Here is a 121,793-nt window from a genome sequence, read left to right on the forward strand (position 1 = left end):
AATCCAATCCCTGTGCCCAAACGGTCCACCGGGATGAACATTGAAGAGAATCATTTACCATATGGCTGAGTGATTGGACACAACAAGACAAAAAAAGAGGCAATGAATCAATAAGACTGGTGAAGAAATGGGTCAGTGCCAAGTTAATTGGTACTCTCTGCTTTGAGTGTTTGGTCAACAGCACAAACCAGCGACTGTGTGTCTGTTGTAAATAGGTTACATATACTTATTTGGATTTCGCTCAGTCTCATGCATTTGATCACGTACTAGCAATTAAATATGATTGTCTGAGTTTTTTTTCTTCACTGTTTTGCATGTAATCCAAGTATTTAAACAACTTTCCTTCACTGGCATTTTTGACCAAAAAATAGATGAGATAGAAGAAAAATGTTGCAATCCACGAGTATATCACAGACAAAATAATAATAATAGAATAGAATAAAACACCAAAGTGTGGATATCTATAGGTTTCAACGAGGAAGACAGTTTATCTAAAGACAGTCTAAGTAGGTACTATCACCGCCTGCAACTGGAGCAAAATGTGTTTGGTTTCTAATAATACTTTAAAGAGTAGAGGGGTGCTGAGAGTGCCAAGCTGCTGATCTGATGCACAGCATCGAGTAGAGGAGGAGGAGGCGTGCACTTTACAATATACACCATAACTGGAAGACCAACAAACCCCCCTCACCCCTTAGAGCCAGGGAGAATGACAGAGAGAGAGAGGGGGGGGATTATTACAAAATAAACAACAATTTTGTTTTATTGTGTGAAAACAAAATCCCGCCGTCTTGGTTCGGTATGGTTGGCGATGGCGATAATGATCTGTTTTATTTTGGGGGATGCCTGGCTGGAAGCGCCACGTGAGGCCCAGACAGGCGGTGACAGGTTCCTGTATTCCTGGTGCACAGCATACTCGTGTGCGAGGTCTATGATGTGGACGCTAAGTCTAAGAGACAGACTCTGTATCTGGGCGCGGGGGGCTGAAGCCCAGCTCGCCCGCTACTGTATCTGAACATAAATGGGCCACGCTAGATTCAAACAGTCACATGGCTGAGGATGTCACCGCAGTAACCGTCGTGTCAGTGCCTCGAACAAAATCATTTCAGATTCAGCATAAAATGCCGATGTGACTTTGTTATCACAACACTGTGCCTGAGAGATGCAACATGGATTTTTAGCTCGATTCAAAATTTATTGTGTCCATGTTCCACTCAGGTTTCCTTAAATAGTCATGAAAGAAATCTGCAGATTCAGCTTTGTTGTTCATTGATACATTTTATTACGGAGGTCACACCTCATTTAAATGAGATATATTGAGAGTGTTAAATGTTCACATATTAATCTGAAGCCTCCTCCTGTGTGGCTTGAATGGGGGGGGGGGCAAACTCATGCAAGGGGGCTGCTGTGGATGTCTGACATGGCCGCTGTTTGATGCCCCCTGGTGCATTGGGGGGGTCGCTGCTTATAGTTGTCAAGGTCAATTAATGAATGCAGGCGAGAGGCTGTCAGGAGTCCCCCCAAAACGCCCCCAGGGCTCATAAATTATCCAGAAAACACATTAAAAGACAGGATCTGATCTCCTCCAATTAAGATAATTTAGCATTTCTTTTCCCCTCACCAAATGCTTACACCGTATCCAGTCAGGTGTAGCCTACACCCCTCCCTCTCCATCCCTCCCTCTCCCTGCCTCCCTCAGCATCCATCCTCCAGCTTGCTACACCACATCAGCACCAGCAAACCATGGAAGGATGTCCTGCATTGGCTAATTCTCTCCTGCTTATGTTAATGCACAGTTTCCCCCTCTCCTTAGTGGGACACCTTGATCCTCCACCTCTGTGTTAAAACAAGAGAGTTTTTTTTGTTTTTGTTTTTTTGTCTCTAAACGCTCCTTCAGAGGCTCAGCTGTGCGCCCCCCCTCCCCTCCCCACCCCTGCACCTTTAAGGCAATGGAGAGGGAGACAATCGGCTGCGGAGGAGGCGAGGGTTTATTCTACAGTGCTCTGAGGCAGGGCAGGTTTTAAGCGTAGGGACCAGTGTGCGCAGTTTGTGTGTGCGGCTGCGGGGGGAAGATGCATGTGCTTGTTGCTCGCCGGACGGAGAGAGGCGGCGAAGAGAGAATGAGTTTTCAGCGCAGCTAACAATCAACTCCACGCGCTTTTTAATCCTCGAAAAAAAAAAATCGAACTTTTACGCATCCCCCCTCCCCCCCCCCCTCCCCCCCCACATACCTGAGATGATATGCTCGGCCGTTTTCCGTGCATAGACTTCTAATTTATTTATTTATTATTTATTGATTGTTTCCCGATTTTGGAGCATTATTTGTTTTTGTTTTGATCTTTTAATTGTTTAACCGTGGAGTTACGTGCGCGCAAAGGCAGTTTGTCCTATGCGTCTCCAGCCTCTGACTCAGCAGCAGCAGCAGCGGCACAGCTCACCTGGACCGGAGCGCACCGAGCCGAGCTCCCCCATGTTCCACGCAGAGCAGCGCTCCGACACGGAGAGACGGCTGCACTGAGGCCCGGCGCGGTGCGGTGCGGTCAGTCCAAAAAACAAGGGGAGACGCGCAGTTTGTGGATCATACACCATCTCCCGCCGTAGCAGAAGACAATCAGCAGCAGGAAAGAAGCTCAAACCTCCTCCTCTTCATCATCTTCCCAACGTGAAGGATTGAGAGAAAGAGAGGGAGAGAGGAAGGGAGAGGGAGAGAGAGAGATATTTGCAAGCTCCCCTTTCTTTCATTGCAATTGACTTGTTGAAGAAATAAAAGGAAGAAATAAGAAGAAGAAAGAGTGCAGGGAGAGAGAGAAGAAAAAGCATAAGCTTGGATATTGAACGGAGCGGGGCATGTGGATATTGGCTCTTATCTTTTCCCAGTGCATCTTGAATGGTAGGTGATGCATTTGTGCAAATTAAACTTCAAGTGTTTCTTAATTATCCCAGTGTTCAAATATTGTCCTAAATAGCCTGTAAGCATTTCCATATTGAAGATATAGATTTTTTTTTTCTTGTCGTGGAAATTTGAAGCAGGAACAGGCTGTTGCCATGTCCTGACAGGCAGTGGTGCCTTTTGTGGGGTTAGATAGTTATATCCACATGTATGAGCGCTTAACAATCGTGCTTTTTTAACATTTAAGATTAGCCTTATCAAATGTAGATACACAAAACACATACAGAGGGAGAGAGGAGACATGTAGGTTGAGTGTTAGGTCTAGCCTGTACTGCATGAGGATCAGGGCATTTAAATGTGTTTGATATTTTTAGTTTTCGTGCAATTCATTTTTTTTTTTTAGCAAATCCTTTGCCTAAAAATGAGACCTCCTAATTATTCTGTTTCATTCTCAGTTCGTAACATAAAGGATTATTTATTGTTCCTCATCAAACTGCATTGGGCCTCAGCCTGAGTGCATTTTCCTACAGCGTTTTTTAGATTCTCAATGTGCATATTAACAGTTTGACTTTCACAGTTTCACACATGTGGCTTATTAAAAATTATCCTTAAGTGAATTATTGAGTTGTAACACATTTGCACCCACACCTGGTGTGCTCACCATGTGTTTGTTATAAATCTGCCTGTGAATTACATTCAAATTCACTCTATGAAATAATTTCTTTGTGGACGTAAAAAATATTTTTCAGTTCAGAAGTCCACTCCTAAACCAACCATGTTAATGAAAAAATGTAGTATATTTACTTGCATGCTTTAATATGTGTACATGTTTTAAAAATATATATAATTGAAGGTATTAAATAACTTGCACATCTGATTGTATGTTTGCATGCTTTCTGTTAGATCTGTCAAGAGTATTCTTCGAATAGGATTACATAGGTTGGCTGTGCTTTTTTTCTGGCATTGCACCCGCCATATTAGAAGCACAGACATGGAGTCATTTTGGATTGAAGAAAAAAAAATAAACGAGCCCTTATCTCCCTTGCCCAAGTCCACATCTCGCAAAACGCATCCAAATCCTTTTTGTGCACAGTGAATTCCTCAAAAGATAGGGTTGATAGGTGGCCATTGTGTCTGTTTTTGGACTAAGGGTGACAGATTTTTTTTACAGCGAATACAAGAAGGGTGTGTGAGGAAGGGGGGGGGGGCGCAATGAGGAGGACAAGGGGCTGTGGGGTAGGGGGTGGGATGTGCGCATGTTGGGGGGCAGGAATGAGCTCGAAAGAAAATTGGGGGTATTTAGAAGACCTTTTCAAAGGTAGACGAAAACGAAAGAGGTTAAAAAATCTAAAGTGGACGCAATGTAAACTGAGAGTAGAGGGCGATGCGTCAAGCTAAGATGACAGGAAAACCATTTTGTGGCCATGCTGGAGGGTTCAATGAAGGCAGTGGTTATTTATAGGAGAGAATGGAGTCAAAGCAGTGACGGTGGTGTGGCAAAGACCCCTTTTCTGTAATTGAGGCGAGACAATTTCAAGAAACAGAGGACACTGATTCACTGAATACTGTGCTGAAATCTCTGTTGGCTTAGAACGATCCATTGCTTTGCTTGTTGAATGGCTTTTTCTCAGTCTCTTTGGTCCAGGCAACAGCGTTGCAAAATGGCTGCTGCTAGAGACATCTACATGGAAACTTTGAATGGCAGCAGCGGCACTTGTGATTGTGATGAACGCCACATTTGTGGCCACGGCCGATGTGGTGCCATTCATATATCGACAGACTCGGGGCTCATTTGACACTGACCTTTTCTATTGATTCAGAGATTCAAATGTTGTTTTTTGTGGCAGCAATTAGAATCACCCAGAGTGCATTATGACAATCCTCTCTTTGTATTTTGCTCCTTTCTGCACCACGCTAAATCGACTGCAGGCAGAATAAAAGGGCCGCGATTGCTGATCTTCGACGGTATTCTCTCTACTGCACCCCCCCCCCCCCAAAAAAAAAAGACCTGCAAAGATTAGCCTTAATGAGCAGCTTCATTTTGCACCTCTTCTGGACACGTAGCTTTTAGGGCTCTGGTCCAGTGCGGGCTGCTGAGGTTGTCTCTATGGAGACCTGGGTAATGAGTGCTGCTGCAGTGTGGGCTCTGGGCTTGAGCAACACTGCACTCTGTTCAGGTGACCCTGGCAATGCTTCCTGATAGATTTAATCTCTCTCTCTCTGTTCATAGTTCTGGGAGTCACATTTCAATTCATAACTTGAAATCTGATTGAAAAGACTTGATTGCTTAAATTGATTTTTGTCAGTTTAGTATTTTATGACTGTTTATGTAGCTATTGATATTTGCATTGCCCATCCGTAGAATATATAGAATAGAAGATTACAACCACTGCTCTGGCTTTGCAGCGGTCATTTATGTATAGTATCAACTGTGCAAACTCCATTTTGCTCTGAATTGGCGTTTGGCAATTTGAGGACACATTTGCAAACTCATCTACAGTAGATATAAACAATTCACCGCTGTAGAGAGTAAAATCTGTTGTAGAGTTCACTTCAGTGGTGCTTGAGCTTTTTAAGTGCTCTGGCAGAAGTGTCTATTAAAACCTAAATGGAATGGCAACAATGTATTCCAGTTATGAAGAGATGAAATTGGGGGAATGGCATGTTGTTTTTGCTCAGCTACGCAGGGGCTGGCGGGGGGGGGGGGGGGGGGGGGGGTCTGACACATGCTCAATTGGACGCTAATAAGCTGTGTAAATATACAGTGAAGCTCCTCAATTGGCTCTTAGTATCATTCTGTGCATGTGTATTTTTAGCTTGCAGTTTAGGATGACGAGGGGCTGCTGGAGAAAAGGTACCGCCGCTTATTAAAACATAAGCATTTTCAGTATGACTTGATCCAGACTTCAAACATGATTAATGTGGGAGCAGAATTTAGTTTCTTTCCACATTTTTTTCCCAGTTCAGATCATCATAGCAACCATTCAAACACAGAAAACAGTGGAGCATCTGAATACCCGTCATCAGCAGTTAGACTGTTCGGTTTGATCGGGAGTAACAAAGGCATGCCACTGACCCTGATGAGGACAGAGATTAGAATCAGTCAAGCACAGAGAGGTGAGGTGGGTTCGCAAATGAAGATATCACACATGTGGACTTCATTCAACAGTGTGTGTCCAAATAATTAGACCACTTAAGGCCTGTGGTTTACTGGGTCTGGAAAGATGGTGGAAAAAAGTAAATAGGGACTTAAAAAAAATGAAGTTTACTTAATTAAATTCAACCAAACCTGCAACCTTTCCCTAACCTTAACCAAAGTGCTTTTGTCTAAAACTAACCAATCAGTAGGCAAACCCTGGTCTCCAGTGTCAAAGTGCACTTTGGGTTTCAGCACTGCATTTCTACCCACAAACCAGAATCTTTTTTGAACATTTGTCCAGTCTTCAAGAGGAGTTTGACCATTTGTCGATGCTTACAAAGTTTCATTTCATTGTTTTGGCCAATGGTGGCCAGTCAAAACAGCGTTGCTTAGAGGTCACATTAAGGCCAGTGGGAAACGAGGTCTGTGCAGACCGGTGTCCTTTGGTATACATCTGTCACTTCACATAGAGCCAGGACATGGTTGACAGCCACAGCAACGCACATCAGAAAACAACTACTGAGCTCATATCCTCGGCTGCACATTAATATCAGCACACCAGTCACCACAATGTAGGCCACCAGAGACGCTTTGATTGTTCTTTATTGGTAAGTCGAAGAGATGTCTTGTTTTAGGTCTGACCTGATGCTGCAGTGTGTTCATCACGTGGTAATTGTTGACAGGGGTAGAATATCCATATATGTATTTAACCCACATTTTAGCATTCCATGTTATTCTTCACTTTAATACAGAATTAAACTTTAAATGTCCTGAAGATTTGAAATTATGTCATACAGAGTTCACAAATAATTAGTAACACATTCATTAAGATGTAATCTGATTGTTTGTATTTAGGTCAGAGCTTTCATTCCTTGTTGACTTTATATTTCAGGCACTTAAAGGTGTTCAAGTCAAGTTTGTGTTTTGTCTTGATTATCTATTAATGTCATGCATCAGGATTAATATTAGAGTTATTAGTGACATGCTGTTTTTACAGAATCACTAATCACACCAGGATTTGTCGGTGCCATCGGGTCGAGATTTTTTTGTGCCGCTCCACTGTGTGTGCTTACGCCTTGGCCGACGAGAGTAGACTCAAGCATATGTTAATGGTTGCACATTGAACTGTTAAAGGTTTCATTTAACCCAGACCAGAATGCTTAAGGAGCTGATAGTGTGTAGTGAGGCAGAAAAAGAGGAGAAAGAGAGGGGGGAAGAGGGACAGCGAGTCAGCTTGTGTTATGCAGTATCTAAAGCTCAAAGAATCATATCAAATCAGCCTGAGCCATGATTCCATGCAGAAACAGGGCTTTTTTAGACACTTCCATATGTATTGTTGTCCACCGATTAAGAGTCAACAATCTTTATTGTACATCCAGTCGTAAAAAGACGAGGCTTTTACTTTATCATTTCGTCCAGTTAAAGCTCACAGTGCATATTGAGTGCCACAATCCACTTTAATTGGTACAAGTCTTTGCACTTGTACGTATGTAAGGTTAAATAATGTCAAAACAAAGCTTTATACTGGTTTTGCTGACGACAATCCGTGATGCAACGGACAAGAGAACAGTGTGATTTATTAAATGTCAGGAAAAATATGAAGTTGAATTTACTAAGGTCAAAGCAAATGGGGTAGAAAAACGCTCTGCCATCATTAGAAAGCCTGAAACGAACAGCTATTAAGAGGCTCCCAAGCTTGTGGATGTTTGATAGATAAAATGAACATTGTAATAGGCGCTTACCAGAATCTGGCATTCATACTGTACATCTGCCACTTCACATGGATGTGGTCTTTATTTTGTGAAATACTCATTAGCTGTGGCTGAATTTGCATCCAAAGCCAGAAAGCACACTTGGACAGAACATTGCTTGTGGTTTGTTTTACCGTTTCTATTCGAGGGAGGCAGTAATTGACCGATGCTAACTACCATTTACTGGGATAGCGAAGCGTGTGACCAGAATTCCTTTGACTTTATGGGATATGTATTGCCAGTGTTCTTGCACAACGGCATGTGTAATAGTACAATGAGTATAACGGTATTGGTGAGTAAACTCTGTAAAAACAAGTGAGTTTTTTGGCATCCATTTACTGTGCCGATGACTTAACAAGATGACATTGTTAAATAGGGCAGTAGGTTAATGCTGTGGACTCACAGGTACAGCAAGACGTAAGCGAGGTTGAGCTCAGGTTCTTCTAGAAGTAACGGCCATGGCCAATGCTCTTTGCTCATTGTCTAACATTAACGATGAAGATGTACCAGCAGGCAAATTGTATTTTTTTATGTCTCGAAACTAGATACCAGATCTACTCAGACCCATACAAGGACAGCTCCAGCTCAACTAAAAACAACGGTGTAATTAGTAAAAGCACAGTGCATTCTGAACGTGAGGTCCCTTTGCTCCAGTCTTTGTAACAGAAAAGGTAGAGGTGGCCTGGAACTGCTACCATAGGAAATCATTGGTTAAAATACCAGTACGATGCTCTGTGAGAGCTGGGTGTGGCTTCAACGGGTGGAATACAGAGAACAAGAATACAAAAATACAATAATATATATATATAAAATTTAACTATAACCATAGTGATGATACGTGTTATTTTCTTTATTATGAAGGAAACAAATGAATACTAAATTGTAAAATCCTTTCCTAGAAAAAAATCTAGAATCTGGATCTCACTTTGCAATTTCTTCCCCTGTGGCTGACTGCTGGACAGATTCACTAGGCGTAACCAAACCGTGCTGATTAGCATTCGGAATCCAGCTCTGTTCCTGTAGCCCCGAATGTGTAACATTTTCAAACATTATGGCGAATGTTTCATTAAAGTGTTGCTCACTCCTAGCTCCATTCCGCTCCAGTCTCCACTCTATCAGGCCTTCCCCAGAAGTGATTATGCTAATTGCTGTTTGATCAGATGATTAAATTATAATTTGATTAATCCCGGGCACTAAACGCTCTGAATACGTTGATGTGTATTTTGCTGCCTGGCAGTGTTTGCAGAGCCCCCCCCCCCAATCACCAGCCAAGCCGTCTGATACACACAATCCAGGTATGGGACAGGGAGAGATGTATGTAAGGCTACACGGGGACGTAGTTATGAACAGGAACGAAACACTGTTTTTTTTATGAAAACATGATGATTAATAAAGGCTCACTCTCGTCTGTGTGTAGATTGAGTGCAGCTCTAATGCAGATCGCTGCCATTCTCTCCCCATTGCCTGTCTCTGTTACTCTCAATTGGCTGTGTATCCATCAGGGTGATTTATAGTAGCGCTGCATAGACGGGCTCCTGTAGGACTAAATAATGAGGGTCCTGTATGCCCACTATAGGACTCAATGCCCCTCTGGCATCTCAAGGTGTATTTTTAGTTTTGACTATTCTGCTATTCAAGTCTTATTATTTTTTTATTCAAATGTAAATTGAAGGTTTAAAGTGAAAATATTCTAATAAAAAAAAAGAAAGAAACAGAAGTACACCGGTTCACATCTGAATAGATTGGTTCACTATGTGTATGCATTGTAGCAATAAGGGAGGGCTCTCTCCTGCAGTGGGGTTACTGAAGATGAAATACTCTCGCCTGTGAGGCAAATGGAGGGCTGTTGAGGGGAGTGGAGGCAGGGACGGGGTAGAGTGTTGGGGGGGGGGGGGGGTTGAGGCACAAGAGGATGGCTGTGGGCGGAAAGACAACCGTGTCTAGTCATCTGACCCACAATCCCATTTAACCCCAGGACTTTGATTTGCCTTCCACTGTCAACTGCTTATTTCGCCTCTTTGTTTCTCTCCTGCAAATGGCTTTTTATTTCCACCACCTCGAGATGATGCAAAACAACACGGCAATTCCTACTGCAGCCTATTTCAGAGCCACAGAAATTAAAAAAATTCTAAATTATCTTAATATTTTATAGTCCTACATTCTTTTTAACTATTTTGATGCAATTAAACCATAGGGTTTCTTGTAATAACTAAGAAAACACTGCAGTGATAAAGATGTAAGCACGTGTATTCTACATTCTTCTCTATAAATCCTGTAAAACGAGGGCAGCACTCACACTTTTGCATACAAAAAGGTGTCTTTACATGGACATTACATGTTTCCAGTAGTGGTGCTAGATGCACCCAACTGCAAAATAGAAATGTTAAATGTATTTTTTGTGGAAGAATAATGTCTTTGGCATGTTTTGAGACTCTATTTTAGAAAAAGCAAATTCTCATCCAATGGGCCATTTGTACACCATTACAGCATCTCCCTGCTTCCCCAGTGTGGATTACTGGTTCATAACCTCAATCAAGGCCCAAGGAACTAAAGCTGATGTATGTGTTTTTGTTATATGAGCAGAGTTTTTTCACTTCCCACACACTTGTGATGGTGGGGAGGGGCCTTTCACGGAGCATTTGGCCGGCATGGTGCAGCTGCAATGATTGGACAGAAATGTGTCTAAATGGACCCACATCTGGCAGAGATGGACGCTTTTTATTGAACAAGTCAAACTAAACAACGGCAGACAGCCTGAACATATCAGTGCTGCCCAAACTCCAGCAAACATTTTCCAGTCTAATATATTTGGCCGGTGGTTTGCTCACCAGCCATGTTGCATTTTTAGCTCTCAGTCATTCATGTCACCATGTTTCGTCACCGCTCGCCTTCAGTCATACGTCAAATCGAGTCAAATTTATTTATGAAAAAGTAATTTAAGGATAAACAGATTAGTCATGAAGAGCATTACAGAGTTCTTCATACAAGTGCACGTTAGAAGAAAAAGCATTAAAAGTGTTTTTAACGGCAAAGACCAACTTAAATGTAGAAATGAATACATTACGTTAAAGCTGTTGCTCTGCTGAAGTGTTGGAACCCTCACAGCAGAAACATAAAACTCTGCTCAGATTTAGATTTTAATATTGTAATTATTCTAATCATATGTATGTATCGGCTATAGGCTCCTGTGCTCTAGTATAATATGTAGACGATCCTCAAGCTGTCAGCCGTCCTCCTTCAGCTAATCTCCTCGTTCATCCCCCCCACTGAGTTTAATGTCCTCTCTCTCAGCTCGCCTGAGATCCAGCTCCTCGCTCCCTCTCTCCGGCTATCAGCTCAGTCACAGTTGCACTTGACAGTATAGACAGCCGAGGTGGGAAGGTAATTTTACCGAAACGGAAATAATGCCACTCCTGCACTCTCTAAAAGCATGCACACAGTGGATATTGTGCTACATAGACATCTGAGTCAAGTACTGCACAACTGTTCAGGCAAGAAAAGTCAATAACTAACAGCTCTAACTAAAAATCCTCTCACTAAAAATGTACTCCAGCTCTCTGTCTTTTGGCAAGACCAGTACTGAAAAGGTGTCATTGTCTCTTTATAGGTAGCTATATTTTCTAGTTATGTAAAGCAGAAAGGAACATTTTAAAATGCTCAAGCTAAAAGAAAAGTGAACATTTACTGGAAAAATGCTTATTTGATTTCTTGCAGAGAGCTAACCCTACTGTATGAGAGGATCGACATGTCATACGGTCTGTATGATAAATATGAAGCTACTGCTAGGAGCTCTTTAGCTCAGCTTTGCACTAGAAAAGCTGGCTTTGTCCAAAGCTAACAAAAAACATCAGAAATCAGCAGTTCTGAGGCTCACTGAGTACTCGACTTTAATGTTTGCAAGTCTGCAAGTGGAATGCCTCATGAAGTTGTCTGATCGGGCTAGCGAAAAATAAAGGTGATCTTTATCACTAGGGATGCCCGGATTGATCAGCAGATACGATATGCTCACATGGCTTTTTGTTTTTAGATGTTTTAGAAACAGGAGGTCTTAAAAGTCTTCATTTGAGTAAATATTTTTCAAACCACATTAAAATTGTTTAGAGAATATACAACCTTAGTTTCTTTATTAAGCATGAAATACTTGAGTTCATTCTTTACAGGGCTTGTACAGAACAGTAGTTCATGAATATGTGATATTAGTTTACAGTTAATTACAATTCCCTGTTTTTTCCCGGTTTACTGTGTTTTTCCCGGTTACACTCATTGTCTTTTAGCTTCTTCACAGAACATTTTGTTCGTACGCCCTCTGGCGTTTCGCAGAACAATGCAACGAACAGCGCACCTCGTCAATCGAGTGCCATCTGTGGAGTTAAAACAAAGCTTAATTGTCCAAATCTCTATTTATTTAATTTTGAATAGGTCTGAGGGTTGTATGTCAAATTTTGCTAGTTTAAAACCAAAACGTAAAAACAACACATTGCAGTTAGTCAGCGCTTACATTGCCCATACAAAGGCACAACAATGCTTTGAACTGCATGCTGACATAAGAATACTAACATGCTCACAATGTTCAACATCGCAACTGTCCAATACATGAGATATTTCAGTCTGGATCAAAGTGGGAGACTGACCGACTAACAGACCAATGTTACTGTGTGTAGAGCCACGTCGCTAGCATTGCTTTCAACCTGCTTGGGAAGAAAACAGTGATTATTTATGATTAGTCAAAGGCATAAACACATATACATACATGAGCTGGGTGTGTTACGGGTTTTAACTGGCTCTGTAGTACAATATGTGAGCTGACTTCTGTGGTTCCTTGAACGAAACCGATGTCTACATCAAGCTCTGATTCACACTTTGACATTCGTGTGGAATATATATTAGAAGTTGCTATGTTCGGGAACATCCTGTCATTGCAACGCTGTGTCTCTTAGGAAGGCTAATGGAGCATTATGAATGTCTCATATGGTTGTTTTTACCTCTTTTGCTTATTTCCCTTGATGTGCCTTTGCATATTAGCTTCAGCAACAGCAGCTAGAGTTTGTTTAGTCGCTCTCAGGACTTTCCCCCCTCGCCATCTTTCTCTCTGTCTTTCTGTCTCAGTTGATTTGCAGTATTAGTCCATTTCCACCTCGGTGATGTAACTGATTAAGGTCTTCAAAGCGCCCCGTACGTGGGAACTCCCACCGCTACCGTTTGGCGCTCATGTAAATGAGCGTTCATATGCATCAACTAACCCACTCCACGGCGACTCTCATCTCGCCCTCCGGAGAGTTGACATCAGAGGAGGGTATCATTGGTTTTACATAGCGGCTGCGTGGCACTGAGCGCGCCGCTCAACATTATTCATGAGGGCAAAATGGGAGCCGGTGATTTGGGAGAGCGAGGGGGACCCGGCTCTAAGATCTGCGCATCTCAGATCAGCGCTGCACTCCTCTCTACCGATTATTGTGTAAGCCCCTAGGGCAGGAGAGGAGGGGGCTCGGATGCTTACTCGCTGTCATCACGAGGCCCTCCCGTCCTCCACCCCCCGTCCCCACTATCCCTCCCACTTTTGCGACCAGCCTCCACCCCCCCAGCCCCCACTCTCCACCCTCCCTAGGCAGTCTCTGCAGAGCTCTGCCTTAATTACCTGCATCGACTGCCATGAGCTGTTAGTGTGGCTCACTGCTTGTTTGCCCCTGTGGAGTTGCCCTAATGTCTTGATGCCCTGGTACCCACCGTAGCACCGCAGAGATCTCTGACCCGGAGGAGGCCACACCGTGGCTGAGAGCCAACTGGACTCTAACGTTTAAACACATCAGTGGCATTGGGCGGGGCAGTGGCTAATAGCTAATTCAGTGTGATAAAATCATAGGAAAAAAGGTGAATGTCAGAATGCTGTCGCCGAGAACAAAACAGTGAGCCAGCACATCATGAAATAATGGCGAGGCACCAATGACTTTTTGTCATTTTCAACAAGAAAACAAGAGGCGCCCGAGCCCTATCATCCAAGGTTGATTAATGGTGTTTGGTTGAGGTAAACACAGGCCGAGCAAAAAGCCCCTCACATCAGCAGGCTAATGCACGGGTTAATGCATAGGCCTATTTATGTTGTGTGTTAGTGGGACCTGTATTGATCAGACATTTACTTAATAAATTGCCTAGGTGATTTGGAAGCAACCGCTGATGGGCACCGTCGGAGTGGAGCATCACGGGTCTGACTGAACACACAATACCGGGGAAAATAAAGGCTTGTTTGTTCATTCTTTTGGAATAGGGTTATTATTGAGTAACTCTCACAACACTCTCTGTAACGGTGGTGGGCTGGAGCAGCAACATTACTGTCTGCATTGACTCCTCACCGTCTCGCCTGTCAGCCCTCTACGCGGGGGCGTCCATACATTAACCCCCCCCCGCTCCACATCCCTCTGACACGCCCGCGTGCACTCTCCTTGACCAAAGTGCGTCTGGTGCCCTTGAGCTCCAAACGCATCAGCAGAGGCTCCACAACCGCGGAGGTTCGCATTAGGAGTCACCTGCAAATCCACGGTTAGAGGCTTCAGCACGCCCAGCCACCAATAGGTGCTGACATGTGGGACTGTGCCAAGCATTATTTCACACTGCAAGAAGAAGGGACCTTCACAAACCCAACATGACCCCCCTCCCCTCTTCCTTCCATCTATTATACATGTATGGGATTCATAATTGAACAATATCACTTTTTCCTTTTTGTGGTTTTGGCTCATGGAAAGCTGATGTCGATTAAGACAGGCTCTGGCACAGGCAGGCATATGGTGACTGCTAGTGAGAGCGTGTGTGTGTGTGTGTGTGGGCATGATAGGCATGGGAGTGCGTTGGTTTTCAGCATATAATATTGTAATGTGTGCGATGCCAAAGCTGTACCAAGAAGACTGAGATAGAATGACTCGAGGATTTGTACAGTTTGTACATTTGCGGAATTAAATACAAAGATAAGAATGCAGCAACTTGTTTTTAATCAAAGGAACAAACTTTAAAGAAAAAGGAGGTAAAGAAACAGCCCAACTATAGTTTTTCAGTGAGCTCAATAAGCAGCCGCGACATCTTAAGAGAATACTTCATTTTTAAAGTAAGATTCAGAAAACCAGCACTATCAACAGAGACTGAAACCCTTTGAGATGCGGACCAAAGCATTGCAGACTGCAGCCTTAATCTTCCAACCGGGCTGACGGCTGACCGACTATCGATAGGGTCCACATAAATCTTTCATCTCCCATTTCAAGACTCAGCCTGCTCTTGTTTTGATCTCACCCAGCATTATCAATAGATCCTCAAAAGTGCGACCTCTTCAGTCTGCAAAAACAATTAATTTCACATCTCCGAGATGCGCATTTGTACGTGTTACATCTTACTATTCCATGACAGCCGTTAATGAGATTATTATTATTTAACGGTGCCGTACACAAACACACTTGATGACAGCTAACAGCCACCCACATACTGTCTCCTTTGCTTGCAAGCAAGCAGTATGATAAATTGGGCCGGTTTGTCTTGGGCTATTTATTTTCAACTGAATATTCATATCATATCCTGGCAAAATACAAATTCTGTTTCTGTAATTTCTGCTTTATTAGATAATTGTGAAAGGAAATGAAGTGCGAGGACTCAGTGTCTACCATTAAACTGATTTGAATGCACTATTGGATAAGTGGTCCAAGTCGGGTAACGTCTGATTTGTTTTCGAAGGTACTAAATATTGAGAGTGGGAGCATTTCTTTTGCCTCCACAACCTTGTGACAGTTGAGCCGGCTGCTCGCAGCTAACTGTGATAACAGTGGTAACAGTGCAAACAACAGACGGCGTATGAGAGCAGTGCAGAGCGAACCAGTGGGGCATGCTCACATGCACTCAAAGCACAGACATTACTCCACTATTTCTTTACATAACTAATAGTTGTTTATATATATATGCTATATTAACGCTCTGAATAATAAATGTAGCATCTTTTAAATCAAATCCCTTTACTAGACAGCGACCGTTGTTCTTAAAGCAGGATACAACAGAGTGTATTCTCTGTTTTACAAACATTTTAGGGCTGCACTGCTTTTTCAGTCGCAGGGACTCATGAAGGTCCGGTGGCTGGTAAATACAGATCAGCAGCAGAGTTGGCCAGTGGGCAGTTGAGTGCAGTGTGACTTCCTCTCTGGCATGCGTTGTTTGTTTTGCACCTGCATCCCGGTGTAAAGGTGGAGCGAGTCAGAATGTGAGAGACGGGACCAGAGGAGCGTGAAGGAGAGATGAAGGTGACTAAAGAACGCAGAGCTTGGAGAGAAAAACAGTGAAGAGAAAAGGAATAAGGATTAAAAGTACTCATTTGAAGGAGGCTGTGGGACACAACTGAGTCGGAGCATGTATTTGACCTCTTGTCATGGCATCTCTCCTATCCTTCTCCCTTTTCTTTACATTCTCTTCCAGTCTATCTTTGTTAATAGCAGCCCACTCGTCACCGTTGGAGTGCTTTCCAGCTTTCCCGCCTCCCCACTCAAACCCCGCCCTCGCTGTTTTCCTAGGCACTGTGCTGAAAAATAAATGCACTCCCACTGTATCTACGTGAACCGTTGGGATCTGGCAGGGTTTTGCGTCCATCGGGCTTTTTAATCTGAAGGAATCAGCCACCCAGAAGTGGGTGGTGGTGGAGGTGGAGGTGGTAGGGGGGTCTCAATTTTTTATGAGTTGGTGCAAAGCGAATCGAGACAAAAGCAGTTAGGAGGCAGCCTCTCTTCTTCACCCAGTCACCTTTCAAACACACTCAGACCAGAGGCTGCGTGATGGTTCTTTGTTTTGGTTCACAGCCACCATCGCACTGCTAGACACCGTTAAAACCTCCTGTTCTACTTCCACCATCAACAGCTGTTAATGGTGGGGTTCAAATACAAATCATATGTTATTATTTGATCCTTTTAGGCACAAATAGTAGCTTTGAATTTCACCGCTATTTACATTACTTAATTTTCACTGTATTTTTTTTTAACTTTAAACTAAAAGGAGAAGACCTGTTTGTGGAACAAAACAGATAATGACTTAAAGAGATGAACAATGGATGTTCAGAAAAAACATATTTAAAACATATTTAACATTACTGTAATGTGAAATACTAATACACAGGTACACAACTGACTACTGCTAACCCATAGTTTCACTGTGACACAATCGTACTTCATTAAGAAAGAAATATAAAGACATTGTTTTTCTTAGCATGCATATTTAATGAACTAAGATGAGTCTTTAGATTATACAATTTGTGACAGTGGCTTTCAAAATCAATAAAAATCAGCTACTGCATAGTATAGTATGGATGATGTAGTGTATTGCTAATTGCCTGTAACTACAAGGATTCAAAGGGTGTCACAATAACAGCCGCTTGCCAGCCGCTCTGTCTGTAATGGAGCAACAGTCACACGGTGGCTCCCTGCTATTCCTAACAGATGCTGAGATTTTATGATCATCTTGATGGCAGATTTTCCTACTTGAGGAAACCACTGACAAGCTGTTACTCTGTGTTTACAAGTAAATTAACTCTGATTAAGCTCTTTATGTATCATTATGGGTAGTGAGCCATTTAGAATGTCCCTTTTTTTGCCTGTACTTCACGATTCATGGCATTTTCACAGATGCTTTTTTTGTATATGTGCTGCATTAGTGCAGCTACGTTAAACACGTTCGTTTAGCAAATGCATCATTTTGAGGAAATATGAAATAATGCTAAAAGTAATATGAAGGTTAATGCTCAATATGGACCCATGTTTGGTCTTTGCAACACATTCCAAAGGAACCCTTCGAACTGATGATTGATCGTTGTAAGAGTAGCTCGGTTAGTAATGTGATGTCATGTAATGACAGAAAAAGACTACAGTTATTTTTCTGCGTGTCAACTACAACACAGGATCGACTGACACAATGTACACACAAAATATAACCTCACATGCACACTTAGATGCAAACACACTGTCATCAGGTTACTCATTTATTGGTAAAATGACACCTGAATGTTAAAGGTTCAGGTTCTAGCGAGGCCAAACCGACAATCAATAATAGAAAAATCCCCCAGAACTGACTGTGTCGTGGCTCCTCTGTCTTATCTCACCTCCTCTTGGATACAGAGCCCGTCGACAGCTACAACTGTCTGCCTCTCAACACCTACGGGCCTGGCCCTCAGAGCACCGCATGTGTGAAGTGAGTGCCGCTAGAAATGCGCGGAAACATGTGTACTCTGCAGTGTTTGTTTGTCTTAGCAGGTTGAACGACCGGTGGGTGGAAGTGGCCGGTGATTTCAGCGCGCTCATTAGGAATTTATGAAGCGCTAAAATGTTGGGTCTCCGGGGAGGGGGGATTGGCAGCTGTCGCACAGGCAGGCTGGCGACAGGAAAGGGAGCGGGCCCACAACACAGAGAGCAGAGGCTGAAGAGATACAGTAGAGATGCCTGAAATATTTACAAGCTTTAAAGGTCCACACTGTACATATATTCATATTATATATATGATAAAATTATCAGTTTGTTCACTGTAGAATCATCATTTTAATCCTTTGGTTTGCCCTGCAGATGTAACTCATCTTAATAATTTGTTTATCCATAAGAGATACTTTCATATTTTCATTGCAGTACTGATCTGCCATTATCCTTGTATGGCCTTATGGAGACAGAATTCAATCAGATTTAATCTTTTCAAGCACAAGATTTGAATCACCAACTTCATAGCTAAAGTAGCTTTCATGATGACAGTGCTGCAGTAGACACAACTCTACATTGGGGCCCATCAGTGGTCGCCCTATTATCACCCTACTTTCATTGCTATTATTTTTCAATGAAAACTGAAATCTATAACCTTCTTGAAGGTTTCTTGGTGTATTAGACCTCATTTGTGTTAATGAGGCATACCTACTAAACTGGCAACTGCGTGTTTTCTTTTATCGTACAGGCTAACATAGCCTGTATCATGCTAAGTCATAGAGTAAGTAATGCTATGTTTCTTTTGTTTTGAAGCTCAGTTATCAGTCAGTTCTCTGCTACTTTTGTTTTCTCTATTTGCTGCTCATTTCGTCAAATACGTTTTTCTCTTGACTTGAGTGGGTTTTTGTCTATTTGCATGTGTTCCACATGTGTTGTTTCCACATATTATGTATAGATAAATGTCTGCTTCAACTTTTACCCAACTGCAGTTTTCATTGTCATTGCAAGTGGAATGGATGTAATATACAGTATGTTCAGATACTTTTTGCCCTTAAAACAATAGGTATGTTGTTAGATGTACTGGCATCTACAGTATCGGGATAATGATTGCTAAAGCTATTAATTTAGTCAGTCGATAAAAAATTATTGGTTGCGTTAGATACCTGTCCATCAGAAAAGAAGCCGCTATGAGATCATGTGTTTGTGCAGTAAGGAGGAATGCAGTTTTGAAGGTTACGACCATTTCTTGAAGTGTAGAGACATTCAAGATATTACACAAAGAATCTTCCAGATTTTTAGAAATGTGCCACAAACGGGGGGCTGTAGTTATCTTGCGTTGTTTATTGTTCTCCACATCTTAAACACAACAGGGAAAATACTCAAAAGGTGGTGGATGTATTAAACAAGTCCTCCATCCTTCCTTGGGATCCAGCCAGTATACATATCCTGGCTCCGTGCCAACACTGTGGGTTTTCCATTCCAGCAAAGAGTTGCATTGTCAGTTTTTATCCAGCACAGTAACGTACTACAGGGGAAGTGCATCGCATTACATTGACTCGCTTCATTAGTTAAGATGACTGGGAAACATCCTCTGCTGCACATTGTGTAGGTGAACATGACAAATTGACTGCATATCAGCTTTTAGGACCTTTTTTTCATTGTTGTTCTTTTTTTATTTTGCCAATATCCAAATTGTAATTACGGAAACTGATTCTCAGTGAGTGTTGACGCCACGGCAACAATATAATTGTTACAGTGATAGATTACCTGTTTAGATCCAAGATGAAACCTTTTTGGATGCCACAGAAGCTGCATGACAGCTTTTAATTCGGATGAAAGCAGAAATGCAAATGAGTTTGTCAAGAGAGAATGTATGGTTGTTCGGCCGTGCGAGGGCAAACAAAAGCAGCAGAGAAGAAGATAAATAACACCTCGAAAACACCAAAATATCTCGTGAACATTGCTGCTTACATTATGTGGCATAGCCGCTTCTATTGTACATGTGTTCAGGATGCTTGCTTAAGCTTGAATAGTAATGCATTTTTTCTTCCATATGTTTACCAAGAAATGCCTCTGTTGTTAAAAAATGACCCCTGAAGCTACTGACAACAACAACTCTGTGGATTTCCGAGAACTCTGTTTGGTTGTGTTTGCCCTTAGAGCTTTTTGCTCTGTGCAGAAAAGGATTGTGGATATGAATATTTGTGTGTGGTATGTCGGGCTGATATATCTGCAATTATTGGGGATGTATCACCAACCCACAAACTGTGAAATAAGACGACCCAGTCATTTTTTTTTGTGGGCTGCCTAGATCAGAAAACGTGATTCAACAAGCCAATCAAATTTGGCTCCCCTTCATATGTCACATGCAGACTCTTTAGAATATAACCCCCCCCCCCCCCCCATCAGAGTGTCTCCACCCACGGCTTGAGAACTACCTTTGCAAAGCTGTGCCATATTTTTCTCCTGAGCCAATCACAGCAGACAAAGCTTTTTTAGGAGAGGGTCTTAAAGAGACGGGCGCTAAAACGGAGCGTTTCAGACAGAGGGTGAATACAGGTATATTCAGACAGACATTATGAGAGAAATAAAGACTTATTTGAACATTAAAGCATGTTATCATGTTCTAGTAGAGACACAAAATGCAAGTATGAACTTAAAAATGAGCACAATATGTCCCCTTTAATTGATTAAATTGATTTATTGTCTCTAGTGTTCTGTGTGGTTTTCACACATGTGCATGTTTTAGAGGGAGAGTGTGACTACAGACATGCATGTTGTGAAGGCGGGTCTGGCGCTCGGCCAGCTCTGTTATTTCACATCCATCGCTGCTCTCCCAGAGCTTTGCTGCAATGTCTCTTCATAGACAACAAGAGACGCACTCCTACAGGCTCGCTCCACTGCAGTGAGCACAAACACAATGGTCAACCAGGGAAAAACACACTCGGCCTAAATTCAGAGATGCAGGATAGCACAATTCTGTCAGATTATATGATAGTTATTCTGTTATGTGGTGGGGTTTAACAATAGCGGGTACAGTTTGTCAATTTAATTATTCAAAGACCTCTGACATACATTGTTCAAGTTTGATAGAAAGCTAAAAAAACAAAACCACGTATCTTTCTTTCTTTCAATCTTTTTATTTTCAGTTTACACAGGTTACATGCGGCATGCCACCCACAAACAGAACAGCACACAACATACCTGCCCATTAACAAACCACTAAACCCAGACACAAAAAGAGAAATAACAAAACAAAAACTACAACAACCCCCCCCCACCCCAAAAAAAAAAAAAGACCAAACAAACAAATCATCATCCTCCATATTAACCCTGGAATAACACCTAGATACCAATAAACATTGTGAACCTAGCTCCCCGGGCATCCCCCGGAACCCAAAGTTGCAAAAACCTCCCTCTCACACACATCCACTTTTCAGCCCACATATTTTACATGCCAGATGCCCTCCATAAGAATTACATACAACATTGTGGCCAACCATAAAGACAGTCGTACTCATTGACAAACATTGCAAATGAAAGAAGGAAACTTCAAAAGAAAAAGACAAAAAATGTGTGGACTTTATTCCTTCACTGAGTCACTTGGATCCCACGGTTGCAAAACCTCTTAGTATGATTTCGGCATAGTCCTCTCCAATAAAATCCATAACAGGGTTCCAAACAGAAAAAAAACCCTTCATGTCTCCGTGGAGAACATGTGTGAGCCTTTCCAGTGGGATTAATTGTAGAACATTATAAAGCCAGTTTCAAACAGATGGTTTTGCGTCATCTAGCCAATGCTGTAAGATTGATAACCGTGCACAGTACCATAGAAGACTTTTATACCTGTTTAATACTGTTTAATGTTGGGGGCGACTAGCTCACTAGGCTAAGAGGGTTGTCTGGGAACCGGAGGGTCGGCAGTCCGATCCTTGGCTGGGACGTGTTCTGAGTCGAAGTGTCCTTGAGCAAGACACTGTCCCCCTAGCGGCTCCCCGGGCGCCTGTCATGGGCAGCCCACTGCACCCTGGTACAGGGATGGGTCAAATGCAGAGAAAAATTTCCCCTCAACGGGATAAATATAGTGTAATAAAATAAAAAAAATTAAAAATAAATACAGGTGGCCTAGAATGCATTGTAGAGGGTTGAGCTCAATAGGACACTGTATTATGGAGGATACTTGGTTGCCAATTTCAACCCAAAATGTACAAATTTCCGGACAGAACCACATTAAATGCGCATAAGTGCCTACATGCTGCTTACACCGTACACATGTTCCGGAGCAGTTGTTATCATATTTGCTCCTACAATATGGGATAGTTTGTAATTTATGTATTATCTTAAACTGAGTTTCCTGGGATTTGTAATTACTACATATTCCTTTGCTAAAAAACATGAATCTAACATTTCTGTTTTCAATCTCATTTCTCTCCCTGCAGTTTTCTGTGAAGATCTACGTTCCAGCTTATATTTTGTCAATGCATCTGTGCAAGAGGTAGTGTTTGCCAGCACCACAGGGACATCGGTGCCCTGTCCCGCCGCAGGCGTGCCCCCTGTCTCACTGCGCTGGTACCTGGCCACCAGCGAGGAGATCTATGATGTGCCAGGGATCCGCCATGTGCACCCCAATGGCACCCTTCAGATCTTCCACATCCCCCCTTCCAGCTTCAGCAAACTCATCCATGACAACACCTACTATTGCACAGCGGAGAACCCCTCAGGGAGAATCAGGAGCCAAGATGTCTACATTAAGGCTGGTCAGTTTCTCTGCTCGTGAATGTCTGCACTACTGCTTTGTTGCAATCCAAGCAATCATGGTTGTATTATGAGTAGCTCGTCTTACTGTAGCTCAGTATTAGTCTTATTCACAACACCTCTTTGTCCTCTCCTCCGCAGTTCTACGAGAGCCCTACACAGTCCGGGTGGAGGACCAGAAAGCCATGAGAGGCAATGTGGCGGTCTTCAAGTGCATTATCCCTGCCTCAGTGGAGGCCTACATCACTGTTGTGTCCTGGGAGAAAGACACATTGTCAATCAACGCTGAAAGTAAGTGTGTGTTTTTTGTTCCACAGTGTTTAGTTGCCGATGAGGATCTTGTTTGCTAAATTGTGTGGAGCACTGTGACAGCAGAGGTGTGTTTGCTCTGAGCCAACTGTAAGAATCTTCTGACGTGAACCCGCACAAAGGCCTTGCTTGTACCAGCGAGCCGGGCCCATTCTGTGTGTACGTGCGTCCACGTCTGTCTGACCCAATGACGGTGAGGTCCCGCTCCTCTTCCTCTGCCTGGTCTTCCACGAGACCGCAGGCTGCCAGTCATGTCACTTAGTCTCAGTGTATTGACCCATTTCTCCGGTTGATAGGAAGCACCGCAGCACTCCGATCATTCAAATCACTTAAATGGAACGCTCGCTTGCGTGATTGTTTCCCAGCCCTGGGGGGCAAATTCACTTTATGTGGGGCATTTAGCAAACTCAATAGACAGGGGCTAATGTCATTTTGCTTTTGGATGGAGGGCAAATGCTGGCTAGCGACTGCTTTTCTTTCTGTTTGTTTTTTTTGGGACGTTTCGCATTTGTCCACTGAGGCGAAATCGACCATGTTGAAACAATCTCTTAATTGTCCTTAAATGGATTTGCCGCGAGCGTGTTTTCAGATATGGCTATTTACAGGGATGGAATACATTTGTGTGTTTAGATGTTTTGAACTTATTACTGAATTGTTGAATAGTTTTGCAGTATGGCTGAGAGGAATGCTGGATCTTACAGAAGAAAAATAAAAAAAGAGGTCTGCACTGTCAAAAGAAAGTGTTTATCTAGAGCCGTAAAAATCATCACATCTGCAGCCATCAGCCATGTAAACGCTGTCAGAAAAATCAGCCAGCCACCAATCCAGTGCTCTTCTCCATGCTAAATAATGGATGACGGAAGCCTATGAATCCATGAGCAAATGGTCTTTATTCACGTCTCAGTGCACGCATCCTACTGACGCACCGCCCATTCCCCTCATCCTCTTCTACACACATTTTAAGTGCACTGTGTATGTGTGTCCATGTCTGTGAGTCTATATGCACACTGCAGTGACTGACAGCTCAATGCAAGATGGCCTGACCGCTTCATCTCGATGACCGAGCTTCGATATTTTAATTTTTAATGAACAAAAACAATATCAACACTTGGGCTTCAAACAACAAAAAAAAGTGAAATATAGCTTTTCTGTCTTATCTATGAATAATTGAATTGGCTTTTCACTTGGGAAGGTGTAGCATGGTGTGCAGCGGCCGTCAGACAGGCCCTCTGTAAGTCTCACTGGACGTAGACCTTTTTGAGCTGTTGCAGGGTAGACTAACAAAGCACCACTTAAAGAACCCTGGTGTCCATTTGAAAATAATATACAATTATGATGAAAAATGCATTCAGTCAAGACGTCCAATAAAAGTAACAGTGCAGTATGATACAGTGTTATTATAGTGGTCTGGGGTTTGAACAGAACCGATGTAGAAAATGTTCAGTTCATGCTCTTGGCTCTTGAACTTGTTTTGGGAAAAAGATCATTTCTTCCAATGAGGCAACACAGTTTCATTCTCATAATGGATTTTCTCTTGCGTTTGTATGAAGGAAGTTTTTACAAGTTTAATGATTTCACTGAACTGGACACATTTGTCTTATTTACACTAATACAGTACTAAACTAAATCCCTTCTTAATAAAGATGGATATTGTTTTGTATTCTGTTCTGTGCAGCAACTTAACCAAAATATATATCTCTGTTTCAGTAGCTATCCCTGTACAGCTAAACCAGTTCTTGGACTTTTGAATCACTTTGTCCAATGAAATCACTTTAAAACCGGAAACATGTCTGGATTCAAGCAGTGACCAGTTTATCTTAGCTGTGACTAACTACTGTATGAAATATATATGTGTGAGTATCAAGAATGCATCAGTTCAGAAGCTGCAAACTGTCCTGACTAAGAGGATTTCAGTTATTGTTTAGAGAGGGGAGCCAATCAGGACCAAGTCTGATTGTGATGGGTTTATTGGTTTACTATGATTTATGGACACAATGGAGAGATATTGTATAATATGGCTTTTAAAGATGGCCCATCATCAGGAGGGATGAAAATAGCAAATAGCAACCTTGACCCCAGTCTATGTTTGAAGCCACACACTGCATACACATTGTAATTGATTTACTGACAATACAATATCTACTGTATTTTTTGTATAGCATTTCTATTAATTTTGTTTAAATTCAGTATTACTGCACAGTTGCATATATAGATCAGACTACACTATTATTATTAGTATTATACTATTTGAAGATTTGGATTCAGCGGTTGCTGTGTAGGACTGTTTCCAACTTGTGTGGTCCAATCATAAACAATAACTCAATAGAGTTTTAAAAAGTCAGATTTTATAAAAAAAAAAAAGACAGACGTAATGATTGCCAATATTAATAAAATGTCTTATCTAACAAAATATAGAAAAAAAAAGAAAAACATTGTACATGTGACTAATCAGAAGCCCACCATTACCACCTTAATTTCATGACATTACAGTGACCAAACTCTGGATCCGACTGCGGCCTCCTGTTGGACCGGCAGAGTGGAGCAGAAGCAGCAATCAGAAGTAGAGAATTGAATGGGTCAGTGAAGAAAATTAAATGAAACAGGTCGTCGGATGGGTTGTTTTCCATTTATTTCACAACAGAATGAAACTTTTTGAAAAGTGAGATGGCTATCTTTAGCTTATATTAGTGGACATCTTGTTTTAACTCTTTATCACTTTGCAATGCAGTTAAAAGCTCAGACTGATTTTACCATCATGGTGGGCTCATGTGGTTGTGACAAGACTTCACAGCAGGCTGATGGGCAGGGAGTTTGTTGCTGGAAAATCAAACCTGTCAGACAAACAATGAGTGAACGTGGATGTATGGAAACACATAATGTATATTTGATTCCCAGATTACGTTTGTTTTTAACGTATCACGAGTACGTTTGTAGTCGTAGTCCACGGAAGTTAGTGTAGAGAGGTCGCTGGGAAAGATGAACACAGTAGACTGCTGTTCATGTTCGTTGTTTCAATTTAGTGTTTAAAACTGATACCATAATCAGGGAGAAAATACGCTGCCCGTGAAACCTAATTGAGAATGTAGTTTAGTTGAATGGTAATGTGATTTTGTTGGAGACATGGTTGAAAGAAAAAAACAATGGGCAGCAGTGAATTTGAGATGAGAGATAATGTGTTTTGTGGTAGTTTAGGTTTTCTACATTTTGTACTTCTTGATCACATAGTGTGTAAGAACATGTAAGCACATAATTGTGTTGATTCATAACACTGGTTATGGTATGTTGAGATGGTGCTGACAAACTGTGACCTATACAGTATGTGTATAGTACGCCAGAGCTGTTTTGAAATGGCTGTTGTTGGTAATGGTGGAACGAAGGGGAGGACGTGTGTGTGTGTGTGTGTGTGTGTGTGTGTGTGTGTGTATATGAAGGTGTTTGTGAGGGGACCTGTCTGGTGGATGACCCATGTCCTAAACTACAGTTGGCTGACTTGCCTTTCAAATATTATACATCTTGTAGCACTGTCTGCTATTTAAACAGATAAGAAGGCCCAGATGTGAAGGCCCACTGTGATTATCATTTTATTAAAACGCTTTGTACTTTAGTTACGGACCATGTCTGGTGGAAACGCGCTTACTTCCTTCCGGGTTGCTCTTTGGGATGCGTCGTGATGGACCGTGGCTGGCTGTGTTGCTGTGCAGGGCCATTCCCCAGGTGCAGCCTGCGCTGCAGTCACTGAGGAGGCCTTGTAGTCGTTTGCCTTGGCCTGATGCTGGCTGCTCTGCATTCAGCACCAGCAGGGCTTAGCGGGGGCCGACCCCCCCAGAACTACTGCAGAGACTCGCACACACACACACACACACACACACACACACACACACACACACACACACACACACAAACACACCCACACTTGGGCTTCTTTTCATGCAGCACACAAGCTAAGCACAAGGGCCGTCGGCCATCACACAGATTTTCTTTGCTCTGCTCAGTCCTTCCTCATCTCTTAGCCGTCTTTTTCTTTTTTTCACTATATCATACACACATATATGAACTGTTACATTGTTAAACATTCTATTTCTTCGTCAAGAACACTAGATGAACGCCAATGATTACAGGTTACCCACTTAATATTAACCATCACCAGAACTGCTGGGTTTGCTTGCATGTAGACACAGTTTGTTTAAGGATATTGCAGATCGCTCCAACGCTTACAGCCCGGCCATTTGCTGAGCCATCTTGTGTATTTCACAGTTTCTTTCATGTGTGTTGACATTTAGGGATGTGTGTTGGGAGTTATTTCTGCAGCCAGCCTCGATTCCCCGCAGCCATCGCCCAGAGGGAGAAGAGCCAGCCACACTATGTAGGTTTAATTGGCTGTGCATAATTGAAGTAAATATCAAGAGTTACCATCAAAAGGCTGCTGGACGTTATCATGTGTATCCACAGTGCCCACTGTTTCTTCTCCATTCCTTCTCCTCCATTTTAAAGGCAGCTATGAAGCCAGCTGGTATGTAGCCATTAATGCCTGTGGGTTTCGGGTCGCACAGTTGATGGCCGTTGATGTAAGCAAAAACTAAGCTGATCTGTGTGTTTTCAACTTGCCAGTATGGATCAGGCGGCAAGCTCCCGTTCTGCAAAGTGCATCCAATGCAGAAGTGCCTTAAACTTGCATTATTTCCAGTGGCCATCAGGGGGCGACTCCTCTGGTGGCAAAAATAAGTCAGATTGTATAGAAGTCTGAGAAAATGACTCTAATTCTCTCTTGATTTATTACCTCAGTAAACATCGCAATCACTTTTTTCAAGTCTTCAATACAGCATGATGTTCATTTAGTAAATGATGGTCCCATCAAATAGACCATAAACCAGGCTATGTTTAGGGCGGGGCTACTTTGTGATTGACAGGTCGCTACCACGGCGTCGTTCAGTCCAGGAGTTGTCCGTGTTTTTTTCCGTCTTTGTTATTCAGCGTTGTACTTAGCTCCACCCTCTCGTGTCACTTCTGGTTGCAAAATAAACGAGATGGCGATGACCAAAATGCCGTACTTGAGGCTTCAAAATGGCATTCCACAAACCAATGGGTGGCGTCGCAGTGACTACTTCTATTTCTTAGAGTCTATGCTAAGGATACATTCTGTCAACTCTGAGATAGCTTGAGGCAGGCGTGTTGGGCCACGCTGTGTTGACAGTTAAAAATGTTATCAGCTAACATAAATGCTTCATTAACATGCAGCATAAATTAATATAAAAGGGAGGTATGTTACATAGATTTTTTTTTCCTTCCTGCAACACAGCTTAAGTGGGTTTTAAAGGAATAGTGACTTTCCAGTATCACTGTTGCCCTTCTGTAAATATTTGTCTAGTGGGTAGAATGGGAGGTAATCATTCGCTATGTGTATATATATATATATATATATATATATATATATATATATATATATATATATATATATATATACTTATACTGTGTGTTGTAGCCAGAGGTAGCGTGGTGTAATGAATGTCGGGAGCAGCCTTGAAGCTCCCTTGCTGTCAGTTTTGCCCTTTTCTTAGCATGCTACATAGGAAGCGCAGCCATTGGCGCTGCACAACCTTGAGCTGGGGGCTGGGCTGGGTGGGTAATGGTTTTACTGGTCCCTCTGTGGTGGAGATGTAGAGGGAGAGGGAGGGGAGGCAAGGAGGGGGAGAGAGGAGAGAGGATTACTAACTCTCTCTCTCTCTCTCTCTCTCTCTGCCTTCCTCCCTCTCTATCCCTCGCTCTGTCGACAGGCAGGGTTGGGACTCTGACGTGTGACAGGCTGAATGTTGAGTCTTTTTTTTCCAGCTCTCGCCATTCCTTCCCTCCATGATTGGCTGGAGTATTGTTATTCACACAGAAAAATGGGTCAGGTGGCCTGTGGAGAACGAAGTGTTTGTGTGGACAGACGGACGGACAGCACAAATACACACACGCGCGCATGCATACCTACACATGCATCCCACACAGAGCTAGGATTATGCTCTGCAGCAGAGCGGCGGTGGCAGATAAATGACAGATAAATGAAAATAAATCCACGTTACGTGATAAGCGTCTCTCGCGTTGAATTCAGTGTGTCCTCTCACAAGCTGCAAGCTGGTTCCCTCCTCACACCCAGTGGCAGGGGCTTAGCGAGATAAATAAAGGGTTGCACTGAAGGGAAAAAAAAAACTGGGAAGAAAATCAATACCTGTGTGCCTGAATCTGGCTGCAGAGCTCTGCCACAAAGCATTATGGGAACATGACGGGTAGATCCATTTGGGCTGGGCAGGTTGCAGGCAGCATGATAAGCTAGCTGGTGAAAAACAAAAAACTACTGGGCCTCATGAAAACAACAGTTACTTAAAAAATGTGACATGCAGCGAGTAGTGCAAAGATAGATGTAAGTATTTATTAGTTATACATATTCATATGTTACCATTTTGTAAGGGTGACCACCACTGTCACAAATGTTTAACAGTAATGTAATTCTTTTTAACCTAACCTGGGCAGCTACAATAATGCTTTATAGATTTGAATATTGTCTTCATAAGGCTTGATATAAGAAATATGAAATATAATAATCATTTTATTAATTCATTTCTAGGACAAAAAAATCTAAGAAAATGTATAAATAAGAATTTAAAAGGATACAAGAAAAATCCGATCAAATAGAATTAATAACTGTAACTGTCCACCTCTTAACAAATATAATACGAGTGGCTTTCCGGAAGCAAAACATATAAGTAATAGTTCATTTGCTTCAATGCCTCCCTGCATTAATGAGTATCTAATAAGTCATGCATATCATGATTGTGTCAGAAGCAATATTTGGAATGCTACATTACAGCATTACAGGTAGAGAACATGACTGTGTATGATTTTGCATTTTTGATAACCTGTTTATCCAATTACACAAAAGTCACCAAGTGTCCGGCAGCACTGTAAGACATCAGCATTAAATTATGCTCTCACTCTGTGCTCACCAAGTCTCCCTTCACACAGCCTGCTGCTCCAGCCCCAGACTGACAGAGATATTAGTTAAATTGGCTGATGCCCTTTCCGTCTCTGTACCGCACTGCCGCTGCAATGATCACACTCCCACCTCCGTACTGTGCTGTTTGTTCACCAATAACTACAATTTGTTCTTTATTAAACTCTCGGGGCTGGGAAACAATTAGGGTGCGAGCTGGAGATGGTGTGTGTGTGTGTGTGTGTGTGTGTGTGTGTGTGTGTGTGTGTGTGTGTGTGTGTGTGTGTGTGTGTGTGTGTGCACGCATGCGTATATTTGAGCACAGGCAGGAGAAGGAAGAGGAGGAGGAGGGCTGGGGGAGAGATACTAAACACTGCTTAATCTTTGATAAACAGTGAGGTCTCCTTTGTGCCGCCACAGTTTGGCACATCTTCTCCGGGCCGCTCAGCACTGCGCCGGGGCTACAGCCCCCGGCTGCTTCCTCCGTAGTCTCCCAGACCTGGATGGAAGCCAGGTCATGCGTGGCTCCCTGCCAAGATACAGATTAGCTATAAGCGCAACACGAGCTAATCGCAGACGGAGCCGCCAATTAATTGGCACTTAGACATTCCGTGGACTGTATGGATTTGGGGGCAGGATGTTATCAGTGGATCTGGAGTGATTGGCATAGATGTCACTGGCGGCTAGATATGTTCCCATGTCATATATTTGAAAAAAAAATGGATTTGTCGTTGCATGTGTGATAAGGCTGCAGCTGTATGTAAAGCTCAAGCCTGAAAGCTGCTGAGCTGAGCCAGGTTGTGTGTGTGTGTGTGTGTGTGTGTGTGTGTGTGTGTGTGTGTTTTCACAGGGAGGGATGTTGGATCACTTCCTGTCCGGGGGGGGGGGGGGCACCATGACATAGATGATGCATTAAGGTGTAAATATCAATATCTTTGGAATGCAAGGTGACATAATGCAAGTTGTGGTTTTGGTGCATAGACGCTGATCAGAGATAGTCAGTCAAACATCCCGCTGTCATTATGGGGCAATGATTTTTCAGGCATTTAACCAATCCCCTCTCTGATGTGAGATCACCTGAGAATGCCAGATATAAAACACATCAGACTCAGTGTGGTGGACAGCTAGATGAGCGTCAGTCACGTCGCTGCAGAAACGCCCGGGTCGCTGCCTGCTGAGCGCTATGTGATTGCTCTCCGTCAGTGATTTAAAAAATAAATAAAAGAAAAAGGTGATCCCCCCCACCGCACACCTCTCCGTCTCATCCATGTTCAACCCTGCTGTACTTTGACGTCACAGAAAAAGAAAAAAGAAAACAGTTTGCGGGGAAGATCTTTGACTGCCGACAGAAGACTGCTTGAAATCTCAGCGTCTTTGTAGGAACCTGCAGAGAGGCCGGTGTACATAGAAACGTGTGTGTTGCAGAGAGACAGAGATAGTATTGGTGTGTGTGTGTTGGTGTGTAGGAGGAGGAAAAAGGGGGGGCTGGGGGGCTGTGAATGGTTGCTCTTATCGCGTGCATGCAGCTGCTGCAGTGTCTTTGAGAGACAGAGGGGCTGTCCATGCATGCCACTCACTCTGCCTATTCACAGCCTCCCTCCCTCTCTATGTTCCCCTCTATCTCCCTCTCTCTTTCCCTTTTCTGTCCCCGTCTGTGCCGCATTTGACGCCGAGGAAGTGAGCGAAAGAAAGTGGGGGAAAAACATCACGACTCAAGCTTTAATGCAGACTCATGACATGCGAGCCCTTCGTTTTTTTCACATCCTCACAACAAGGGACAGGCAAGAAATGAAATGTCGGTTGACACCGCCGCAGAGCCACGACTGACGTGCTATTGTTTGTGCAAGGGCAACGCCAGCCCGGCGCCTCCCTTTGTTGACACATGTTTTTAACAATTCAATAAATCACGGCTGTTTACGTCAGCAGGCCTCAAACGTAGCTATGACAGAGACTTATTTTGTCAGTTAAATCAGATTTTTTTCTCTCCACAGAATCACCTTTGTCGCAAGTACGATGAGAATAATTTGTCGCATGACAATTAAGATACAAGCAAATAAACGCAAAAGTTGCACAGAGGTAAAGGTTGAGGTTCCAACCTTAACCGTCCCACAAGTCAGTCAGAAGATAATGGGGATGAAGATTCCTCCCCCTGCTCTGCAATGCTAATCAAAACTACAAATAATGAAGTGAATTAATTCCGCGGTGCCGGTATAAAGGTGACCTGAGGAAAAGTATAACCAAGACGAGTTGCCGTGGGAAATCACCTTGATAGATGGACGTCTCAGTGCGGCGTGCTGCACGCGTTGCTTCATCTTTGCCCTGGTGCCCTGTCATGTATCGCCACACTCCTGCTGCAGTATTTTTCGAGCTGTGATGTGTAACCTTGACTCGGAAATACAGAGTGGAGGAGCAGATGGTGAGAAAGGATGATTAAGAATCAGTTTGGACCAGCAGATCTGGGAGGCCTTGAGACGAGACAGACAGACAGTTTATTTTAGGGGATTCATAGGAAGATTGTCTTTCTTTCTTTTTTGTTATCTAACATTTCTTCACCAATATGGTATTCATTTATCAACTAAAACTGATTGAACTTCATTTTTGAGCTATCACGAATTAAAAGTTAAATTATAATTGAACAGGCAATACAGATTTTTTAATTATCTATCGAAATAAAAGTTTTAATATTTGATATTTTAATATCTCTGATAGTATATAAATGTTTAATCAGAAAAATACCAAAAGCTAATTTGTTACATATTCAAGGCCAAAAAGAAATTGCAAAGCTGCAAATTTTCAATTTTTAGAAAATGAAGGGTTCATCTGGTTTATTAAACCAAAAAAATATAAATTTTAGGAATGTACTGAATTACTAAATCTTTATTTTTCTTTTGATAAAATTAAAATCGTATACAGTGACATGTATGTGTATTGTAGAGCTAATTATTGTGATAAGAACCAAGACTTTCCTGTTATTTAAATGCAAGATTTAAAATAATTATGCAATATTTCGTTCAAGATGTATTTATATGTTTGAGCTCAATGGCTTGAAATATTTTTACTCTACATGCAAACTCCTGGTATTTAAAACATTAAAAGAAAACTGTTCTATTGGTCTTGCCAACCCACTCTTTACATTATTTTGTCTAAACTGAGGAAACCTAATTTTTCAGAAATGCTTGCATAATCCTTTAGTTCCACTCAGCGACTATAGAGAGAGGTACAATATGGAGGGAGTCTGTGTAAAAATACTTCTGAGGACAAAGAAATTAAAGTGATAAGTGAGCGAATAAAAGGTCCTTTGCATAATCCGAATTAATTCACAATGCAGAATAGAGAGTGAGCCTTCCGAAAGCTAAGGAAACATGTTTCATTTACATGTTTTGTGCCTCTGCTCTTTTCTGCAGCCGTCAAATATAATATCACAGAGTTAGTTTTCACACAGCTTTGTTACTGACAATAAGAGTGCAGATTTTAAATGCAACCTAATGAATCAAATACAAATATTATGTTCATTTGTAAAGACAATCAAATACAACCTTTGTGTTTGTGTGGCTTGTTGGACGAGCAGTGATGAACCTCAAATAGATTTTTCTCTTGCATACAGTAAATAGTCATGTTGTTGCTGAGGGCCTGAGTTGATGCTGTGAGCTCAGCCTGATTGGCTGGAGCTTGCTATGACTCGTCGTGCGTTTGGCCAATACGGTTTGCTCGGATTCCACTCTTCTCCTCTCCCCTTTTTTTTCTTTTTTTTTTTTTTTTACCCCCACCCTAAATAAATTGCCTGCAGAAATTGAACAAAAAATTTGAGAAAGGCAGAGAGCCTTTCATCTAATTGAGAAGCTCATATTAGCTGTGGTGGAAGATAAACCTCCTCTCTCTCTCAGCGGCTATTAAGCTCACTGTATGTTAGCCAGCTTCTTCTGTTTATGTATTTTTTTCACTTTAGCTTGATTTTTATAAGCTAGCGAGGTCACTTATATGTGTGGTTAACGAGCGTGTGTGTGTGTTTTATCTTTGTGTGTCCCAGGCATGTCTTGACAGGCTGCTGTACCTGCACACATGCACAGCACTCCAAAATGGAGACCAGATCACGTGACCTTGTGCATCCATTTAGACATACGGGGGGAAGAGACACAGCCAGTTTTCTTCAGTTCATCAGTCGCGTTTACTAATTTTGGCACCCTTTTACACTTAGGAGCACAAATGTATTATAAGCATGTATACTGTCTCTCACCATCAAATATCCTGGGAGGTGAAATTGCCTTTCACACATTCATATATTCATGCAATGAAATATATATATTTATTTATTTTTTTTTTTTTTTCAAAAAGTCTTTTTAATAAAGAAATTCAAATTAAGAAAATCTTTTAAGTGTATAAAACGATACAAATTAAAAAGTGTGCGTTGCCCTCAGTATTTGTGAGTGGGCTTACTTTCAGTAAGTGTGTCGTGCCTCAATTAATGTGTCCCAACATATGTTCTAATTGACGTCGTGGATAAACCTCTGCTTGGACTTATCTTGCCGTCTGATTCTTGGGGTGTAGACGTTGTCCCTGATTACATTGTGTCCTCTGGCGCCTTGATCCCTTTAGCCCCCCCCAAAACCAGGATTACATTTCCACAGTGTAATCCCGGTTGGGCGGCAAGGGGGGTCACGCTGCTGCAACCCCCCCGATATGGCGATTCTGTGGGACTATTGGCGGGGGGGGGCAATCAAGTCGTGGTGTGCTGGCAATTTGTCAATCTTTCCTCAATAAGAGTGAGGAAAGAGGGAGACCAGTAAAAGGTTTGCTGTGTCTGCTGCTGCTGCTGCTGCTGCTCTGGCTCACTGCCTCATTCAGTCCGAGGCAGCCATTTTGTGTCCGTCAGTCTGTGTTGCTAGAACAGAGCTGGCTCTCCTCAGTTAACAGTGAAAAAGACTAGCTGATGAAAACATAGCACAATTCTTTTTTTTCTCTCTTTTTTTTCCTAAAATGGCTTTTTTTTTTAGCTTGGAAGGAGGGCATTTAGAAGATCGTATTATTAATGTGGTGGAGGCCCTTAGAAAGCCTTCTGTATAGTGAAAGGACAAAGTGCATCTGAATGCTTGGCTTGTATCGGTCTTAAGCTGTTTGTTAAGGGAAAGCATCAGATACATTGAAGCAGTTGTGAGCCAATTCTGCTGCCTAAAATGAGCAAATAATGAAACAAAAAAATATAGCATCCACTGTGTCCTATCAAAGTTTAGCTGCAATTTCTTTCATGTTACAGTATTAAGTCTGTGTTTTGAGCTAGAGAGGGAGAGTCCTCCCCTCCACACACACACACACATACACACACCTATCCTCTTTAGTGGCAGGTGCGCCGCTCATCAGCAGCAATCATTCTCCTGAAGCTCAAATAGTTCCTCCTCTGTGTGAAAATAGCAGCGCTGTGGTGAGCATGTGCAGGGCCTGAGCAAACACGGCGAGTGTGTGCACGATCGCTCGGCCCATTCAAAGAGGCCCCATAATGGCCGGCTTGTTCCCAGCCTTGTTTGCTCTGTGTTTTGTGGCTTTGGCATCTGGCAGATGGGCCATCAGGGATTATACCTTCTAATGAAGAAGGGTGGAAGAGGGGTGGGCGAAGGTTTATTAAGAGTCATGATGAGGACAAAACTACATGTGCTTCTCTGAACTTTGTGAAACCGCTTGTGTTTAATATGACTGTTTCTATCTTAACAGTTTATTTTGTAATTTACAGGCGGTTTGCTTTATAGTTTATAGCTTCTGTGATGCAGATTGCTTTGTTGTGAAGCTCTGGAGGGAGTTGCAGAGAAATGATTACAGGCTCATTAGCTTGCGCATGGCAGCATTAGCAGATCCCAACAAATTTCCAACTAACACAACATGAAAACACAAAACACATTTACATCTACTTTATATTGTAATATAAAGGAGTCATTGAGATAGTTACGTGATGTCCCGGGGCTTATACTGGACAGAGAGATGCACAATGACCAGCCTTCCAGCGTGATTACACACAGCGTATGTCCAGACACGATGGCCTAATCCCTGACACCCGCCACCCCCTATGTCCATACACGCACTCGCACACACGCAAACCCCCCCCCCCCCCCCCCCCCCCCCCTCAACATATGGAGATGGGAATTAGCGCGGCGGAAGAAAATAAATGAGTTAAAGCGGCCAGCAGCTTAGATCCCATAATATTTGTTCCTGGGTTACGCTTCTGAGTTTCTTAGAAGTGGTGCGCTCGTGAAGGACAGTCTTTTCCTCCTTTATTTAGCTCTTGTTATTCTGCAGCAAAATAAGAACAACAACAACAAAAATCACACACTCACATTTTTGTTCCCACGCACTTGATATGCATTTATGTCAGTGATTATGGATGAGTGCATGCAGAGAGGTGTGGTTGTTTTTTTAAGATTCTCAGTGTCCGGGGACCACACCTCCAACAAAGCCACAGCCTGACCTCGACGCGCTCCTCGCGTGACCCCAACCAACACGCCCCACCCCAGATTCAGCCCAAATCTCTCGTTAAATAGGATTAAGCTGGCTTCCTGCCATTCAGTGGCTTGGACAGGACTTCTTATCTCCTGTCTTCAGATGGCTGCCAGGAACAACAGAATGCACAGCGACCTACATTAAACAATGCCACCACATGCAGGGTTTCTGCACCAGGCCTGTATCTTAGCTATTGTCTTCCCCCATGCTGATTTCCATGGCTAAGTGTAGGTTACCAGGTCAATTACGGGCCTAATTGGGATCTCATGGCCTCTGCTAAAAGCAATTCAGGCTCAAGCCAATTAAATGTTTTAGTGCCGGCCATGGCCAGTCAAGTATATATCTCTGTGTGTGTCTGTCTTAACCAGGTTCTCTTCTAAGCAAGCAGAGGTGTCACACGTTTACTTTGTAAAGCTCATCTTAATCCCCCCCCCCTTACTGTAATATTGCACAGGGTTTGTCTATGCATTTAGCAGGACGGGGCCCTGATAGATACTAGAGAGAGCAGTGGAGTCCACGTCCTCCAAAGTACATGTGACGTGTCTCCAGCACCCTCCCATACTCTCCCCCTCGAGGCAGGGACACCAATTCAGCGGCGTAAGAGGCTTTGTAGCCAAATCCCCAGTTGATCTTCATAAAGTTTGTGTCTTACAATTAAGTACAGATGGTTTGCAGCTGGTTGTAAGGCTAGTAAATAACTCGGGCCTCTATTTTCACCAGGGATTTGGTGGGGTAATCCCTCTCTCTGACAGTTTACCAGATTCAAATCAGTCTGGGCTTTGCTTTCCTTCCTCCACTTCTTCGACCTTTTTTTCCCCCTCTCTCTCTCTCTCTCTCTCTCTCTCTCTCTCTCTCTTTCTCTCTCTCTCTCTCTCCCTCCTATTCCCCTCATTCCAGCAAAAGAACCCTTATCCTCATTTGAATACGCTATCATTTAGTGGGAGCACACACATGACATGACTATCTAAGAACAGGGACGTGTGGGATTCAAGAATGTCACTCAATTACCCCTTAAAACCTCTTTCAATTCGAAAAGCCTATAGCGTAGGTCGGAATCAGTGTTTACGGGACTGTAGACGGAAATCCAAGGACAGCGTGGACATCGGGAAGATTAGCAACTATTATGGCAGATGCTAATGCCCAATAAGATCAACAAACCAATAGCAAGCTGTATGTTCACACAAATATGTTACTTTTACTTCTAATAAACAGAGGGTCCACAAAGCAAATTCCATTTTCTAAACCGCACCTTTTTTTATTTGTGACATTCTTTCCTTAAAAATACTTTTCAACTTGTTGGTTGTCACTGTATACACTGACTATCTAATTCTGTTTAGCCCAAAGAAGCCAAAAGTTACTCTAAAAGTTACTACTAAAAATCGGTCTAGGGTCCAAAAGGTTAACAGACACATACAATGTATCACACTAGATATGTCCCCCCCCTGAGGAAGACCTACCACTTTGCCAGTGTTTAAAATAATACATTTAAAAAAAACTACAGGTTTATTATAATGGATTAAGACGGTGAAAACCTGGTCACTGGTCAGAAACAAAACAGGTTTTATGTACTGAATAATAACAGTACCAAAGTACGGAGTGACATTATCGGTATTGCTTAGAGTTCCACCATATCTTCATTGCTCCTATTATGCATGTCGGTGTGCGTGGAGGACCAGTGACGTGCGGTGAGGTTCGTGGCTGGTGAGGCACTGACTCTTTCAGAGTCAGATTTACAAATATATGAACCCAATAGAGTAGCTTAAATCACCATTCAATTGGCAGCTTGCACATTGACTACTGGTTGTTTTTCACATTTCATATCAGCATTCTTCACACACACATAGGTAAACTACATAATTCCACCGGGAGCGACGTGCGCCGCGATCCGTCTGCACATAGTGTTTTATTTTTGAAAAATTACCGGATGCTCTATCACTTTTCAGTGTCTAACTTCCTGTCTGGGTCGATCTGCTCTATGCAGCTTGACGCGATAAACCCGACCCGTGGGCTCTCGCACGCCCTCTTCTTAGAGGCAGAGGTAGTGTTTGCCTCCCCTCTGTGCTTTTTCACTGTGGTTTCTGTCAGATCAGCAGGACTAAATATGTTCTACACATACGTGAAATACATTACCTATTCTATGGAAAGAAAGGAGATAAAGAGAAAAGTGTCTACAAATATTACAGTGGTGACAAACAATGAGAAAACAAAAAGCATGCGCTCAACCCAGTTAGTGAGGGATTCACAGTCTGAGGTGAGGTACAGCTCGTCGCTGCCTCACCTCACTGTCTCCTCTCTGTTTAAACAGAACATGTGCTAATTCAGCGATTTTGATTAAAAAAATGCTTGAAATGATTGAAATCATACAGAAATTACATTTATAGCACAGATCAGTAGAGAAATATTAATATTTATTTTATTTTATCATTATTTGTTTTTTACTTTTCATAATGGTAGGTGAGGCTCTGCCTCCCCTGACCACACGTCCCTGTGGAGGACCCCTGTTAAGCAGATCTCTCTCATGGGACGGTGAGGAAGGCCGACCCTAATGAGGACGTAGTTACGGCGCTCGCACATCCTGAGAGAGCTGTGATCATCGGATGGGAAAAAAATAACAACAAGCTCTCCCTCAGAAACAGCTTGACCCCGCTGCTCCTTGTTTTCCCCCGTCCTGCCATTTCTATTATTCAAATATATTTATATCATTATTTATCTGCTGTTAGCGGAAGGAGGCGGCCCAGCAACACCTCATCTGCATAGTAGACAGTAGCTAACTGCCCCAGTAGCGCCTCGGGATACGAACAGATGGAAGTGTTTAGCAACCTTACCCACCTACCCCTCCCACCCAAAACACACAAACACACACACACACACACACACACACACACACACACACACACACACACACACACACACATACACGTACCAGAACCCACACCTTTTTCCTCCCACCTCTTCTCTACCCATTTTTCTCCCCATGCACCCCTACCACTCTCCATCCCCCGCCAAATGTTCAGTTAACCTGTCAGTTCTCATCGCCCAAATTCAAGATGCCATATGTCTCGCTCTGACTTCTAACCCCCCCCCCCCCCCCCCGCGTCTTCTTCATGGGGACATGAAAGTCCCTCCTTGAAACACGAGGTTGTCTCTCCTCCGCCATTTGATTCGAAAACGCCTGGCTGAGATCACAGCGATCGCAGGCGTGTCACTTGTCTTGTATAATAAAAGCAGTCACTTAGCGCCACGCGACACAGTGGGAGCACATTCGCTGCTGTGGCATCGACGGGACTTTTGATGATCTACCTGGGTTACACAACAAATAACTTATGATGTGCCATCCTCGGTTTGTACGACGCTGTGTGGCGTGAAAGGGAGAAACTACTGTGTGCGGCATCTAACTCAGCGCTCGTGTGGTCTCATCAGCTGGTTGAAGGAGGAATTTAAACGTTTGACTGATTGTTAAAATGAGTGCACTGTAAAAAACAACAACTATGCATGCCCAGAAGCTTGTGCTGTGTTACAACATCTAATAACTGTCTCCTCTCGGAGCCCTGGCAGTCCTGTCCAGTGAATTCCAGGCCATTTGCCCTTGCACAGAGGGCAGCTCCCAGCAGGCCTGGCCACAGTGACAGTTTGTTGTTGTTTATAAGGTCATCCCCACCATAGGGGGCAGCATATTCATTACACCCACCCCATGGCTCTGTTTGTCTCTGGCAGTCTGTTTCTCTGTGGGCTCCTGTCATAAGGTCAGAGGGTACTTACTTTCATCTTCCTCTTGTCTTCACAACGGGCCAGCAAAGTCATAACGCCTCTGGAAGGAGTTTTTTTTTTTTAAAAGGTTAATTGCCCTTATCTAAGCAAAAATGGAAAGTTTACATGACAGATGGGGCAAAATCTGTAATAATCCAATTGTCCTGCATGTGGATGTAGCAAGATTTGGGCTGAAATTAGAGCCACGGATAATACATTTTTCTCCTAGATTGATAGAAAATTAATCTAAAACAGACAGGGGTTGGTGTATACCTAAAAACCGCCATTAGAATACATTGATCTTCAAAGTACAAGGTCCTTGTATTTGTCATTGAAGAACACAGGGTTGTATGACAAACTGCTCATGTTGTAGTATCTCCATCCCACCATCTGACTCTCCTTCACTCAATGCATTGAGCAAGTCTAATTTACATTTATAAAGCTCTCTCTCTGGCTCATAGTGAAGGTTAGCCTACGACTTTACGACTTTTACTCTTTTACGCATAGTAATCAACATAAGTCGCTGCCATAGCAACACAGAATGTTTATCTAAATGAATTGCGTGAAAATGGCTGCATTCTAGGGGTATATTGAAACATCACTTCCTACCCCCTACTCCCGGCGACCTTGCTGAGACCACGCCCATCTTTAAACTCAACCTTCATTTCAACTGCACATCTGTAAAGTTTTGTGACTGTATCTTGCGCGGTTGCGACGTTATCGCGGTGACAAAATCTGCCCACAAACAATTTATTCCACAGTTGTCACTTGAAGGCCGCAGCGGTTGGTGTTCAACTAAAGTCACATACTCTGGCTGCAAAGAGAGACGACGGTACTTGTTGAACAGCATTCACTTTGGTCACGAGTCGCTTTAAGTTATTCATTGAGGAAAAATACCAAAGGTTTGATGGTTCCTGCCTCTCAAATGGGATAATTTCCTGCTTTTCCTCGTCTGAACGTTAAAGCTAACTGAATGTCTTTGGATTTTGGATTACTGACTCCACCTTGGGTTTTATAGAATAAACAATTATTGGAGAAAGTAATCAGCAAATGAATAGGAAAATAAATGTTAGTTGCAACCTTAATTGAAATAATTGACAATTGAGTCAAAATGTACACAAGTGTGAACTTTACTTTATTCATTTTAAAGCTCAAATCCAGCAGTTAATTCTCAACAATTAACTGCCATAATTTATTAGTGACAAATTTCAATCTGAGAAGCACATGCAATAGACTGAAGCGTGTATAGTGTTCTGAAAGGGAAGCACAGCGAGAGAGAGACACAGAGTAAGAAAGTGTCTGGGAGTAGCAAGCTAAGTGAGGTTGTTAGGAGGAAGCGCTGACAGTCCAATCCAGCGCAGCGACCATTCAAAAGACAGCTCCCTTTTGTTTCTGCCTCTTTTCTTCTGCCAGGGTTAGAAAAAAAAAAAAAAGGGTGAATCTCTCTGTGCGCAGTAACCCACTGACACCTCCCTCTGATCTGCCTCCTGCACTCCACCTCCTCCACCCCAAGCCCACCCCTCCCTCTACTACATCCCTTCACCATCACTCTCCTCTCTCCCTCCACCTCTCTACCCCAATGCATATGCCATTGCAAGAGTCACTCTCCTGGTTGCCACAGTAACCAGCTTACCTCTCTCTCTCTCTCTCTCTCTCTCTCTCTCTCTCTCTCTCTCTCTCTGTCTCTCTCTCTCCCCATCTTTCTCCCTCTCACAATTCACCTAAACAGGAGAATCTGTCTTTTTTGGGGGGGGGGGGGGGGTGTATTTCAGGGATTGTGGTTGCACAATTGTCTTCCTTTCTACAATCCTTATCTATGCACACAAGGCAAGGGAACAGAAAAAAAACAGGGGGAAACCAACCATAGGGTAAAAAAGACATGAAATAAAAGAGAGAATTATGAATACGAATATCCACGAAACCAACACGTGTATAAACCAAACGGTCCTAGAATGAAAACCTTTTTTTTCTCTGTCACATTCACAGCACCAGTAGCACGCCCGCTAACCAGCATCCTCCACCTGCTCCAGCCATATTTCCCCATCCCCCTCCTCCATATCAGGCCCACCTCCTTCATCCCCCTTCTCCTCTGCCTTGTCGTCTGTGAGTGGCACTCAGGTGGTGGTGGTGTTGGAGAGTCTGCCCATACAGCGTCACAGCCCTTTTTAGACCAGTCATTCTGAACATCTCCCTCTCTGTCTGTCTGTCTGTCTGTCTGTCTGTCTGTCTGTCTGCGAGCATCTCTCTGTCTCCAAATGCCCAATTACACTCTCATTACCTCCTAATTACCATGGACACAACAGCAACTGGTAGCACAATCACAAAGAGAGCAGAATGTAAATCAGCTACATTCATTCTGACATTATTTGTGGGACTCCGCCCCCCTCCCTCCACTGGGTGGTGGCATGTTAAATGTCCCCCTGGTGATGGTGGTAATTTAGAGCAATATGGTAATAGGGATGCTGATGGTTATTTCTCCTCTCACCAGGCGCTGTTTTAGTCCTTTCACGAGTTGTTGTCGGCTAAATTATATTGAAGGTTTAATTGGCTATTTTAGATCACAGTTGATGGATTCTAGAAAATCAGCTCAGTGATCACTGATTATCACTTTTCAGAGCATGCATCATAAATTAGACCATCATTGGCTCATGCTGTTTAATTCATACACGCTACATAAGACTAGCAGGGAGCACTTGCTCTTAAGGGCCGACTAAGTGGATAGGGTAAGAAGTATAACGAAAATATATCACCATGGACTTTCCCCAGTTGATTACTGACATTAAGACAATTATTTATATATATATTTAAGTTCTCTGAAATGTTGTGTTTAAATATGCAAATGAGGCATTAACTAATGGTCACTTTTGCTGAATTTAAGTTAAAATTACAAACGCAAATAGTCAAAGTAGTGAACACCTAAATGTGTATTTTGTTTATATATGTTTTCTTTCCACTAGTCTAAAAAACATGAAAAACTATGCTTTTGCATGGGGCCTTAAAGGCACAGTCCATGATTTGTGCGCTATCACTGCCAAGTTAAGATATCTTTGGTGTGTGTGTGGAGTGATCTTTAGCTATGCAGCGTCCATTTAGTCTCCACATCCCCCTCTTTCCAACAAGTCTTCCAAATTAACAAAATATCTGCTCCCAAGAATGACACATTGTTATCTGATGAACCTCAGCAGGACATCATCTGTCAGTGTGTTCTCAACATTTGTGGTCACACATCGGTTACATTTAAGGTAAACACAGACAGTATCATTGAAAATGATCCATGATCCCTTTAGTGTCACAGCTGCTGCACCTGCCCATGCGTGTCTTTGTCCCTCTCTTTGGAATGAAAAACACAGACATCCCAAGCCTTGAACTGCACTACAAATACAGTCATAGTCATATGAATGTTTCTGTTGTGTTCCATTAACAACCAGTGATATGGTCAATTGCTGATTTTCATGGTCTCGATGGCATCCTCATCTAAGTAGCTAATAGAACAATTCATCCAGCTGTTGCTACAGAATAAGTTCCCCACCAAGGTCCCGACCTATGTTTCATCATCTCCAATGGTCAAGTCCAGGTAACACTGGATTTGCCCTCTGTAGCTCACTAGCAACAGTTGAAGTGTTTCCAGTGATCGGGATTTGTCATGAAGCCACTTATTTAAAATTGCAGTTCTTTAGACGTGTATAGATCTTTAGCTACCGTGACTCTAAGGAGGACCGGTCTATTGGTCTGCCAATCAACCACTGTGGTCCAGACTGAAAGATCTAAACAGATATTCCTGTTGAATCCAAATTACTTATCCTCCTGACTTTCAATCTAGCACCCCCACCAATGTTTATTTTTTTTAATATCTCAACAACTACCTGATAATTTGTCATGCAATTTGGTAAAAATATCCATGAGTCTTAGACTACGTATCTCATTAACTTATATGATCCCCTGATATTCCAAGTAGTGCCACCAGCACGTCAAACATATGTACTTACCTGTACTCATTGAAGTATTTCAGGCTGGCTTAATCCTGCATTCATAGCTATACCTACAGAATATACTCAATTATTTTGTATGTTATCCATGTAATCATATGAAGACCGTCGAAGCCGGCACAGTGCGGGCGGGAGTCGAGATGGTTGGGTCCATCAACCAGCGATCTTTTAACCAGGAGACCAGAAGTCCACGTTATGTACTAACGTCACTTCCAAGGTTATTTTAATCCAAACAACAATCTTTTCCTAAACCTAACCAAGTAGTTTTGTAGCCTGAACCTAACTGAGTTTTACTTTGTTTATTACTTTGGTTTATGACCTGAACTAATGACACTCCCCTCATCCTCAGCATGTATTTTCATTCGCAAATGATTAAATGTTAGCATTCTAACACACGTAGGATGGTGGACATGGTAAACACTGTACCTTCTTAGCGTCAGCATGTTGGCATTGTCATTGTGAGCGCACTTACATAGCATGTAGCTCAAAGCACAGCTGTCAGAGCTGCTAGCCTGGCTGTAGACTCTTTTTTTGTTGGCGTGATTGCATCGTAGCACCAGAGAGTCCTATTGGTTAATGTTAAAACGCTGGTCTTAAAGTCCAATTCTTTAAAACACCGATCCTTCTCCTGAGTGTCCATCCATCCACCTGTCTCTCCCTCCTTCCTCCGCCCATGCAGGCATGTGTCTGATGTGCATGGGCTCCGTCAGCAGGCAGGCTTGTTTAACGAGGGCAGGGGGACAGCGTGGCACTAATTGCTGTGTGTGATTTATACCAGGCTGGGACCAGGCAGGAACACAGGCAGACAACGGCACTCTGAGAGCAGCTGCTTTGCCCAATATTTACTTAACCCTCCGCTGGCGGGCTTGGCACTGGTGCCACTGACGATGGGTCTGTGGGGAGTCATTTCGCTGCTTAGCGTTATGTGTAGCAGCAGGGTTGGGGCCATGTTTGGGGACAGGCTCAGAGCGGGGAGTGTGTGCCGTATGGGAAGTAGATTGGAGCAATTAGAGGGAAGAGTGTGATTGGTCTCCTGACAGTTTGGCCATTCAGGAGGAATTGTTGCTATGTGATGTAATCACAGCTGATTTTAAAAATAGTAGGATTTATCTTTTTCCCCAAAAATGTTTTTGTTACTGGATTAATACTAATAACCAAATGCTAAATATTTAAGAAAATATAACAGACATTTAAAAAAGCATTTCGGCACAGAGTTTTTTTTCTTCATGGATGAACAGAGGAGTCTTAATGGTGATTAGTAGCGCTTTGACTGTGCTCCTATATTGAGCAGCATGATTTGTACAGTGCTCACTCCTCTGTCATGTGTTAGCAGTGATAGACACTTCCATCCCACGCCTGTCTGCCCGGCTCATCTGGAGTGATAGTCTGAGACATCGTGGGGTTTGCATCCGCAGCTCAATTAGTCACACCTCAAATAAATTAGCAGCGAGAGGTGCCAACGTATTCTGCTGTAATAGATCAGCTCAAGATCTTAAATGGTCTTAAATCTAGATATTCGCTCCCTGCGTGAGCTCTATGATCCATTCGCAACTGTGGAGAAACAAACAAACAAGGGATCGTGCTCAGTCCACGATCAGCCACATGCGAGACTAAGACGACGGAAGGAAAAAAGAGGGCTGGAAAATAAAGGAGGGGGAGCCTGATTCTGTCTCCACAGCAACATTGATTGATATTCTTCAGGTGGAGCAGCTGTCAAGCGGCCTGACCACTGCAAGCTAATGCTCTGCGGGAAGAGAGCGAGGGGGGAGGAGGAGGAGGAGGAAAGGGAAACACCAAGGGAATAAAAAAGGAAAAAGATGAAAAGCAAGGAGACAGAGGGAGCGGTGACAGAGACAGGGAGGGGAAGGAGATGAAATTGAAAAGCCATGACATGAAGGGAAAGAGAGATGTTTTTGTATTGTGATTTTGAGCCATTACAGAAAAGGTGGAGGCCGCCATGAAAATTCGATTACATGGCGGTGCAGTCGTCCTGTAAACGAGGGGCGTGTCTCCATTCTCTCCTCTGGAGATGTAAAAGGGGATAAACGGTGTGGAGTCTCATATCGCTGGTGTCAGTCCGCTGATATGCGTTCAGCTTTGGCCGTCCTCTTTGAATGTAGCTAACGTAATGTAGTCGTCATATTTGTTGCGTTCTTGTACAATATCACTCTGAAGCCCTTAGGCCTCAATTTACTCTTATTAACAGGACTCAACACTATGCAGATAAATGTCAAACGTCTATTTCTTTATTTGTGAAACTGTCAAGCCCTGATTTCATTTTCTTTGACATGATCATGGCCAAATTGAGGAACAAAATTCTGTCCTCATCTTTTATTGGTTCAAACCTATAGGTGTGAATCACCCTGAAAAGATCAGAACACTGACGTTCACCAGATCTTGTGTCTGAATGTGAGAGTGCAGATTCCTCTAAATTTGCATGGCCGTAAATATCCAGCTGGACTAAATAAACAAATGTTGGCCTTATAATCTAAATGTTGCCTCAGAAGTTGGTCAAAAGGCGTGTCCTGCTGAGAGAGGAGTGTGTACTCGCAGGCCTGCCAGGAACCTTCCTCAGTCCCTCATGGAGAACACAATTTTCAAGTACATTCGTTATGCGTTGTCTGCCAAGAATTGTTTATCAGTTTACATCTGCAACCATAATTACTCCGACATGTATATGTAATTGATGTTCCAGAGGATCCTCATAAATAATGGCTGTTTTGCAACTACAGGTTGTCATCTTCATTAGCCAGAAACATGTTGAAGCAGGTAGAGCAGGCAGCAGTTTGTACAAACAACATAATAAGCTTGATGATGTTTTTGAGATGCTTTCTCCCTCCTCTCTGTCTTTGCTTTGCATCTTTTTTCTGAGTAATAGAAAAGCGTGTACATGAGTTTAGTGAAATAAACTTACACAGACAGCTACAGGAGAAAAACATTTACACTTTGAAGCACAACATCATTTCTTCGGTCCATATTCCAGCTTTGCGTTGAAAAATGCTTAAGAGTTACACCAGCCTGAAATATGCTGTATTTTTTAAGCTTTGGACGCAAGTCACCAGAAGGGGGAAATGGTAAATTATTATTATTATTTTAAAGGCTTGGTGAAAGCAAACAAATTGTATCAATGTGTGTGAGTCAGGCACAGGGTTTGCATGTATCATTATTTACCACTGGTGGAATGTTTATGAAGTACATTTACTCAAGTGTTGTAATTAACTCCTCAGTATTTACATTTTCTGCTACTTTATACTTGTACTCCACTCCCTTTATCCTCAGCTATAGTTACTTTACAAATAACCATTTGTAATCAGCATTTAAAACACAATGCATTGTAATACAGTAAATTAAACCGTATATAAAGCAGCTAGAATTAGCTTCACCTCATTCAGTTACATTAATATGCTGCTTTCCTGTTAATGTAACAGTAATGATAACAGTATAATATATTAGACTATTTGCCTCCATAGTGAGTCATTTCGTGTCAGCTGATTCTACAGTAAGCCATCATTTTATTTCCATTCAATTCATTTATTTTCTGTGTCTAACACACTCATACAAACAGCCATGTTAACAAACCCAACCCAAATTCTGGGCCATACCAACGCCGCCCCAAGCACAAAAGATGGTAAAGAAACACACTTCTCTTTGAAACAGCAATTGTATGCTTTTAATTTACTCATGTCGGCACAAGGTGTTTATTAGTGCATGATTTTTAATCTGGGCTCATTTCACATTTCACAGAATTTTGTAAATGCCCCAATTTCCTACAAGGCTTTAACACATGTAAACATTTTCAATGCCTCCCCATTGGATTGTGAGCATTGCTTACTGGGGAATTGTGTGGACAGGAAATGCTTAGCAGTGACATGGAAATCTGATTCTGATTCCTTTTGAAAAAGATCACATATAGTGTTAGAAAAGCCTGCTGAAAATGTGGCAGCCTTAAAGTATATAGCTACATCACTGACATCACCATATGGCTGTGACCATTTAGCCAGAAGGCCTCTTGAAAGGATGTAACACTTTTATATGGGATGGATAGGGAATGGTGGTATTGGTGATGTTTTGTGTTCTGTCATTTAAAAAAATATATATTATACTCAAATAAATGAAATGATCTGAAAATACAATAATTACTTAGTTCTTGATTGATATTAGTATTAAATAAGTTCAAGTTGCAACTTCTCCTGCACCAAAATAAGAGGACCGTGAGAGAGAGATGTCAATCAAGCCCAGTCTGTGCACGCCCACACCGTCTTGAGGAAAGGTCTAATCAGGTGAAATAAGTGACAATACCTGTACGGCTACCCAGCACTTCATCGAATTGTTCGACTTAGCTCCACCTCAACCAGCTTCACCACAAGTATTTTTGATAATACATACAGTTGTATGTGTTTTAATAAACTAGACGATAGTTTGAAATAATGCACTAGTATGTTAGGACCAGGATAATGTCACTTGATTCAAACTAAACCCTTTAAACAAACTGATTTGCATATGAGGTTAGTGAAATGATTTCACTCGCAGACTATGATTCTAATTTTATGATAAAAAAAGGTTTAACGGGCTGAATACAAGAGAAAATGTCATGTCAAGATGTGGGTTCTGTAATGTTGTGGATGGAGGCTGCAGCTCCGAGGCCTCGATCAGACAGGGTGACTCATTAGAGAGCTGCACTCCGTCTCGTCACTTCCTTCTACATAATCACTATAATGTGGTTTTACAGTCTTTCATACCCACAGCATGTCAGAGTGGTTTTAACCTGTCTGGATGTTTTAGACTAGTTCCATTAGTATGTAAAATAACAGTTTGATCCATTAATAGATCAGCGCTGTCAGTTTAACACAGAGCAGAGATGTTTTTTCTCAAATTGTGAATGAAATTGTCTTTAAATGAGACTTCATGTTTAATTTAATTTATCCTATCCAGTGAGCGTATGCAAAGTCCTGACTGTCATTGGTGAATTTGTTTTTGAGGTAGTTCCAGCTTCCTGTTTTAGTTGGTCTGTTGCTCTGCAGCATAGTTCAGCACCACGGAGAGCTCCACTCATGTCTAAAGGGGGTCCAGTGGAGTCTGGTTTCACCTTTAGATTTGAATCACGAGTGTCTTCTTCTTCTTTTTTGTGCAATTTAACTAAAATAGTTTTAAATGACACGTTTTTTGTTGCTTTTTAGGTTTTGCTTTGTTGCTTATTAAGCTCTTAAAAGTGACAAAAAGTCAAAAAAATTAAAAATAAAAACTGTACACATAAATAAAGGTTTAATGATTTACTGTTGTATTTTTTATGTAACTGCGAATGTGCTAGGTTCATTTTTCTCGTTCAACCAATATGCACAGTTGCAATAGTGCTTACATGATGATATAAGTTTGTTTTTGCATATAAAACTCTCCTAAAACTAGACTTGTATTATGTTTGTTTGAGATTCAAATATTTTCACGTTTTATTTTGTAATTGTAAAGTGGATACTTGAATTATTATTTAAAATGTACTTATATGTGATGTTCTACGTTATTGAGTTTTACCCAAGCGTGTCCTGTGAGTCCTTTCATAACCTCAGCTGAGATTCTGTAGCTCTGTCCCCTCGTTCAGCGCAGTGATCCACAACTCAAGAGATTCCTGAAGCTGATGAAATAGTGCATTCTGACCCAGAGCATTGACTACGTGTAGACCATGTGTGTTGCTGTGTGTCTCTGTGCTGCTGGTCAAGCTGCTGCTACCACGATTAACCTGATAAAAGGACATTCACAATGTGTCTACTGGGAATGCTGTGGCAGACGTTGTATATAGATAATGTCCATGTCGTAATGAATCATAAATCTTGATCTTGAGAGGGAGATGGCGTTTAATAAACATGATGGCTACACATGTTGATGTCAAATTAACCCACGCTGTTTTTTCCACTTTAGCTCTTCTTAAAACAAGGACCTGATGTCCTCCATCTTTTGCTTTTATTGGAACATTTAATCACAATAGATAAAGTGGGTTGATGTTAAAATGAAAGGAGTTGCTAATGCACGATTATATCCAACTGAGTGATTATTTAAAGTTCTATGATATTGATGCATTTTAACTGTAAATACCAATTGCTTCAAGTTTACCATTGTTCATCTCACAGACATGCTCCCAGTGTTGCAGCTAGCTAACAGCCCGTCCAGCCTGAGGGTTGCCAGGTCATTGAGCTGGTATTCCTCGCTCTTTTGCTCTTTATTAAAGTAGCCTTTACAGGAAATGCACAAACCTGACAACAGTTAAAAGGACGCCGTCCTACGGTTCAGCAGCGCCTTGACATTGCCCCAAAATCTGCACAAATCTACACCGACGATGTGAAGACATCCAGTCATTATCTGCAAAAAAACATCCCCTGTTCAGGCTTCCTTAATAAATAAAACAGGGGTCTTTATTCACAGTGTGGATCAAAGTACATCTCTGTCTGAATCTTCGTCAAGCAGTGCACACAGGCCTCGTCTCGCCGCAACTTCCTCCCACTCTCTTTCTCTCACTCCTCTCCGCCTTCATCCTTCTCCCTCCGTTCCCTCCCCTTCCTCAGCGTGGCTGCTGAATATTTAATAAGCCTGAATTACCGAGACCCTGAACCATAATGACGGGGAAATCAGACAATTAAATCAGAAGGGCTCCGGCTTTAAGTCTCACCTCCCCCAGAGGAGCCAGAGATTATTTAAAGTGGCACACTGTTTGATTATCTAATCCTCCTCTTGCCCCCTCTGCTTTACTCACAGAGCACCATCGCCCGCTCCACTTGCCAGCACAAATTACCATGAAACACCAATGAGCACTGTATTTAAGTCCCTTTCCATAATGCGTGAATGTGGTGCCATGAAGTTCCCATGGGAATGGCGCTATGAGAGGAAACTCCTTTACACTCAGGTTACCACAGTTTAGTGAGGGGCTCGAAGGCTCGCCGCGTTCTAGCTCAGGCAACGTAATTAACAACCACAGTGAGACACGTACGTTTGCGTGAAAACCGCATGTCTTTGCCCTCGTTGTTTCTGAGCTTGTGCCGCTGTTGGATGCGATGGACGTTTCTCTTTCCCAGGTGGTATTCAAGGTCTCTTTTTGTTTTTTTTATTCAAACCTGAGCTTTCATCAAGCATGAGTGAAAGGGGGAAGCATTAAGGTGTGTGTGTGTGTGTGTGTGTGTGTGTGTGTGTGTGTGTGTGTGTGTTATCAAACGAAATATTGAGAACAGACTGTAGGGGATCCACTAAGATAACCCTGACCTGCCACAGTGCTCTTTTGAAGTGAAAAGCTGCAGGACTGGATACAGCCTTCGCTCCCAAATCAAAGGCTGTTTTGTTTGGGTTTTGGCGATAAGAAGAATTGTTGTCAGCTTGACTTATCATCCAGACAAAGTGATGGATTGTGATTGAGTAGATAGTAATAGCTTCCTTAATGCCTGCCAGTGCAACACACACACACACACACACACACACACACACACACACACACACACACACACACACACACACACAGAGGTTCTCACAGACAGAGAGATGAATATTCATGATTATACAGCTGAGGCTCAACACTGCTTCATTTAGTGTTGGCCAGAGAGAGGCCAATGATAGCATTGTAAACACACAACCATCGGGGGTTTAATAGCTCGACTCCAGTACTGGCTAATTACAGCGCACATGCAGCCACACACACACACACACACACACACACACACACACACACACACACACACACACTTCTGATATAAACACACACAGGCGCAGATTTGAAAGCTATTGCAGGTGGAGATTTCCCTCATTTTTGACTTCAGCAGACAAACATTTGTCTGGTAGAAAAAAGAAAAGAAAAGTGCTCACACAGCTGCCTCGAAACCATCTGGTGGAGAATAGACACATCCTGTCATAGTATGTCAAATAAGTCCTGTACAAATAAACCCCATTCTTCCAGCGTCCAGTGTTTTGAGTCTGTTTGATGAGATAGAGTTCCAGTCAGGAACCGTCGCACATGAAGCTGCTGACAATGACTTTAAAGCGGAACCGATTTTACACATCCAAGTTTACGGGTGTCGGGGAGTACTTCTGCATAGTGGAAACCTGAGGCGGTATCGGTTGGGTGCAAAAAAAAAAAATTTTAAAATGTGGCTGTAGGAGTGTGGAGCGGTGAGCTTACCAGTAGCTCCTTATCTCTGCTTGAAGCTAGCTGCTGATTAGCAGCGACTAGCATAACACACCCGGTCTGTCAGCCACCAAGCATGGAATAAAAAGGATGATATCTCTGGTTCTGCTGCACCGATTTTGAAACTTGTTTTAAGAACCGTCTACTGTGGCTCTCTTATTGCAGGTAACCCTGGTATGTCCAAAATCTAGTCTCAAGCAAAACCTGACCTGAAAAGGCCTCTGATACTGTTTTAAGATTGTGCCCTTTAAATGTTAAACCTTAAACAGATGAACAGTTGTCATCCAGAACTATAAAACAAACACAGGACTTTGGTGCAAAACTAAATGTTAACATTTTGTCACGTCAGTTATTGGTCAGTCAAGTTAATGCCAAATGCGCTCTTTTCCTAAACCTGAGTGGTTTTGTTGCCTAAACCTGATTTCTGTGAAGACGGAAGTGCATTTTGAAAAGACACTATGCGTATCACGAGTGCAAACTGACACGTCGTCCCTGACACGTCCAAAACTGAGGGGGACCTAGAGCGTCATCGTTTGAAGCTTAGGACCACTGACCAAGCGGGAGAATGTTTCATTCAGTTCTTAAATGATCCTTACTCCTGTTTAAAAAACATGTATCTCTATAATATAATCCAGTTTAAAATGTCTCTGTAGCTCACTCCAAGATGAGGGTCCAAAAATCTTTCAAAGCACTTTCACCGAGGAATGACGCACGTAATTTGTTGTTTGGAGGTTGCAGCTTTTGGCGCAAGTAAAGAGCACAGATGAGGAAGCAGTTTGTGTAAAATGGTCTAATACAGAAAACATGTACTGATGGTCTATTCTACAATTGTATAAAGAAAACATCTACCATGAATCATTACTGAATTGTTGTTCATCTCCTTCTGGTATCGTTTCGCAGTGATCTGGGACGTCTCGTACAACATCACTCTGGAGACCGACAGTATCTAAAATCTCTCTTCCTTTTAACACGACAGAGGAATGTGGGGCAACGTCGAGGCCAAGCGCCTCAGGGTTTAAGCTTCCCCGTTGCCTCCCGATTTGAATATCGTTCAGCGTCCATTTGCATCTAGTTTTAATAGCGGTTTATTCAGTCAAGCAGAAGATGACATCTTTATCTGTGGTTGACATATGAGGCCGTTAGCCTCAGGCTAGTGTGTGTCTAGTTAATGAGCAGAGGGGTGCTGCCGCTGATTAGAACAAATTCTCAGCCTTCTTCTCTGACTCAACTCCGTAGCGAGCAGATAGGGTCCGGACCCCAGATAGGCTGCTTCCAGTTTGTAGTCCAGGTGTGATGAGAAATTAGGGCAGGCGCTTGGTTTGTGTGTGTTTCTGTGTTCCTGAATGTGCGTACTTGTAGGGGTGTACTGTGAATGTACTGCAGACTGGTTCTTTTGGAAGGGAGAGCGAGATTTATGGCAAAAACTCCAGGAAAAAACAAGAGCAATCAGGAATAACAGAGAGAACAGATGCAATAGATGAGTGTAAAAAAAATAATAATCTGAATGACAATATTATGGAAGTAATTTGCAAATATATATGAAGAATAAGTAGGATAATTGATAGAATTCCTACAGAACGCATTTTTGCAAACAAAGTAGCATTTTTAAGGTGAGACATACAGTTATGAGGATCAAAATTATAATAATATAATAATCCAAAATGTCTTTATACATATTTAATGCATGTGTATGCATTGAAACATTTGACTGGACAGTATATGTGTGTGTTTTTCTACCTCTCCACCAGTTACAGTACTGGGAATATTGCTTGGTAAGCGAATGGTGGCCCGTGTGTTGCCATGCCAACCCTCAGCAGCTGTCAGCGTGCCTCCTGTAAGAATGACAAATGGTTTTTATTAGAGGGGCTCTAAATTGGTGGGATCCCCCATCTCCACGGAGATGCTTATCCTCGCCCGATCCGACCGGAGTCACTCTGCCAATAACTGTGAGCGGGCCTAATTACAACACGGGTTTCTCCCGGGCTCATCATACACGTATTATTACTCACTGTCGGTGAATTCAATTTGACGGCGCATTTCAAGACTTCATGTGGTACATTTGTAACTGTTACGAAACAAAAACAGTCATCATCAGTTTGTTGTTGTCATATATTTGTTCCCCTTTGTGATCATATTAATAGATGTTAAAAATGCAGATGCTCCTCTCTCTCTGTTAAGCTGGTAAGGAGATGCTGTATCACCTCAAGTAAAAAAAGTCTTCCAGATGCAGATAGGTGTTTCTTTGTATGAGCAGCATGCATTATCTTTATTTATTTATTTTTTGTCAAGATGTTTGCCTTTGACTGCACCAAGGTTAGGGTGACACCGTAGACCCCGGCTGTCTCCAGGGGACCGCTCTCCACTCACTACCGCACTCCAAGACAGTCGCACAGCGGGGACGCTGCCAGCACTGTGATGAGAAAGCACATTTTTTATTCTTTTTTTTTTTATCAGCATTGTTTAGCTGACTCCGTGGGTTTCCTGTAAGTGGCGTCCAGATCGCCGGCGTTGATAGGTCGGTCAACTCAGAGCTCCTCAGGTTGAGGTGTTCAAGGTGTCTCATCTGTACTATGTGTCCCATAGTTTACGTGTTTTTAACAGCATACTGTTTGAATTTTATCCTTAGAGGATTGTGCAGCACGCAGAGAGACGTTTGGTTTGAGTACGTTCTCGTTAGTCATCGTATATTTGCTTTGAAGAAGACAGCAACACGGTGTAATAAACAGACAGCGCTAACGGGTTCCTGTTGAGATCTGTCAGACAGACAGGGCTGACAGGTTTTTTTTTGATAATTACTCTGCCTAGCCATGATCTGAATTAGCATATGAAAGTTGTCCTTTTTTTTTTTGCCTTCACTGGGAGCGCATAGCTGTAAACTAATTTGTAAGTCATTTCAGATGACAGAGAGTGGTTGTATCCCAGAGGTGCTCTTTCCCTCTTGATCCTTTATTTTTTCTCTCTCTCTCTCTCTCTCTCTCTCTCTCTCTCTCTCTCTCTCTGCTGCCTGCTTTCTCTCTCATCTCTCCCTCCTCCCATCTCATCTTTCCGCCACTCATGTCTCAATTATAAGAATATTGAAATAACTCAGGCAAACCGAGTTAACTTTCTCAGCCCGTTTTGGGGCAAATGGTCAAAGTGCTCAATGTCACCGCGTGTCTTATCGGGAATCCTTCTCTCTTAAGTCCTTGTCACAGGATAACCTGCGTGTCCACACCAGTGCAAACTCTTATTACAATAGTATTGTAATACGGAAATGATTCTGCCTTTTCTCTGTGTTTCTATTATGTCTCAGAGGTTTCTGTAAAAAAAACTTCTGAGCCGATCTCCATTTGAATATACAAAGAGACCACTAGCAGGCTCAGCTTGGTTTATGTGGGGATTAATTGTAGCTATTGAGTGCGGTGGAGCCACAGAAAGGGACTTGTGTTTGTGGCACAGTCGATGCCAAAGCAGCTGGGCGGGCCCGAGGAAGGGAAGAGGAGACGACCCACAGTCCAGCGAGGCCACCTGGGATGAAGTGAAGCCATAGTTTCAGAAATATACACTAATACCTTTATCCCACCAAAATTTGCTTGCGTGTGCCGTGTTTTTAAACACTCGCTCTAAATAGGCGACAGACTCCTTTCCCATTGCGAGTATGCTGATCTGTTGCCCTGGTCTTTCTGGGGGTTTTTCTACTGTGTCTCATTTGAAGTCACTGACGCAGGGTTAGTAAACAATGAACATGTTACGGCAGTTATTTCTTTTTTATATCTGTTACTGATTCAGTCTCTCTTTCAAACTCTCAACCCAGAGCTGGTGATTGTTTGAACAGTGGAAAGACAAACAGACAAAGACGGTTTTGATAAGTTTGGTTTTGTTTCTGTCCGGTTTATATTCAACTTTATTTCAGACACATCAGTCCATATAAAAAAGAAAGAAAAAACAAACAAATAAATACAATACAATATGAGGACACCAAGACACAGGTAGAATCATTGTGTTCAAAGGTTACTTGTGGTTAAAAAACATAGAGACAATACCTTGTATTACTTTGTGTTGGCTCAGTTAAGGCCTTTAGGATTTTTGATTCAGTCAATCGACATTTAAATATATATATAAAATTCCTCAACACACACGGTTTGAATGAAGCATGTTCGATGGGTGACATGACCGTGTTCTGACTGGAGTCTGGTGGCTTTAAGGAGAGCATATCAAATGTAGGCTTTCTACGTTAATGGAGTATAATAATTGTCCAAATCCCTGTTGATTTTATTCATTATATTCATTTCAAAACGTGTCACATAGTAGCACACCGGAAAAGGGACGAAAATGAGCGCGTCCACTCGGGTGTCATGTCTGCATCACTGGCGATGGGATCTACAGCCGATAAATAGCTGTAACTACTGCAGAGTCATTTGTCGTGGGAATGAATGCCGATTGTCACCTTTCCTACTGAAGACAAAAAGCAGATGTGTTAGTGGGCTTTTTGTCCTGTGGGAAAGGGGCTTACTGCATCCAGGTGTGGACACAAACGTCTGCTCGTGTGTCTAGCATGTTAACACACATACCCACCAACGCATCACAAGAACAGCGGAGGCTGTGTCTCAGGCGGTGTTAGTATGCAGTAGGTGGAGCAGAGAGGAGCAGGGAAAAGCCTTCGATCGTTATTATTGATCATTCCTCCATGCAGCAGCGTGCTGCATAAACACACTCAGTCGCATGCACGCATAGAGACACACATGTTCGCTCACACAAAGACTTTAATATACAGATACACAAGCCAGTGGGATTCGAGATAGCTGCAGTGGTCCGATCATATGCAGAAAATGCCCTCAGCTTACTGTACAAGGACATGCAAATACAATACAGCTCTGTAGGCCTGTACCTCTGTGTAAAGCAATCAATTGTGTTTGTTTGGGAGGGAGCAAGAGCTGGCTCTGGGAAGAAAGAAATCTCATCCAGAATGAAGACTATAATCAATTACAAGAGTTATAAATTAACACTAACCACCACCACCTTCTGTTCTCATTGCAATGGTCTTAATACAGAAACATGTTTCACTCACATGTCAATGCACCTCCTGCTGAGAAGATGCACAGCAGTGATTTCAAACTGTAAGGTGCAAAATCTACTAACCGTTTTTGAAACGGGGTCGTTTAACATTTCCGAATTTTAGCATTCTAAACACAAGAGTCTCTGTTAAATTTCTAGATTTGTCCACCGCTATAGTGGACAGCAGACAGCACCCAGAAGATGTACAAGATTTCTTGAGAACAGGATGTGGCTTTGGATGATGTACTGTATTTTCACAGTGAAGGAAGAATGAAAAACAGTACCAAGACGCTACTTTACTTGGGCATAGCTAAAGTGTAAGGTGTCAAACTCTATTCTAAGGAGCCGAGTAGTTACTCTGAATAAACAGACTGTTGTTCAACACATGCACGTTTTCTTTCTTGCTGAGTTAGACGGTAAGATTGATACCTCTCTCATGTTTTAATACTAAATATGAAGCTGACACCAGGAGACAGATAGATTAGCTTAGCATAAAGACTAGAAATCAGAGGAAACAGCTAGCCTCGCCAAAAGTAAATAATCCACCTCTAAAGCTCACAAATTAATAAATTACATCCCAAAAAACAAAGTGTAAAAACAACAATTTGTGGTTTGAGGTGCTTGTGGGAGGATTATTTTACCTTTGGACTGAGCCAGGCTAGGTCCCAACTCTAAAAGTATAAATACTACTCATTTTATTCTTTAAAAGAAAGCAAATAAAACCTATTGTCTACTATTCCTTGAAAGCATATTGCACAGTTATAATAGTGAAAATTTCAATTTTAATATCAAACATATGCCTACCTGTCATCCTCTGACCAGATCCAGTTTGATTTGCTCGGTAGACAAGAGACAAACACACATACGGTATGCATGTAAACACATGTGGGCTTGTGTGTCTGTTTTAACATGCATTTAAAACACAGGCGGACTCCCCTCTCCCAGCCCTGGTCTTTTGTCACAGTGACAGCAAGTCTGTTCTAATGAAAGCTGCTCTCATTCATAAGCCTGCCTTGTCAACGTCTGATGCCAGACAACTTTCAGAGGGAGAAGAAGGGGGAAGAAGATGGGGGGGAAAGGAAAAAGACAGGCCACTTTCCTTTTCTCTTTGATATCTGCTTTCTCTGAATTTCTTCCTCCCCTCAAAATGAACTGCATATGCAACCAACAAAATAAAAAATGTGGTAATATTCTTGCTTGTCTGTGGTTATACGGTGGTAGGTCACACACTCAAGTACCTCGACCTCAAGCTGAAAAAAAACCTCCAGGATATCAAATCCATGGTCTCTCTTTTCTAACTAGGTCATCACTTGCTCACAATAGCATCCTCACCATCCTCCTCTGTGTATTCCTCCCTCTCCTTCTCTGTTTTCTCCCCGCGCTCTCATTCATCCTTTCGTATTGCACCATTACTGGGATCTGTAAACATGTTGGAAGTCGGTTTCTGTCGTTCGCTTCATCCGCTGTTTGTAGCTCAAAGCTCAAAGATTGTTTTTTCTTTTTTTGTGCAAATCCTACCACAACTATAGAAGGTTTTGCATCGATGTGCACAACAGATTTCTTGTAATATTCAAATCATAATTGTAGAGGCGAATAGTCACCAAATATAATTTTGATCGTGTTTGCAGTAATGATGATTTGTTTATTGTTGAGATAACGCCTTAAACTCAAAGATCATAGATTGCAACTAACACCTTTTTTCATTATGTTCCGGCTGGAGGAAATATGTTTTCGGGTTATCCGTCCTGTCTCTTAAACGAGATATCTCTGGAACTCCTGGATGGCATTTCTTCAAATTTGGCATAAATCGAATTTGGTGGTCAAAGGTCATAGTGACCTCTCAAAACACATTTTTCACCATAACTTAAACATTCATATTAATTCTGACAATTTCAGACAAATGCCCAATAGGTTTTAATGATAAAGTGATGACATTTGTGACAGAGATGGATGTAAACTGCAGCATGACTGCTTTGGTGGAGGCACCGTGAGGTGGTAATTCCCTTTCTAGCATGCTCTGTGCAAGGGCCTGTACCAGCAGTGTTAAACTGTCATGACGGGACTAAATGAGAGTAATTCAACAACCCATAAAGTGTGCATTATGATATCTCTACCAGAATCCCCCGCCGTACGGCTGCCCCATTTGATCCCCGTCTCAGATTGGCTTCTCCATCATCTGTGACATGAAAATACCCCCGGCAGCCACCGGCTACAGCGCACATCACTTCTCATAAACATACCTCTCTCTACCTCCATGTGTTCACAGAAATTAGCATAACATTAGCATGATATTAGCACATCCGACCTGCGCAGCCATGCCTTATCAAAGCGCTCTGTGATCCCTGGCTCCCTGCACTTTTTGATGGAGCAGGGAGGGGGGGACTGAGAGAGAGAGAGAGAGAGAGAGAGAGAGAGAGAGAGAGAGAGAGAGAGAGAGAGAGAGAGAGGGAGAGAGAGAGAGAGAGACAGACAGTTTCCCCCGAGACAGAGAGAGGAGAGAGCGATGAGCTACATGATAACAAGCTGTGTTACACTGCTACACAACACACAGCCGTCACTGAGCCTCAAAGCCGCGCTGAGCTAAATGGGCTGCAGCAGATGTTTGGTGACTACAACCACACAGAGCTACGTACCTCACTTGACTTGCAAATATTTGTTAAGAGACTTCAAAATTGGATTTTTCTGTATCGTCTCCTTTTGGAATGTGTAAGGTAGTGATTCCAGTTCATAAGAATGAATACACACAGTGTGATTGTAGAATAGTATTTGTTGTAAAAACGTCTCCTGTGATGAAATCTGTAGGCAACTGATCCTTTTGTTTGTTCCTTTCATGTGTCACACGCGCAGGGTTTCAGATGCCACTTTTGGTAAAAACATGGAGACACAAGCGGGCGTGTTCAGGACTCCGTTTACTGATTGTAGGGGTTACATTACTGGTCAGGACAAGGTGACGTTTGAGTTACTGTTCAGTCCAGAGTGGTCTGCCTTCATCAGTGGGAAGAAGTATGTTTTTTAGTGGAAATTCTTTTATATAAAAGTAAATATGCACACTACACTAAACTGTTGTTGCACCAGACAATTAAGATGAGCGGGTAGTCAGTGGGGACTAATTAAGTGAGAACAAATGATGGATCCTGCACTTTGTCGAGAAGGTTCCGTCTGCAGGCAGTAGACGCTCTCCAAGACATCCGTCTTGTAGAGAATCTGCAAGCTACAGATAGCTTTTCCAAAATGTTCAACACTACACTGATTGACCAGAGGCAATATACAGGTCACATAAATGTGACATATTTGGTGCCAATTGGCCCACAGGCAGTGACAGCGTTCAGGGGAGCTGTCATTTTAAAATGTTGCTTTGGTTTCATTGTAACTTTCAGACCCATACTGCAGCTGTTTAAAATTGCACAATACATTGATAATGTGCAGCGACTTGATATGTTTTATTTATTTACTTGTTTACAGTGTCACGGTTTCTCATCACATCCACGGGAGCCCTGTATATCCTGGATGTGCAAATGGAGGACGGGCTGTACAACTACAGGTGTATGACACGCCACCGGTACACAGGAGAGACCCGACAGAGCAATAGTGCCCGCCTCATTGTCTCAGGTAAGAAGAACAGCAATCTATGCAAACGTTGAAGTTGGACATCAGCAACAATTTCACGTCCTGACATGTAGTTAAATCTATCTGCTTATCAAGTTCTTTATTTTATTCCCCTTTCTTTGGGTTCATTTAGCTTTTAGTTCAACTGTTGAGTTTCAAAGATAGTGCAAAGTGACAGAGGACCATATGGAAATAAATCTGTACTTGTGAAAAAAAAATCTAGATATAGTGAATAGAATGGAGAGTGACAGGAAAAGCACATGAATTAAAGAGGAGATGACATGTGATAAAGGTCATCAGAACTGTGCCAACACAGTTTGTGGGGACGGCTTGAGGACAGAAGATTGCCCTCCTTACCCCGAACATTTAAAGGGACAGATTTTACACATGAAGATCAGCGAGGGGTACTATTCAACCTGTGAAAATGTGATGTCATCGTAGTCATCTCGGATTGGGTTTAAGACTACCGAAAGACCAGGGAGGGTCGAAACAAAGAAGCTATTCAGTTGCATTATGTGAATTTTAGGATCCAGTGTTTTTGGAGCTTTTAATCAGGACTAAAAGTTAACATAATAATCTTCATCTTTTTCTGTAGCTGATGATGAAGGTAGTCATGGAGTGAGCCAATCTTGTTCCTTCTCATCTCTGTTGAGCGTTGAACATGCACAGTACCAATCAGGCCCTCGCAAGAAAATGGTGGCGATGCACAAACATCAATTAACCTAAAAACAGGAGTTTAGTTGGGTCGTGTTAGAGAGGATGTAGGCAAAACTCCAACAATGTTTTGCGCAGTTTGCCACAAGTTTGAGAGAATTCAATTCAATGAAGATTTAACATGCCAATTACTGTAACTTTAGTCTTTGTTGTTATTTGTTAACCACTGATAAATAAAGCAATTTCTATAGGGGCAAGAAAAAATGTACTTTGGGCAAGTAGATTTCAGACCCACTTGCCCAACAGGACAGTGTGTCACTCTGGCAATGATCCCAGTCTCAACTCCACATATAACTTGATCTGCATCAGAACTAGGGTTTGGAAATTGGTCAGAAGTGACAACAAAAATAACTCAAACCTCTACTACACCCTATTTTCCCCATGCAGACCCCACCAACTCAGCACCACACATCCTGGACAGCTTTGAGCGGCGCGAGGTGATGGCGTCTCATCGAGTGGAGTTGCCCTGCAAGGCCTCCGGTCACCCCGCACCCAAATACCGCTGGCTGAAGGACAACCGGCCGCTGGAGCCCGACACTCGCTTCAGACAGAGTGTGACAGGCCTGCTGATAGAGAGAGCGCAGTCCAGCGACACAGGGTCGTATGTGTGTGAGGTGTGGAATGGCTACGGCAATGCTGAGGTGGTCGGCAGGCTGCTGGTAAAAGGTCAGTATCATGGGCTGGTGATACGTCATTATTATCAGTGGTATAATGCCTCAAAACACTGACAAGCTAGGAAGCTAAGATGCTGCTTCAGATTTTTATGGTTGTACACGTAGCATTTTTAATCGTTCACTGGCAAAATAATGACACCTTGTTTAAACTACAGAAAACAAATAACTAAAATTCCTAACCTACAGAGCCCCTGAAGGTTGTGGTGAGCCCGCGGAAGGTGAAGGGCAGTGTGGGAAGCCAGGTTTCACTGTCGTGCAGTGTAACTGGCTCCGAGGAGTACCAGTTATCCTGGTACCGCAACGGAGAGCTCATCTACCCCAGTAACAGCGTTCGCATGACAGGCCAAAACAGGGAGAACCTGGTCATGGCTGGTATGGCCAAAAGCGATGGAGGAGCCTATCAGTGTTTCGCCAGACACGGCAAGATATCCGCCCAGGACTTTGTCCAAGTCATACTGGAAGGTCAGAATTCACAGTGATCTTACTGGAGATGTGAGGGTGGGAGCAGTAATCATACAGTACTTCATATGTATAATGTCTTTTTGTTGCGTGTACATGTATTTGTGTATGAACGTGTGAACGTGTGCTGCAGTACAGCTCAGCTTTATTAGATTTTCTGAAAGAGGCTTGCATACTGTTACACAATCCGGGTTGCTGCAGTGTCTGCCTCCCATGACCACACCAATATAAGGAGAATATTTATAATCAATGAAGCTGTGGAGCCAGAGAAAGGAGCTCTATTAATCTGCTTTACACTCTGATTTAGCGTTTTATGCAGCGGACATGAATGTATTGCAATGAAAAAAAATCTGAATAGATTCTCATTTATAAAAGGATCCATTGTTAGGGCTGTACCGAATATCATATTTTAATCTTCTACTGAGGTTTTCTGATGAAGCTTTGAATGTCTGCCGTCGTGTGTTATGATGTCATCACCCTAAAAAAATGGGGGAAAAGAGAATTTATTTAAATATAATTAATGGTGCTGTTAGATTGCTGCTAGACCATACTGTTAATACATGTGCTGGCTCCCATTGTGTGCAGCAAGCAGGAGAGCAAACAGTTTTTTGACTGCAGTGAAAGAAATAATTTACTTTTGGACTTTAAAACACTCTGGAGTTATTAGAAACGTTTGGATCACTCAAGTCAGAAACAATCTTACTCAGCCACCATTGGAATCTAATTTTACAAATAGTACAAACTATTAATCTTAGTTTAGCCTGATATTTATATGAAACTGTGCAGAAATACTGGATTTAAACAGAATGATTAGACATGTAAAATAACAGTTCTGCAGCATTTGAATTTTTATTTAGAAGTTGAATGTCAACATTATGAATGAAGCTTTGAAATATTCGGTACCAGCCCTATCTATTAAATAAGTCCTATAAATGTAACATTACCATATGTGTCTCCTTCCACTGTCCAGATGGCACCCCCAAGATTCTGGCTTCATTCAGCGAGAAGGTCTACAACATCAATGAGTTTGTGTCGCTGTCGTGCACTGTGAAGGGCACGCCGGAGCCCCGGGTAATGTGGACCCTGGACGACGAACCCGTGGTGCGGGACAGCCGCCACCGCATTTCCCACTACACCAACGCCGAGGGCCACGTGGTCAGCCACCTCAACATCAGCCAGACCCAGGTGCCCGACGGAGGGGTGTATCGCTGCATCTGCAACAACTCGGCCGGGACAGTTTCCTACCAGGCGCGAATAAACGTAAGAGGTGCTTGTCAGATCAACTCTTCCAACACACCATCACATATACACATCAATGTGTCTTGATTTATTCCGTTTTGAATTGGCTATGTTTAAAGTGCCTGGGATGTGCAGATGTTGCAAGAAGGCCTGACTAAATCTGTCAATTAGTTTTTATTTTTAGTCATCGGATGTGCTGCTAGTTTTTCCATTTAGAAACTTGATATTGTATCTTAAGTGCTCAGAATACAGCAGATACTTTTACAGCCTCCTGCACTGGCTCCTCTTATCATCAGTCACTGCTGTCAGCATTAACTTTTCTAATGCCCCGCATCCTACCCAACACCTGCTGATAGCTTTATATTGGGACGCCATTAGGGTGATTTAGTGTTAGCTCCAGTGTATGACTGCAGTGCTATCTGCTCTCTACAGGGACATGGTTGGCTGGGTTGCTTGTTGTCATGTAGCGGTAATACCGGGACGCTCAAGCTTTCTGTACTTGCTTCAAGGCTATTAGTATTTCTATATTGCAGAGAGGGAATGGCACTTTCTGTGCACTGATTGGTTTAATTTGATTGTGTTCACTCTTGCATGTTGTAAGGCTAAATAGGGCGATCCTCTACCCCTTAAGCGAGGGTCCGTGGATGCCGAATACAGCCAAGCAATGAAGATAAATCTCCACAGGTGCCATTGCAGAGAAAGTGTAATGACTGTTTCTCACATCGTTGGTTCCTTAATCGTGCTAAAGAGAGTAGCAACCCAGGATATGCTTGTGCTCAAAGTACAATACAGAGCCTAGTTAAACTGTCTTCTATAGTGCTTTAAAGAGAAGCCTAATAGTCCATTTCCCTGATAGACACTGAGCTATGGAAGCCCATTGGTTATTCTGTTGGTTTTTCACAAGTGTGTGCGAAAACTGGCAAAATGAGTAATGGTTTTGATAATAGCTTCATGAGTAGAGAGAGGGACCATTCCACTCTAATGCTTGTCAGAGGCAATCACAGCCGGCACCGAAGAGGTGGCAGCGCAAGGTAATATTCACTACAGGCTCAAATAAAAGGTACACGAGTCCCTGGTTCTCACAAGGCAAGAAGCACATGTGATATGAAGGAAAACAGAGCAGAGCAGAACGGGTCCACTGGGGATTATTTCCTTTTTCTTTGACTTACCATGAAGAATTTTTTAGCCAGGCGGTCTGGATCTCCTAAATAAATCCAGGCAATGTTTTGATTTCCTGCTGTCGGAATGAATCAAGGCATGTTAGCGGCACGTTTGTTGTGTCCTGAAAACACACACAACACAGCACAGCTGTCTTTTTTAGCACCCCCCCTGCCTCAAAATCATTTTAAGAGAGTTGTCTCTCCAATGTGTCCTTCAAGGGCCTGCCAGCATCAGACCAATGAAAAACCTCACTGCCATCGCTGGGCGGGACATGTACATCCACTGCCGTGTCATTGGCTACCCGTACTACTCCATCAAGTGGTACAAGGACTCCAATTTGCTGCCATACAACCACCGCCAGCGGGCCTTCGAGAACAACGGCACCCTGAAGCTGTTTGACGTACAGAAGGATGTGGATGAAGGCGAATACACATGCAACGTGCTGGTGCAGCCACAGCTCTCCACACACCAGAGCGTCTATGTTACTGTGAAAGGTATGAACCTCAGTCTGATCTGTCTTCAGTTACAGTTCATGACTCATTACTGGATATTAAGCTGGGACTTTATTTTAAGAAAAATAGGACAGGATTTAGGTGGCATAGCTGTGTGTAATCATGGGTACTCCATCAGGATTATTATCAACCTGAAGTGTCAAGTAAGTAGCTTAGGCCATTTATTCGAGATGTAAATACACACGGAATCATATGCCAGTACGTTCATGTTTACTCCATCATTAATCTCTTGGATGCTAAGACGGAGTCTCTTCATCAGTCTGCACACTGACCCTGTGTCTTTCCATCTGGCGTACATGCATCTCATCCCATTTAAAAGATACATTAAAGCATCACCTTAGTATCTAAACATATCCTTGTCGCAGACAACACAAATATGCAGAGGGATATTTGTATACCACGATCTGTCATGAAAACACACTCACATCACTGATAGCGAAGCACCATCTCCATCATCCAGCTTATCTGGGGCTCATCTGAATATGCAGCGGTGCTGAGCTGAGCCTGGACGATGATAACCTCAGATGGCTTTCTGTCTTCAATGACGCTGCATGATTTGAAATGTCAGGATGGGCAACACCCCCAACCCCCACCCTCTCTCTCTGACGTGCTAACAAGTGTGCGAGGGGGGGAGCACACAGCATAGACAAAGCTATACCGCCATTCCGCCTCGGCTAATTTGCCTCTCGGCTGCTTAGCATTCCAGCGCTGCTGAGAGGGAATCCCCAGGAGCCTATTATGCCTATTTTGTTGTGAATTAAATAAGCGCTGAAGTGCAGCTTATTCCAATGTTATTTTAAATCATTAATTTTCCAAAGCATCTGGTTCTCACGATGGCTACAGTGTCCCCAGAGAGCGAGAGACAGTGAGAGAGAATGTTACATGCATGTTGTTTGAGTGAGAATTCACGTTCCTGCAAAATCACAGCATGGTGTTTTAATATTGGGAACTAATAGGTGATAAAGAGAGAATTGTGATTAATGAGTTGCTATGACAGTGCTTTATTAGCTAGTTTAGCCATACCGTGTATATATTTAGACATAGTCTTTTTATATGTACGTATGACATAAGTAACAAAGTGCTTAACAATGGCATTATACCATACAAGAAAGAAATCATGGAAGATGTGTTCACGAACAACTACAGCGCACCCCAAACGCACCGATTTTCATCATGGGAGATCTTAATCATTGCAACTTAAACACTACATTGCCAGGTTTTGAACAGTATATTAAATGTGATACAAGGAAGAATCGGACTTTAGACAAGTGCTATGGTAATGTAAAACATGCATACACAACGATAGCTAAACCACCCCTGTCTAACTCTGACCATAATACCATTCACCTGATCCCCACATACAAGACAGCCCTGAAGAGCAGTAAACCTCTGTTTAAAACTATCAATGCATGGACAGACGACAGCATAGAAACACTGAAAGGTTGCTTTCTATGCACAGACTGGGATATCTTCTCTGGAGAGCCAAACCTGGACAACGCCACAGAAGTTACCACAAGTTACATACAATTTTGTGTTGACACTGTGATTCTAAAAAGGACAATAAAAGTCTACTCTAACAACAAACCTTACATCACAAGGTGAAGGAGGTGAAGGACTGTATTAACAGAAAAAAACAGGCATTTAAGACCAACGATCACCTACAACTAAAAACTGTACAAAAGGAGTTGAACCAGATGCTGAAAGAAGCTTGGGAACACCATAGGGAGGCAATAGAGAAAAACCTTCAGGCTATGAACTCTAAAAAACTATGGAACTCCATGAAAATAGCCACCAACATGAAACCCACAAAAAAATCCTTACATGCTGTAGATGAACTGGCTAAAGCAAATGAGCTGAATGTTTTTTACAAGCGGTTTGACAATTATGACTTCTCTGCTGAACGTGACATGGTGCTTGATGGTATTGCTATTGACGATGTTGACAGGCTAGAGATTGACCATAAAGTGTACAGCTGAAAGACCAGATCACCCGGCTAACACAAGGAGCCATGAAAATCATGGGAGACAGGCAGCATCCCACACTCCAGGCTGTCTTTGATGAAACTATCATCAGACAGGCCCAGAAGATTATTTCAGACCCCACCCACCTCCTCCACCCTGAATACCAGATTCTTCCCTCAGGCAGACGCTTCATAGTCCCCCAGTGCAGACTCAACCGCTTTAAGAACTCCTTTGTCCCCCTGTCCATCAAAGCCCTAAATGGCAAGCTAGCCAGAGCCTAAGCCCTGTAATACAGATTTTAATTTATTTTTTTTATCTTAACTATACACTACAGTTGTGTTGTATGATGGGCAGCGTGAAATGTATTTGTTGGCTGGTGGGTGGCAGTCTGTGTATATAATGTATGTATGCAATATGTTATGTTGTATTGTTTTAACAGCAGACACTGTATGTATGTTTCCAAGACAAATTTCCTTCGGGACAATAAAGTCTATCTTATCTTATCTTATCTTAAGATGCAGTGACCACATCGGCCACGTTTTTTAAAACAGTGCAAAACTAAACTCAATTCTTTTGTTAAGTTAAACCTAAACTGTAGTAATGTAACCGACAGGCCTGAGGTCAAACTCCTGCGACGCAATTGAATTTGAATGTCTCATCCCCAGTTCCACCTACCATCCACCCATTTGAGTTCCCTCGGTTTTCCATCGGCCAGCGAGTCTTCATCCCCTGCGTGGTAATGTCCGGCGACCAACCCGTCTTCATCACCTGGCAGAAGGACGGTCGGCCCATCCCTGCCAGCCTGGGTGTCACCATCGACAACATCGACTTTACCAGCTCCCTGCGTGTCTCCAACCTCACGCTGATGCACAACGGCAACTACACTTGCATCGCGCGCAACCAGGCCGCCGCCGTGGAGCACCAGAGCCAGCTCATCGTCCGAGGTGAGTAAGGGGAAGGCGGGTAAGAGAAGCGGGTTGGTTACAAGATACAAGCAGGGAGCCTTGTGTCTTTTGCTCTTAAAAGTTTTCGGGACAAAACAGAGTGAATGCTGGCGACAGAAAATATAGTGGTGGGTGTCAGTATCAGATCCAAATGATTATCTGTAATGTTTATATTGGTCCTTGAACTTTCTCCCCGAAAATACAATGAAAAACACTCTTAAGACTGAGGATTGGTTATTGAAAGACCTCGAGAGATTTATTTCAAAGTGAGCTGTTATTGATCAGTAGACATATATATTGCATGTTGGGATGAATAACTGTAATGTAATGTCTGCTCGTCTTGCAGTTCCTCCCAAATTTGTGGTGCAACCAAAGGACCAGGACGGCATCTATGGGAAGGCAGTGATACTCAATTGCTCAGCTGAAGGCTATCCTGTTCCTACCATTCAGTGGGAGTACTCTAAAGGTACAGCACAACACCCGCATTAATATACGCATTAATATACATGTGCCTTTTCGCTACGCACTCACACATATATTACATGTAGTAACACACAGCTGTCCCGTCCAGGTTCATTGAAAGTGTTTTCAAAGACTTTTAAAAGAATAACTTCTCTTCTCTTTTAACAATCACGCTGAGTTGTATGTTAAGACTTTTTTTCTTGTCCTACGGCAAGCTTATTCTCTGTGGTAGATGATCTTTTTTTGAAAGCCAACACAGCAAATATAATGTCCACAGCCTTGAGGTTGAACGCATAATAACACCCACCTCAAGTCCACACAAGCACTGTGAGATGAGAAGCAAGAGCTTTTCCTTTCCCCGGGAGAGAGATGATGTAAACCAACATGATCCCATCCTGGCTGGACACAATAACAGTGACTCTTGAAAACAAAAAGGATCTTTATGAAATTGCTTACTTATTATGATTTATGACCTAGGCTCATTTGCTGTTAAGGCAAAGCTTATCTAAAGCTAAACTTGATGACTTTGGTGAACCTTTTGGTTGTCCCTCTAGCGCCACCATCAGGCTCACATTTTTGGTTTTGAATGAAATATCTTAACTAGCACTGTTGGAAGAACTGACATGACATTTGATACACACATTCAGTAATGCTGAATTGTAAGAACTTTGGTGATCCTCTGACGTTTCATGTAGCACCATCATCAGGTCACCATTTGTTTAATGCTTTGGTTTATGACCAAATGCTTGCTAAACTATTAGAAATCTCACCAGCCTCAAATGTTTGAAAGCTAAAAATGCTCAATGAAGATGGTGATCAACATTATACCTGCTAAACAGCAGCTTGCTGACAATAGCATTTGGTTCTAAGCAGCACTGTGTCTTAATTACAGCCTCACAGAGCTACAGGCGTGAATGTAGACATACATTACCCCCTCATCCCACCCACAGACCCCTATATCTCCACTAATGAATACATTGTAATAATATACAGTGGTAAAATACAGTTTACAAAGTTGTCAGCAATTAACAAATGTTGGTATCTGGTGAATATCTACAGTAGCTTTAACCATAAACAACTAAAGGTATACAAAGCAACTGTGGGTTTTATCCCGGAGTACAGTGAGTACACATGTTGAGTGTGATACTAAAGAAGTTCCCTTGGTGAAGAGCAGAAGATATTAATGATCACGTGAAATTTTAGCAGTGGCAGAATGAATATGGGGGAAACACTGATTAGTATTTTACTATTTGTAGAAATAGATTCCAGTGGTGACCGCATAGGGTGGTTTCAGACTACATTTTTCCATAACTCCAGAGCATTATGAAGTCCAAAGGACAAAATTGATTTAAAAAACGATAGATAATCATTTACAAAATTTAAATGAAATATTCTGCTTCAGTCCATATATGTTGGTGTTTAGCCGTCACACAAAGAGAGGCACGCACTGACGAGTTATATTCCTTATAGAAAGTTTATTTCCAGAAGACTAACTCATTTAATCTGATTAATCACTTTATGAATCCTTTATATTAAGATTTTTGTCCAAGGTTTTTATATTTTTTTCAGGCTAATGAAAAATATGACGACAGACGAGCTTCATTCAAAAACCTCAATAGAAGCTTTGAATTCAGTACAATTCTCATAAATAGCATTTGAATATCAGAGGTATATCAACATGATATAGCCTTATTCATGCTAGTTTAACTGTTTTGGGTGTGTTAGCATATCTGATAGAGTCATAGAAAACTGATCCGCCACCATTTTTATAGCAGAACTGTTGTTGTAGGGTTTGAATGAATTTCAGTGGTTGTGTTTGGGCTAGCTCTAAATCCTTAGACTTGTCTGAGATAAAGTAGCGCAATATTAACTAGCCGGCATATGTTTTCCTGTATTTTGGCCTAATCCTGATCAACACTCACTCTGTCCCCTCTGACAGGCGCCGGGGTCCCTCAGTTCAAACCCATCGCCCTCAACTCAGGCTTTCGGATCGAGGTGCGGGTCAACGGCTCTCTGTTCATCAAGCATGTGCTGGAAGAAGACAGTGGCTTCTACCTGTGTAGAGTCAGCAACGACGTTGGAGCTGATGTCAGCAAGTCCATGTATCTCAATGTCAAAAGTAAGTCTCATGGGAAAACACCACCTAAAACCTAAGAATGTAGATTTAAAACTTGCATCTAAGAATGCTGCAGGCAGTGAGGTCTGCATTTGATTATCTTTGTATGTAGTGTATTCTTAAAGCCAGCTTTCCACCAATAGTTTTCTCTTTTTCCATGCTCTGGCTGTTTATGCTCAATGCTTAAAGTAAAAAGTAAACACTAAAGCACAAAGGTTAAGTGAGTTGAACTGGAGTCGGCTCTGTCCGCGACAGTCAGGCCACCAGCAAGATGCCGTCACGGTGCCCGCTCTGTGCTTTCTGCCTGAATGATTCCCACGAAAGCAACGCACATAGCCAGCGCCACCGCATCTCTCGGAGAAAGTACAGCATTTATCCGCTGTGTGGCCAAGGACTTAGCTCCCCTCCATTAAGCCTTGAATTCTGCATGGAGGCAGGAGTTGCCATGTGGAAAAGCGGGCTGAGAGATGGAGGGAAAAAAGGGTTAGAGGAGGAATGGGTTATCCGTGTACATCTCGTTCTCTACGGCTCTCCTCTTTTCTTTAGTTCTTTTAAAAACGCTTACAGTTTGTATATTTATGTCCTCCCCTTTGTGCCTGAGCAATGTTATATCTGTCATGTTCTTATCACCCACATTATCAAAGGATTTGAGCACACTCACGCTCACACATACAGTCAGTACAGCTATGGATTTACTCTTTTCAAGTTTTAACCAATAACAGATCATGACCAGGAACAACAAATTACTTTTAAGGTAATATTATTGAGCATTGTACTGTACAATCACAATCATGAAACAGAAATCATGTGCTTTCTTTTGGAGAGTAGCTTTTAAAGTCATGCAATTCTTAGACATTTCAATGTTTGCTTACTTCAAAGTGTTTTTGTCATAAGATAAGTCAGCATGAATACTGCCCTCGTCAGGTTGAAAGAGCACTTAATAAACCATGGGAGTCTAATACATAATTCGCCATATGTTCCCAAAGAGAGAGACGCTAAAAGCATAGATTTGACAGTCTACATACTTCTTCTGTGACGAACGACTGTGTCGCAAGTATTTCTGAGTCTGAGCTTGTGCACGTGATTGTGGATTTGCATGTGCGAGTGTGATCTTCTCGAGCCAGTCCGCTGTGGCTTGGCGCTCATTTTGATCAGTCGCTGCTAGATGAGACTTAGGCCCCCGTGGCTCTTATCAAGCCAGAGCAGAGTTCTGCTCCCCTGCTGAGTGTCTCAGTGTCTGCCAGCCTCAGCCAAAATAGGCTACCACTCCTCCATGACCCCTCCTGTCTGACTAGCATGCTCCTTCACAGACAAACACATGCACTGAGACTCAGTACAGCCTCTTCAGCCAATCAAGTGTGATTTACAATAAAATATCTTTGAAGGTTCCCAGTGTAGGATGATACCGGTAATTAGTCCTCCATAGTCTGGTCTGAAGTTTTTGTAAATCCTTACCTTTAACTGGAAAAAGAGGTTTTTACTCTTTAAGTCCTTGGAGTCCAGCTGATTAGCAAGCTTCTAAATTGTATTTCTTCCTTTCACTTCCATTAAAAACATAATATAGCTGATTGGATATTGAATCCTATGCACTCCATGTTGCTAACCTCGTTTTTATTTGACAAAATTCTAAAAGATCACAAAGCTAGTTAGCGTTCCCTCGGATGCAGTGATGCGTCCGCAGAAAACGTGATTCGGGAGACTACCCTGCACCAGTATAAGCTCCAAAGCATTTGGTGAGGAAATATGACCCTGAGTTTATTAAATGCAGATTCATAATGGCATATGGCATAATGACCACTGATTTGGTCATTACAGCTTTAAATGTTTACAGCCCAGTTTATTCTTTTCTCCTTTCCTCTTCATGTTATGTTTTTCTCTCCTTTATTTGGAAAGGTGGTCCTGATGAGAACACCTGGTATAGGCTATTGCAGGCGAACAGTCAGATGTAGTATGTCATGGTTGATAGAACCACAGAACAGGTGGAGAGGCACTTTATGGCAAAAAAAAAAACCCTGCTCAGAATAATTAGCATGATTTAGTTTACAGAGCAGGCTGCAGCCAGCAAAGTAAAAATCTTGTGGTGACATTTTAATTTCTTTGTTTATTCTTCAGTGTGAGGATTTACTGCTTTCCTCTGTTTTATGTCATTGTAATCTGATTACCCTTTGGTCTGACAAAACAAGCCACACCTGTTTACTTAATCAGGGCATACAGTATTTGGCACAGTCTGAAAAACTCTCCACCTTTGGTCACTCAGTGGAGACAAATGCATCTGCATTGTCATTTTGGAACTAGTTTCACTCGTGTGGCAGACTTCTTCATGAACCAGATCCCTGTGTGATATTTAAAAAAACAAATACACTGCGAGATTTTTTTATTTTGTTGTTGTTATGCACGCATTATTGATCTTTGTCTTTCTATGTCTTAGGGGCTTTGTGTTTGTGCGTGTCAGCAGTCCCTAAGCTGCGCACACTGCTCCTGAAGTGTCAGGCTGCTGTTGTGATAGTTGTGCTGTCCTGATTTGTGTCTCTTTGCTCTCTGTGGTAACCCGAATCTCCCCGGGAGCCAGGGGAGCCACACCTCATACTACCTCCCCTGTGTGTGTGTGTGTGTGTGTGTGTGTGTGTGTGTGTGTGTGTGTGAGTGTGCAGACAACAGGCTTAGGATCCCTTAAAGCCTCTCCATGTACTTAGCAGTCACAGCGCTGAGCCTGTGCGGTCCACTAGTACGTCCGAGGCCGTAATGCTCGGTAATGTTGGACACTGTGATGTTCTGTACACTCTGTGCTGGTTTTTCCGTTGTTTATCCAGGCCAGCCTACACCACTTGAGCAGCGGCAGCTACTTAAGAGGCTTAGGAGCCATTTAGGGAGGCACACATACTGACGCACGCTGAAGTCCTCACGTGATGGATAGTATGATCTTCGCTGTGTATTATTGGCTGTCCTAGTGTGGCTTGATGTGTCAGTAAACAAACAGTGTGTGTGTGTGTGTGTGTGTGTGTGTGTGTGTGTGTGTGTGTGTGTGGGGGGGGGGGGGGGGGGGTGATCAATATATTCAATCAGGAACTCTGAGATGTCTGGTATAGATGCATGCATGGAGAAGAGGCTGTTAGGTCATAAGTGTCACAGGTGAGCAGGCGAGCCCGTACGCACACACAGACAAAGCACTACACGCGTCGATGCAAGAGACATAATGTAAAGGCACAGATACAGTGCGGCCCATTACAAAAGAGTAATGGGCCGCGCGGCTAATGCAGCGGTTTAGATAGATCCCTCTCCGCCGGGCTATTGTGGCGGACTCCCTGGGAAATGAATTGCTGCTATTGTGATGACCTAGCTTGGCACTTTCGTTGTTATGAGCATCTGTGCATAGGCTAATGCTTCGTCATAATACAACATGCATCATTCCGCCAGTAGAAATTGCTTGCACTCACCGCACCATGATTAAGTTGCACGTCTGCCTGTGTGCGCAGATGCACTCGTGTTTATATTATCTTTCCTGCGCTTCTTTATAGGAGAAGTAATCAGGGGTTTTTTCCTGTCGTGACACTGGTTGCAGGTAGAGGCTTAAACAAATTATTTTTTTGTGCAATTTCCAGTCCAGCAGCCCCACCGCCAAAACAGACGCACTTCAGTCAATTCATTACCAATCCACAACGGATGCTATCAGAGTCAGTCAACAGCCACTTAATGTTTATCAGGGCCAATTAAGACCAATCAAGTCTATTAGACATCATAATGTTGGCAGACACAGGTGATGAGGGCAGAGCATCTAATGAGGCTTCACTGAAGAGAAGGGTTAAAGGGCCTTTCGGTCGCCGAGCAGCCTCTGGAGCGCGACGTCCTTCAGACAAGCATAAGGAAGTCCCTTCTTCTTGTGATCTCCGTTTCTTTCATCCTAATTACTCATCTGCATCCAAGCCCCCCTCCATCCCACCTCGCCACAGAAGCCTGCCCAGTCTGCGAGCATACATTGGTTCATGTTGCACGTCCAAGCCAATTGTGCAGCTAAGTGAATTATTTCAGTACATTGCAGGCGGCCAGTGAACCAGTCATCTTTGTGCTATCGCCACATAGCTGCTGCCCCCCCCCCCTTCACACGCATCCCATCCATACCGTCTCCTGCCCAGCCCACTTACAATGTGCCTCCGGGGCAGGGAGCTATACGCGTCTCAGCTCGTCGTCTCTCGTCCGGCCCCTCGTGGCCCCATCGTGCTGGGGTGCCCTGTGGCTAACACTGGCCAGCCAGGCAGTCAGTGACACAGTGTGGGATGAAATGTAGGCTTGCATTGCAGTGCTCTCAACGTGGGCGATACTGTCAGGACGCCAGCTCATCAGGAGAGAAGATGGCACCCCAGAGTTTTTTGTTTTGTTTTAATTAAATATTTTCAGCCCTTAAAGAATGTTAGAAAAATAATCATTTGTAGGGTTCAACTTTGACATTCAGATACGGACGATCAAGAAAATAGTGCCCTCCTAGAGAAATTCATACTTTATCCAGAGAAAAAACCCAACTCATACAGTTTAGTGCATTACAAACATCAGACACTCCATAACCTCATCTGTAGACCGAGTGGACTTCCAAAATGGAGCTTGATGAAGTCCTTTCCTTTTGGTCGTGTATAACAATCAAGCTACCTCAAATGATGCTTCTAAAAAAACAACGTAATCCCTTTTCATCCCATCTCATTGAACCTGAGATGGTCTCAGTTCTCTCTTTCTTTGATCACAGATGAATATCCTCACACTGAAGTAGTGTAGCCGTTCTGCTATCATTACGTGTTATTATTATTCTCCTGACTCCTCCATTTGACTATTTCTGTTTTCCACATCACTAACACCACCAGTTAGAGACACTAGAAACATTTTCTTTTTGTATCTTTTTTTTTTTTGGCCCTGCATTGCGACATTCAGGGCGTGATTGTGTAATCATCATCATACTCCTGTGAAAATCAATGGCAGGTCCATGTTCTATTCCTGGCTACTAGAAATGGCCCTTTTTTCGAAGAATGGAGACTAGGGACAGAGAGAGAGAGAGAGAGAGAGAGAGAGAGAGAGAGAGAGAGAGAGAGAGAGGGAGAGGGAGAGAAGTAGGAGGAGAGGGAGGCGGGGTAGAGAGAGGAGAGGAGAGACTGTCCGATGCTGGTTGGCATGGTAACCTGGCCAGGTGAAAGGGAGCCTGGGAGAAGGGAGGGAGGAGGGGTGCTTTTGTCTCACGGGAGTAGCCTATCAGCAGCCAGCCTATCCCCCACAATCCCCTGCAGGCTTAAGCGTATCATCACTGCCCTCTGGGTTGCTGTGGAGGAACAGGGCTCTCCTCACCTCCACATGAAAGACACATTTCACAGACGTGCAGTAAACACACACCGCTCACTCTGCTTATTATCTTAGGTTTTCCAAACGCTGTATTGCGGATGTTTTCTTTTCTCTTTGCCAACGCAAGTTACAGATACAGCACCAGGTTTTACAGGAATGATCTGACGAAAAATAATCCTGTTTGGAGCAGTGCTTTCCCTGTGTGTGTGACAGCACTCTGTTAGTCTATTACAGTGCTCGCTATTTCTGCTTCATTTGAGCGCGTCAATATGTCTTATAGAGTAGTATTTTTCCTGACGTATGCATACAGCAAGTTATTAATAATACAGTGCGAGACATATAAACAAAGATTTCAATGGTTAGGTGAAGGCGAGATGATTCAAAGTGGCTCACAGTGATGAGATTAATGATGAAATCACCCTTTTCTGTACGGCAGCTCAACTCTGTGTGTTTGCTGTGCGCTTTGCCCCATGTGTTGTGTTCAAGGCTGAATTAGATGTCAGGGGAGCTGATGCCTAATGAGACAGGGGACTCCCTCTTTCCTCCTTCACCTCCTCTCTGCCTCTTTATTTCTTTTCTGTCTCCTTCTCTCGTCACTCCTCCCCGTCGTCCCGTTCCCATAATTCCACTGGATATTAAAGAAATATATCAACACAACAATTACATACAGAGCCACAAAGTGCGCCTCAGGGCTGGCTCAGCTGGGCTGCTTGCACACATAGACACACACAGACACACACATAGACGTTTGTACACACATGCATATACGTAGACACGAGCTAAACACAGTTTAAACACACGGAGACTCTGACATACAAACTGCATGCGCCTCACGTCTGAGCCCTCTTCATGTTGCATAGACACTCCTGTTGTTTGCATTTGTGTCTCTGCCTTCCTATACATTAATCTCATATCAAGATGTCGCGTTGTAAAATAGATTTAGTTCAATGTTTGTGTCACATTAACTGCAGAGCGGCTCACATATTAAAATAAATGTGACTTCAGAAGTCAGAGAAGCACATCAAATGATATACAAATCTGCAAATTGATTTTCTGTAAGCTGATGTCAGTAACTGATTCAGAGAAATAAATGAACAGTGGTGATGATCAATGATTCGGATCAACATTAAATTAACATTTTCTTCATTGGTTGAATGAAGGATGGACTTTAGAAAGTTGGCTTTGTCAGTACAACAATTTCAAACAATTTAGTTTTTTACATTTTATTTTTTAACTCTAATTTATCTGATTAATGTATCAAGTTGTCCCCTCAAAAACATGAAAAAAAACAGTATTGCTGCTGTGTATTCATCTGTAGTCATCACATCTTTTTTCTAGCCATAGGACGAAATGAAAAATACATATATGCTTGTTTTGTGTCCTTCAATGTACCAACGTCCTAAAATGTAGATTTTTTTTCTTCACTTTTCTGCCTGCAATGCTTGTGTCATGTTTCAATCAATGAGATCTTTTTTTCTCTATTGCCCCTTTCACAACTAAAGAGCTCTATTCGGGCGGGACAAGCAGCTAGGAAGACCCACCGCTTTGATTGGCTGTGAAATCAAAAGCCAACCCCCTAAATCCCCTCTTAACACACACAAAACCTAAGCTGATTGGTCCACACCAGTTGGTTCAAATCAGCAACTGATCATGCTCAGATTTGCCCCTTTGAGGTGTTATTTTTTTCCAAATACAAGAAATAATTTTAAATAACAACACATAGGGAACATTTGTTTTTATCATTTTGAGCAAAGAATACATTAAATATCACACTACCTATTTCTAGATATGTTCCTTTGAAAACGTTTTAATAAGTTAATATGTTAATAACCCGTTCTATTAACGCGTAGTATATGCAATAACAGTATTTGTTGGGATGTGATATAAGACAAAAGTGGAAACTCTAAAAACAACCACAATTGCACTTTAGCTTTCCCCTCCAGAGCCTGGATGCTGTACAGACATCCTCTACACCAGGCGTAGCCGTCTTGATCTTCTCAGTCTTTGCTCTTTGTCACCTAGCTGTGTCCCACTCTGCGAGGAGTGTCAACAACATCGCCCTGTGCCACCTCTGAGCCGCTCACGCTGCAAAAATGAAAGCAGCCGTGCACTAAAACGATAACGTTTAAATAAAGCCTGAGCTTTTTTTTCCTCCACGCTCACTTTTCCAAATGTGTCTCACAAAAAATTCATACTTGTCATGCAAAATAAATCAGCGTTCTTTTCCATAGCCAAGCCACAAATGGCTGCAGTGAATAAGAGATGAGGCTTAAATGTTTGCAACCTCTTGCCTGACACTTCCCATCACATCACTGAAGTCACGCTTTGTGTGTTTGTGTTTGTGGGTGTGTGTATATGCGAGAGCTCACACACACACATTTGTGTGCTTGCACAAGCTTGTGTGTGCGTGTGTGTACGTGGGTGTGAGTGTGTGTGATCATCTGGGAGCATGGGGTTGTTATACACTCTGCTGTGGGTGTAATGAGGCATGTATGTCGTTAGTGTGCGTTTAGTGTGATGTCTTCAGAGTGTTGTTAGAGCATCACTGTACCATTTAGGGCCCTCGGATACAAGATACACGCTGAAGCAGGCTAGTCTTCAACGCAACTTTAAAGGGAAGCTGTACATTCAGTTACAGTACATTCACAGTGTTGGGAATACTGTATGGGTTTTTTTCACGCAGCTGCTATAAAACATGTCAAAATGTTTACTTTTAATGTAGCAAAGGACAATAAGTAAACTTCTTTTTTTTTGCATTACAAGACTCAACACCAACTTTTAAAAGTGATTGCCAGGTTGGCAACCAGGCAGCTTTTGGTTGCCAAAACTGAAAATATGGTTGTTATTTTTAGTAACCTTATATTTTGAGTAATTAAGATCCTACTGTTCACCTCAAAGATGCTTCGCCTCCAAGACCAAATTGTGTTTTTCCCTCAAGTTCATCTGGTTCTTTGTCAGTTTAATCAATTTGCACATTCAATGCCCCAATGACACTTTTATTGTCACTATTGTCACTATTCGTGACTATTATGTTCTCACCAGTCACTTACCCCCTCACCTTTCAGCCAATCACATTCTCTCTCTCACCTGCCAGCTAACTAGCTAACTCCTGTTGGCTGCAACCACCAAAAGAGAAAGAGTGTGTATGCTCTTCACAAAGTTGTTTGTCTTCCCCTGAAGAACGTCTTTAATTAAACCACTAAATGTTACTGAGTAACTCTGAAGTAGCCGGCTAGATTGTTGAACTCACTAAAAGAGGGCATGTGATTGGCAGAAAGCTGAGGGGGCTGTGACATGATGAGTCTTTTGAAATAAAATGGTTTAATTTACATTTCATTCAAATGTTAGTTGTTTTAGTACTGTCTATAATTATTTCACAATTTATTGATTTTTATTTGACTATATATTTATATGAATATTTATTTTGTAATGTCTAATTTATTTACAAAATAACTTTGGACCACTTTGGGGATCTGGCATAATCAAATAATATTTGAACTAGAGAAATGGGTCCTCTGCTAGTCCTTATAACACTTGTACCAATGTGGTCCATCCAGATAAGAAATCTAACAAGATATCTTCTTCTCTTCCTCTCCACCTTACTTCTCGCATCAGTCCCTGCCATGATCACATCCTACCCCAACACCACGCTGGCCACGCAGGGTGAAGAGAAGAAGATGAGCTGCACGGCCCACGGTGAGAAACCCATCATGGTACGCTGGGAGAAGGAGGAACGCATCATCAACCCCGAGACCAGCCGCTACGTGGTTTCTGTCAAGGAGGTGGGCGATGAAGTCATCTCCACCCTGCAGGTAGGAGGCTGTGACACTTGGAAATGTAAAATTAAATTTATGACAATATATTGTTTTGTTGCTATTTTTTATATATATGAAGCCACAGCAGGCACAACGATTTGATCTCAATTTATTCTGACTTATTACATTTTATTTTTTTCTTATTAAATGCTGAAACTTTTATTCTTCATGACTGAAATCCTTCCTAAAACGTAGTTTGATAGAGTCTTTGGTTAAATTGTTCACTACTCGTGTCTACACTGAGACCATGACCTGGTATGATGGGTCACAAATCAAAAGTTAGACAGAAAACATCTCTGTTAAATAAAGATATCTAAATAAAGATACCTTTACTACGGCCTGCTCCTTTTTACACATAATATATATTTATATTATATTATATATTTACTTTATTAGAATTTGTGTGTTTACTGCTCATTTTATTGTTTTTCCTTATTATTTGTTACATGATTAAAAATAAAATATATCAGTCTTAACTGCCAGTGACCAGCGGACACCACCTGCTTAGTATTTTTTTTATTTAAACTCCTCTCATTCGTCTGCATCCATCAGATCATGCCCACTGTGAGGGAGGACTCGGGCTTCTTCTCCTGCCACGCCATCAACTCCTTTGGTGAAGACAGAGGAATCATACAGCTCACAGTGCAAGGTATGACTTCATCTTCCTCAGCTGCTCAAAGAGAAAAACAGGAAATGCTCTGATGGAACTTTTCAGCCTACACAACAATTGCAGACAATGCTGTTTTGACATTTTGCCTGCCATTTTGAAGTTCCTTACCACTGAAATAACAAAGTGTCGGTCATCGTTGTGCCCTGTAGAGCCCCCGGACCCCCCAGAGGTGGAGATCAGAGAAGTGAAGGACAGAACCATTGCACTGCGTTGGACTATGGGTTTTGATGGCAACAGCCCAATCACAGGCTTCGATATTGAGAGCAAGAACAAATCAGGTACTAGAAAAGACATTTATTAAAAAAATTAGATGGTATGATCATACAATGCATTTGGTTCAAATGTGTTTTGGTTGATTATCCCTTCACTTTGTCTCGGTGATGTGATTTAATATCACCCAGTCTAATGCACTTAGCTCCAACATCTCCCCTGACTTCAGCGACCCCAATAAACCTCACCCTCTCCCCTCTACAGCCTCCTGGGATACCGCTCAAAAGACCAAAGATGTCTCACCTCAGCTCAACCAGGCCACCATCATCGACCTGCACCCCTCCTCCACCTACAACATCCGCATGTTCGCCAAGAACCTAATCGGCAAGAGCGAGGCCAGCAACGAGCTCACCATCACCACGGACGAAGCAGGTGAGAAATAACTGACGTGTGGTATTCTGCAGTGAACTATCACGCACACAAGTTTCAGACACTCGCTTTTCACTCTTATTTTGAAGTACATAGATCATAAAGAGTTACAGTAATGAGAGTAAGTCTAATTTGGCACTATGACACGACAAATCAGAGCAACAAAAGCATGTGAGTGAAGGGCAAAAGGAGGTAAAGGGCCAGCTGAGTGAATTCATTACCAGCCTGGTGACATCAGCCCCGTTGGCTCTGTTGCATTATTGAACACATGCTGACCCCACATTAAAAGCAGAAATTTTCAATTAGCGGTCTCAGTAGTAAATGTCACACCACGGTCAATAGACTGAGGCTGGACCCCCATCTGCAAATACCCCCCCACCCACAGAGCACTCACCCTCAGCACCCACCTATAAATTCAACCATCATTTTTGGTAAAATAGCCGGCCTCAGACTGACTTCTGGACATTTGTTTATTTCAGAACAATGTTGAAAGTGTTGAATGTGTACAGTTTTATAATTTGTACATGTTGGCGAATCTGATCTTAGCTCCTGATGGACCACCTCAGGACGTGCAGCTGGAAGCCCTCTCCTCTCAGAGCATCCGAGTCTCTTGGCGGGTAAGTTGATCAAAACTACGTGGGTTAAAAATGTGTGTTCATTTCTATGAGGTGAGTACGTAGCAGTGTCCAGAATGGTACGATCGGAGGTATTTGTTGCCCTTATCACTCTTTATTCTCATGTCTGGTGGTTTAGGTGAGGTGACGCCTCGTCTGTGGATCCAAGGGAGACATACTCATTCCACACGTGGCACCAGAATGCGTCTAAATATACAATTTGCCTCAAATAACGACTTGTAATCACATTTTACTTCCTCCCTCTCACTCTGTTTGTACGTGAAAAAAAACGTCACTGTTTCTTAATAGACAATTTTTCCTCAACCATGCAGCGAGAGAATAGGATTGTGTTGGTTGCGTTTTGGATTATTACAATTTTTTGGGGGGTATATAAAGCTTTTCTTATGTCATCCCATTGGCATTTTATTGCCAGATGCTGTCAGGGGCATGACTGACAAACAAAACAGGGCGCCTAACCTGGGCCTTGAAGGTCTCGGGTAGACAAGGCACCCAGGGGAAGACAGACAACATAAATAATGTTAAAAGAGTGATTTACAAATTGGTATCATTTAAAGTATTCCCTCTTTAGTCTCTGTAGTATAAAATGACTAACATTTATACGAAAAGTACTGAATCATCTCTTTAATTACTTAAAGGGGCTATTGAGACCTCTATGCACCCTTTGACATGAAAGTGGTTCCAGATTATAATGCCTTGGGGTGTCTCATTTCTTACGGGAAACTGGTCTTGTCTGGTTTTGTTGACAAGAGAGCTAAGAAGAGGGTCTTGTTCCTCTAACATTCTCTGGGGGTATATCTAGGTGAGTGTGGGGAGTGATCACAAGCTAACACCTTACCGTATTTGTGCATTAGGTGTGGCTTTATGATACCAGAACGTAATAAAATGCATTCATAAAAGTACTACATTTTCTTTACTCATGAAAATAGAGACTGTCCTGCTACTTTATTCATCTTTCTCTGAGTCAAATGTTTTAATTTGTCTTCTGATACTTTTGCACTCAAATAAAAAATAAAGCAAGGAACGTTCAACCCAATTATCTCAAAAATACCTTTGTCCTTCCCTCATCAGGCCCCTAAGAAGCACCTCCAGAACGGAGCCATCAGAGGCTACCAGGTGGGCTACAGGGAGTACAGCTCTGGTGGAAACTACCAGTTCAGCGTGATCAGCGTGGAGACCACAGGGGACAATGCAGAGAGCCTGGTGCTGGACAACCTCAAGAAGTTCACCCAGTACGGAGTCGTGGTGCAAGCCAGCAACAGCGCCGGGACCGGGCCCTCCTCTACAGAGGTGGCTGCTACCACGCTGGAAGACGGTAAGACAGGAACACGATATCAAACCCAGAGAGGATGTGATATGCAGAATATTCTGAACAAAACAAGAGAACTTTAAAGTAAAGCAAGTCAGAAACAACAGCTGTGAATTCACAGTTCTCAAAGAGACAGGCAGCATGGTTTATTTTGGAAGAGATTAGTGAGGATCTATCACAGCCTAGTGGAGATCAGAGGGTGCTACCACATGTCAGTCCTAAGGTTTCGACTGTTTTTAACGGTCTGTCTCCTGGTTCTCCCTCTTCAGTGCCCAGTCGTCCTCCAGAGAACGTCCAGGCCACTGCAACGTCTCCGGAGGTCATCTCTCTGTCCTGGCTGACTCCTCCCAAAGACGCTCTCAACGGCAACCTGCTGGGCTTCAGGGTAATCTACTGGGCCAACCTGCCCGATGGAGGTACACATTTAAATCTGTTCACTTATTAAAAACATTAACTGTTACGTAAATTGTCCTTGGGCATCTACATATATATATAGATATATATAGATATATATATCTATATATAGATATATATATATATAATAAAGTTAAGAGCTGCTTTATTGCGTTTTTAATGAGGAATTGGAAGTGTTCTTGAAATACAACAACCAAACAACAACAAGCAAGCAATATATAAAATGTTAAAAGAGGAAATGCCACGGCTTCATATGGCGTCAAACCATTGGGGTTCAACACATGCGCAGTAAAATCCGGTCTGCACTTGTGGAGAGGCTCACTTACTGGCACATGATCGTAGAACATGAGGTTGATTGATTTGTTTAACTGAGGCGTCAGCAGGGAGGGTGTCATAGTCGCATACTTGATGGATGAGAATGACAATTCTGCAATTATTGAACAAAAATATTTAATAAAAGACCATAAACAAATTATTTTGATTTGAAAACGTTCTATTGTCGTACGCAAAAAGTTCTGTCGGGCCGAGTTCACCTAAAGAGCATCTGAGCAAACACAATCCCTTTATTTCTACTGCCGTCTGCAGTAAAACCTCCAACATCACAGCTCCAGTTACACTGCGCATGTGCCATAACCCGTAGGCCTTCATTCTAGTCTTGTCATAAACAGGAATGTAAACAATGCTGGATTTAAAATACTTAAAGAAAATCAAAAACTGCTTTAAAAACTGCAAATGTTCTCTGAGAAAGGAAATGCCTGCGACACACAATGCATTTTGGTGAATAACACTGAATGTAAACATAACTTTTGTTTGTTTACAAGAAAGCTCCACAGGGCCCCTTTAAGAGTCAGCCCTCAGACTGGACCAATCGGAGCAGAGCTCCATTAACACTGTCTGCTGGGATAAAATAGAAGAAAAAAAACTGTTATACAAGAACATATTGATTTAAAATACCTTCTGTAAAATACAAATAAAGAGAGCAACCTTGGTGTTTCAATTGTGTCAAACTGAAACATAAATACATCAGATGTGTTTGTTTGTTGACTGGCTGAAGTCCAGTCTTGATGTGAGTCAGTTTTTATTTATCTCTGCTAAATCCAAAGCTTAAGAGCTAAAAACTGTGAGTGCTGTGTTTATATAACGAATAAATGAATAAGGACTGCCATCGATGCTTCTAAGTAAACTATAGCTAATAGTTACCAGGATGTATCTTGTTGTTTCTGGGTAACCTCCATGACTGGCCTAAAGTCTGCATGGTCGTGTTGAAGTCAGACAGCATGCCATGCCATTGTCACATGCCGGGTTTGTGTCCGTGGGATTGGTTGTGACAGCACGATTACCTTTGACCTCTGCACTGTCACATCATGTTGGCATGCCTATGGAGCATGAACGCTCCAGACTTGACAGCCAGGACTAGTTTGCATGGTAACAGTCCGTAGCTCCGTGGGCGAGCGCTCAAAGTTAGATTTCAGTGTTATTATCTATAAATGATTTGGATTATATTGCATGTAAATATGACATATGTAATTACGGCCTCTTTACATTTAACATGTATCTTTTGCGATCAAACTTTTCACTATTCTTTGGAAACCACTCAATTTCAGACAACAGCTGTTCATCAGTATGAGAGAAGGTACTGTCATTGACCAGCAGAGGGAGTCACAAGCCCTTTTTAACAAACAGTGCTGCAAGTTGTACCAGTGCTGCTGGAAGAAGCTCGGTGTCACAGTGGTTAATGTGACTTTTTAGACAGTTCAGGGTTTATAGTAATGTTAATAACGGAATCATTTCCTGTGAATGGACTGCTACACATACAGGTGTGCTATTTGCATTCATTAAAAAAAAAAAAAAGACCATAAAATACTTCATTTGTTTAGTCTCGATTCAATATAATACTAATGAGCTCCACGAAACTCCAACAACAGCCATGACAACAGTTTACAGGTCCGTTTTGTATCCACTTCTGGTTAAAATTTGCGCTGCACACAAATCGTTCTTCTCACCCAGAATAAGATATAGGAAGTTTTATCCTGGAAAAAATCCTTTAAATGTACATGTTTCACCTGTAATAGTCCTGCACTGTCCAGCACTTCCCAGAAGTGGAGCAGTCACCGCCCGTCAACTCTAATTGGACTTGTGACTGTCCGTCACACAACACCCAGGTGGAGCAGTGTTCCCCGTTTAAATCAGTTTTTCTCCGTTACCAAGCAGATACAAACGGGCTTAAAACTAAGTATCTGAAGCACGAAATAAAGATAACAAAGTTAGGTAAAGAAACTTAAAGAAATGTAAGTGTTGTTTTCATTTTTGTATCTGGACAGAATAACTGGATATCAAGACACTGTAGGCAAACACACAATCATGCATGAAAGCATTTACTGTGCGATAGGTATTCCAGGCATTTAATTGCTAATTAAAAGCCAAAGAAGAAGAGGTGCAGCTGGCCTCATAGATCTCTTGCGAGAAGTGAAAAGAGGGAAAGGAGGGAGAGGAAACATTGTTAGGAAGTGATATGGACAGAGATTGACACAATAATTCAAACCCTAACAGCTGAGGGTAGCAGGTTGCCAGTCAAGGCCGGCCACCCCAGCAGACCTTGGACGCAGGGTTGTTTAAACTTTGTGATTGAATATGGCATTATGTCCAAGGCTGTGCTATGACACCCTTGGGCCTGACATCTACTTTTATGTATGTGATCTGCTGTATAATATATATGAGCAGCTTGTCATATCGATGGGACCTGAGGTGTCCTCACTAAATTTGTACTTTTACTCCCCCCATCTCTCTCCTGTCCTCTGTTTTCTGTCCGCCAGAGCTCGGAGAGATCAGGAATGTGACAACCTCTAAGCCCTCTCTGGAGCTGGACGGACTGGAGAAGTACACCAACTACAGCATCCAGGTGTTGACCTTCACCAGAGCTGGAGACGGCGTTCGCAGTGAACAGATTTACACCCGCACCAAGGAGGACGGTAGGAAGATTAAGTCACCTCTCCAAATACAATCACAAGGGCAGCAGCCACATTGCACTTGTTAAAGCGAGCTTGTGCTCAGACTTGTGCCGAAGGGTGAGTTTGACTCGCTGCTGCGGGGCCTCAAGGAATTACAGTATGTGTGATGTTAACATTAAATGGAGGAATGTTAGCTTCGCCAAATTATTTTTCAGCACCAAATGAACCCTTAAAAGGTAAAGATGAGGCAAGCGAGCGACGAGCCTTTCAATAGTTTTGTTTTCATTTATTTGACCTTTATTTAACCAGTTCTCATTAACAATGACGACCTGCCAAAAAGACAACATGCTCACCAAGAGGAGAGCTGTAAGTGTGACTTACACATATTAAGAAGTCATGTAGAATATGATATTTGGCCATCTGGTTATCTTGCTTTATAATCAGTGTAAAAAGCATCATAAAAATCCTCTTGAGTAACAATATGAGCTTAATGTGGGAAATATAATCAACCAGATCATCTTTTCCTTTTAGTTCCTGGGCCTCCGGCGGGTGTGAAGGCAGCAGCTGCATCAAACTCGGTGGTGTTTGTGTCCTGGCTCCCTCCTCTCAAAGTGAACGGCATCATCAGGAAATACACTGTGTTCTGCTCCAACCCACACCCCACGGTACGAACAGCTGTGAGCAATTTTTCAAATGAACTGATCATTCAGGCCATTGATCTTTGAGCCATTTAACTTAACTTAAAGGCTAAGGCTGGCTTTATTCTTTATTTTTCTTATTGTCGACAAATCCTACGAAAAGACCAAAACCAACCATGTGTTATTCTGTCCCTACACTGTCTGTGGCTCTCAGCTCCAAGCTGTTTGTTCCTAAAGTAAAGTATTTTCCTCAAACAGGTGGACACTGTAGTTTTCAACACACTTTGGTTCAAAAGCTAAAAACTCAAAGCAGCTATAACTAAAATTTCCATCGTGGATGGATAGGCTTTGTAGATTCAAGGATCATTTATTGTCACTCTAGAGAATTATTTCATACGCTGCAGTTCCCCTCAGCTCTACTGAGCTTTATAGTGTCTCACATGTCATTGCTTTGGTATTCTGGCCCCTCCGTACAATACCTGCCCAGCGCCAAATAGCAGACAGGCTGCGTTAGTGACTAGCCAGTGATCATAGAGGAGCATTTAGCTGCTAAAGTTGGCAAATGAATGCTGATATTAATCTGTAACTAAGTTTTCAGTTGTTGAGACACCAGCTGAAAATCTTGTCTTTGCTGACCCCCGGTGGTTTAACTTCTCACCTTGCTTCACTGATGTAGACACGTATTCAAGGGTGTGTCAGTATAATGTGACATCACATCAGGGTGTGGATGCAGGTGCATCACAGCTGGAACCTTCAACCAGAGAGTAATCAAGCTGAAAGGTCTGGTCGGTGTATGCGGGACTCACAAACAAAACTACATAGCTCATTGATTTGTTTTCAATAGTATTTGGAGTGGAGCTCTATCACGCAGAGGACAAAGATATATCTGGTGTTGGATACACACACAATATTTGTTAGTAGGATACATTTATTGTTGGTTTTTATTTAGGTGCCATCCCTGTCTGTCTTGAGCCATTTTACTCTAGCCATCACTGTAATATTAAGGCAGCATTTAATGACTTTGTAGAATATGTTTGATCTGCAGCAGCAAGTTATGACCATCCTGAATGTCTTCCCTCGTCCAGGTGAGCAGTGAGTTTGAGGCGGCTCCAGACGTGTTCTTCTACCGCATCCCCAACCTGAGCAGGAACCGTCAGTACAGCATCTGGGTGGTGGCCGTCACCGCCGCGGGCCGTGGAAACGCCAGTGAAATCATTACCGTCAAACCCATGGCCGAGGGTAGGTGGAGCCCATCTTTGGTGCAGTTTGGTAGTCAGCGCTGAATAAAACCAAAACGTTGTTCCACATTTGATCTAAAGGCAGATTGCCTATGTCAGCCTGTAAAAGGCAAATTATGTCTTTGTCTACGTGCCTGATGGGACTATACTATGCAAGGTGGGATGCATCATTTTAGGACTACAGGTTGAAACACAAGTGTGGAGGGAAATCACAGCATTTGGCGGCATATAATATAAAGTATACCATGTTACTGTAGGAGGACCAATTAGTAACTTTTGCTGCCATGCCATTTTTCAAGCTTTGTGCAGCAAGTAAGTACAAATTCATCAGGATCCCTTGTTGGGTACTACTCTGCTTCCCCCTTATTCTTAGGCTACATCCACACTACTCCGTTTTTGTTTGGAAACGCATATGTTTTGCTACGTTTACACTGAGCGTCCACACTACGCCGGCGTTTTGGAGCACCGTAAACGGAGGAGTTTAGAAATGATCCCGAAGCCGGATAACTTTGAAAACTCCGGGTAGCGTATTTGTGTGGACGGACGGAAACGCATAAATTTGGAAACGATGACGTAGACACCCGCGATCGACTACCACGTTAATTTAACACGGACAACTGATTACAGGCGTTGCTGACCTTGTTGTCTTTACTAGCAGCTGTTGTCCAGTTAAAGTCTGCATGTCTTCGGAGGAAACAGCTGTTATTGTAGCGATCAGTGAGCGGCGTGAGAGAGAGAGAGATCAGTGAGCGGAGAGAGGGAGAGAGAGATCAGTGAGCGGAGAGAGGGAGAGAGAGATCAGTGAGCGGAGAGAGGGAGAGAGAGATCAGTGAGCGGCGTGAGAGAGAGAGAGATCAGTGAGCGGCGTGAGAGAGAGAGAGAGACCCGCAGCGCTGTAACTAACGTTAAGTCTGAAAAATAAAACTTATACAACTTTCCACGAACTGTATCTGTTTGAGTTTATAGAGGAAGATTTTAGAGAAGATCAAACACGTACTTACGATCATTAAAGACTACTTTATTACTCTGGTTGCTTAGTTACAAAATACGACAATATACTTCCTGTTTACATCGGCGCATGCCCAGTGTACGTGAAGAGTCACGTGATATTCGTTTTCAGGCGTGTGGTGTGGACGGAGATTTCGGAAACGATGGCTGAAATGCCGTGTGGACGGAGATCGTTTTCGTTTGAAAACTCTGTTTCCAAACGAAAACGGAGTAGTATGGATGTAGCCTTAGTATCTCCTTATAAGAAGACAGGAAGGGGAGCATCGGCTGAATGCAATTAACACTGCGATTGACCGTTTCAACACTTAACATGCTTCATGGAAGCCGATAAGCTGATTGCATATGCTGATAGACCCCCATGGTGTCTGGAGTCAGGACCCAGAGCTCCTATCAGGACTTTCACATCCTGTCTGAGGTCTAGGTGATGGATGTCCTCCCCCCCCCCTCCCGCTCCCCTGCTCAGATGGGTTAGAGTGAATAAAAGGAGAACAAATGTGAAGAAAACCTCTTTCTGAAGTCATTAGAAAACAACAACATGTGTGTTTGTTACTGCGTGTCGCCTGTGGGCTGATGAAACATGTGTGGGTTTCTGCAGCTCCGGCTCGGATCCTGACCTTCAACAGGACTGTAACGACCCCCTGGATGAGGGACATTGTGCTGCCTTGTAAAGCCGTGGGTGATCCATCCCCAACCATTAAGTGGCTGAAGGAGATGTGAGTACACTGGAAGGTGTTGTTATAGATAAATACGGGTGAATACGGTCTCAAACAGTAGTTGAACTTGTCTCAAAGTCACTGTGCGACACAGGAAACATAACGCCGTGTCTATGTTTCAGCAATGGAACACCAGCACCTGTTGCGATTGACAGCCGGCGAAGCGTCCATGGCAACGGCAGCCTTGTTATTCGCACGGTGAAAGCAGAGGATTCTGGGAACTACACTTGTGTGGCGAGCAACAGCTTTGGGTCGGACAAGATCGTCCTCAACCTGCAGGTTCAAGGTAAGAACAAAAAAACATACAACATGTTAAAAAAAGTCTGCATTTCTGTATCAACCATTAACAACTAGTGCCCATGTACAGCTATATACGGCTACACACAGGGGATGTTTAGATCCTGTGGATTGGTGTTAATGCTTTCAGTAAACGCTCTTTGTGGGACACATTTATTCCTCCTGAAACTAGTCCTAACAATCAGTCATTTGTCTGTTCTGTTTGCTTCAGTTCCACCTGACCAGCCTCGCCTCACAGTGACTAAGACGACCACCACCTCAATAACCCTCTCCTGGATCCCTGGAGACAACGGAGGCAGCTCCATAAGAGGTCAGGCAGACAACACTAGTTGTCTTTTTCAGTGTTTTTGAGGTTTTTACATTTTTTTCCTGTTCATTAAAGTAATAAACTGCAGTTACCTCTTATCGCCATAGGTGCAGCCAACGGAGATCTTCAAGATTGTAACTTTAACATTTATTTCTCCACGTGTTCTTTTCCAGGCTACATTCTGCAGTACTCAGAGGATAACAGCGAGCAGTGGGGCAACTTCGCCATCAGTCCTAGTGAACGCTCCTATCGGCTGGAGAACCTCAAGTGTGGCACCTGGTACAAGTTCACACTCACAGCCCAGAATGCAGTGGGGCCGGGACGCATCAGTGAGATCATTGAGGCAAAGACCCATGGGAAAGGTATAAACAGGTTTTCTTTTGAGAGGCATATAATATCTGATTTGATTCTATAGATTTTTAAGTATTTTGTTATTATTTTTATAAGTGGATGATTCACATATGTAGTGGAAACAAACTTCAAAAGTTGACAAAGTTGTTTATTTATTTATTGCTAACAATTTCCAGAGGCTTTTTTTAGTGCCAATTTTATTTATTTTTCTCAGTAAGCTTGTAGTCACGTGATAAACACAGCATAGTTTCCAATTATTTCAAACATATTATATAACGTCCTTCTAAATGAGAAGAAAAACGCCTGTTATGAGAATTAATTATGATATGATAAAGTAATTTCTTTCCACACATGTTGCTTTTTTCTTTCCCAATTATTATCCAAGATACTGGAAAATATAATGTAACTTGTTAAAATCACATGATACATTACATTTACATTTTATAAGAACTGAATGATTGGAAATAATAGGCAAATTAAAACTATTTTGATTATTAATTTATTGCTATCTGCATTTTTAATTAAAACGTTAAATAGTTTTCTTAGTCTTCTACAATAATGGATCGTGAATAACATTTTTGGTCTAACAAAAAAAAATCAGACAATTTTTTGGACCAAATGATTAATTGATTAAATAATTAGCACATAATTGATAATGAAAATATATGTTAGTTGGAGCCCAAGATTTATTCTTGTTAAGTTTCTGTCAGCACTAAGTACATCTGGCCTGGTTAGCAGGTTTTTACTTTCTCCAGGGTTCATTCTTAGTATCTTAACACACTGACACAACACGCTTTCCTTCTCCGCTCTCTGCAGAACCTCAGTTCTCTAAAGAACAGGAGCTGTTCACCAGCATCAACGCCACCCGGGTCAAGCTCAACCTGAACGGCTGGAATAACGGTGGATGCCCCATCACCTCCTTCACCTTGGAGTATCGAGCCATCGAGGCGCCCACGTGGACCACGGCACAGCGCACCTCCCTCACCAAGAGCTACATCCTGTACGACCTGCAGGAGGCCACCTGGTACGAGCTGCAGATGAAAGTCTACAACAGCGCCGGCCAAGCCGAGAAGAGAGCCAAGTTCGCGACGCTCAGCTACGATGGCAGTGAGTTAACACACCGATACCGTTTCCGACTCATTTATTCGAAGGGAACAGAGACACAGAAATATCTGTCACGGACTGCTGAAAGTGGCAGGGAAGGGTATGATTCACCATCTGCTCCAGAGGTAGTATAATAGTAACAATAGTAAGGTGACAAAACACCTATGTTTCCAGGAACTGTAGCACAGTGAGTCTGACTAACAATAGAAGGAATAAATCCCTTTTCCTGTTAATGGCTTGGTTTGGATTGGACAATATAAAACACATTTCATGCTGACTCCAGTATCTGTCATAACTCACACACCATATGACTTCCCTCCAGGTACCATCGCACCATTGGTGAAGGCGCCCAATGTGAGCGAGGACCACTCCGGGGGCGGCGAGGGTTTGAAGATGATGGTGACCATTTCATGCGTGTTGGTGGGCATCGTCGTCATCTTCATCGGGCTGCTGGTGCTCAGGAGGAGGAGGAGGGAGCAGAGGCTCAAGAGGCTCCGTGGTGAGACGAGAGATCATCTAACAGGACCGATTTTAGTCTCTTTTTTCTCAGGTTCAACAAATAAAATTATGTTTTCTCCGTTTATTTTCCCAGATGCAAAAAGTTTGGCTGAGATGCTTATGAGGTAAGAATGGTCAACAAATATCTGACATTAATAAATAACGACAGGAGATTCCCTAGTTAAGTTGTTTTTTTGTTTGTGCTCCCCAGTAAAAACACACGTCCAGCAGAGCCAATCAACAAACAGCAGCAGACGCTCCGCATGCACATTGACATCCCCAGAGCCCAGCTTCTGATCGAGGAGAGAGACACCATGGAAACTGTTGGTAAGCTCACCACTAGTGTGCACCGGCGCCATGTAAGAAACTCCAGAGTAATTCATACAGAAAATAAACCTGGTTATCGTAGTGCTGAGCTTGTTTTTTGTCGCCGTCCCACAGACGACAGGTCCACTGTGTTACTGACTGATAACGACTTCGGGGAGACCCAGAAACAGAAGTCGTCCACAGTCACCCACACAGTCCACTACCAGTCCCTGTCCCAGGCCACCGGTCCACTGGTGGATGTGTCCGATGCCAGACCAGGAACCAGTAAGTCCAGTACGGACGTTTTTGTTTTTTTTAAAGACATAATATGTACTTGGAGTTTTGTTTGTGCCTGCTGTTTTCACAGATATGTTTCCAAGCATCTCTCATCTCATCTCATCTCATCTTCATCCGCTTATCCGGGATCGGGTCGCGGGGGCAACAGCTCCAGCAGGGGACCCCAAACTTCCCTTTCCCAGGCCACATCAGCCAGCTCTGACTGGGGGATCCCGAGGCGCTCCCAGGCCAGTTTGGAGATATAGTCCCTCCACCTGGTCCTGGGCCTCCCTCGGGGTCTCCTCCCAGCTGGTCGTGCCTGGAACACCTCCCTAGGGAGGCGCCCAGGTGGCATCCTTACCCGATGCCCGAACCACCTCAACTGGCTCCTTTCCACGCAAAGGAGCAGCGACTCTACTCCGAGTCCCTCACGGATGACCGAACTTCTCACCTTATCTTTAAGGGAGATGCCAGCCACCCTCCTGAGGAAACCCATTTCGGCCGCTTGTATCCGCGATCTAATTCTTTCGGTCGTGACCCAGTCCACATGACCATAGGTGAGGGTAGGAACGAAGATTGCCCGGTAGATAGAGAGCTTTGCCTTGCGGCTCAGCTCTCTTTTCGTCACAACGGTGCGGTAGAGCGACTGCAATACCACCCCAGCTGCTCCGATTCTCCGGCCAATCTCACGTTCCATTGTTCCCTCACTTGCGAACAAGACCCCGAGGTACTTGAACTCCTTCACTTGGGGTAAGGACTCATTCCCTACCCGGAGTGGGCAATCCATCGGTTTCCTGCTGAGAACCATGGCCTCAGATTTAGAGGTGCTGATCCACATCCCAACCGCTTCACACTCGGATGCGAACCGATCCAGTGAGTGCTGGAGGTCACAGCCCGATGAAGACATCAGGACCACATCATCTGCAAACAGCAGCGATGCAATCCTCAGCCCACCGAACTGTAAACACTCCTCCCCACGACTACGCCTCGATATCCTGTCCATGAATACCACAAACAGGATTGATGACAAAGCGCAGCCCTGGCGGAGGCCAACCCTCACCGGAAACGACTCTGACTTACTGCCGCGGACCCGGACACAGCTCTCGCTTTGGGCGTACAGGGATTGGATGGCCCCCAGAAGTGGCCCCCTCACCCCATACTCCCGCAGCACCTCCCACAGTATCTCCCGGGGGACCCGGTCTTATGCCTTCTCCAGGTCCACAAAACACATGTAGACCAGATGGGCGTATTCCCAAGCCCCATCCAGGATCCTTGCGAGAGTGAAGAGCTGGTCTGTTGTCCCATGGCCAGGACGGAATCCGCATTGTTCCTCTTCAATCCGAGGTTCGACTATCGGCCGAACCCTCCTTTCCAGCACCTTGGAGTAGACTTTACCAGGGAGGCTGAGTAGTGTGATACCGCGGTAATTGGCACACACCCTCTGGTCCCCCTTTTTGAACAGGGGAACCACCACCCCGGTCTGCCACTCCCTAGGCACCGTCCCAGACAATGTTGAAGAGACGTGTCATCCAAGACAGTCCCTCCACACCCAGTGCCTTCAGCATTTCTGGACGGATCTCATCAATCCCTGGGGCTTTGCCACTGTGGAGTTGTTTGACTACCTCAGTGACTTCCACCAGGGAAATTGATGATGCTCCCCCATCAGCCTCCAGCTCTGCCTCTACAATAGAGGGCGTATTAGTCGGATTCAGGAGTTCCTCAAAGTGCTCCTTCCACTGACCAATTACCCCCTCAGTTGAAGTCAACAGAGTCCCATTCTTACTGTATACAGCTTGGATGTTTCCCTGTTTCGCCCTCCTGAGGTTCCGGATGGTTTTCCAGAAACACCTTGGTGTCGACCGAAAGTCCTTCTCCATGGCTACTCTGAACTCCTCCCACACCCGCTGCTTTGCCTCCTTCACGGCAGCGGCTGTAGCCCTTCGGGTCTGTCGGTACCTTGCAACTGCCTCAGGAGTCCTCTGGGATAACATATCCTGGAAGGCCTCTTTCTTCAGTCGGACGGCTTCCCTGACCACCGGTGTCCACCACGGTGTTCGAGGGTTACCGCCCCTTGAGGCACCTAAGACCTTGAGACCACAGCTCACCGCCGTAGCTTTGGCAATAGAAGCTTTGAACATTGTCCATTCCTGTTCGATGCCCCCAACCTCCACAGGGATGCTAGAAAAGCTCCGCCGGAGGTGTGAGTTGAAGTCTCCCGGACAGGCCGTTCCTCCCAATCACGCCTCTTGAATTCCCCCAGCAGAACTATGGAGTCCCCCACTGGAGCCCCATACGGGACTCCAGTCAGGGTCTCTAAGAAGGCCGAATACTCTGAACTGTTGTTCGGTGCATATGCACAGACAACAGTCAAGAGTTTTCCTCCCATAACCCGCAGGCGTAGGGAGGCGACCCTCTCGTCCACTGGGGTAAACTCCGACGCAGCGACACTCAGCCGGGGGTTTGTGAGTATCCCCACACCCACCTGGCGCCTCACACCCTGGGCAACTCCAGAGAAGAAAAGAGTCCAACCCCTATCCAGGAGTACGGTTCCAAAACCGATGCAGTGCGTAGAGGTAAGCTCCACCAGATCTAACTGGTAGCGCTCCACCTCCCGCACAAGCTCTGGCTCCTTCCCCCACAGAGAGGTGACGTTCCACGTCCCCAGAGTCTGGTCCGTCGAGGTCCCTGGCCTTCACTGCCACCCATGGGGCAGCGCACCCGACCCCAGCGGTTCCGGCCGCAGATGGTGAGCCCACCTAATGGAGAGGAGGGGGGTGCCACGTTGCTGCTTCGGGCTGTGCCCGGCCGGGCTCCGTGGCAAACCCGGCCACCAGGCGCTCGCTGTCGGGCCCTCCGACTGGGCCTGGCTCCAGACATGGGCCCCGGGCTTCCTCCGGGCAGGGTCTCCTCGACTCTTCTCTGTTTTTTCATTGGGGTTTTTGAACCATTCTAATTCTGGCCCTTCGCCTGAGACCAATTTGCCATGGGAGACCCTACCAGGAGCTCTAGGCTCCAGACAACATAGCCCTCAGGGTCATGGGGGCACTCAAACCTCTCCACCACGTTAAGGTGATGGCTCCCCGGAGAGGATGTTTCCAAGCAGTGTTTTCTTTACCTTTTCCTCTGTTGATGTGCCTTTTGTTTACCACCACATATTTTACACGCCGGGGATCATTTCCTTCCTCAAAGGACATTTGCAAGGCAGACTTTAATTTTACATCCTGCACCGTTCACTGGTGTTCAGTGATCTTATTTTTCACTGCCTTTGCTGGCACATGGTTGCATATTCTTGAGCATCAATACCACCTGTATATAAGATATTATCTTCTCTGTGGGGAGTGATGAAGTCAGGGCCTAGATACGTTCACATAATAATAATAATAATGACACAAGTTAACTGACTGAGCTGTTGCACATTAGCCTTCAATTTTCTCTAACTACATTGAATTTATCATTTCTAATGACTTTTGGTTGATAACGTCAGTCAATAGCTCCATGTGTGTCCAGATTGTCGTGGCTGCTGATATCCGATGCGGGGAATTAATCACCATTACCATTGCTTCCATGACTAGTTCATTGAGTTTAGTCTCTCCCATGACCCGCATAAACACCCTGTGTTCTCTTCCTCACTCTCAGACCCCACCGCCCGCCGAACAGCCAAAGCCGGCCCAGCCGCTCGCAACCGCTATGCCAGCCAGTGGACCCTGAACCGCCCGCACCCCCCTGTCTCCTCCCACACTCTCAGCACTGACTGGAGGCTGCCCACCCCCAGGGTTGCAGGCTCCGTCGACAAGGAAAGCGACAGCTACAGCGTCAGCCCATCTCAGGACACAGGTAAGCAACACATCAGGACAGTCGCTTTGAAACATAGCTTCACCAGTATCACGCTACTCGTCATCTCTAACAGCAAATCAGTATCCGTTGTCTGACAACTTTAACAAAGTGACATCCCAACAATTCTGCCACTAACTCTCAACACTAATCCCCCCACTAACCCCGGCCCCATGTCCAGACCGAGCGCGGAGCAGCATGGTGTCGACAGAGAGCGCGTCCTCCACCTACGAGGAGCTCGCCAGAGCCTACGAGCACGCCAAGATGGAGGAGCAGCTGCGCCACGCCAAGTTCACCATCACCGAATGCTTCATCTCTGACACTTCCTCAGAGCAGATGACGGCGGGCACCAACGACTACACGGACAGCCTGACCTCCAGCACGCCGTCCGAATCGGGCATCTGCCGCTTCACTGCTTCCCCGCCAAAGCCTCAGGACGTCAGCCGGGTCATGAACATGGCCGTGCCCAAGGCCCACAGACCGGGTGAGGCCACTCTGCCTGAACCCCCCGCGGCATGCTAACCTTTAATTGCAACTGGCCTCATTATGGCACTAATCCCTAAACTTCAACTTCCTGTCTAATATTGATATCCAACCCTTAACTGACAGTGAATCCAGATGAAGTGTTGTCAAATGTTTTCAAGTTAATGATTGTCAAAGTCTTTAAGAAAAAAAACTGGGGAGCCATAAAATTGAAAATTCAAACCGAGTTAAATAAAATTGGACATCCCAGATTATAAATAGATAAATCTTTCACACCGCTGACTAAAATATTCATGAGAGCTCAATTCAAATCTTGCACATCTAAGGTTGGAAACTGTGGATGCTTTGTAAAAACTGAATGTGAAATTAAATTTAATTTCTTTTACCAACATGTATGATTGAGGTTTTAACACCTAAATAGAGATGCTCATGAGGTGCTGCATCCAGACAATCTTTTGAGGTTTAGATTTGTTTCCTGCCTATAGTCATATAATATTGTAATAGTAAGTCAACAGTGACAGGGGATGAAGGTTGAGGGTAAGATCTTACAATTAAATTAGATGAGGTCGGTCTCAGAGCAAGGACACAAGAGGACAGCTTTAATGTGTGTGTGGTCATACTGAATAAACACTTGATTTATTGCTTGATAAGATGATGACAAAGCTGTATTTTCATCACCTATGAAGGTGAGTAAAACGATGGACTCTTCTGAGGACCAAATTATGAACAAAGTCTTCCAAAACAAACACATGGAGTCAGGTCCAAGTGGAATGTTAGCTTGCTACAGCTACTTGATATTTTTTAACAGCTTTTTGATGCTATTTGGATTCTTACATTTAAGATTGAGGTTAATAAATAATATACAGGAATGTTTTCTCTTATACCTAACTCTGATCTGTGTGTGTTGTCCTGCAGGTGGCGAGTTGGTTCACCTTCCTCCGTACTTGCGCATGGACTTCCTGTTAAACCGAGGCATGACCTGCTCTGGGTCATCCAGGGGGACAGCTAGCGGGGAGAGAGCGGCCATGGGCCAGGCCTGCCTGGAGCCCCAGAAGAGTCGCTCGCTGAAGCGACCCTCGCGCATGGCGCCCCCGACGCCCACAGAGGCCCCTCAGGCCAACAGGGACCCGGTGCCCCAGTGGCAGCCTGGCTCCGCAGCCACACTCCCCCACAGAGAGGGCTCGGAGCTGGCCCAGGCCGCCAAGCTCAGCACCTCCCAGGAGTCCCTGCTGGACTCGCGAGGACATCTCAAACCGAGTAGCAACCCCTACGCAAAGTCCTACACGCTGGTATAACAGCAGGGGCACCTAGGGCGGGACTAGAACTCACTCTAACACTGGACTTAACACTCAAGTGCAGTAAACTGACTTTCACCACGCAGTTCTGTATATACGCCCCCCCTCCCCCTCTCTCCAAGGGCAGGGTCACTTTTACTAATCTCCTTTTATTTATTTTAGAGCTTTCTTTTATCTCTTGTTTGTATTTCTTTCTTTTTTTGTTTCACTTGAGAAAAAATTCACTCATCGGAAACGACTCTAGCCGGAGTTTTGCCAAACTAATTGAGTAACGAGGGAGCGTTATTTATTCTTGATTATTGTTAATTCTTTATAATTAATCAGTGATTATTAATTGTTAGATGTCAGCTATTAATGATCATTAATTATTGATTACCAAATGATCTATTATCACCATTACTACAATGTTTTCATAAGAACCCGGACATCCTTTTTTTTCTGGAGTGGAAGATGACGCTTTGGAGTCATTTTTTTCCTATGGAATATCCTTCTGAAACATTGAATGAAACTCGGGAGAAATCTTGGAATGAAAGCAATTGACACCAGTCCAAACTTTTCAGCTGCTCTCAAATTGTTACTTTTTTTGAAGAAAAAAAAAAATCTATTTCCTATGGATGCATGGGGACTGACCAATTAAAAGACAATGAGGATTACGATCGAGGCTGGACAGCCCAGTCGAGCATTTTGTCACACTATGAAATGATCCAATGTGAAGATTTATTATTCTTATTACTATAAATATATATATAAAAAGAGAAATCACTTTTATTTGTGGATATTACAGGGAAGAATTGATTTGGTTAATAAAGTCCTTAGTCATGTTTGCACATATCTCGTTTTAATTAGGAAATGGAGTCTCTGTTGATCTTTCTCTGTGTCCCATTCTCTGATGGTGCAATATGAAAAAAGATATGAAAAGTATATGAAAACTATTGCTCTATACTGTACTGTAATGATGAAAAATAACTATGTTGTGAGTATACTTACAGGGCCGGTCACACTCCAGCTATGTATTCAGGTGTAGTTTGCCACTGCTTGTTTGCCAGAGTGGTAAATGATGTTAGCTAGAATAGGGAGGGTTTAGAGAACTAATGGTTTGCACTTCACAACACCCCGACTCAAGTGTGTCCAGATAGATCCCCTTACTCTCAGTGCACTAGGTAGAGTCTTCAGGGCTCTCACTCTCCTCAGTAGATTTACTGTTGCTGCATTGCAGTGATACTCCTCTACAGGGAAAAAAAAAATTGTGAGACAATCCAGCAGAATCCCCCCTTCAAACCAAACCTATAATGTCTATGGGAAATATCTAAAAAAAAAAAAAATGTGGATATACATAAGAAGCTGTTTTTTTTGTTCCTGTCTACCCTGGCCCATTTCTGTTATTTCTGTTTCTTTGAGTTAGCCTGAAGGGAGAAGAGTTTGATCCAAAATGCTGTGAGGTCATTATGTCAGTTTATATGATTAGTTTCTATGATTAACTGTCTTCATTATGATTATACATTTTAATGAGAAAAAAAAAAAAAAGATGTCACTTTTTATTTTTAACATGAGTGTTCACCATGGTGGCACTGGAATAAAGAGAAACTAACACAAAAGTTCAAATTTGATTAATAAAATGGCTGTTCCCCAAAGTGTCCTCCACGGGTTTGACATGAGTGACTGATGGTGGTGTGGAGGAGAAGCGGGCGCTGCTCTTTGGCTGTTTGGTTAGAGATCTCATCGAGGGACCCTGAATCCTTGCCCTTAGTTTCATCATAACAGCAGTGAGACGTCCCAAACGTAGTCAGCAATGAGATGTTTCTAGTGTTGGTCAGTCAAATCATCCTCTGGGATTCTGTAGCGGTGGTGCTCACTAATCCATCCTCTTCCATTAATTTTCATACCAAATCGTTGCAGCCAACATAAGCCTGCTGTGTGATGTGTGCAATCTGAAAACTGCCACTTTGTGATGTTACAGCTGCCTGACATCTTTAAAAGACACAGGCAGTCTAAAGTGAACAAATTCAAAGAAAACTGTTTTTTTATAAACTCTTAATGATGATGCAGTTTGCATGTATTGTGCATGTTGGGATAAGCCTTCTTAACCCAGAAGAAGCAGGTGAGGAAAATGAAGGAATGACTGAGCAAGTTTGGACAACCTGAGAAATCAGTTTCCCCACCAGCTAAGCCTCAGAGGACAAGAATGTAATGCAGCTGGAGACTTGTTAAAGCCATAACCCCTTCAAGCAGTTGGTCACCAACATTTATGACGTAGAGCTGTCAAAAAACATTCTAAGAAATGTAGGCAATCCCAGGATTAAGTTATTACAAACTGTGCTGAGCATTAAAACCCATCAGTGTCTCAGGGTAAATGTCTCCTTTCATAAAGCCTGCACATTTAAATGTCACCACTTCTACGAATGACACCAATATCTTATGAAGATTACTCTAAATCTTACCATAGGTGTGAAGTGTGCAGTCATATCATTTTGAGCATTATAAAGAATTTCCTTCTTAAACTGGTTTATTAATTGATGGATTTCCAACCTGCAACCCTGAAGCTTCTGCCTGAGCATCACATGTCTGGCCTGCTAGATTACTTCCATGGTCTTATATTAGAAGACACGGGGGATGCATTACCCAGCATCATGTCTGCCATCCACTGCTTAAGTCCACAACAAATTAAGCATGGCAACAGATTTACATTGGGTTGATAACTGCTGTCAGAAATCAGGTTCGGGTGAAATAAATCCTTCCCACTGATCAGCCTGAGAAATATGAAGCTGTCGCTAGCAGCGCTGGGAAAATGATAGTGAAAATGTGAAGCAATAAACATGGATGTATGGTTCAGTGCAGAGCTGGAGCAATGAGGACTGTTCCTTTGCTGAACAGTTTGCAGCTGACAGCAAGCGTTTGTGTTTCCTTTATTGGAGTCAATTTTCTCCTTTTGAATTAGTTTATTGGATTATTGACAGAGGGACAGTGATATATTCTAAAATTGGTCTGATGTGGCACTGAGGAATCTTTACAATGAAGTAGAGTATGGTCTGTTCATCTTCAATCTGTTTATGAATGCATTTAATCAGTGATCAGGTCAGTCAACAGATCTTATCAAATATGACTGAAAAACAAGAGATAATAGTGGATGACGTATTTTTTTAAATTTATTTAAACCTTTATTTAACCAGGATATGCATTCATATATCCCATTTCCACAAATGTATTCGTCTGAATTGTTTTGGTCAGTCTTTAGTTTGACCACTCAGACCACCGTAAATGCAAACATCATCATCCGAAATGGCATCCGACCAGTCGGATTCACTGTATACATTCGTCTCCACCAGCATGAACCACTTCACGACTAACCAAAGTAAAGAATACAGAGATGCGGGAATTAAAGACAGATTGGGGCAGATAGTTGCCGAACAAACACATGAACACATGATCGCTGCGTCTTACAGTCTATGGTCTGTTGTCTATGGTCGGTTGTTAGCTAACAGACCACACTAGCTGGTGTTAGCTGTTAGCTAACAACAGCTGTTGTTAGCTGTTACCTAACAACAGTTGTAAGCTAACAGCTAACAACAGTTGTAAGCTAACAGCTAACAACAGTTGTAAGCTAACAGCTAACAACAGTTGTAAGCTAACAGCTAACAACAGTTGTAAGCTAACAGCTAACAACAGTTGTAAGCTAACAGCTAACAACAGTTGTAAGCTAACAGCTAACAACAGTTGTAAGCTAACAGCTAACAACAGTTGTAAGCTAACAGCTAACAACAGTTGTAAGCTAACAGCTAACAACAGTTGTAAGCTAACAGCTAACAACAGTTGTAAGCTAACAGCTAACAACAGTTGTAAGCTAACAGCTAACAACAGTTGTAAGCTAACAGCTAACTTATGCTAACTGTCTATTTGGGGCGAATAAACAAATGACCCAGCAGTCAAATTCAACCGCATGATGCCCGACGACAATAAAAGATTGTTGTGAGAAGGAACATGCCGGGTTTTTACAGCTGCTGCTTGCTGTTAAATAGCTAATGTGTGTCGCAAATGCATCACTTATTTCCCAAGCTGTATAATGTAAGCTAACGTGCTCGTCTTCTTCCTCAAGTTTTTTGACCGATTAAATGCCAAACTTTATGTGCATATCGCCACCTACTGGACCACAGCATGTAAAACAGGATCTAGAATATCAGTCTGCAATACACTTTCCAGTGTCAATGCTGACTATAATATAACTATAAATTCTATAAAATATACTATTGTACTATTACGGTTTTTACTTTAACTGTCAGCCATGCTGTATGTTATGACAGGTGCTTTTATTTGTCACACACTTGTAGATGTGCAGCCTCAATGGATGACATCTGGGAAGAAGAGGAAAGTTATGCAGACCAAGTGAGACAACATCTTCTCTGTGCTGGAGCTCTGAGGTAGGATTTAAAAAAATATAATTACCAGTTGTGTTGTGATTGCTGTGTTTGGATATTGAAAAGCTTACAACATATTTTGAATTCAGGCTTCTTTAGCCTCGTTATTAACTTCTTGAAAATGCATGTAATTGAAGGATCCGTAATAGACATGAACATTCAGACCTCTTTCAGTGTGATTTACCCTTCCTGAGAATGTCATTGTCTCTCATGACCAGAGCTTCAGAATACACCACTGAGGTAGCTTATCTGTCTTCTTTGTTGGTTCTCAGAGAAAAGATACATGTTGGAAGAGGAGCAATGGACTGCATGGAGACCAGAGTATCGAGGTGAGGAGGGGTGAACTTGAAAAAGACTACTGAAAGATGATCCTTATATTTAAGTGAATGTGAGACTGTAATGTCTTTTTTTGTGTCTCCGTCGTCCAGAGAACGCTGGAGAACAACCAGGAGGCTGATTAGAAGCAGCTCAGCTGACTCAGAGACAAGATCGATGCTGGGAAGCTCATTGAGTAAGGAAACACTACTTAAGGAAAATATTCTCTCGATACTTTAATAATTGTTTCAGAATTGTATTATTATTTTATAATAATTTATTTATCTGTCATTTTAACCAATTTTATTGATAGTACGTTGTGTAGAATGGAACCAGGGTAATCACGTAATATGTGTAGAAAACCACTTGCTTATTTTATTTTTTATTTTTTATTTGTAATTTATTTTATTATTTGTTACCTTGGTTACCAATTGAATGGGATGGCAGACAGCGAAGTTCTCCATTTAATCATTGTGAGTCATTTAAATGTAAGTAAATGACACTTTTCGGTCTTTGTCATCACTACACAAAGCACATTGGGCTTCATTCACAAACGGTGCATGAGCACAAATCTGTGCTTAAACCATACGAACGTTTGACGCACACATCATGGATTCATCAGTAACTGGATTTGTTAGAACTCTGCAAACAAATGTCGCACTGCCTCGGACCATGATGAAGGCAGGCTTAATGTAAACACACCTTTTAACTAAATGCATCTCATACTAAAACTGCATTCATTAAACAAAATCACTCATTAAGAAGTTTACTCATGCATTGGCCATTTATTAATTAAGTAACTATGAAATTTAAGCTCTTCATTCTTTGTCAATTATTGTCCTAATTAAAAATAATATATATTTCTAGGCTTCTATTGAGGTTTTCGAATGAAGCTTCGAGTTTATGTTCATGTTCTGTCATCACCCCCCAAAAAATATGATGAATATGTCTTGATGTCGTGGTTATATACATTTGTGGTGCTGTTAATACAGCAGCATGCCGGCAAGCGGGGGAGTTTTTTGACTGCAGTGGGGGAAAACATTTATGAAAGGTCAATAGCCAACAAATATAGATCGAAGCAGAATATTTAGTTAAAAAAATGTCAATTTTAAAAATGATTGCATCCTTCTTATTTCAATAAATGTTGACTTTTGGACTCTACAACACTTTTGTGGTTATTAGGGCCCGAGCGCCGACGTAGTCGGAGCGGAGGACCTATTGTTATTCTAATGTTTATTTAGGGCCCGAGCACCGACGTAGTCGGAGCGGAGGACCTATTGTTATTCTAATGTTTTTTATTATTATTATTATTATTATTAGGGCCCGAGCACCGACGTAGTCGGAGCGGAGGACCTATTGTTATTCTAATGTTTTTTATTATTATTATTATTATTAGGGCCCGAGCACCGACGTCGTCGGAGCGGAGGACCTATTGTTATTCTAATGTTTTTTATGATTATTATTATTATTATTATTATTATTATTATTATTATTATTATTATTATTATTATCGTACCAGTTTCATCGCAAAAAGGAGGTGCTTGGGATACTGGGAATCTTTTGAAATTTGGCACAAAATTCAATCGTGGTGAAAATTCCAGTATTATTGGGGTGTCCAGCTGCGGCATGACATTTTGGCTCGATAGCGCCCCCTACAGAGTAGCCCCAACTTTGGGTTTCACCTAGCTGTATGAAATTTGGTAGGTATGTGGAACGTGATGGGACGTACAAAAAAGTCAAAATGAGGTATATCCTAAACCAAACTGGAAGTCAGCCATTTTGAATTTTATGAGGTTTTTGGACCGTTTCAAGGCGCCGTACTTTAACGAACTCCTCCTAGAGATTAAACCCGATTGCCTTCAGATTTGGTCAGTATGCTCTTGAGACCTTGGCAGTGAAACGATACTCAAAGATCAAAAAGTTATCGAACTATGTGTCCGTGGCGTGGCGGCAAAAAAACACCATTCGCCATGAAACAGGAAGTTGTTGTAACTCGGCTGTACATTGCCTAATCTGCTCCAAATTTCTCATATGTCATAACATCCTGACCCTGAACACATGTATATGACAATTTAGAATCATAGTAATAGCGCCACCTAGTGGCAACAGGAAGTCATAGGTTGTGTACTTTGACACCCTACTGCTCACAGATTAATCGGATCCCTCTCAAATTTTGTCACAAAAGCCTTAAGACGTTGATAATGCTTCATTGTGAAAATTGTAGGAAGTTGTCGAAGGGTGGCGACGTGGCGGCTCTGCGAATTTCGATCCTGCGCCATGAACGAATAAACTGATGTAACTCGACTCCGCATCATCAGATCTTTACCAGATTTCACATGTTTGATTAAACTCCAGGCCTGAAGACATCTGCAAGCCAATTTTGAATCATAGTCATAGCGCCACCTACTGGCAACAGTAAGTTAAAGTCTTTATACTTTGGCTTGTTTCTCTTAGTTGGAAAATCAGATCAACATCAAATTTGTTCCACACAAATGTAAGAAGTTCATAATGCCAGTTTTCTAAGCTTTTAATGTTTCGTCGAACGCCGTTGCCGTGGTAACGCAGTCTTCGCCGTGAAAAACGATGGTCATTTGGAGAGGTTAAAAAAGCTCGAAACACAAGCAAACTTGACACACAGATCACAAGGCCAAAATGTAGTTCTATAATATGATTTTATTCAATCAGAGTGTTAAATCGGCTCAATAGCGCCCCCTACAAAATTCCGACGAAGCAGCCCTCGCAGTACGTTTCACATAGATTAACAAAATTTGGTAGGCACATGTATCACATGTGGACTTAAATAAAAGTCTCTTGGGGCCATGCCCTAAACCCAACCGGAAGTCAGCCATTTTGAATTTAGTCTGAATTTTTAGTGTCGTTTTTTCAATTTCCAGGCGCTCTACTTTAACGAACTCCTCCAAGAGATTAAACCCGATTGCCTTCAGATTTGGTCAGTATGCTCTTGAGACCTTGGCAGTGAAACGATACTCAAAGATCAAAAAGTTATCGAACTATGTGTCCGTGGCGTGGCGGCAAAAAAACACCATTCGCCATGAAACAGGAAGTTGTTGTAACTCGGCTGTACATTGCCTAATCTGCTCCAAATTTCTCAGATGTCATAACATCCTGACCCTGAACACATGTATATGACAATTTTGAATCATAGTCATAGCGCCACCTACTGGCAACAGTAAGTTAAAGTCTTTATACTTTGGCTTGTTTCTCTTAGTTGGAAAATCAGATCAACATCAAATTTGTTCCACACAAATGTAAGAAGTTCATAATGCCAGTTCTCCAAGCTTTTGATGTTTTGTCGAACGCCGTTGCCGTGGTAACGCAGTCTTTGCCGTGAAAAACGATGGTCATTTGGAGAGGTTAAAAAAGCTCGAAACACAAGCAAACTTGACACACAGATCACAAGGCCAAAATGTAGTTATATAATATGATTTTATTCAATCAGAGTGTCAAATCGGCTCAATAGCGCCCCCTACAAAATTTCGACGAAGCAGCCCTCGCAGTACGTTTCACATAGAATAACAAAATTTGGTAGGCACATGTATCACATGTGGACTCAAATAAAAGTCTCTTGGGGCCATGCCCTAAACCCAACCGGAAGTCAGCCATTTTGAATTTAGTCTGAATTTCTACTGTCGTTTTTTCAATTTCCAGGCGCTCTACTTTAACGAACTCCTCCCAGGGAACTAATCAGATCAACTTAGAATTTGGTCAGAACAATCTAAAGACCTTTGTGATTAAAAGTTACTCAAAGCTTGTTGTTTCGTGAAATGCCGTTGCCGTGGCGATGCATTCCTCGCCATGAAAAACAAAGGTGTTTTTGAGGGGCTAAAAATACTCAAAACAAAATCAAACTTGTCACACACATTTAAAATCCTGAATGTAGTTATCTGATGTGATTTTAATGCTTCAGAGTGGCAACTCGGCTCGATAGCGCCCCCTACAATATTTCGACGATGCAGCCCTCGCAGTACGTTTCACCTAGATGTATGAAATTAAGTAAGCAGGTGTATCACATGTAGACTTAAAAAAAAGTCTTAAGGGTTCATGCTCTAAACCCAACCGGAAGTCAGCCAATTTGAATTTTGTATGAATTTCTTGTGGTTTTATTTCCTTTTCCAGGTGCTGCACTACGAACTCCTCCTAGGGAAATAATCCGATCAGCTTAGAATTTGGTCAGAACAACCTAAAGACCTTAACGATTAAAAGTTACTAAAAGCTTGATGTTTCATCGGATAACATGGACTTGGTGTAGCGTCAATTTTACATGATTCGCTATCATCCATCAAGCTTTTGTAACTCAACCTTACTTTGTCAAAACTGCCCCAAACTTGACATGCTTGATTGCTGTCGTGATTTTAGGACTTCTGCATGCCAATATTAACTCATAGTCATAGCGCCACCTACTGGCAACCACGGACGTAAACAGAATTCTATAATAACAGCGGCCCAAACAGGGTTTGTGGGCACACCATGAGAAAAAGACTTCTCTGATCTAAATATGTGCAAACTAAGATGCTTGGAGAACAAAAGTTAATCAACAGTGTTTTTCAAACCATGTCAGTGGGCATTAGTATAAATGATCTGTCTAGAGCTTCTACATGAGAATCAGGTTAAATGTTACAATGAATGCTTCACACTACAATCTAAAGTTACAGAAGAGCTTAAAATGAAAACAGTGTCAAATTAAAGTGTTCAAGTAAAAACAAATGACACTGCTGTTCTGTTAAATTTCATGTAAGTCCAAATACAATCAGTAGGACACTGCAGGGAGTTGAACTCCATCCCAGTAACCTGACAGTCTGTTATGTTACAAATACTGAAGAACATTCACACGTTCATTTTCTTAATGATCTTAACAGGCTTAGATTTATGATTGTATCGGAGGTACACTCAAAACATTTGAGGCTTAAGACCTGGCAACATGGTCTTGCTATGCTGCTGGTCGACGCAGGAAATATCATCTAACTTGTGCATGCAGTGTATGATGGTCACAGAAATGCATTGCCGCATCAACCAGAGTCCTGCCAGTACCCTCGACTTGTGTGACGTTGCGAGGGCCCGATCAATGCTGCTTGCAGCTTTAATTATTATTATTATTATTATTATTATTATTATTATTATTATTATTATTATCGTACCAGTTTCATCGCAAAAAGGAGGTGCTTGGGATACTGGGAATCTTTTGAAATTTGGCACAAAATTCAATCGTGGTGAAAATTCCAGTATTATTGGGGTGTCCAGCTGCGGCATGACATTTTGGCTCGATAGCGCCCCCTACAGAGTAGCCCCAACTTTGGGTTTCACCTAGCTGTATGAAATTTGGTAGGTATGTGGAACGTGATGGGATGCACAAAAAAGTCAAAATGAGGTATATCCTAAACCAAACAGGAAGTCGGCCATTTTGAATTTTATGACGTTTTTGGACCGTTTCAAGGCGCCGTACTTTAACGAACTCCTCCTAGAGATTAAACCCGATTGCCTTCAGATTTGGTCAGTATGCTCTTGAGACCTTGGCAGTGAAACGATACTCAAAGATCAAAAAGTTATCGAACTATGTGTCCGTGGCGTGGCGGCAAAAAAACACCCTTCGCCATGAAACAGGAAGTTGTTGTAACTCGGCTGTACATTGCCTAATCTGCTCCAAATTTCTCAGATGTCATAACATCCTGACCCTGAACACATGTATATGACAATTTAGAATCATAGTAATAGCGCCACCTAGTGGCAACAGGAAGTCATAGGTTGTGTACTTTGACACCCTACTGCTCACAGATTAATCGGATCCCTCTCAAATTTTGTCACAAAAGCCTTAAGACCTTGATAATGCTACATTGTGAAAATTGTAGGAAGTTGTAGAAGCGTGGCGACGTGGCGGCTCTGCGAATTTCGATCCTTCGCCATGAACGAATAAACTGATGTAACTCGACTCCGCATCATCAGATCTTTACCAGATTTCACATGTTTGATTAAACTCCAGGCCTGAAGACATCTGCAAGCCAATTTTGAATCATAGTCATAGCGCCACCTACTGGCAACAGTAAGTTAAAGTCTTTATACTTTGGCTTGTTTCTCTTAGTTGGAAAATCAGATCAACATCAAATTTGTTCCACACAAATGTAAGAAGTTCATAATGCCAGTTCTCTAAGCTTTTGATGTTTCGTCGAACGCCGTTGCCGTGGTAACGCAGTCTTCGCCGTGAAAAACGATGGTCATTTGGAGAGGTTAAAAAAGCTCGAAACACAAGCAAACTTGACACACAGATCACAAGGCCAAAATGTAGTTCTATAATATGATTTTATTCAATCAGAGTGTTAAATCGGCTCAATAGCGCCCCCTACAAAATTTCGACGAAGCAGCCCTCGCAGTACGTTTCACATAGATTAACAAAATTTGGTAGGCACATGTATCACATGTGGACTTAAATAAAAGTCTCTTGGGGCCATGCCCTCAACCCAACCGGAAGTCAGCCATTTTGAATTTAGTCTGAATTTCTAGTGTCGTTTTTTCAATTTCCAGGCGCTCTACTTTAACAAACTCCTCCCAGGGAACTAATCAGATCAACTTAGAATTTGGTCAGAACAATCTAAAGACCTTTGTGATTAAAAGTTACTCAAAGCTTGTTGTTTCGTGAAATGCCGTTGCCGTGGCGATGCATTCCTCGCCATGAAAAACAAAGGTGTTTTTGAGGGGCTAAAAATACTCAAAACAAAATCAAACTTGTCACACACATTTAAAATCCTGAATGTAGTTATCTGATGTGATTTTAATGCTTCAGAGTGGCAACTCGGCTCGATAGCGCCCCCTACAATATTTCGACGATGCAGCCCTCGCAGTACGTTTCACCTAGATGTATGAAATTAAGTAAGCAGGTGTATCACATGTAGACTTAAAAAAAAGTCTTAAGGGTTCATGCTCTAAACCCAACCGGAAGTCAGCCAATTTGAATTTTGTATGAATTTCTTGTGGTTTTATTTCCTTTTCCAGGTGCTGCACTACGAACTCCTCCTAGGGAAATAATCCGATCAGCTTAGAATTTGGTCAGAACAACCTAAAGACCTTAACGATTAAAAGTTACTAAAAGCTTGATGTTTCATCGGATAACATGGACTTGGTGTAGCGTCAATTTTACATGATTCGCCATCATCCATCAAGCTTTTGTAACTCAACCTTACTTTGTCAAAACTGCCCCAAACTTGACATGCTTGATTGCTGTCGTGATTTTAGGACTTCTGCATGCCAATATTAACTCATAGTCATAGCGCCACCTACTGGCAACCACGGACGTAAACAGAATTCTATAATAACAGCGGCCCAAACAGGGTTTGTGGGCACACCATGAGAAAAAGACTTCTCTGATCTAAATATGTGCAAACTAAGATGCTTGGAGAACAAAAGTTAATCAACAGTGTTTTTCAAACCATGTCAGTGGGCATTAGTATAAATGATCTGTCTAGAGCTTCTACATGAGAATCAGGTTAAATGTTACAATGAATGCTTCACACTACAATCTAAAGTTACAGAAGAGCTTAAAATGAAAACAGTGTCAAATTAAAGTGTTCAAGTAAAAACAAATGACACTGCTGTTCTGTTAAATTTCATGTAAGTCCAAATACAATCAGTAGGACACTGCAGGGAGTTGAACTCCATCCCAGTAACCTGACAGTCTGTTATGTTACAAATACTGAAGAACATTCACACGTTCATTTTCTTAATGATCTTAACAGGCTTAGATTTATGATTGTATCGGAGGTACACTCAAAACATTTGAGGCTTAAGACCTGGCAACATGGTCTTGCTATGCTGCTGGTCGACGCAGGAAATATCATCTAACTTGTGCATGCAGTGTATGATGGTCACAGAAATGCATTGCCGCATCAACCAGAGTCCTGCCAGTACCCTCGACTTGTGTGACGTTGCGAGGGCCCGATCAATGCTGCTTGCAGCTTTAATTATTATTATTATTATTATTATTATTATTATTATTATTATTATTATTATTATTATCGTACCAGTTTCATCGCAAAAAGGAGGTGCTTGGGATACTGGGAATCTTTTGAAATTTGGCACAAAATTCAATCGTGGTGAAAATTCCAGTATTATTGGGGTGTCCAGCTGCGGCATGACATTTTGGCTCGATAGCGCCCCCTACAGAGTAGCCCCAACTTTGGGTTTCACCTAGCTGTATGAAATTTGGTAGGTATGTGGAACGTGATGGGACGCACAAAAAAGTCAAAATGAGGTATATCCTAAACCAAACAGGAAGTCGGCCATTTTGAATTTTATGACGTTTTTGGACCGTTTCAAGGCGCCGTACTTTAACGAACTCCTCCTAGAGATTAAACCCGATTGCCTTCAGATTTGGTCAGTATGCTCTTGAGACCTTGGCAGTGAAACGATACTCAAAGATCAAAAAGTTATCGAACTATGTGTCCGTGGCGTGGCGGCAAAAAAACACCCTTCGCCATGAAACAGGAAGTTGTTGTAACTCGGCTGTACATTGCCTAATCTGCTCCAAATTTCTCAGATGTCATAACATCCTGACCCTGAACACATGTATATGACAATTTAGAATCATAGTAATAGCGCCACCTAGTGGCAACAGGAAGTCATAGGTTGTGTACTTTGACACCCTACTGCTCACAGATTAATCGGATCCCTCTCAAATTTTGTCACAAAAGCCTTAAGACCTTGATAATGCTACATTGTGAAAATTGTAGGAAGTTGTAGAAGCGTGGCGACGTGGCGGCTCTGCGAATTTCGATCCTTCGCCATGAACGAATAAACTGATGTAACTCGACTCCGCATCATCAGATCTTTACCAGATTTCACATGTTTGATTAAACTCCAGGCCTGAAGACATCTGCAAGCCAATTTTGAATCATAGTCATAGCGCCACCTACTGGCAACAGTAAGTTAAAGTCTTTATACTTTGGCTTGTTTCTCTTAGTTGGAAAATCAGATCAACATCAAATTTGTTCCACACAAATGTAAGAAGTTCATAATGCCAGTTCTCTAAGCTTTTGATGTTTCGTCGAACGCCGTTGCCGTGGTAACGCAGTCTTCGCCGTGAAAAACGATGGTCATTTGGAGAGGTTAAAAAAGCTCGAAACACAAGCAAACTTGACACACAGATCACAAGGCCAAAATGTAGTTCTATAATATGATTTTATTCAATCAGAGTGTTAAATCGGCTCAATAGCGCCCCCTACAAAATTTCGACGAAGCAGCCCTCGCAGTACGTTTCACATAGATTAACAAAATTTGGTAGGCACATGTATCACATGTGGACTTAAATAAAAGTCTCTTGGGGCCATGCCCTAAACCCAACCGGAAGTCAGCCATTTTGAATTTAGTCTGAATTTCTACTGTCGTTTTTTCAATTTCCAGGCGCTCTACTTTAACAAACTCCTCCCAGGGAATTAATCAGATCAACTTAGAATTTGGTCAGAACAATCTAAAGACCTTTGCGACTAAAAGTTACTCAAAGCTTGTTGTTTCGTGAAATGCTGTTGCCGTGGCGACTCATTCCTCGCCATGAAAAACAAAGGTGTTTTTGAGGGGCTAAAAGTACTGAAAACAAAATCAAACTTGTCACACACATTTAAAATCCTGAATGTAGTTATCTGATGTGATTTTAATGCTTCAGAGTGGCAAGTTGGCTCGATAGCGCCCCCTACAATTTTTTGACCATGCAGCCCTCGCAGTACGTTTCACCTAGCTGTATAAAATTTGGTAAGCAGATGTATCACATGTAGATTTAACAAAAAGTCTTGGAGTTCATGCTCTAAACCCAACCAGAAGTCAGCCATTTTGAATTTTGTATGAATTTCTTGTGGTTTTATTTCCTTTTCCAGGTGCTGCACTACGAACTCCTCCTAGGGAAATAATCCGATCAGCTTAGAATTTGGCCAGAACAACCCAAAGACCTTAACGATTAAAAGTTACTAAAAGCTTGATGTTTCATCGGATAACATGGACTTGGTGTCGCGGCAATTTTACATGATTCGCCATCATCCATCAAGCTTTTGTAACTCAACCTTACTTTGTCAAAACTGCCCCAAACTTGACATGCTTGATTGCTGTCGTGATTTTAGGACTTCTGCATGCCAATATTAACTCATAGTCATAGCGCTACCTACTGGCAACCACGGACGTAAACAGAATTCTATAATAACAGCGGCCGAAACAGGGTTTGTGGGCACACCATGAGAAAAAGACTTCTCTGATCTAAATATGTGCAAACTAAGATGCTTGGAGAACAAAAGTTAATCAACAGTGTTTTTCAAACCATGTCAGTGGGCATTAGTATAAATGATCTGTCTAGAGCTTCTACATGAGAATCAGGTTAAATGTTACAATGAATGCTTCACACTACAATCTAAAGTTACAGAAGAGCTTAAAATGAAAACAGTGTCAAATTAAAGTGTTCAAGTAAAAACAAATGACACTGCTGTTCTGTTAACTTTCATGTAAGTCCAAATACAATCAGTAGGACACTGCAGGGAGTTGAACTCCATCCCAGTAACCTGACAGTCTGTTATGTTACAAATACTGAAGCACATTCACACGTTCATTTTCTTAATGATCTTAACAGGCTTACATTTATGATTGTATTGGGGGTACACTTAAAAACATTTGAGGCTTAAGACCTGGCCACATGATCTTGCTACGCTGCTTGTCGACGCAGGAAAAATCATCTAACTCGTGCACACAGTGTATGACGGTCACAGAAATGCATGGCCGCGTCAACCAGAGTCCTGCCAATACCCTCGACGTGCGTGAAGTTGCGAGGGCCCGATCAATGCTGCTTGCAGCTTTAATTATTATTATTATCGTACCAGTTTCATCGCAAAAAGGAGGTGCTTGGGATACTGGGAATCTTTTGAAATTTGGCACAAAATTCAATCGTGGTGAAAATTCCAGTATTATTGGGGTGTCCAGCTGCGGCATGACATTTTGGCTCGATAGCGCCCCCTACAGAGTAGCCCCAACTTTGGGTTTCACCTAGCTGTATGAAATTTGGTAGGTATGTGGAACGTGATGGGACGTACAAAAAAGTCAAAAGGAGGTATATCCTAAACCAAACAGGAAGTCGGCCATTTTTAATTTTATGACGTTTTTGGACCGTTTCAAGGCGCCGTACTTTAACGAACTCCTCCTAGAGATTAAACCCGATTGCCTTCAGATTTGGTCAGTATGCTCTTGAGACCTTGGCAGTGAAACGATACTCAAAGATCAAAAAGTTATCGAACTATGTGTCCGTGGCGTGGCGGCAAAAAAACACCATTCGCCATGAAACAGGAAGTTGTTGTAACTCGGCTGTACATTGCCTAATCTGCTCCACATTTCTCAGATGTCATAACATCCTGACCCTGAACACATGTATATGACAATTTAGAATCATAGTAATAGCGCCACCTAGTGGCAACAGGAAGTAATAGGTTGTGTACTTTGACACCCTACTGCTCACAGATTAATCGGATCCCTCTCAAATTTTGTCACAAAAGCCTTAAGACCTTGATAATGCTTCATTGTGAAAATTGTAGGAAGTTGTCGAAGCGTGGCGACGTGGCGGCTCTGCGAATTTCGATCCTTCGCCATGAACGAATAAACTGATGTAACTCGACTCCGCATCATCAGATCTTTACCAGATTTCACATGTTTGATTAAACTCCAGGCCTGAAGACATCTGCAAGCCAATTTTGAATCATAGTCATAGCGCCACCTACTGGCAACAGTAAGTTAAAGTCTTTATACTTTGGCTTGTTTCTCTTAGTTGGAAAATCAGATCAACATCAAATTTGTTCCACACAAATGTAAGAAGTTCATAATGCCAGTTCTCTAAGCTTTTGATGTTTCGTCGAACGCCGTTGCCGTGGTAACGCAGTCTTCGCCGTGAAAAACGATGGTCATTTGGAGAGGTTAAAAAAGCTCGAAACACAAGCAAACTTGACACACAGATCACAAGGCCAAAATGTAGTTCTATAATATGATTTTATTCAATCAGAGTGTTAAATCGGCTCAATAGCGCCCCCTACAAAATTTCGACGAAGCAGCCCTCGCAGTACGTTTCACATAGATTAACAAAATTTGGTAGGCACATGTATCACATGTGGACTTAAATAAAAGTCTCTTGGGGCCATGCCCTCAACCCAACCGGAAGTCAGCCATTTTGAATTTAGTCTGAATTTCTAGTGTCGTTTTTTCAATTTCCAAGCGCTCTACTTTAACAAACTCCTCCCAGGGAACTAATCAGATCAACTTAGAATTTGGTCAGAACAAAAGATCTGTCTAGAGCTTCTACATGAGAATCAGGTTAAATGTTACAATGAATGCTTCAAACTACAATCTAAAGTTACAGAAGAGCTTAAAATGAAAACAGTGTCAAATTAAAGTGTTCAAGTAAAAACAAATGACACTGCTGTTCTGTTAACTTTCATGTAAGTCCAAATACAATCAGTAGGACACTGCAGGGAGTTGAACTCCATCCCAGTAACCTGACAGTCTGTTATGTTACAAATACTGAAGCACATTCACACGTTCATTTTCTTAATGATCTTAACAGGCTTACATTTATGATTGTATCGGAGGTACACTCAAAACATTTGAGGCTTAAGACCTGGCAACATGGTCTTGCTATGCTGCTGGTCGACGCAGGAAATATCATCTAACTTGTGCATGCAGTGTATGACGGTCACAGAAATGCATTGCCGCATCAACCAGAGTCCTGCCAGTACCCTCGACTTGTGTGACGTTGCGAGGGCCCGATCAATGCTGCTTGCAGCTTTAATTGGAAATGTTGTTTCAGACATACAAGCCTGAAACAATGGAGCATCTAATTCTACAAATATTAGAATACGAATATTAGTGTAGCCTAAACTTTATCTGCAACTGTGCAGAAATACAGAATTAAGAGAAAGAATAGACGTGCAAAAAAAACAAACCTTACCTCTTGGTGAAAGTCCTTGCTTGATGTCCTCACTGAGGAGTGTAGCATTTTGGGGGGGGGTGATCTATTGACTGAAGTGGAATATAATATTAATAGGTATTTTTTTTTTTAGTAGTGTATTACCACCCGAAAATGAGCATTGTTGTGTTTTTCGTTACGTTAGAATAAGCCGTTTATATTATAGAGCCGGCTTGTTTCTACAGTAGCGCAGGACAGACAAACCAAACACTGGCTCTAGAGAGGGCCATTCAGATTTTCACATTCTCCTACAGGCTAGCACTGAATACTACACACTGCTCCTTTTAACCACTGTGTCGAGCTTTTTTTTCCGGAGACAGGGGAGCAGTCATAGATTTTGTCTTTTCTTGCTGAGCCACTTTTCTGATCAGAAATGAGGTGTTCATTGTTCACATAAACGGTTTCACGTTCATGTTTTGTTTGTGGATTGAGTCACTGGCCTTCAGTCTAACCTGAGGATGGAAGAAGATCTAGTACCATTGTATTACATTCATTAAGCTGATGCTTTTATCCAAATCCACTTCCTATAAGTGCTTAAACCATGTGGATACAACCAAAAAAAGAATCATGCAAGTACATCAACTTTAGCAAATATACTTCAAATGCAACATTTAGTAACAATAAAACACAAGATGTTTAGATTTTTTTTAATTGGCCACGGTGAGGCAGAACAGATGTGTCCAATGGAAGATGTTGAGTTCCTGCTGTCAAAGGGGAGCTCAGGACGCAGCAATAACAATAATTATTAGCTTTATTTAAACAGCACTTTTCTTAATAAAGTTAGAAAATGCTTTTTTTTTTTTTTTTTTTAAAAACAGCAGATAAAACCAAAAACAACAATGAAGGGATCAAATCCTCTTTGTGTGATTTTCTAGCACCATATGCTGACATATGCTATTATGCAGTGAAGTGAATCAGATCAGCTCAGGATGATGAAAGGATGCTCCGAAAACAAGAGGTTGTGTGTTTAAACCTCATGTCATGCAGTGATTTTGAAATCTAACGCTAAAAGTAAGAAGTCAAATATAGAAGAGAGTTCTAAGTGTGTGTTGTGTGGTTGCTAAGTTTCCACTTTGGAAGAGGTGGACAAGGGAGTATGAGACTTGCGTCTCGTCCCAGCGGTTAGGAGAGACAGGGAGGGCATTATGGGAAGAAGAAAAAAATTGAATTGTAAAAGCGGCAGATACGATTCATCGAGTAGAAAATGACGTGCATGAAGTGAGCGAAGAAACTTGGTCATCCTCAGATTTGGTCCGGAAACCTAGCTCATCTGGGGAGAAATAAGAGGACATGAGAAGTTGCATCACATTCACATAAATCTGTGCCAGTTACTACAAGAACATGTCTTTTATGACATTCCACATCATTGTTTTTAACGTATACTATACTATGACTTTTTATGATTATTGTTTTGTACATACTAAACTTGACTTATTTTTGGCTATAATATTATACAACTTTTTCCGTTTTTTGCAACATACTGTACTTGGCTTTTTCAACTTGCTATTCAAAGAGTTTTGTATCACTTTGTTATGATTTATTTGGAGATACTATTCTGTGTCATCTGTACTATATACTCAGACTTTTTTTGACATACTATGACTTTAAAAAAATGTTTTTAACATACTATGACTTTCTTTACTTTTTTAGACCTGTTATACTGCGACTTTTTTCGACATGCTATACTGTGACTTCTTTTTAATAGTGTTTTATCTCTGTATGTATTCCAGAATAATTTTGGGTGGATGTTCAACATTATATAAAAAGGAAAACTGGGCGAACAATATCAGGGTAATGAGAAAGAAAAATATATTATGTTCTATGTACAGTTAATTATATTTTTAGGAAACTTCCACGTTCACAAGAAGAGATGGGCAGACTCCAAACCAAACCTTCAGCATAATTATCAAGAACTGGGTCAATATGGCACCACGATAAGAAATGAAGAATGTTATGAATGAGTTAGAAACACAGCAAAGTAGACTCACATATTACTAAATATATTTCCTAGAACAGAGAGGATTAATAGAATACATATATATATATTAATATTTAATAGCATATGTATATTTATATACTCATATTTTATTTATTTATATTTTTAACTTTGATCATGTACCCCTGGTATGAGCAGTTTTGTACAAACTGAATGTTATTATGTTTTCTTGAATAAAGGGACAAAAATGAAGATATCAATATACTGTATGAATAAAGATTTTCAACTTGAATATTTCGTTCATGGAGATCAGATGTGTGATTAAAGTGTTCCCTTCTTTTTTTTTTGGAGCAGTGCATTTACCTGCTTTGACAGGTGTTGTTGTCATCAGCCGCTGTCTCTGCTGAAGCCTGCTGGTGGCGAGATGATCCGTGATGCATTGGCTGCAGTCTGTCCACAATCAGAGGCTGTGTTGTTGACTGGGCACGTGCGCATTTGTGCAGTTTGTGTTGCACGCGGACACGGGCGGATGAAGGCGTTTACAAAACACGGAGCATTGCGGATTAATTTACCTGGACGATGCTGATCTCAGAGGACATGCACAATGAAATGACACAGCATTCACCACTCACTCCATTCAATCTGTGCGCCATTTCTTCTTCTTCTTCTTCTACCAATGTTTAGGTGCATACTGCCACCTGCCGTTTCTGTTTCCACAAAGAACCTTTTTAGACCAAGGTTCTTTAAAGAACCATTTTCTTAAATGCTTTAAAAAAAAAAATGTTTAAGGAACTTCAAAGAAAGTCTTTGAGGCACCATTTCTGGTAATCTAAAGAACATTTTTTGCATAAGTATACCATCCCCCACCATCCAATAACTCAAACAACAATTAAGAATCCTTTAATATCTCAAAACAACATATGGCAAACATGTAGACCCATATACAAAACATAAAACGGTTCTTTAGTGGGTGATGGTTCTTCATGGAACCACACAGCCTTTTAAAGAACCAGTTAAGTAACATTATTTTTCTCTGTGTATATTCTGTGTGTATTTTCTTTTTTTGTCTCATCTCATCTCATCTCATCTTCAACCGCTTATCTGGGATCGGGCCGCGGGGGCAACAGCTCCAGCAGGGGACCCCAAACTTCCCTTTCCCGAGCCACACATTTCTTTTTTCGTGTCTTATTTAAACCTGTGTGATCAAACCGTAATCTGATAGAACTACCTCCTCTCTTCTACTTCTTTAGAACTTTATGGTATGTTCTGTCCCCATCACCTTCCCCTTTACCCAATGCAATGCCCATTATATGACTGAGTGATCTTTTAGTAATCTCTGAACTCTAAACAAACACTGACAAATGTCTAACAGTATATCTTACCTAACTGACTTCATAGTCCGTAAACTTAGAAGAACTGCAGCAGAGTCGATACAAAGCACCACTCTATCTGGTCTCACTTCTCCCGCCAACTGACCAACAATCGCTGCCATCGTCTCAACCATAGACCGATAGTGTATCTGTAATTCTGATCATTTTGGTCTTTTGAGTCGTCAGTAAATAGTAATTATAAAAACAATTCCTTGTATACTGTTTTGCACAGTGTCCTATTTCACTTTCCACCCAATTTGTCTTCAGCTCCATGATAATAAAGTCAACCTTAGCCTGAGGAGAACGTTACTTTCTGGATTAAGGGAATCAAAACATTGTTTTTCTAACATCGTGTTCTTCTGATTTTAAAGGTGTTTTCATCCCCACATCCTTTAAGACCGAAAAGCCAATGTATGTTTATCCCTTCTGAGCTCCAGTGGGATTTCTCCTGATTCTACCAACACAGTGCTACTTGGAGTTGATGTCATTGCCACAATGCTAAGTCTAAAGACTTTGTTTTAGAGAGATTTAGCTGCTTCTTAGATTACTTTTTAAACATTTTGTGTCTGGTTTTACTTCAGCATGTACTTTAAATTTCTGTCAAGCCAAATTCCCAAGTAGTTAAATTCCTTTACTTATTCCATCAGTTGCCCTTTAATGGAGCTTTTGCTCATCAACCTATCTCTTTTAGTTCAAATCTTGATCATCATTCTACCTTTAGAATAGCCTCCCTAATCTTTCTCAGCACACTTGCGTCATCTCTCCCATGATCCATAGAGCTCCGCCATCAGCATATAGTGATGAGCATATCCTTCTATCTAGATTCATAAAAATATCATTGACCATGATGTTAAATAACACTGGACTAATGACACATACTTGAAGGATTCCGTTAACTGTATCGAACAAATTACATAGCTCTGGCCCCACTTTAACCTTCCACCTGTGCCCATCTCATTCATTTGAATTAGCAGTCCTTAGAGTCATTGGCTTATTCAATGTCTTTCATTGTAAAGGATTTCTCTATTTCATTACTTACTGGGACAACAGCATCCATAGTAGATCTTCATTCCCTAAACCCATTCTGGTATTACGCTATTGACCTTCTCTGTTCTAGGAAATATGTGAGTCTTCGTTGCTGTGTTTCTAGTTCTGTTTATTTCTAACTCATTCATAGTCTGCTCTGCCTCAAGGGTTAAGTTTTAATTATCAGTTTCCTTAATTACATCAAGGTTTTCAATTAGCACCCCCTTTTTGCTCTTTAGTTGCAGATCGTCCAATTCCACTGTGTCTACTGGCAAAGCTTTGAACCAACACATCAGCCGTGTCTTTTTCTGTTACACATATCGTCTCTCCACCCTCTGACACTGGAATGTTACTGTACTGTCTTTTGCCACTCATTTTCTTTAACGTTGGCATTTTCTGTCTTCAGG

At 42.4% G+C, this 121,793-nt stretch overlaps 1 protein-coding gene and 1 long non-coding RNA gene across 5 annotated transcripts; both read left to right on the forward strand.

The window, feature by feature from the left end:
• Positions 1-2,008: 2,008 nt before the first annotated feature.
• On the forward strand, positions 2,009-100,965 carry dscama (Down syndrome cell adhesion molecule a). Of its 4 annotated transcripts, none has more exons than XM_068721439.1 (33): positions 2,011-2,887; positions 22,410-22,727; positions 22,867-23,016; positions 60,872-61,018; positions 62,117-62,395; positions 62,590-62,865; positions 63,833-64,129; positions 65,481-65,756; positions 68,401-68,679; positions 69,026-69,145; positions 71,081-71,260; positions 80,189-80,385; positions 80,941-81,037; positions 81,208-81,336; positions 81,533-81,700; positions 82,244-82,314; positions 83,401-83,644; positions 83,908-84,054; positions 86,866-87,021; positions 87,532-87,665; positions 88,724-88,877; positions 90,480-90,597; positions 90,720-90,883; positions 91,106-91,204; positions 91,375-91,563; positions 92,369-92,659; positions 92,979-93,155; positions 93,249-93,279; positions 93,366-93,481; positions 93,596-93,754; positions 97,373-97,570; positions 97,749-98,051; positions 98,966-100,965. In XM_068721439.1, exons 1-33 carry the CDS (start codon positions 2,845-2,847, stop codon positions 99,343-99,345), a joined length of 6,087 nt encoding a protein of 2,028 aa, XP_068577540.1. In that variant the 5' UTR covers positions 2,011-2,844; the 3' UTR covers positions 99,346-100,965. The 4 variants fall into 4 exon arrangements, with proteins under 4 accessions (XP_068577544.1, XP_068577542.1, XP_068577540.1 ...); XM_068721440.1 differs by having other exon boundaries at positions 93,596-93,745; XM_068721441.1 differs by lacking the exon at positions 97,749-98,051 and having other exon boundaries at positions 2,010-2,887.
• Positions 100,966-103,673: 2,708 nt separating this feature from the next.
• Positions 103,674-104,235, forward strand: LOC137880070 (uncharacterized). Its single transcript, XR_011103784.1, has 3 exons — positions 103,674-103,757; positions 104,027-104,083; positions 104,183-104,235. It is a non-coding gene; the product is annotated as an uncharacterized lncRNA (long non-coding RNA).
• The last annotated feature ends 17,558 nt before the right edge of the window (positions 104,236-121,793 follow it).

This window comes from Cebidichthys violaceus, unplaced genomic scaffold (genome assembly GCF_023349555.1).
Source record: "Cebidichthys violaceus isolate CVI_PGR_0920_01 unplaced genomic scaffold, fCebVio1.0.p SCAF_27, whole genome shotgun sequence".
NCBI classification, from domain to species: domain Eukaryota; kingdom Metazoa; phylum Chordata; class Actinopteri; order Perciformes; family Stichaeidae; genus Cebidichthys; species Cebidichthys violaceus.

Bases quoted from the DNA above. Each gene is read 5' to 3' on its own strand.
- dscama (XM_068721439.1), top strand. From the start codon at position 2,845: ATGTGGATATTGGCTCTTATCTTTTCCCAGTGCATCTTGAATG. The intron at 62,866-63,832 runs GTCAGAATTCAC...TCCACTGTCCAG, and splicing joins TGTCCAAGTCATACTGGAAG to ATGGCACCCCCAAGATTCTG. The intron at 88,878-90,479 runs GTAGGTGGAGCC...GGGTTTCTGCAG, and splicing joins CGTCAAACCCATGGCCGAGG to CTCCGGCTCGGATCCTGACC.